Here is a 143,330-nt window from a genome sequence, read left to right as displayed (position 1 = left end):
ACTGGTTATTGCAAACTTGTTTGTTTATTTGTTTTATTTCCATTCATACATTCATAAGTACAGATATTTAATGAATAATTGTCAATACAAAATGTACAACACATTAATACAATACAATACAACTTGAATGGAGTTGACGTCCCGAGAAGGACTGGCCTTCTGTAGTGGAGCCCCGGTGTCCCAGGGAATTCTGTCCGCCGGAGATTCGGTCCCACAATGGGAAATTAACATAGCCTGTATAAGGATGCTTCAACAGAGGGCGCTACCATGCAGAAGAAGTTTGTAAATACAGGGTGCATTCGATCATATGATTCGATTAGCTTCCCTGGGTCGACCCCGATGTGGCGTATTTGATTTTTTTTCCAGGACGAACGTGGGCACATAATTACCCAACGTTCGTCCTGGAAAAGTCGCCTATTTTGTTTTCCAGTACGATTGTGTGCAGATGTTTACCCACGCCCCACCTGGCAAAAAACAAACAGACGCATCATCACGTGAGCCTTCTCGTCGTGACGTCAGTGCACCTCGGGTCAGCCCCAAGTGACCCTATCCACAAGGTGGGGCGTGGGTAAACATCTGCATACGTTCGTACTGGAAAACAAAACAGGACGAACGTTGGGTAATCATGTGCCCACGTTCGTCCTGGAAAAAAATAAAATACGCCACATCGGGCCCTTTATACATTTGAGTATAATAAAACCATAGAGCAATAATATATAAACGCGACTCTGCTCAGATAAAAAAATGAATGTTTTGTTGTCATTTTATTAAAGGAACTGGAGACTTTGAAACGCTAGTGACAGCAGATTTACCAGAGGTAAATTTCCATAGTTCTGAACAATGCACACTTTATCAAGAACATTAATGAATTACCCGGTAAGTCTGCTGCCACCTAGTGTCAAGTCCCCTCTCAATTGTTATGACGTCACAATCTACATGTCTGATTGGGGGCGTTTTTCAAGGTATGTGGCTACGTTCTTTTCAGCAGCAAATCGACCTCTGAGAGCTTTCAGCTTCGGGTACTTGTCTAGGACCGTCGGTTGAAGTTTCAACATGTGGTCCATACAAGTATAGAATGCAATGTCAGCAACAGAGATCTGGGGGAAAAGCAAAACAACAAACAAACAAGAATGACGGTTACTTCTCAAGGTAAAGGGATACACGTTTGATTTGGGCTGACGGCCTATGACCAACTGTCACCAGGGGGGGGGCACGTTGTTACCTTCTCCCGGGGATGAAACCGGGCTTGCCCCCTTCACAGTCCACAAGGATTCTTAGGCAAGGGTATATCAATCACGACACGCCAACGATTTAGCACAACAAGTGTCCGGAATAATTATAATACCCGTTTCAGACAGGTACTCCAGAGTCACGCCGAACCAAATAGGCTGAATTAAGTACATGAAAAGAATTCGACGTCTGAAACAGTTAGGAGTGAAGTCGAAAGATCGACTGTTGTAGTCATTCGGTTCGGCTCGACTCTGGAGCGCCTTGGTTTCAGACTTCGATCTTGTCATGCCACGAGCCAATGTTCATAATCTATTTGGTTGCCCTGTCTGAAACGGGTGTTACATACAAAAAAAAAACTTGACTTACCTTCTTGCCAACAAAAAATCCATCGCCGCCTTGGTTCGATTCCAACCTCTTTTCAAGCCGTCCCAACATGAGCGGTCCCTTCTCTTCGAAATATGCCTTGGCACTTTCAGCCTGTCAAATTCAAAGAATATAATATTTTTAATCCCCTTTTGTCGACAAACCCATCGAGGAAAAAATAGTGAAATCAGTAAAAGCATTCAAACTCAATTTATTAAACTACCTTTTTGGCTTCGTCCTTTTCGAAAATAACTTTTTCGACGAGTGGTTTCATGAGATCGTCTAACATTTCTCCCACGACATCGACTAGTGCTGTCTCCCAGCTATCGGCTCCTATCAAATCTGCGGGAGAACCGCGAGAGAGAGAGAGAGAGAGAGAGGGAGAATGAAATCAAAGCAGCACAAACAATATAAACTCTACCATCATGGGACCAAAGAGTGCTAAACGATGGATTCCATATGACGTCATTGACCGCCATCTTTGATGAAATGTGCAGGCACGTGAAAGGCTATCATTGGGCTGAGTGTGAGCTGTGCGGTAGATGACACTATGTGAGATCCATGAACCCACTATCGGTGGGTGCGTTCGTTTAGCTTCCCTGGGTCGACCCCGGTGTGTGGCGGTTTTTTTCTTCCAGGACGAACGTGGGTAATTGTCTGCACACGTTCGTCCTGGGGAAAAAAACCGTCACACACCGGGGTCGACCCAGGGAAGCTAAACGAACGCACCCTCTATGTTAGAGACCAGTGATTGAAACCCGGCTGCCTGTCACTAACGGCCCCTCACCACACCAAATGCAGCACACCTGAGTCTGGCACCCTGTGTTCGCAGGTGCGTTTGTTTGGACACAAAATGGCTTCTAATCGCAAGGTGTGGCTACACTCTCCATAGATGTATTGCACATAGGGTCATCGACCCCTTTGATGATAAATAACAGGAAAAGTGCACGCATTGGCTATCATTGGCGGAGAGTCTCTCAGCCAATGATAGCCTTGCATGCATGCACGTCTCATCAAAGATGGCGGCCAATGACGCCACGTGCTATCCATCTACAAACGGTTCTCGGTTATTCTATAAATACTCACCGAATTCCCTCCCGAGATATCCCTGAATTGCTCTCGTCTCGGGCAGCATTTTACCGTCGACTTCCAAGACTGGCATAGCGCCATTGGGCATCGCTGCAAACAAAACACATGACAATAATGTTAACAAGCGTCAAATCAATGAACTTCCGCGAGAGTTTTACTTACCACTTCGAAACCCACCCATCCATCCACTCATCGAACGAGATATTAAAATGATTTGTTACACCACTTACTGGCCATAGTTCAGACACACTCTCTTTGTGTAGCATTATTCACGAGCCTCACTCGACTATCATTTTTAGCAACTAAAGCTGTGACTGACCAAATCTGGCATGGAATTTCATCTTTGATGGGGCATTTTCATTGGGAAGTCTTACAGTCCAAAGGAAACTTTTTAAGTGGGGCACCAAGGCCAAGACGAGCGGCAACCAAGGTAATAGCCTCCGTGGTCGCGCATCCAATTCCAGGCATGCCTTGCCTGTTGTTATAAGAGTACAGCAAAACAAAAACATAGTGCAGTAAATGAGATTCCGGACTTCAGAATTGAGCATGCTCTCTATAACGAGGATTTACCGATTCGTTTACGTCATCATTACATTAAATATGCAATAAGTCAATCTACTGACCAACCATCTTTATAACATGACGAAGAGAACAGCAAAACAAAAACACAATGCAGAAAATGAGATTCAGTACTTTACCTGTACTCTTTAAAGGCACTGGACACTATTGGTAATTACTCAAAATAATTGTTAGCATCGAAACTTACTTTGTAACAAGCAATGGAGAGATGTTGATAGTATACAACATTATGAGAAACGGCTCCCTCTGAAGTAACATAGTTTTCGAGAAAGTCCACACAAATATTTGATGATTTGATTTCGAGACCTCAGAATTAGATTTTGAGGTCCAAAAATCAAGCATTTGAAAGCACACACAACTTCGATGATTGAGTTCAAATACTCACAGGTTGGTTATTTCATGCATATGTTGAGATACACCAAGTGGGAAGACTGGATTGACAATTACCAATATATCCATGTCTTTAAGAGCAGAAATTATAACGTGCTCTTAATAACGAGGGGTTTATTTTATTCGTTTGCCTCAATTATTCATCCCAAGACATATTATGCTGAGTCACTCTGACTGAAACATTAATTACCTCTAAAAGATGCAGAAATGCTGTGACGAGGGACTACTGTATTTGAATTGTTTACCTCAATTATCCATCCCAAGAAATATGTGGAGTCACTCTGGAATTCACAATAATCCCAAAAGGAAACACTCAAACCGTTTAATAACAGGCTCCCCCCCCCCCTCTGCTGTCAACAAATAGACTAAGCCGGTCGACCAACAAGTTTCATTCAAAGTGTTATGTAAGGAAAATTCTTTACTCGAATACATTCTGCGAGGTCATACGTGGCACTCCCTGCAGCCAATTTCACGAAACGCTAGGATTAGTCCTAAGGCCGTGTCCGAAACGGTGACTTCGGCTACAGCTAACTACGGCTAGATCGCGCGCGTCTGCCTATTCTTCAACACTGGTAGACGCGCTGATCTAGACGTAGCTGTAGCCGAAGTCGTCGTTTCGGACACGGCCTTAATAATTCTATCTCGAATTAGGGCGAGTTTAACTCGTCCTAAACTTAGGATGGGTTCAATGCGTTCCAACGTCTATGGATATGAAACTTAACTCGTCCTAAGTCATAAAGGATTAATCCGAAATTAGGAAGAGTTTGGTGAAATCAGGTTGGTTATTTCATGCATATGTTGAGATACACCAAGTGGGAAGACTTGATTGACAATTACCAATAGTGTCCAGTGTCTTTAAGAGCAGAAATTATAACGTGCTCTTAATAACGAGGGGTTTATTTTATTCGTTTGCCTCAATTATTCATCCCAAGACATATTATGCTGAGTCACTCTGACTGAAACATTAATTACCTCTAAAAGATGCAGAAATGCTGTGACGAGGGACTACTGTATTTGAATTGTTTACCTCAATTATCCATCCCAAGAAATATGTGGAGTCACCATGGAATTCACAATAATCCCAAAAGGAAACACTCAAACCGTTTAATAACAGGCTCCCCCCCCCCCCCCCCCCCCCTCTGCTGTCAACAAATAGACTAAGCCGGTCGACCAACAAGTTTCATTCAAAGTGTTATGTAAGGAAAATTCTTTGCTCGAATACATTCTGCGAGGTCATACGTGGCACTCCCTGCAGCCAATTTCACGAAACGCTAGGATTAGTCCTAAGGCCGTGTCCGAAACGGCGACTTCGGCTACAGCTACGGCTAGATCGCGCGCGTCTGCCTCGAATTAGGGCGAGTTTAACTCGTCCTAAACTTAGGATGGGTTCAATGCGTTCCAACGTCTATGGATATGAAACTTAACTCGTCCTAAGTCATAAAGGATTAATCCGAAATTAGGAAGAGTTTGGTGAAATCGTCGGCTGGACACCTTTGGTAATAATTGTCAAAGACCAGTATTCTGAATTGATGTGTTCCAAGATATGCATAAAATATCAAATCTGTAATTTTTGTTTACCTCAATTGGTCATCGAAGTTCCAAGAGATCAACGAAAGAAAAAACGCCCTTGTTGCACAACAATTATGTGTGTGCTTTGAGATGCCTAATAAAAGGCTTAAACTCGGAAGTTATTTCTTAAAATTACCTCTTTCTCAAAAACTGTGTTTCTTCAGAGGTTTCTCAAAATATGTTACAAAATATGTTACACCATCAGCAGCTCCCCATTTCTCGTTACCAAGTAAGTTTTATGCTAACAATATTTTTGAGTAATTACCAACAGTGATGTCCGGTCCCTAATAATACGTGATGGACCACTTGGAACCCGTTTACCTTAGAGTCCATGGCCCAATTTAAGAGCTATACTTACACAAAAATATAGCTAATCTAGAGGTAGAATATCCTTGGAATTGTATTTTCGTATGCTGCCACCACTTTTCCCAGCACTAATTTTTACCAAATAGAATATCTTATTTGAAGAAATTAATTAGATACCAAGTTATTTCATAACGAACGAAAAGTTGGTGCGGCAGTATACGGACCTTTTTTTCCATTTCAAAATTCATTCACACGGTAGATTCAGTATAGACTTGACTCAATTCCCAATCCCGTGAAGATTCCTTTTATTTTCAGTCCCATCGCCTAACATCAGAAAACTATACCCCAAACTATACCGCGCCATTCTCTTGACGGCGGATATGCTTATAGGACCTCTCGCAAAAGAACGGGACTTGAATCAAGTCTGACCGCACACGGGGAGGCAACAAGGGAGGGAGTGGCATGGTACGCTTTACATGAAATAACTTACTTGGTTTAAGGGCAGGCCAGTCCGCACCATCTACCCTTCGGTCTTCAAAGGGGACACCGGCGACCACGAAGCAGAGACGGGATATCTCGGCCCGCCCTTGGATGTTAAAATAGTTCAGCTTGTATGACGGCATCTTGATTTGTGGTGTGCTGGAGTTTAGTTCTAAAAATTACTGGACAGTCGGTTCCCTCTGAAGCAAGTGATGCTGTTTCGCTACGTCGATCGCCTATATATTGGTTATAACATGTTACGTAATGAGCATGTGTGGCTTTGTCACGTGTCCACAATCATGACAAGCATTTTTTTTTGTTCTTAGAAATAGAAAAGACACATCGGTATACTTGTGCAGCCTCCAATGCGGGTGCACCCGACTAAAATAAACTCACATAGCAAACAGTGTAAAGTGCTTGGTATTCAATAATATACGATAGGCGAACATTATTTATTGACTCCCTGAACTTTAATCCTCTGCTTAATTTATTATAAAGGGTGTGTTCGTTTAGCTGCCCTGGGTCTACCCCGGTGTGTGGCGGTTTTTTCCCCCCAGGACGAACGTGGGTAATTATCTGCACACGTTCGTCCTGGAAAGAAAAAAACGCCACACGACGGGGTCGACCCAGGGAAGCTAAACGAACGCACCCTTAGGGAGTCCCAGTGCCCGTCGAGTTATTCCCCCTCCAAATAAAAACACCCCAGTGTAATGTCCAAACGTCCGAGCATTAATCTTGAAAACTGTCCATATATCACCTCCCGGCAAACAACCCCGGGTTTTGGGCTGGGGTCTTACAATGTCGAGAATATTTTTGTTTTAAATAAGGCCCACGCCCTGTTTACTCCCTGGTAAACTGTTCATCAATGCGTTCGTTTAGCTCCCCTGGGTCGACCCCGGTGTGTGGCGTGTTTTTTTCCAGGACAAACGTGTGCAGATAATTACCCACGTTCGTCCTGAAAAAAAACCCGCCACACACCGGGGTCGACCTAGGGAAGCTAAACGAACGCACCCATTGTGGGGGCGGGGGGGGGGGGGGGGGGAGCAGCAAGTATACCCGTGACTGTCACGGATGAAGTGTGGGTGCTGAACACTGGACACGGCGGGGGGGGGGGGGGGGGGGGGTACAACAAGCGTTTTAGTTTTACCATGTCAGAATCACAATATCTTTTAGTTACATTAATAACCCAGTTTTTAATTGGCTTTTTATAGCAATATTACACTGTAGGCCTATTAGTGTTTTTCTGTTCCCTCAATTGTATCCGCGCCCCCCCCCTTTCCAATTTACTCCTTCTTCCTTACAAGTTTTCCTCTCACCGCTTTCAACGTCTTCGGGGAGGGGCTGTTTATAGTGAAAACATAGAGGAAGAAATATTATATGTTGAAAAGGAACGAGAAATCGTTACGAAACTCCTATAGAGTATACACACACTACCACTTTGAAAAGGGACTGTCTGAAAGTGTCCCATTACACTGGTCACAATTAGTTAAGTTTTCAACCTACCAGGGCCCAATTTTATGGCTCTGCTTACCGCCGAATTCTGCGCTTACGATCGCGATTCCCTGCTAACGTGCAGGCGCCGAATTTCTGCGCTAGCCTTATAAGCGTAGAATGCCTAGTGACGTGAAGTACGCATGCGCAGAATCCCAAATTCGCTGCTAACCCGTGAACTACGCTTGCCGTAAGCACAGAATTCCCTGCTTCCGTAAGCGCTGATTCTGTGCTTACGGTAAGCAGAGCCATGCAATTGGGCCCTGGTATAATGCACAAAATGCCTATAAGGAAATGCTCACTGCAATTTGCATTAGAAACCAAATTATTAGCCTTTGAGAAAGATTCGGCTATAGGTCGAAACGTCAGGGCCATATTTATTTTGCTCTGCTTAAAACGGGAAACAAAATAGTACAAACTAAACTCAATTCTGAAATATCATCAATATCAATTGTTTAATACTGGTACATAAATACATCCAACTTGAAGTACAAAATGACAACAATGTTGACCCGCTATATCAATAACATTTATGACGATAATATATAAGCTGCTCAATGATATAGTATACACATAATGAATGTTTATGAGTGCAATGGTGCGAATATGTTCATGAGTTGAAAGATGGAATGTTCTATTCAACGAGGCGGAGCCGAGTTGAATGGAACATTCCAGCTTTCAACGAATGAACATATTCGCACCATTGCACGAATGAAAAACATTCATTATTTGTTTTATATAACATCCAAGTAGAACTTTGTCATTTTGATTGAAAGAAACAACTTTCAAAACAAACAATTTCAACTGTAGATGCCGAATGCTAGTAATTTTACTATGCCTTCTTGCAGTAACACCTGCTGCGTTACCAAAGACACGCGCACGCAGTGATGTTTTTACTCAGCTTTTTCGTTCCATCCGAAAAGTACCATTGCACGCTGGCAGTGTGCCAGCGTGCAATGGTACTTTTCGGATGGAACGAAAAAGCACGGCGAGTGACTCAGCGTGCAATGGTACTTTTATTTGCTATCACGTGACGGACAATCCTCCAATCAAATGGCAAGGATCTGCTTGGGTGTTATATAATAATGAATACGATTTAGGGTTAACAAGAAATGAATACAGTTTCTTCCTCTGCGTTCTTGACTTGTGATTCGAGATGTCAGGGTTCAGCTCGGTCACTTATACTTTAAGGTTTAAGTTATTTTCCCACACCTCAGTTGAAATAAATATTTAAATACAAACATTGCCCCTTAACATTAAAACATTCATGATTTGAATGTAATTATTTGCATAAAAACACCGACTCTGTTTGAATGTTCCGATGGTGACCATGCTCTAAGTTCTGACGCCCATAAGTTCCGAAAAACCATGTTCCGAAAAACAAATGTGATTATTCGCTAGTGTTTGATGACTATAGGAAAATACATTTTTTTAATGTTGTCGGAACAAGGGTGTCAGTCTGTCAAATTATACATAGGGGTGTAACTTGACAGCTAAAATGACTATGGATTTCTATTCTTCTATTTTATGAAGGGAAAGACAAATTTTGAAGAAAATGTTCTACTTGATGACCCAATAATCTACACGTTTGTTACAGGACGTTTTTCAAGATACGCAGCCACCTCCTTTAGGGCAGCAACGCGACCTCTGAGAGCTTTTAGCTTCGGGTAGTCGTCTAGGGCTGTAGCCTTCACTTTCAATACGTTGTCCATACCATTGAAGAATATAATGTCTGCGAGAGAGATCTGTGGGCAGGCAAAACAACAAACAAACAAACAATAAACATGCAATAGGTAAGCAAACAACAGACATTACTTCAAATCAGTCATCATAACTGTATATATGACGTGTCTTGTTCGACTTATCTCACTTTTTTGAAAAAGCACCTCCACTGATTGTGTAAGTGTAAGTGGGTGTCGTGGCCGAGCGGACAAGCACCGAACTCAAGCTCTGGTGCTTCTGTTCAGCAGAGTGTGGGTTCGAATCCCTGTCGTGACACTAACTTGTGTCCCTGAGCAAGACACTTAACTATAAGTGCTTCACGGGGATCGCAAGACTTTGTTTGAAAAAATAATCAAGTGCTTCCAAAAATGGTCCAGCCGATAGCTCAAAGTTGCCGGTGAAACTAGGCTTTTAACAAGCGCAGTTGGACGCGTTGGTGACGAGTGAAGCTGTCTCTGTTGAACTGATGTAAATGTTTGGCTGACAGACGGGTAATTTGAGCAAAAAATTACGGCATGAGGATCTCAGGCCTCACGGAGATTTGGTTGCCCTTTTGTTTGTGTCGACACTTTCAAGTCCTTAGCGTTAATGAACAAAAATATTGATAATTCTGAGGATAATTCTGAGGATAATTCTGAGGCTTTATATAAGGTCATAAAAAGGAGACTTGTCTCACCTTGTTACCGACAAAATATCCATCTCCGTCTCCGTTTGCCTTCAATCTTTCTTCAAGCCTCTTAAACATAGGAGGTGCTGTCTCTTCGAAATATGTCTTGGTACTTTCAGCCTGTCAAAATTCAAAGAATATAATTTAAAGGAACACTTTGCCCTGGATCGGACGAGTTGGTCTATGAAAAGCGTTTGAAACCGTTTGTTATGAAATGCATATGGTTAGAAAGATGTTTTAAAAGTAGAATATAATGATCCACACAAGTATCACTCAAAATTGTACGGTTTTCATTAATTACGTCGCGAACTAACACGGTCGGCCAGACTCCCATAAATGGCCGACCGTGTTTGTCGACGAGGTAAAACGAAAACCACGCAATATTTGTGCAGATCATTGTATTCTACTTTTACAACATCTTTCTAACCATAACGATTTTATAACAAACGGTTTTAAAAGACCAACTCGACCGATCAAAGGCAACGTGTTCCTTTAATGCCTATCATTGACAGACCCACCTGCTATCGTGCAAAATATAGCAAAATCGGCTGTCCATAAAAAGTTGTGACGGTTGAGTGTATGACCGCGGCGTACTTATCCTTTTGATTGGTTTAGAGCACGTCACATAATGTGTCCTGTGCAAATTGTTAATAATAATGGGTCCGCCCCTAGAATTGTCAAATACCATTAAACCACCTTGAAGTGTGTGGAACCCATTGCTTATCAGTTAGTTTATCAATCTGTTTCAAAGCACTGCTGGTTGTCAAAACGGCAGGTTTAAAAAGAAAATTATAACGTCCAAAGTGGACTCTTGCGCACCTTTTTGGCCTCATCCTTTTCGAAAAAGACTTTGTCGGAGAAAGGTTTCTTGAGGTCGGATATCATTTCTGCCACCACGTTGACCAATGCGCTCTCCCAGTTATTGGTTCCCGCCAAATCTGTGAAGAAGAAAGATCAGAAAAAAAACAGAGAGACCATTGACATGAAATTCTAAGCAGTAAAGTAGTGAAACTATTTGTTTTTGTAAATAATGGAACATTCCTGGGAAGGGTGTGGATAAATTGAGTGCAGGATAAAATACTCACTGAACTCTCTTGCGAGATATCCCTGAATTGCTTGTGTTTCTGGTAGCATTTTACCGTCGACTTCCAATACTGGCATAGCGCCATTTGGCATCTCTGCAAATAAACCAAAACAAAACACAATAATTAGTGTAAGATCAAACAAAACGCTGATGGACTTCCTTGGAAACTTACCCCCCCCCCCAACTCACTCATCAAAAATCTAATGGATACATTCACATTGTAGGCTTATTCAAGATGTAGGCCTATTTAAGCAAGTAGTGGTTGCACTTAAAGTTGAAGACTAAAATTACCTAACAAATGGATGAGCTTTTTTTAGTCAGAGAGTAATTGTTGCTCACGAAAGAGCAAAACAAATATGTAATTAGCTATAGTCTTAAAGTGCTCCCACTTACCATTCCTAATTGTTTTATATATACTATAGACTAATGGCTATTTATTAAGTAATCATTAGCAAAGTTTAATTATACATTTAAAGCCCTTTCTGATTTGAGTTCAGCCAGTCACCGAGTGGGAGAGGTGGGTCTACAGGCTACTAGTATACGGGCCATGTTCATGTAAAGCAGCCAAAAGCTGTTTTGCATAATGGATTGGAAGAGCCGTATGGTCAACTGCGCGGTATTCCAGGTAAAAGAAATATGCCGAGTCACTCTCGGGCTATATTAAGAACCATTCACAACCCCCAAAGAACACACAAACCACCTGTATAGACGATGTGACCTGTGACATCACATGTTTACAAAAGAGCCACAGAGCCTGGACTTCCTGCATGCATGATTGTACACAGCCCAATGAAAGAAAACATAAAACTTTGCACTGTCTAATTCTTACCAACTTTTGATATGATAAAAGGGGCACATCTCAAAACTTGTCCAGTTTTTACTTTCATAGTTCTTTGATTTATGAGTGGAAATTATGATACGAAATGTCAACTTTCCCATATAAGACCTGTGCAGCTTGCCTGCCAGAATACTGAAAGAATGTACAAGGTCACACTAATTGTTGTAAACAAAGTTATAAGGGGTTGAATTGTGTTCCCCATTACTGTCTGATGTCAACTAAGTTTCCATTGAAAGTGTTACGTAAGAGTGAACACAAGGATTGCTCTCTTGCACGATTTCTGCAAAGTCATGCTCTATGGTTACATGGTGAACCCGGGTTTTAGGCCTACATAAAACCTCCTCTCAAGAATGAAGACTCCAGGTATTTAATTAGGCACCTGAAAGCACACTTTTAGGGGACAAATTGGGGCAAAACTTTCACAGATTTGTTATTTTATGCAAGTTGTTTAATACAAAGTGAGAATAGTGGTCTTTGACATTTTATACCAAAGGTGTCCAGTGCCTTAACATGAAATAAACTTTCTTGGTTTAAGGGCAGGCCAGTCAGCAAATTCTACCCTGAAGTCTTCAAAGGGAACACCGGCGACCACGAAGCACAGACGGGACACCTCACCCCTTCCTCGGACATTGAAGTAGTTCAGCTTGTAGGATGGCATCTTGTTTGAAAATTTCTACGACTGGACCTGTCTAATGCAACTCTCTGAAGTAAATGACAGTGTCTGTTTACGTCGGCCACCTCTTGTATTATATGAATCGATGTTACGTAGAGAGCATTTTTTTGCTTGGTCACTGTCCACAACCATGACGAAGCATTTTCCGTTCTTTTCAAATAAATACGCACACGTACCCCCTGTCGTAATTTATTCACACGGGTAAAGGTCTATGAATACCCCCGAAGGAATTTGAAGGCATACTGTTTCCCGTTTCGAATAATGTAACATGGTTTATGTACAATAATAATAATACAATGGTTTAAAGGCAGTGGATACTATTGGTAATTACTCAAAATAATTATCATCATAAAACCTTTCTTGATTACGAGTAACGGGGGGAGGTTGAAAGTATAAAACAATGTGAGGAGCAGCTCCCTCTGAAGTGTCGTAGTTTTCGAGAAAGAAGTAATTTTCATCGAATTTGATTTCGAGACCTCAAGTTTAGAATGTGAGGTCTCAAAATCAAGCATCAGAGAGCACACAACTTTGTGTGACAAGGGTGTTTTCTTCTTTCATTATTAATCTTGCAACTTCGACGACCGATTGAGCTCAAATTTTCACAGGTTTGTTATTTTATGCATATGTTGAGATACACCAGGTGAGAAGACTTGTCTTTGACAATAGTGTCCACTGTCTTTAAAGACGGTTGTTGGCAGTGTCCCCCCTATTTTAAATATTGAAGAAGAAAAAAAAATACCAGAAACAAACGTTGACATTTTATACGCATAGGCTAATACCGATTTTTTTCGAACTATTTTACAGTTTACATACACGCAATGTACAATAACGCCAGATTATCATATATAAAACAAATATAACAATAATTATAAAAAGGCGCTGCTTGTTAAAGGAAAGAGCAAACGGAAATTTAGAAAAAAGTGTCCACTGGAAAAGGGTGCACTCTCCTGTACCCCTTAAAAAAAAGCCGTGCTACTGGTCGGCTACGGCTTCGACTGGCTTGCCAAGCCAATGTTGCATTGAAGTATAGGACGGCCATGACTAGCAACAGCCGCAACGTTAGAAATGACCTTAATTTCAAACTTACAAAAAATAACACAAAGAGCAGAACACAAATGTCACCACTATATAAATCTCTTTTTATTTTGCAACAATATTAACATAACTGCTGTGGAGTTCACCAAGTATATTCAAACCATCTTCTGGTCATGGTCCTTTCATGTCCTAAAATATAGAATAAACAATCCATGCATACCGCAACTTTCCCTTTTCTAAGGAACTCATTTCAAAATTTGATCTTAAAGAATTTCCCAAATCACGAATATTTTGGAGTCAGTTATTGCCAAGATCCATTCTTGAAAAAAGATAACTACATTTGGCGACTCATAAAGATTATTTTCATGACAATATAACCACGAGCGTTCAAAATGTCATATCAAAGAGTTGAATACAAAATCACTCAGAAACCACATCGGCTGTCAGGACGGATTTCCTTTTATTGGCCATTTTGTTGATTCAAAAGTTTGACTCAGACAATAGCATCCCGTGTTAGTTTACGACGTTATAAGAAAAACCAGACATATTTGTGTGGATCATTATATTCTACTTTTAAAACATCTTTCAAACCAATTATGCATTTCATAACAAAACGGTTTCAAACGCTTTTCATATACCAACTCGCCCGATCTAAGACAAAGTGTCCCTTTAAATGCACAAGCCTGTTTTTCAATTCCTTTCAGGTTTGTTTATAGTGGTCCTTTTCAAAATCATGGCTTAGGCTTTGACAGTTCCTAAACCAGAGATGTAGCCTAATCCATGGTTCACAAAATGGCCACTATCTTTGCAGCAAAGGAAAAACATAATGGCTGGTCAGGTTAACGGTCTAAAACAATCCCTTCAATGTTGATTTACATCGACAGCAGTGTAGTCTCTCGACAAGCAGTGTTTAAGCTTTACATTATGATTGCTTAAGTTACTGTCGGTCATAGACTTACAGAGCAGCCTGGTTAGAGCGCCTTGAAATAAGGCTACACATAATTAAGAATACTACAATGGTAATTCATACTAATGCAAAATTAATCACGCTTTACAATCTTTTTTCTTATCAAAACACAATATGAATTTTTTTCATCAAAAACAAGGTGAAAAAAGTTCACTTTGCTTTGATGAACTTTTTTGAACCAGGGCCCAATTTCATAGAGCTGCTTAAGCACAAAATTTTGCTTAAGCAAAAAAATACTTGCTTAGTAAAATCTGACTACCGGCCAAGACTCCACTCAATTGTTATGCTAAGTAAACAACAGCTAAATGTATATGGCATGAAATTTGGGCTAGTGTAAAACATGTGTAAAATAAGCGAGCTATTTTCGGGCTTAAGCAAATTTTTTGCTTAAGCAGCTCAATGAAATTGGCCCCTGTTAATGTATTCACTGGGGCATGAGGTTGAAGTTTGAGACAAAACTGAAAACATTTCAGTAAATGGAAACTGGAGATAAACCAATGGGAGACTTTCCAACACTAAGGTAAATTGTTTAAGTAGTTCTGAACAAGCGCACAATTCTGAGAACAGTGGCTTTACCCAGGTAAGTCTGCTGCCACCTATCATCCCAGAAAGTCCCCTATTGAAAGGGTAAATAAGCGATGTCGTAACGCATCCTCTACTACAACAATTTTGGGCATTAAGATCTTAAACTGTGTGTCACTGTGTGAACTTCGACCCAGACATTTTGAGCAACAAAGTGAGTAAATAGAAAACAGGAGACAAGATGGCACTTTTTAAGTGGAATGGTTAAAACTGTTGCCACATCTACTGGATACAGAGCTGTGTGTTGAAAGAGGTAGGAGATTAAAGGGGCTGTTGTAGGTGTACATGGAAATATGAACTCTCATACAGTTACAGCTTTTGCGCATGCACAATTGCTCTCTATAGCTATGGTACAGAGGGAGGGCGCACACATGCAGTAACCGGCTGAGAGTTCATAATTCCATGTACAACAACAGTCCTGCGTTGATCTTGACCACACAGCACCTTTAAAGGAAGTGGACACTATTGGTAAGTGTCAAAGACTAGCCTTCACAGTTGGTGTATCTCAACATATGCATAAAATAACAAACCTGTGAAACTTTGAGCTCAATCGGTCATCGGACTTGCGAGATAATAATGGAAGAAGAAAACACCCTTGTCACACAAAGTTGTGTGCGTTTAGATGGTTGATTTCGAGACCTCAAGTTCTAAATCTGAGTTCTCGAAATCAAATTTGTGGAAAACTACTTCATTCTCGAAAACTATGGCACTTCAGAGGGAGCAGTTTCTCACAATGTTTTATACCATAAACCTCTCCCCGTTACTCGTCACCAAGAAAGGTTTTATGCTAATAATTATTTTGAGTAATTACCAATAGTGTCCACTGCCTTTAAGTAACCTCTTTTCATTGGTCAGATGGATTTTTATTTTTTAAATGTCGCAAAAAGAATTGTGCTGTCTAGTCTAGAATCCTGTGTGCATCTTTAGACAAAAAATTGCTGATAAACTTAAGTTGTTGCAACTCTCCCACTACAGGATTTGACTGGAAGAATCAAACAGCGCCCTCTTGTGGCCTAACCATTGTTTTCACCTTTACACAGGAAATCTGATAAACAATGTATTTGGGCAGATCATTATTTTTGAGGTTCTAGAAAAATGCACCAAATCAAAGAAGCACTTCTCGGATAATGAGTAACTACCAACAAGACAGTCACAGAATATGCTTGCAAAGTGACAACCAAAACTGAACTCTCTCTTGTGAGAAGTGTTGATTCTGACAAGAACCCAATCGAGAAATTTGTCTTGAAGTTCCGATCAGTGTACTCGGCTCGTCTTCAGTAGGGTGCTTGTCATCAACTCGTCTTCTCCAAAAGATGAGAAGAATTTACTTTTTAAAAAAGGTTGAAACAAATTTCTCAATCCCAGTCCTTCTCCGACGGGGTTCTCCTTAGGATTTGACAAAACTGTCTGGATGAAAAAATTGAAGATTTTTGGTCGAAGCATGCTAAAATGAAACAAGGTCTTCAGAATGTTTTCTACTTTGTGTTTATCTTAGTTTTAGAAGCCCTACTACTGTGATTTTTTTAATATTTTTGTTTTGGTATTGTCCGAAAATTGTGCGTTTCTGCACGCAATTCAAAACCATGTCTAAACGAGCGCTTCTTAGAAGAGAGTTCAATTATATGGTCGACCTCAGCAAGATAATTTTGCGTTCCTAAGGATATAATGTTCAAGCACTACCAAAGTGGAAGTTTAGTTAGATTTTTAATCTTTGTAGATAGAGAAAAATATTTACTTCTTAGTAAACAACTATATAATGTCGAAAGATTTTGTTAAAAAATATTTCAATCAACTTTTTAAGATTTGAATAAAAAGTATATACTGGTGCTGATTCTATTTTAGAACTTGAAGAAATCTTTACAATTTATTTTTGCAATCATTCTAATCATATAGATGTTTGGAAACTACCTTCATGATTCGTCCTGGTTTTAAGAGTTTTTAAAACTCAGTAACTGGACGTGTCTCAATCCATTTGGCTATTTTTGGGAGCTCCATGACGCGTTTCCGAAGCGCCAGAAGGGTTGGGAAGTTATCCATCGCGCCTTCAGAATTTCGGAGATACCAGTCACTCGCCATCATCATGCTGAAGTCGGCCAAGGACAGCTGGAAGGTAACAAAAAAGATTGGCGAAATTGAAAAAGTCTAAACCTGTGTTCCCATCATGACTTTTCTGTAGAATGACAAAATTAAATAATACACCCGAGGGCTTCTCAAAGCGCTTCCGACATTATTACCCCTGGTGACTGGGCCTTAAATCATTCCTTAAACCATCTCAACTCCCTGGGGAGTATACAGCCTGTGCAACAATTATAAGTGCTACTTGGCTAAACCAATCACAAGAACCATCTCTGCCCTCACTGGTACCCATTTACCCCTGGGTGAGGAAAAGCACACACTCTGCTAAACAGAAGCACCAGAGCTTGAGTTCGGTGCTCTTATCCACTCGGCCACGACACCCTATGGGAACGCATGGTAAACTGATCTCCCTGTCAACTACAGCAATTATATGTAAAACTTAAAGGTGGAAAGAGGTCGGCGAGGTCGCGGAAGACTTTTGCGGAGCCGCGTTAATTTAACAGGGCTGCTAAAAAGTCCAATGGGAAAACGCTGTAAAACGCTTTGCCAAAGTCATGTAATATAAGTCCAGGTGGGAACGCACGGTAAAGTTACACCAAAGCCAGTCACAGTTACTTTCCGCGTCGCAGTGGGAGAAAAAGTCCAATGCTTCGCACAAAGCTGACCATTTTAGGTTCAGAGTGCAAAAAAAAAAAAATGGACACTGAAATTTGGCTGCGTGTGGCCTCATTCCTCCACTATTCTCTTCTCTTACGGCATTTCAGACCAACTGTTCGACTTCAAAGGTTAGTAGGCCTGACCATGTGGTAAGGTTCCAGTCCTTCGAAATCCTTCACTTTGGCAATTGGATATAGACTGTATTGGCTATGAGGTTACCATTCAAATACCTGCCCACAACATGGCGTCTGTGAGCTTGTGCGTGTGCGTGTACGTGTGTGTGCCATAAAAATCAAGCCACTTTCACAGCAACAAAGGGGTTATTCGATACAGTCTATAGATGGACTTTGGAAGTGTAGAGTTAATTCCAGAATTTCTAGCTACCTTGTTTTCAACGAAATAGTCGTCATTTCCGAGAAGTTTCTCAAGACGCTTCAATACAACTTGTCCGTTACCACCGTCTGAATAAAACTCTGCCTTCTTCTTGGCCTGCAAATAAAATTAAAAAAATTATTTTGTGTACAATACATTTCTTGGACTTGGACAAAATATAGAAAGTTCATGTTAATAATCAGAATACTCTTTACAAACCAAGGCTGAACAGCCACGTCAATTTGAGGGCTACACTTAACTGATTTGGGCTGTCAACCCAATTCAACTGTCACTAGAGACATGCTGTCGCCCAATCCTGAAACAGGATTACCCTCTTCACGGTTCATAAGGATGTAGGCATGGGTATCATCCACTAGGAGCCTGGCTGGTAGAGGAGAATGCCTTACCTTCCTAACATTAATTTACAAAGCAATTATCGACACAAGTGTCACGACATGATCAGGATTCCCATACACTGCTACTGACAACATCAAAGCTTGGGTGAAGTGCACTAGACCGCTCCACCATGACACGCCACAAATGACTCAAATTGTTGGTTTGATTCCCACCCAATTTATATGATAGTAGTTAAGTTAACACAAATCGGTTCACGGGCAAAGGACAAATAAAATCAGAGAGAAACCCTTTTCAGAACCACAGCTTTGGCTTCCTTTTTTGAGTCCTGCTAGAAGCCCTTAGCGCATGTTTTTTAATTTTGTTATTTACTGGGCCTAAGCATCAGCCACACTTTCCATGGTTTAAACAAAGATTGCAGATTGCCTCCCGAAAAGTGAAGTCTGACCTCGGAAACACAAGTTCTTGAATCTGTTCAGCCAAAATGTTTTGGCAGGGGGTCCAGTCAAAAGCAATTAATTGTTATAATTTGCTTTGGCTGATAACTAACCAAAGTTTAAAAAAAACATTAAGAAGATATTTTCTTGCCTTTTCCTCCTCGTTTTGCTCGGCGAAAAACTTTCGGAGACCTTGTAACAGGTCATCGATTGTTTCGCAGACAACATCCACACAAGCAGTATCCAAGCTTGTCGAGCCATAGAATCCTGAAAAACAATAATCACAACAAATGACAGTGAAGATAACAATGAGAAGTCCCCTAATCCATCAAGTAAAAAAAAAGGAAAAAATTACTTTCGTTTCTCACCAAGTTTAGTTTCTAATCTAGGTCATTAAATTTTGGGGTATTTACCAATTACCCTACCATTAAAGGCACTGGACACTACTGGTAATTACTCCAAATAATTGTTAGCGTAAAAACTTACTTGTTGATAGTACAAAACATTGTGAGAAAGGGCTCCCTCTGAAGTAAGGTTAGTTTTTGATAAAGAAGTAATTTCACACTAAAATATTTGACCTCAGCTGAGTTCTCTTATTCAAGCATCTGAAAGCACTCAGGGTGTTTTTTTTTCTTCAATATTCTCTATCAGCTTCGACGACCATAGTAATAAGACAACTATCAAAGGTGTCCAGTGCCTTTAAAAGTTTCCAGGTCATTAATTTTGTGGGTATTTACCAATGACACCCCCCCCCACCATTAAAGGGGCTGTGTTGTTATGATCACAGCAGGCCAGTGCCTGTACATGGAATAGCAAACTTGGTTAAGAGTACCTAATTTCATGTCCGCCAAAGAGGAAATCTGACCACCACCTTTTCATTATAATTATGCCCACAAAAAGGCCACGTTACCCAAACACATGCAGCCCTGTATGCTTCGTTTTTGAAAGGGCTTTTGCATCAACTCAAGGCATATTCTCATTGGTAACGGGCACCCTATGAGGAAATTGTAAATTTCTACTGGTGCAATTCAAGGGCACCAAGGCAATCGCCTTTGTTGCCTTCGTGAAGTGTTTAATCAGTGGCCAAGCGGATAAGAGCGCCGAACTCGAGCTCTTGTGATTCTGTTCAGCAGAGTGGGAGTCGGGACACTTGTGTCCCTGAGCAAGACAGTTAACTATGCTTCTCTCCATCCAGGGGTAAAATGGTTACCTGTGAGGGCAGAGATAGTTTGTGTGATAGATTAAGCCGAGTAGCGCATGTTGCACAGGCTGTAAACTCCCCAGGGAGCTGATTGTTTTAAGGAATGGTTTAAAGGCAGTGGACACTATTGGTAATTGTCAAAGACTAGCCTTCACAGTTGGTGTATCTCAACATATGCATAAATTAACAAACCTGTGAAAATTTGAGCTCAATCGGTCTTCGAACTTGCGAGATAATAATGAAAGAAAAAACACCTATGTTACACGAAGTTGTGTGCGTTTAGATGGTTGATTTCGAGACCTCAAGTTCTAAATCTGAGGTCTTGAAATCAAATTCGTGGAAAATTACTTCTTTCTCAAAAACTATGGCACTTCAGAGGGAGCCGTTTCTCACAAAGTTTTATACCATCAACCTCTCCCCATTACTCGTCACCAAGAAAGGTTTTAAGCTAAAAATTATTTTGAGTAAATTAATACCAATAGTGTCCACTGATTTTAAGGCTCAGTGACCAGGGCTTTGAGGCTTTGAGACCCCCTTCGGGTGTGAAAAGCGCTATATAAAAAGTGGTTATTATTATTAATTAACCTCATGTATAGAATCCTCTAATCTGATTGGTTAAAAATGGAGTCATGAAATAGCTATGCCCCCCTTTTCTATCAAGATGACGTCATAGTGACTATGCAGATCCATTAGGCCCCGCCCACCACGCACGTGTGAGCAAGAACACGTGAGCCTCTCCAATGCCTTTCTGCGACCTTTCTTCGCAGACAACCTTTCACCGTAAAGTCAGAGTGTTGTTGATTAGAAGAATCTTAATCCGGTATATAAAAGAAACATTGACTGCTTAATTATCAGGGAACAGGTTAAGTTATAGGCCCTCGGTGATGTCAAAACCATGGCTATGCCCTCAGCTTCGCTTCGGCATTACATAGGCATGGTTTTGACATCACCTTGGGCCTATAATTTTAACTGTGCCCCTCATAGCAGTCAATATTTCCATATTATAATTTTAAAAGAGGCAGTCAGATTTTGAAAATGAAACCAAACAGTTTGTGTTTTGGTGTCTGTAAAAACCTACCAAACTCCCTAGCAAGGTATCGGCAAAATGCTTTGCTCTGCGGAATGACCTGACCATCTACTTCAAGGATTGGTAGCTGACCTTGTGGAGTGTCTAAACAAAAAACAAAAGGTAAACAAATAAATAAACAACAGTGTAAACAAATAATGTCAATAACAACCAATAGCAACTATTGACCAAATTAAACTTGTGCTACTAGATTGGTTTTCTCAACGTAATGTACTGAGGTTCATTACACTATCGGCGTTCATGGAGACAATAGCAGAACGAAACTCAAGCTTCTTCTTCTTGTGTGTCCATGCTGCTCAAATGCTATCCCTCCAGTAGTTGTCACACTGAAGGTCAGTGTCAATAGCCTTAAAGGCAGTGGACACTATTGGTAATTGTCAATGACTAGCCTTCAAAATTTGAGCTCAATCGGTCATAATAATGAAAGAAAAATAACCCTTGTCACACGAAGTTGTGTGCGTTTAGATGTTTGATTTCGAGACCTCAAGTTCTAAATCTGAGGTCTCAAAATCAAATTCGTGGAAAATTACTTCTTTCTTGAAAACTATGGCACTTCAGAGGGAGCCGTTTCTCATAACGTTTTATACCATCAACCTCTCCCCATTACTCGTCACCAAGAAAGGTTTTATGCCAATAATTATTTTGAGTAATTGCCAATAGTGTCCACTGTCTTTAAGCAAGGCCTAATTTCATAGAGCTGCTATTAAGCACAAAAATACTATATTATTTCATATCGAATGAAAAAGTGGTGGTGCCATACGGAAACTTTTCACGATTTCCATGCATGATTTATTATGATCTATAGATATTACACTAATTTTATTTCTATTTTTTTAGTTGAAATATTTTAAAAATGATTATCAAAATATGACCCAAAGTTTCAGTACCTTGCGGTTTGCTTGGAACTAAAAATGAAATAAACAATGTGATAGATAGCCCCAAATAGTTTAACCATGGAGGAATAAATAAGAATATTCCTCCATGGTTTAAAGGAACACGTTGCCTTGGATCGGTCAAAATTTTGACTCCCATAAATGGCCGACCGTGATACTTCGCGACGTAAAAAGAAAACTTTTGAGTGATACTTGTGTGGATCATTATATTCTACTTTTAAAACATCTTTCTAACCATATACATTTCATAACAAACTGTTTCAAACGCTTGTTATAGACCAACTCGTCCGATCCAAGGCAACGTGTTCCTTTAACAACAATGGCTCCATGGTTTAACCATGAACCAATGTCAAGCACTAACTAAAAACATTATTTTGAACATGGACTGGAGCAATAAAATAGTTTATTGCTCCATGTTTTGAACAACTTACTTGGTTTCATATCAGGCCATTGGTCCCGTTCAATACGAACATCTTCGTACTCGACCCCCTTCTCTGCAAACATCAGCCGGGCCAACTCGGCCAGACCTCTGGCGTTGAAATACGTCAACTTGTATGTCGGCATGGTGGCTACAAATTGTTGCTTTCTCTGTAGTAAGTTTTTTGGGGAGACAACGTTAGGAAATGTTAGTGCTAATAATACTAATAAAAATAGGCTTGCAGAATGGCTGGTACGTGGCGGTACTACTAGCTACTACTAATTCAAATTGTCGTTAATTAAAGTTTAAATGGTTGATGATTGACTTGCCTGAGAGGGAGTAAACTGCCTGGATGTTTACGACCGTGCGACGTGTATGTTGTTTTGTAATTGTAGCTAGCTAGCTAAGGTCAAACTCTGCGATTTCTGGGATGGTTGGGGGCGAGATTTTCACAGGCACGGATCTCGTGCCGTGTATTCTAACCGTTAATCCAACTCCAGCCGGAAAATCGTTTCAAATGAATGTTGGGTAGGCGGGGCGGGGTGGGGGCATGCAATGCACTGTGTGAAGCTCCCCCCCCCCCCAACCACAAAAGCTCACGTTCATTTAGCAGGGAATCGCAAGTAATTGATTAACACTTCCAAACCATGAATCAAATAAAAACACAAACAAATCACACATAATCACGCGCTCACACGAACACCACACTTTGGTGGGTGGGGCGATGACAAATTACTGGCGGAGCCAAAAGCCGCAGCCAACATTATTACATTAGCACAAAGATTGTGTCTAATATTGTGATCTGGAGGTTTATTGAGGTCAAAAGTGGCCATCTGCTTTTCTTGGTTCAGAATAGGGCCTATAGATAGAAAAGCAGATTTGATGTTTTTTTTTATATGAATTTGTCTACTTGGTCAGATTGAACGTTTTGGAAAACTTTCCATCTACTTTTCGACTTTTCTGTTACCAGATCGAGAAGCAGATTTTTCTTATCTATTGCTGGTGGGCGAAAATTTTTTCAGTCAGGCGGCTCCATGGAAGAAGTGTTTCAGTGATTGACCGCGCAGGCGGCGCGGCATCTCAAAGGAAATACACGTACACGCGGAGGTATAGGTTTCACATGGTTTCAATTCACGGCTCCACCCAATAGGATTCCTTCATTATCAAAACGGGGTGAGTTTCCCTTGCGGTTTATTACAAATTAAACGAGTGACACGTTTTGACGTGTTCAATCATGGAGATTAACCGAATTGCGTCATAGTTGAAGGACCAGTCTTGTAAAATCATGCACTTGTATAACAAATCTAACCTTTAACGTCAGCAGGTCTCCTTTGCTCATGAGCTAATTCTACCTCCATGCTCCCTACGACCATTATTATCTCTATTGTCTTGAACCCCTGTTGTAAAGTAGACTGAACCCCCTATTGTAAAGTAGACTTTTACCCAGCATCGTAGAAGAGCCGATGGTGGTGTTGGTGCCTGGATATTAGTTCAGTCCAGAGGTAGTTTATAACAGTTATACCATACATCACACAACATCATCATGTCCCATAGCCTTGCGGGCCGTTATGAGATGGGGCGACCCTCCACTCTGACTTGACGATTTTTGCTCCACTTTTCTCGGTTTTCTCGGTTTTCTCGGATTTGCCTTGGGTATCATACTGTCATCGCTTCGACAGACTAGACCCTTGGATTGGAGACTAATATTTGCAAGTGAGTGTTGGTGATGTGACCAAACCGCCGTTTTCTCTTCTTTGCTGTAAGAAGGCTTTCCTGCTGCCCGATGTGAGTGGTGAGTGGTGACCAGCTTTCTGACCTTGGTATTTGGTGTGTATGAGGTGTGTATAGTAAGAAGTCTTTAAAATTAATTAAACTCAGACTCGGAGGCATTGAGACATTGGTGCGTTATTCAACCTCGTCTATCACATAAAGCTGTTTCAACGATTCCCCCTCTCCGGACCCCCTCTCCTTATAATATAGCAGGTAAGACAAGTCACTTATTTATACTTATTGTACAATATTTAGACTTTCACTTTCACATCGAGAAAGCAGATACTATTATATAGCAGATTATAATAAGTAAATTTTTGGTCTTTGAATTTAGGGGATTCTTTGGCAATTACTATTCTTCGAAAAGTGTTCAGTTTGTATTTTGTTTTCATTATACAATCATGGTTCAAATGGAGGTTGTGTACTACATGCAGTCTTGTGGTTTTTGATTCGGAACATGACTCTTGTAATTTGTAAGCTTTTTTATTTTTAATTTATCCATAGACAGGCTTTAATTTACTAGGATTATTAGATTGTTTATTAGACTGTGCAGGAAACACAAACATTGGTTGCTGTTGTTTTTCGTCATTCATCTGTATCATGCTGGAGGTTTCTTTCTATATTCACGATCTGATGATGAACAATAGTAAGCAATGCTTCGAAAGCCGGCATGCAGATAATATTATAATTTTGTTTATAAGTGTTGCATTTTATGCCCCGTCCCCCCTTCGCAAAACTGATTTAACACAGCTACCGACCAATCTTTCTTAGGGCTTTCTTTTGCTTTTCAATATTAAGTTATAGACATATTTTAGGTGTATTGTTTAAAGGCAGTACACACTATTGGTAACTACTCCAAATAAATAATTACCTTACTTTGTAACGATCAGTAATGGGGAGCTGTTGATATAGTATAAAACATTGTGAGAAACGGCTCCCTTTGAGGTGGAGTAGTTTTCGAGAAAGGAGTAATTTTCCACGAATTGATTTCGAGACCTCAAATTTAGAATTTTTGAGGTCTCGAAATCAAGCATCAGTCCAAAAGCACACAACTTCTTTTTGCTTTCATTATTATCTCGACGACCGATTGAGCTCAAATAATTATTACCTTACTTTGTAACGATCAGTAATGGGGAGCTGTTGATATAGTATAAAACATTGTGAGAAACGGCTCCCTTTGAGGTGGAGTAGTTTTCGAGAAAGGAGTAATTTTCCACGAATTGATTTCGAGACCTCAAATTTAGAATTTTGAGGTCTCGAAATCAAGCATCAGTCCGAAAGCACACAACTTCTTTTTTTCTTTCATTAGTATCTCGCAACTTCGATGACCGATTGAGCTAAAATGTTCACAGGTTTGTTATTTTATGCATAAATATCGAGATTCACCAAGTGAGAAGACTGATCTTGACAATTACCAATACAAATAGTGTCCAATGTCTTTAAGGGAGGGAATTAGCAATAGTTTTCAGAAAAACTTTCATTGCCCAGTCGCCACCTTTTCACAAATTTTTACAAAAAGGAGCGTCTATGGGTATTAACTTCTAGTTTATTGCTCCATGGTATTAACCAGACACTATGATGCGCCAAGGAAACGATGGCAGGATACGGAAACTTGGTTTGTTTTATTGAAATAATTATCAAAGGTCTATTCGCAATAGTCATCACACTATAACAACTAAATTGCAACTGAATTAATAAAAAAGGTTGAAGTACAACAGTTACATTTCTCTACATGATCGTCGCATGGTTCCGTGTACGCCATTGTTGTCTGGTCGAAATAATCACTGTCTATAAAAGTAAGATACACGGACCGAGATAAACGAGTGACCCTGGACGGACAGTGACCGCTGAGGATGACAGTTCAACGCCTGGGGCCTGATTTTCTACAGAAGGCTCTTTTGTTTATTTTACGGACCGTGGACTTGGCTGAATTGTTTCATTCTCATCCTGGTCAACATCTTATTGGGTTGTCATGGCTCCACTAAGACCGGTATTGGGGGGGGGGGGGGGTAGTGTTTCCTCATGTGTTTCTATGTTTTTAACCACTTAATCTTAGATCTTGTCTTTGTACCACAAATCTTTATGCCTATCCAAATGTTGCACTAGCGTAAAATGTCTACTGTTTCTTTATAGTAGGCTATAAATAGTCACTTTTCTCGTTACTAAATCGACACAGGCCTGTTTATGTGTTCTTTGTTTGAAAGGGAAGGTACACGTTTGGTAATTTCTCTAAACAAATCATAACTTAAAAACTGACTTGGTAACCAGCATTGGAGAGCTGTTGATAGTAAAACGTTGTGGGAAACTGCTCCCTCTGAAGTAACGTAGTTTTTGAGAAACGGTAATTTCTCACTAAAACATCAAAAGACTTCTATGCTAGAGTAGAAGTCTTTTATTCATATCTGAAAGCACACAAATTCGTCCAACAAGGGTGTTTTTTCTTTCATGATTTTCTCGCAACTTCGATGACCAATTGAGCCCAAATTTTCACAGGCTTATTATTTTATGCCTATGATGGGATCACCTGGTGAGAACACTGGTCTTTGACAATTACCAAACCTGTACCAGTGCCTTTAAAAATGTTATGGCCCACTGTTGGCGAAAAAGTAGCCGTGTCTACGTCTATGGAGGTAGGATTATTTTTTTTTTTAGCTCTGCAGCCAAACGCAGACATAAAACAAATGAACTCAAATAATTCCGTTCAATATGAAACGCACTGATTTTTTGTCGTCGAGAACAACACCAACTAGTCTTCAGCTTTGTCTGTCTCGTAAACACAACTTAATCCTGCATTATGCACAACACCAGAAAGTGCGTCAAAACAACCTGCCAGCGCACCTGGATAATCTCTTATTGATACATTTTTTATACAATGTTATACATCAACTTGAATGCGCGCGATAATTCGTCCAATTACTGTAGTACAGTTCAAACTAAGTTCAGGCCAGGTGCCCTGGGAGCGTTGTCCTTCTATGATCCGATGGGACCTTCGTCCAATAAGCGTACAGTTTGATTTCGTTACAATGAACAAATCCGGTGGTCAGCTTCATTCCTTATAAGTAGGGTGCATGTTGCAATGTTCCACATCTTCAGCATCTATGGGTGCGTTCGTTTAGCTTCCCTTGGTCGACCCCGGGCTACCCCGTTACGTTCGAATAGCTTGGCTTCATTCCAGGGGCTCACCTGGGTCAGCTTCCAGTGCCCTGCTTGGGGAGTGGTCACTTGGGGGTGACCCGAGGTGCGCTGTGATCGTTCGATTAGCTCTTGTCAGGGGCTCACCCGAGTGAGTACCGCGGGGTTGACCCAGGGAAGCTAATCGAACGCACCCTATATTATACAGTTTACGTAATATTTTCATCGGATCGGCGGCGGCCAAGCGTCTACTTTTTCTACAATAATATTGTGTCATTCGATTGGTAATGTGCATCTACAGTCAACACTAATATTGTGTCATTGATTGGTCGATCAGCCACAGTTACAATAACATTGAGTCATTTGATTGGTTGAGCGTCTACAGTCTATAAACATTGTGTCGTTTGATTGGTTGAGCGTCTACAGTCCGATAATTTTGTTTTCGTTTGATTGGTTGAACGTCTACCGATGTGTAATAACATTGTGCCATTTGACTGATTGAGTGTATTGAGCGTCTGCAGTCTTCAATAACAATGTCTGCTCTTCAATGATAACGATCATTGGTCAATTGGTCGGCCGTAACGTCGGCCGATGTATCGAAAATACACAAAACCTCGATATTTTTTTGACATCGAAATCGCCGATGTCACTGTTTTAATCGCCGATGTCCCTGTTTTAATCATATCGAAATATCAAGAATTTCGATGTTTTCGATATATCGAACGTTTTCGACGTTTTTAAATTCGAGTGTCCAACAGTGGGTGTCGATATCTAATAACCAAATATGTCAATGTGGACTTTGCGGTATCTATTTTTGGATTTGTTTATCAGGGAGAGCGCGAACGCAGTCCCAACTATCATAAATTGTACTCCCGAGTTCACCACATTTGGGGGAATCGCATAGGTCAACCCGTCCGAAGTGCAATGGATAGGCCTCGCCATGGGAGAACCGCCTTATTGATCACGGTATCTCCTGAGCCAGGTAAGTATGCTCGTAAGTTGTTGGGCGGAACGATAGGATCTTTGCGATGTACAATCGATCCATGGTTGGATTATTTTACACCCGCTTGCCGATTCAAAATGTGCCATTTCATCTATATACTGCGCATGCGTAGTGCAATTTAATATGCTAATTAGATGCGTTATGACGTCATCGTCGCCAGACGTAATCATCAATCTCCCCTTCCCTTTTTGTTGAAAATATTTTGACATCACACACAAAAACGCAACCACACCCCACCTGTATCCTGGGTGTTTTCCACTTCTGGCGGTCAAACCATCCCCCTTCACAGTGTCCTCCTGTTCATTAGATTACCCCTTGCTTGTTCATGTTGTGTGCTTTCATGTATTTCATTGCTTATCTCCTTATAACTTTATGTACCTGCTCATGTGTGTTGTGTTGTCATTAAATCTCCGAAAATACTCAATAGAATCATAACGTCGGACCATGGAGGTCGAATCGGACTGTCCACCGAACATATTTTGTTTGAGAAAAGATTCAGCAAATTTTTCTAGATTTGGTTTGCGGTACTAACCCGTGTTTCTACTATCCAGCAGGTAGCTTAGGTTCTACCAAAAAGTAGATTTTTGGAATTTGTGAGACTTCTCTGTAGTAAGTACCGCGGAGTAGATTTTCTGAATTCGGGATACTTCTCGGTTCTGAAAAGAACTACCTGTGGGCGGAAGGATCGGCTGGGACTACTACTTCAGCTTACTCCATGGTTGTTCCATGGAGGTAGAATAATTCATGGTTGGTCTATAGAGAACCTCTCGTTACAAACTTCATCACCGGGCCGCGGAGTGAGTTCTTATTCACCACGTTTCGATTAAAGCTTGCTCTAGTGAGACAGGACGTCATCTCCATCTTGCTATAGCGAGGAAAGAAAATCATGATCAAATTCGGATGGACTCTTAAAAAAAAAGGACACCGGAAGCTGTTAGACCATGGTTAAACGGAGCTTCTGCCACCAACGCTGTGCCATCAATCACAAGTTCTATTTTTGGTTTTGTTTATCAGGGAGAGCGCGAACGCAGTCCCCACTATCAGAAATTGTACTCCCGAGTTCCCCACATTTGGGGGAATCGCATAGGTCAACCCGTCCGAAGTGCAATGGATAGGCCTCGCCATGGGAGAACCGCCTTAATGATCACGGTATCTCCTGAGCCAGGTAAGTATGCTTGATAAGTTGTTGGGCGGAACGATAGCATCTTTGCGATGTACAATCGATCCATGGTTGGATTATTTTACCCCCGCTTGCTGATTCAAAATGGTGCTATTTCATGTATATACTGCGCATGCGTAGTGCAATTTAATATGCAATTAGATGCGTAATGACGTCATCGTCGCCAGACGTCATCAACAATCTCCCCTTCCCTTTTTGTTGAAAATGTTTTGACATCACACACAAAAACGCAACCACACCCCACCTGTATCCTTTGTGTTTCCCACTTCTTGCGGTCAAACCATCCCCCTTTCTTGTTTGCTATTCGTTAGATTACCCCTTGCTTGTTCATGTTGTGTGCTTTCATGTATTTCATTGCTTATCTCCTTAAAACTTTATGTACCTGCTCATGTGTGTTGTGTTGTCATTAAACCTCGAGAAATACTCAATAGAATCGTAATGTCGGACCATGGAGGTAGAATCGGACTGTCCACCGAACATTTGTTTGAGAAAAGATACAGCCCATTTTTCTGGATTTGGTTTGCGGTATATAACCTCATGTGTATTTCTACTTCTCTGTAGTAAGTACCGCGGAGTAGATTTTCGGAATTCGGGAGACTTCTCGGTTCTGAAAAGAACTACCTGTGGGCGGAAGGATCGGCTGGGACTACTACTTCAGCTTACTCCATGGTTGTTCCATGGAGGTAGAATAATTCATGGTTGGTCTATATAGAAAACCTCTCGTTACAAACTTCATCACCGGGCCGCGGAGTGAGTTCTTATTCACAACGTTTCGATTAAAGCTTGCTCTAGTGAGACAGGCGTCATCTCCATCTTGCTATAGCGAGGAATGAAAATCATGATCAAATTCGGATGGACTCTTAAAAAAAAGGACACCGGAAGCTGTTAGACCATGGTTAAACGGAGCTTCTGCCACCAACGCTGTGCCATCAATCACAAGTTCTATTTTTGGATTTGTTTATCAGGGAGAGCGCGAACGCAGTCCCCACTATCAGAAATTGTACTCCCGAGTTCCCCACATTTGGGGGAATCGCATAGGTCAACCCGTCCGAAGTGCAATGGATAGGCCTCGCCATGGGAGAACCGCCTTAATGATCACGGTATCTCCTGAGCCAGGTAAGTATGCTTGATAAGTTGTTGGGCGGAACGATAGCATCTTTGCGATGTACAATCGATCCATGGTTGGATTATTTTACCCCCGCTTGCCGATTCAAAATGGTGCTATTTCATGTATATACTGCGCATGCGTAGTGCAATTTAATATGCAATTAGATGCGTAATGACGTCATCGTCGCCAGACGTCATCAACAATCTCCCCTTCCCTTTTTGTTGAAAATATTTTGACATCACACACAAAAACGCAACCACACCCCACCTGTATCCTTTGTGTTTCCCACTTCTTGCGGTCAAACCATCCCCCTTTCTTGTTTGCTATTCGTTAGATTACCCCTTGCTTGTTCATGTTGTGTGCTTTCATGTATTTCATTGCTTATCTCCTTAAAACTTTATGTACCTGCTCATGTGTGTTGTGTTGTCATTAAACCTCGAGAAATACTCAATAGAATCGTAATGTCGGACCATGGAGGTAGAATCGGACTGTCCACCGAACATTTTGTTTGAGAAAAGATACAGCCCATTTTTCTGGATTTGGTTTGCGGTATATAACCTCATGTGTATTTCTACTTTCTGTAGTAAGTACCGCGGAGTAGATTTTCGGAATTCGGGAGACTTCTCGGTTCTGAAAAGAACTACCTGTGGGCGGAAGGATCGGCTGGGACTACTACTTCAGCTTACTCCATGGTTGTTCCATGGAGGTAGAATAATTCATGGTTGGTCTATATATAGAGAACCTCTCGTTACAAACTTCATCACCGGGCCGCGGAGTGAGTTCTTATTCACAACATTTCGATTAAAGCTTGCTCTAGTGAGACAGGACGTCATCTCCATCTTGCTATAGCGAGGAAAGAACATCATGATCAAATTCGGATGGACTCTTTAAAAAAAAAGGACACCGGAAGCTGTTAGTCCATGGTTAAACGGAGCTTCTGCCACCAACGCTGTGCCATCAATCACAAGTTCTATTTTTGGATTTGTTTATCAGGGAGAGCGCGAACGCAGTCCCCACTATCAGAAATTGTACTCCCGAGTTCCCCACATTTGGGGGAATCGCATAGGTCAACCCGTCCGAAGTGCAATGGATAGGCCTCGCCATGGGAGAACCGCCTTAATGATCACGGTATCTCCTGAGCCAGGTAAGTATGCTTGATAAGTTGTTGGGCGGAACGATAGCATCTTTGCGATGTACAATCGATCCATGGTTGGATTATTTTACCCCCGCTTGCTGATTCAAAATGGTGCTATTTCATGTATATACTGCGCATGCGTAGTGCAATTTAATATGCAATTAGATGCGTAATGACGTCATCGTCGCCAGACGTCATCAACAATCTCCCCTTCCCTTTTTGTTGAAAATGTTTTGACATCACACACAAAAACGCAACCACACCCCACCTGTATCCTTTGTGTTTCCCACTTCTTGCGGTCAAACCATCCCCCTTTCTTGTTTGCTATTCGTTAGATTACCCCTTGCTTGTTCATGTTGTGTGCTTTCATGTATTTCATTGCTTATCTCCTTAAAACTTTATGTACCTGCTCATGTGTGTTGTGTTGTCATTAAACCTCGAGAAATACTCAATAGAATCGTAATGTCGGACCATGGAGGTAGAATCGGACTGTCCACCGAACATTTGTTTGAGAAAAGATACAGCCCATTTTTCTGGATTTGGTTTGCGGTATATAACCTCATGTGTATTTCTACTTCTCTGTAGTAAGTACCGCGGAGTAGATTTTCGGAATTCGGGAGACTTCTCGGTTCTGAAAAGAACTACCTGTGGGCGGAAGGATCGGCTGGGACTACTACTTCAGCTTACTCCATGGTTGTTCCATGGAGGTAGAATAATTCATGGTTGGTCTATATAGAAAACCTCTCGTTACAAACTTCATCACCGGGCCGCGGAGTGAGTTCTTATTCACAACGTTTCGATTAAAGCTTGCTCTAGTGAGACAGGCGTCATCTCCATCTTGCTATAGCGAGGAATGAAAATCATGATCAAATTCGGATGGACTCTTAAAAAAAAGGACACCGGAAGCTGTTAGACCATGGTTAAACGGAGCTTCTGCCACCAACGCTGTGCCATCAATCACAAGTTCTATTTTTGGATTTGTTTATCAGGGAGAGCGCGAACGCAGTCCCCACTATCAGAAATTGTACTCCCGAGTTCCCCACATTTGGGGGAATCGCATAGGTCAACCCGTCCGAAGTGCAATGGATAGGCCTCGCCATGGGAGAACCGCCTTAATGATCACGGTATCTCCTGAGCCAGGTAAGTATGCTTGATAAGTTGTTGGGCGGAACGATAGCATCTTTGCGATGTACAATCGATCCATGGTTGGATTATTTTACCCCCGCTTGCCGATTCAAAATGGTGCTATTTCATGTATATACTGCGCATGCGTAGTGCAATTTAATATGCAATTAGATGCGTAATGACGTCATCGTCGCCAGACGTCATCAACAATCTCCCCTTCCCTTTTTGTTGAAAATATTTTGACATCACACACAAAAACGCAACCACACCCCACCTGTATCCTTTGTGTTTCCCACTTCTTGCGGTCAAACCATCCCCCTTTCTTGTTTGCTATTCGTTAGATTACCCCTTGCTTGTTCATGTTGTGTGCTTTCATGTATTTCATTGCTTATCTCCTTAAAACTTTATGTACCTGCTCATGTGTGTTGTGTTGTCATTAAACCTCGAGAAATACTCAATAGAATCGTAATGTCGGACCATGGAGGTAGAATCGGACTGTCCACCGAACATTTTGTTTGAGAAAAGATACAGCCCATTTTTCTGGATTTGGTTTGCGGTATATAACCTCATGTGTATTTCTACTTTCTGTAGTAAGTACCGCGGAGTAGATTTTCGGAATTCGGGAGACTTCTCGGTTCTGAAAAGAACTACCTGTGGGCGGAAGGATCGGCTGGGACTACTACTTCAGCTTACTCCATGGTTGTTCCATGGAGGTAGAATAATTCATGGTTGGTCTATATATAGAGAACCTCTCGTTACAAACTTCATCACCGGGCCGCGGAGTGAGTTCTTATTCACAACATTTCGATTAAAGCTTGCTCTAGTGAGACAGGACGTCATCTCCATCTTGCTATAGCGAGGAAAGAACATCATGATCAAATTCGGATGGACTCTTTAAAAAAAAAGGACACCGGAAGCTGTTAGTCCATGGTTAAACGGAGCTTCTGCCACCAACGCTGTGCCATCAATCACAAGTTCTATTTTTGGATTTGTTTATCAGGGAGAGCGCGAACGCAGTCCCCACTATCAGAAATTGTACTCCCGAGTTCCACACATTTGGGGGAATCGCATAGGTCAACCCGTCCGAAGTGCAATGGATAGGCCTCGCCATGGGAGAACCGCCTTAATGATCACGGTATCTCCTGAGCCAGGTAAGTATGCTTGATAAGTTGTTGGGCGGAACGATAGCATCTTTGCGATGTACAATCGATCCATGGTTGGATTATTTTACACCCGCTTGCCGATTCAAAATGGTGCTATTTCATGTATATACTGCGCATGCGTAGTGCAATTTAATATGCAATTAGATGCGTAATGACGTCATCGTCGCCAGACGTCATCATCAATCTCCCCTTCCCTTTTTGTTGAAAATATTTTGACATCACACACAAAAACGCAACCACACCCCACCTGTATCCTTTGTGTTTCCCACTTCTTGCGGTCAAACCATCCCCCTTTCTTGTTTCCTATTCGTTAGATTACCCCTTGCTTGTTCATGTTGTGTGCTTTCATGTATTTCATTGCTTATCTCCTTAAAACTTTATGTACCTGCTCATGTGTGTTGTGTTGTCATTAAACCTCGAGAAATACTCAATAGAATCGTAATGTCGGACCATGGAGGTAGAATCGGACTGTCCACCGAACATTTTTTTGAGAAAAGATACAGCCCATTTTTCTGGATTTGGTTTGCGGTATTTTAACCTCATGTGTATTTCTACTTGCCAATGTGTGTTTCAACTTGTAAGTTAGATAAGGTTCTTCCAAAGAGTAGATTTTTGGAATTTGTGAGACTTCTCTGTACAACCGCGGAGTAGATTTTCGGAATTCGGGAGATTTCTCGGTTCAGAAAAGAACTACCGGGGCGGAAGGATCGGCTTGGACGGGTCGCACTAAATACCGGCAACTCACGACCCCTCGCGACCGGCTTGGACTACTTCAGCTTACTCCATGGTTGTTCCATGGAGGTAGAATAATTCATGGTTGGTCTATAGAGAACCTGTCGTTTCAAACTTCACCACCTGGCCGCGGAGTGAGTTCTTATTAACAACGTTACGATTAAAGCTTGCTCTAGTGAGGCAGGAGGACGTCACCTCCATCTTGCTACCGAGTATAGAAAATCATGATAATATTTGGAGGGACTCTTAAAATAAAGGACATCGGAAGCTGTTGGACCATGGTGGTAAAGGAGCTTCTACCACCAATGCTGTACCATCAATCACAAGTTCTATTTTTGGATTTGTCTATCAGGGAGAGCGCGAACGCAGTCCCCACTATCAGAAATTGTACTCCCGAGTTCCCCACATTTGGGGGAATCGCATAGGTCAACCCGTCCGAAGTGCAATGGATAGGCCTCGCCATGGGAGAACCGCCTTAATGATCACGGTATCTCCTGAGCCAGGTAAGTATGCTTGATATGTTGTTGGGCGGAACGATAGCATCTTTGCGATGTACAATCGATCCATGGTTGGATTATTTTACACCCGCTTGCCGATTCAAAATGGTGCTATTTCATGTATATACTGCGCATGCGTAGTGCAATTTAATATGCAATTAGATGCGTAATGACGTCATCGTCGCCAGACGTCATCATCAATCTCCCCTTCCCTTTTTGTTGAAAATATTTTGACATCACACACAAAAACGCAACCACACCCCACCTGTACCTTGTGTTTCCCACTTCTGGCGGTCAAACCATCCCCCTTCACAGTGTCCTGTTCATTAGATTACCCCTTGCTTGTTCATGTTGTGTGCTTTCATGTATTTCATTGCTTATCTCCTTATAACTTTATGTACCTGCTCATGTGTGTTGTGTTGTCATTAAATCTCCGAAAATACTCAATAGAATCATAACGTCGGACCATGGAGGTCGAATCGGACTGTCCACCGAACATATTTTGTTTGAGAAAAGATTCAGCAAATTTTTCTAGATTTGGTTTGCGGTACTAACCCGTGTTTCTATTATCCAGCAGGTAGCTTAGGTTCTACCAAAAAGTAGATTTTTGGAATTTGTGAGACTTCTCTGTAGTACGTACCGCGGAGTAGATTTTCGGAATTCGGGAGACTTCTCGGTTCTGAAAAGAACTAACTGTGGGCGGAAGGATCGGCTGGGACTACTACTTCAGCTTACTCCATGGTTGTTCCATGGAGGTAGAATAATTCATGGTTGGTCTATATATAGAGAACCTCTCGTTACAAACTTCATCACCGGGCCGCGGAGTGAGTTCTTATTCACAACGTTTCGATTAAAGCTTGCTCTAGTGAGACAGGACGTCATCTCCATCTTGCTATAGCGAGGAAAGAAAATCATGATCAAATTCGGATGATCTCTTAAAAAAAAAGGACACCGGAAGCTGTTAGACCATTGTTAAACGGAGCTTCTGCCACCAACGCTGTGCCATCAATCACAAGTTCTATTTTTGGATTTCTTTATCAGGGAGAGCGCGAACGCAGTCCCCACTATCAGAAATTGTACTCCCGAGTTCCCCACATTTGGGGGAATCGCATAGGTCAACCCGTCCGAAGTGCAATGGATAGGCCTCGCCATGGGAGAACCGCCTTAATGATCACGGTATCTCCTGAGCCAGGTAAGTATGCTTGATATGTTGTTGGGCGGAACGATAGCATCTTTGCGATGTACAATCGATCCATGGTTGGATTATTTTACACCCGCTTGCCGATTCAAAATGGTGCTATTTCATGTATATACTGCGCATGCGTAGTGCAATTTAATATGCAATTAGATGCGTAATGACGTCATCGTCGCCAGACGTCATCATCAATCTCCCCTTCCCTTTTTGTTGAAAATATTTTGACATCACACACAAAAACGCAACCACACCCCACCTGTATCCTTTGTGTTTCCCACTTCTGGCGGTCAAACCATCCCCCTTCACAGTGTCCTCCTGTTCATTAGATTACCCCTTGCTTGTTCATGTTGTGTGCTTTCATGTATTTCATTGCTTATCTCCTTATAACTTTATGTACCTGCTCATGTGTGTTGTGTTGTCATTAAATCTCCGAAAATACTCAATAGAATCATAACGTCGGACCATGGAGGTCGAATCGGACTGTCCACCGAACATATTTTGTTTGAGAAAAGATTCAGCAAATTTTTCTAGATTTGGTTTGCGGTACTAACCCGTGTTTCTACTATCCAGCAGGTAGCTTAGGTTCTACCAAAAAGTAGATTTTTGGAATTTGTGAGACTTCTCTGTAGTAAGTACCGCGGAGTAGATTTTCGGAATTCGGGAGACTTCTCGGTTCTGAAAAGAACTAACTGTGGGCGGAAGGATCGGCTGGGACTACTACTTCAGCTTACTCCATGGTTGTTCCATGGAGGTAGAATAATTCATGGTTGGTCTATATAGAGAACCTCTCGTTACAAACTTCATCACCGGGCCGCGGAGTGAGTTCTTATTCACAACGTTTCGATTAAAGCTTGCTCTAGTGAGACAGGACGTCATCTCCATCTTGCTATAGCGAGGAATGAAAATCATGATCAAATTCGGATGGACTCTTAAAAAAAAGGACACCGGAAGCTGTCAGACCATGGTTAAACGGAGCTTCTGCCACCAACGCTGTGCCATCAATCACAAGTTCTATTTTTGGATTTCTTTATCAGGGAGAGCGCGAACGCAGTCCCCACTATCAGAAATTGTACTCCCGAGTTCCCCACATTTGGGGGAATCGCATAGGTCATCCCGTCCGAAGTGCAATGGATAGGCCTCGCCATGGGAGAATCGCCTTAATGATCACGGTATCTCCTGAGCCAGGTAAGTATGCTTTATAAGTTGTTGGGCGGAACGATAGCATCTTTGCGATGTACAATCGATCCATGGTTGGATTATTTTACACCCGCTTGCCGATTCAAAATGGTGCTATTTCATGTATATACTGCGCATGCGTAGTGCAATTTAATATGCAATTAGATGCGTAATGACGTCATCGTCGCCAGACGTCATCATCAATCTCCCCTTCCCTTTTTGTTGAAAATATTTTGACATCACACACAAAAACGCAACCACACCCCACCTGTATCCTTTGTGTTTCCCACTTCTGGCGGTCAAACCATCCCCCTTCACAGTGTCCTCCTGTTCATGTGATTACCCCTTGCTTGTTGATGTTGTGTGCTTTCATGTATTTCATTGCTTATCTCCTTATAACTTTATGTACCTGCTCATGTGTGTTGTGTTGTCATTAAACCTCTGAAAATACTCAATAGAATCATAACGTCGGACCATGGAGGTCGAATCGGACTGTCCACCGAACATATTTTTCTAGATTTGGTTTGCGGTACTAACCCGTGTTTCTACTATCCAGCAGGTAGCTTAGGTTCTACCAAAAAGTAGATTTTTGGAATTTGTGAGACTTCTCTGTAGTAAGTACCGCGGAGTAGATTTTCGGAATTCGGGAGACTTCTCGGTTCTGAAAAGAACTACCTGTGGGCGGAAGGATCGGCTGGGACTACTACTTCAGCTTACTCCATGGTTGTTCCATGGAGGTAGAATAATTCATGGTTGGTCTATATATAGAGAACCTCTCGTTACAAACTTCATCACCGGGCCGCGGAGTGAGTTCTTATCCACAACGTTTCGATTAAAGCTTGCTCTAGTGAGACAGGACGTCATCTCCATCTTGCTATAGCGAGGAAAGAAAATCATGATCAAATTCGGATGATCTCTTAAAAAAAAAGGACACCGGAAGCTGTTAGACCATGGTTAAACGGAGCTTCTGCCACCAACGCTGTGCCATCAATCACAAGTTCTATTTTTGGATTTCTTTATCAGGGAGAGCGCGAACGCAGTCCCCACTATCAGAAATTGTACTCCCGAGTTCCCCACATTTGGGGGAATCGCATAGGTCAACCCGTCCGAAGTGCAATGGATAGGCCTCGCCATGGGAGAACCGCCTTAATGATCACGGTATCTTCTGAGCCAGGTAAGTATGCTTGATAGTTGTTGGGCGGAACGATAGCATCTTTGCGATGTACAATCGATCCATGGTTGGATTATTTTACACCCGCTTGCCGATTCAAAATGGTGCTATTTCATGTATACACTGCGCATGCGTAGTGCAATTTAATATGCAATTAGATGCGTAATGACGTCATCGTCGCCAGACGTCATCATCAATCCCCCCTTTCCTTTTTGTTGAAAATATTTTGACATCACACACAAAAACGCAACCACACCCCACCTGTATCCTTTGTGTTTCCCACTTCTTGCGGTCAAACCATCCCCCTTTCTTGTTTCCTATTCGTTAGATTACCCCTTGCTTGTTCATGTTGTGTGCTTTCATGTATTTCATTGCTTATCTCCTTAAAACTTTATGTACCTGCTCATGTGTGTTGTGTTGTCATTAAACCTCGAGAAATACTCAATAGAATCGTAACGTCGGACCATTGAGGTAGAATCGGACTGTCCACCAAACTTTTTTTGGAGAAAAGATTCAGCACATTTTTCTAGATTTGGTTTGCGGTATTTTATAACCCGTGTTTCTACTAACCAACAGGTAGATTAGGTTCTTCCAAAGAGTAGATTTTTTTATGCCTTGAGTTTATGTCTGCACCTGCTAGTTTGCACCTCAACCAATGTGCGAGTATACTCCAAAGGAGGTTTCTTCACAGTATCTGAAGATGATGATGATGATGTGAGACATTTTTGTAGTACCGTGGAGTAGATTTCGGAATTCGGGAGACTTCTCGGTTCTGTGAATAGCGTGCTTTCGAAAGACCACGGTAGGGACACAGGACGGTAAACAAATTATAAGCGTGTGTTTTTTGTCACCAGGGAAGATGAGGTACAATAACAACGTGTGCCTCATGGAGGAAAACTTCATGGCCTTACCGTCGTCCCAATCGAAAGACGGAGGACGCTACATGTTAGCGCATGGAGTTTGCATCGAGATGCAATACAAGTACACGTGTATAGAGGGTATTCTAGACATGCTTGGTTGGTTGCGCCCATTCGAGAAAGACGGTACAGTACATGTACAACACGTACATTAATGCTTAGTGGCCTCATCTTTCCCGGGGGAAAAATACGCTATAAGGAATTACTGATTGTATATAATATAGATCAGTGTAAGGGAGCAGGAAAATCGATCGACGCATGCGGCCATGCGCCAAACTGAAGTAGACTCCGTCGTGAAGAGATTGGGAACGCTATTTTGGTGAAACAACGTCCGGTCTGTACGACAACGGAGTGATGTCGTTTGTACACGTTGTATGGTGTGGGAGCCTTGTGATAGACTCGATTCAAGCCCATTCTCGTGCGAGAGATCCTAAAAAATCATATCCGACTTCAAAATGTAGCGATTGTGGTCCCGAGAATGGCCAGGCACAGGGGGGATAGGTTGGGGATGCCAACATCGCAAAAGTGGTCTGATGTTTAGGCGATGGGACTGTAAATAAAAAGGACCCTCATCATGTGGACTGGGACTTGAATCAATTATATATCACCATGCGGTCCACAACATCCAGGACGGGAGCACTCAAGCGTGAGAAAACAGATTACTGTGCTACGCTCTCTCCCGTCCTGGTGCCCATGGAGGTAGAATTCATGGTTGGTCTGTAGAGAACCTCTCGTTACAAACTTCACCACCGGGCCGCGGAGTGAGTTCTAATTTATAACGTTTCGATAAGCTCGCTTTAGTGAGCGGCAGGACGCCATCTCCACTTGCTAGCGCGGAAAAAAATTATCAAGTTCGGAGGGGCTCTTAAAAAAGGACCTAGGAAGTTGTTTGACCGACTATGGTGGTAAAGGAGCTTCTGCCACCAAGCAATGCAGTATCTTTATCACAAGTTCTATTTTCACTATCCAGCAGGTAGATTAGGTTCTTCTGAAGAGTAGATTTTAGGAATTTGTGAGACTTCTCTGTAGTACCGCGGAGTAGATTTTCGGAATTCGGGAGACTTCTCGGTTCTGAAAAGAACTACCTGGGCGGAAGGATCGGCTGGGACTACTACTTCAGCTGACTCCATGGTGTCCACGGAGGTGGAATAATTCATGGTTGGTCTTTTACAAACTTCACCACCGGGCCGCGGAGTGAGTTCTTATCCACAACGTTACGATTAAAGCTTGCTCTGGTGGGGCAGGGGGACGTCAAAATAATCAACTTTGAAGGGGCTCTCAAACAAGGACATCGGAAGTTGTTTGACCGACCATGATGGAAGAGGAGCTTCTGCCACCAATGCTGTACCACCGATCACACGTTCTGTTTTTGGATTTGTATATCAGGGAGAGCGCGAACGCAGTCCCCACTATCAGAAATTGTACTCCCGAGTTCCCCACATTTGGGGGAATCGCATAGGTCAACCCGTCCGAAGTGCAATGGATAGGCCTCGCGATGGGAGAACCGCCTGATTGATCACGGTATCTCCTGAGCCAGGTAAGTATGCTTGTTAGTCGTTTGGCAGAATGACCGGATCTATGCGATGTACACTCTATACATGGTTGGATACTTTTACAACCGCTTGTCGTTTCATTTGCTTCATATACTGCGCATGCGTAGTGCAATTTAATATGCTAATTAGATGCGTTATGACGTCATCGTCGTCAGACGTCATCATCAATCTCCCCTTCCCTTTTTGTTGAAAAAAATATTGACATACACACACTAAAACGCAACCACATCCCACCTTTGTGTTTCCACTTCTTGCGGTCAAACCATTCCCCTTCCCTGTGTCCTCCTATTCATTAGATTACCCCTTGCTTGTTCATGTTGTGAGCTTTCATGTATTTCATTGCTTAGCTCCTTATAACTTTATGCACCTGTTCATGTGTGTTGTGTTGTCATTAAACCTCGAGAAATACTCAATAGAATCGTAACGTCGGACCATGGAGGTAGAATCGGACTGTTCACCGAACATTTTTTTGAGAAAAGATTCAGCACATTTTTCTACCACCGGGCCGCGGAGTGAATTCTTATACACAACGTTTTCGATAAGCTCCCTCTAGTGGGGCTGGACACCATCTCGTTACAAAGCTAGCGAGAAAGAAAATAAACATAGTCAATGATATTTGGAATGACTCTTTAGTACCTCGGGAGCTGTTTGACCAAGTGGTAAAGGTGCTTCTGCCACCAATGCTGTACCATTAATCACCACAAGTTCTACTTTTGGATTTGTTTATCAGGGAGAGCGCGAACGCAGTCCCCACTATCAGAAATTGTACTCCCGAGTTCCCCACATTTGGGGGAATCGCATAGGTCAACCCGTCCGAAGTGCAATGGATAGGCCTCGCCATGGGAGAACCGCCTTATTGATCACGGTATCTCCTGAGCCAGGTAAGTATGCTTGTTGGTCGTTGGGCAGAATGACCGGATCTATGCGATGTACACTCTATCCATGGTTGGATAAAATGGTAGTATTTGACCTATATACTGCGCATGCGTAGTGAATTTTTATATTCAAATTAGACGGCATTTGACGTCATTACGCCAGACGTCATCATCAATTTCCCCAGCTTGCTCATTTTATAAGTTACCCCCAAAAGCATCCTCATCACAGCTTGTCCTTTGTCACTTGAAGCATCTTGTGGTCCCATACCCCATCCCATTCACTCTCTCTTCATTGTTTACCTCTTGCTTTTCCTGGGCGCTTTCTGACTCTTTCTCTATTCGATCATGTGTTCCACTTTAATGCTCACGTTAAACTTCATCTACCTGCATGTTTGTTGTTGTGTGCCTTCGAGAGAGACCGTGCTAAGGCCGGGCGGCGTATTTACACATGTACGTCAGGCCATGGACTTCTTTTGCAAAACAAAACATTAGCTTACACTCTTTTCTTTCACCAATACTAGGTGAAAATACATCCTTATTTAATAATCCTCCATAAAACGATGGACCTCGACAAAATGTTGACGAAACTTCAATTTAACGTTTCCATTGTAATCATGCAACTGTTTCTAGACAAGCGCGATAAAGATTGTTGCGAAGAATACATAACTTACAGTAATAAGTTATTTTCATTAAATTTTGTTCTATCTTTGGACTTGTTTATCAGGGAGAGCGCGAACGCAGTCCCCACTATCAGAAATTGTACTCCCGAGTTCCCCACATTTGGGGGAATCGCATAGGTCAACCCGTCCGAAGTGCAATGGATAGGCCTCGCCATGGGAGAACCGCCTTGTTGATCACGGTATCTCCTGAGCCAGGTAAGTATGCCTATTGGAAGTTTGGCAGATCGAGTGGATCTATGCATAGTACACTCTATCCATGGTTGGTAAATTACACCAGATTGCCTACCCAACAAGGCGCCATTTGGTCTATAAACTGCGCGTGCGTAGTGCCATTTAATATGCAAATTATAAGGTGGATGTCCATACTGTACGGACGCGTGGTATGTGTACGTACACATTGTCCCGCCGGTAGTTCCCTGTATACGGCGTGTGTGTTCATACGTACATGTACGTGTACATGTACAGTACAAGTGGATAATAAACGAAGCATGGCATATGCACGTGTGCTGTACATGTTCAGCACACCAAACACACACGTACTGAAGGACACCAAATCAGACAAGTAGTCATGCCCTTATTCACAGTTCAATTCATGATAATTTCCTATCAACATTTATCGTTCTACAAAACTGTTAACAAATTGATCTTGAAAAGTAAGAAATGAATTCTACACTCAGTTTTATAGAATACATGTACCAACTATAATAAATTCAAAAAATCAATACAGCTCTCAATCAAGTAGGCACTGCCCACAGTAAACTATCCTTTTTAAAGATTGCACATTAAAGTATAGAGAAAATAAGTCAAAAATGTATAAATAGGTACACAAATAAAGTACAATGTTTGTACTGTATAAGAAACAGTCTTTTTGTGAACACTGTTTAAAAACAACGAGTTTGTTAGATCTCGCTAAGAAGTTTGCCTTTTGCACAATGATGAAGTAGAGAGGAAATATTTACTTAAACATAAGTAATGTATGTACAATATCAAAGTTGAAAGTATTTAACCGAGTACATAGTAGAAAACCCTTTTGTTGGTATAATATTGCACATTGACGTAAAGAGAAAATAAGTTAACATGTTGAACATCATTATAGTCCAGTGTAATTTAAGTAGCCCAATAAATAGTACAGAAACCACTATAATATGTCAACTTGTTTGTAAACCCGCGTTATTTAAAAAAACAACGAACTTATTACTCAACATTTACAAACTTCCAAGATTCCTTCTGACATTATAACCGAAAAGCAAAAATGTGAAAAGGAAACTCTCTGGATTGACCTTTAACAAAATAAAGTAAAATTCCATCAATGAGCACCCCTTTAAGAATTCCTACTTGACGCCCGTGTGGTAGAGCCCCCCCCCCCCCGCCCTTGTCCAGGAAAAAGGACCAGCAACTATTCACCCCTCCCCCTCAAGTCCCCCGAGAGACTTCCAAGAACCATCAACTCGCAACGAAGACACAACAAAATGGGTACACCAAGCCACACCGGCGCCGAAATTATGTCCACGCAGGAGTGGTAAACAAAGGCTGATGAGCACGTGGTTGTCATCATTATTGCACCTTCGCCAGACGGCTTCCAGATGGCAACGACGGACCAGGTTTGAACTTGTTATCGAGTCGAAGGCTCTTATCAGTATCTGATGTTTCAAGGCACTCGGATTACTGATAACAATAATTGTAAGCGTTAAAACTTGCTTGTTAACGACCAATGGAGAGCTATTGATAGTTTGAACAGAAACATTTGTGAGAAACGGCCGGCTCCCTCGGAACATGGAGGTAGAAATTATACCTCCGTGCTCTGCTGAAGTAACGTAGTTTTTGACAAAGAAGAAATTCTTCTCTAAAATAGTTGATTTTGATTTCGGGACCTCGGAATTAGATTTTGAGGTCCCGATATGAAGCATCTGAAAGCACACAACTTTGTGTGACGAAGGTGTTTAATATTATTCTCTTCTCTCGCAACTTAGACGACCAATTGAGTCAAATGTTAGGTCTCGAATTCAGGGCCTCGGAAAACTCACCAACATGTGCGACATTGGTGTTTTTCCTTCAATTATTCCCGGCAACTTCGACGAATGCAAATGTTCACAGGTGTGTTATTTGATCTGGTTTCGAGACAATTACTATAGTGGCCTTTAAAGACACACACTATTGGTAATTGTCAAAGACCATGCAGTCTTCTCAATTATTATTATCTCGACATATGCATAAAATAACAAACCTGTGAAAATTTGAGCTCAATCGGTCGTCGAAGTTGCGAGATAACAATGAAAGAAAAAACACCCTTGTTACACCAAGTGGTGCGCGTTTAGATGGTTGATTTCGAGACCTCAAATTCTTAATCTGAGGTCTTGAAATCAAATTCGTGGATGAATTACTTCTTTCTCGAAAACTATATGTCACTTCAGGGGGAGCCGTTTCTCACAATGTTTTATACCAACAACCTCTTCCCATTACTCGTCACTAAGTAAGGTTTTATGCTAATAGTTATTTAGAGTAATTACAATTAGTGTCCACTGCCTTTAAATGCAATTTGTCTAAATTTGGTGTTTGGTTCTGCTCGAATATTTTACTTGGTGCTTAGCCTAATCCCGTAACCTCGTTGAAGATATAGGGACACAACAGATTGTTTTAATCCAAATGTAGTTATATACATACAATGAAACTAACGTGCGAAAAATTGCAGTTCGAAAGGTGGTAGCGGTTTTGAGATAACATTGCCGCATATTGAGCGGTTATGTCCACACACACGCAGGAGAAATGTTTAGAATCCCTTTCTTGTAAACCACATCCCTTACAATAAAAGGAACCGTTTCTCAAAATTGTGTCTATTATCAACAGCTGATGTGCTTCATACTTCTTATATATGTTCCTTGCTCATGATTATACCAAGTAAGTTGTTAAGGTTATTCGTTTTGGGATTAATTACCAAAGCATGCCCACTCTCCCTTGAAAAAAAAAAACATGTGAAGGGCCTTTATTACCCCTTTAGTCTAGCCTATTTCTTCTCGCTGCTGTATGTAGGAGAAAAGCCTCCTTCTCCATAACACCATGTATTAAGTTGCCTATAAGTAATGCCCCTATAATTATATGCAGCTTAAAAGAAAAAAAAAAAAAAAAAACAGTATACATGAAGCTTCTGGGTTTATTGTCTTGGCTGTGATTAATCATGGAGCAATAGTTTATTGCTCCATGGATTAATCGTGTCTTCGCCAGATGACTTCCAGATGTCTGGACTTTGTTATTATGTCTAGAGATTCTTATCTCGCGTTTCAGATCTCAGCAAAGGGATTTGAAAACACTGTTGAACACAATCAACAAATGATAAGTGTATGATTCCACCTCTCCTCGATCAAAAGTTTCACAGAGTCCATATTATTCACGAACTGTTTCTGTATTTATTTGGCCAGTGATTATAGACAAGGGCCAATTCAACAACCGCGAAAACGCATCCCTATAAAAAGTAGTGTTCGGGCAAAATAACATTTTTAGCATGACACTCATTCACTGTGAATTTAGTATGTCCATTGTACGAAACATTGTGTGATACCCTTCAAAATTGCTTCATTTAGATGTGTTTTGCAATGAAGTGGATAACCCTTTGCAAAATGACAATTTAATGGCCTCACGCCGCAAAAGTGAAATTACAGACCTGCATAAAATGGCGTCATTGCTTTGGGGCTGTCACCTTGATCATTGAACTAGACAGTGTATACAATACATGGATAGCAAAATCAACAATTTAAAATTTATAATTTAAAAACTTACCAAAAGGACTACACTGTGTAATGACTTCCTCCCTTAAAGAAATGGAAAAGTCCACATAAAGGCCTCATGTGAGCTTCTCAATGAGGTTGTTTCTCTAGTCATATACTTTTAAACACAAGAGGTAATTGTCCACTTGCAACGGTCTTAAGAACTAGTAAGTGTGTTTCTTACGATGTTTCTGTAGACTTCCCCTGAAGGTGAAGCTCTTCCCGCAGATGTCGCAGTGGAACTCTTTTACCTCGGAATGAACTCGCCGATGTTCTTTGAGATTTCCCTTCCGCGTGAAAGCTTTTCCGCATGTCTCACATGTGAACGGCTTTTCTCTAAGGTGCACTCTGATGTGTTCTTTTAAGTCCCAGTCCTGCCTAAACGTCTTCCCGCAAATCTCACACGGGACTTTCTTAATTGAGTCGTGCATCTGAACATGGCGCTTAAGGTTGCTAGTCTGGCTGAAGGATTTGAAGCAGATCTCGCAGACGTAGGGTTTATCGTTGTCGTGTATCCTCGTGTGAACCTTGAGAATATTCTTGTGTGAGAATGATTTGCCGCAGACGTCACATTTGTGAGGTCGGTTCTCCTTGTGAACCCATTCGTGGCTCCTAAGGTTGCTGAGGTTTGTGAAGGAGCGTCCGCACTCGCTGCAATGATACGGTTTCTCGTTGGTGTGTACCCTATAGTGCTTCGTCAGGCTGCTTTTATGAGCGAAGGGGCGACCACACGTAAGGCAGGGGTACGGCTTTTCTTTAGTGTGGACCCTATGATGGGTTTTAAAGCTACTCAGGTACGTGAAGAACTTCCCGCAAATGTTACAGTTATACGGTTTCTCTTTGCTGTGCACACGCTGATGTGCTTTAATGCTGTTCTCATACGCGAAGAATTTCCCGCAAATTTTGCAGGAGAATGGCTTCTCCTGAGTGTGTGTCCGCCTGTGACTTTTCAGAATGCTGTTACGTGCGAAGGCTTTCCCACACGTCTCGCACTGATATGGCTTTTCGTTAAAATGAAGCCTCCTGTGCGTTTTTAAACCACCAGTATGAGAGAAATGCCGCTCACAGATATCGCACTTGAACGGTTTCTCGTTGGAGTGGATTGTCCGGTGACCGTAAACACTCCCTCTACGGTAGAAGCATTTCCCGCAAATATCACACATGAATGGCTTGTGATTGGTGTGCAGCTTCCGATGGCGTCCAAGATTGCTTCGTTGACCAAAACATCTGTGGCATATCTCGCATTGGAATGGTTTCTCCCTGGTGTGGGTTCGCACGTGGTTGTTAAGACTGTTTGAACGGGCGAAACATCTTCCACATGTCTCACACGGGTATTTTTTCGCGCGTGGGGGAGTTTGCTTCCCCGCCGCCACGAGGACCTCGGGTGAAACTGTTCCGTGAGACACTTTCTGATGGCGGATAAGATGGTGCCTCCATTTGAAAGATTTCTTGTTACAGATGTAGCAATGGTGGTCTGTCTCGTTGCCGAATACTGTTATTATTTGAGGAAGGACTGTAGCCTGAAAAAAAAATCAAAATAATTTGGTTTCTCAAACACTTGGATAGCCTCTGGCGGGGTGTGGAAAAATGAATCAAACATGCATCATAATGATTTTAATTTGCATCGGGGATAAAGATCAAGTAGTTACCCCACACCAATGTGTTTTTATAAGCAACGTGCTTTACAACGTGTTCAGTAGGCATATTATACTTTCCCGAGTTCTTTGAAAAAAAAAGGTAAACACTCTGGTAGGATTCGAACCGACGGCCTTTTATTTGCATTGCTAGAGCAAATATCTTACGATTGTCCAATCTAAATTGGGAAAGATTTCCGTGTCCTGCCACCAGGATTTCGTTTTTTTTTACCAAAAGGAATAATCTCATGTGTAACTTAGATACTAATTTGTTTCATAACGAATGAAAAACTGGTAGCAGAATACGGAAATGTTCCCCTAAATTGCTCTGATTACATACATACCTCCATGGTTCATTGAAGAGTGACACAGCTCACGAAAGTCCGAGGCTTGTTTAGTCCACCGAGTGCCGCTTCAACGCCCAAGCCGAGCAAAGTCTCCTCACCACCGGTCACCCATTTACTAGGAACCCGCAGAATTTAATTCCGTACTCGCCACGATCAGAACAGAGTCAATGCATAGAGTATGGTCAATGCCAGGGCCTGGTAGTTTGCTCATAATAATTACGCACTATAGTCAACAAAGGCCCGTACCTGTACAGTATAACATTGATTGTCTTACACTACTGTGTGTCATTGCCATGACAACCTATGCACCAATAGGGAGGGCAGAGAGTGGTTTGACAGCGAGATGACAACCGTCAGCAAATATGGACAACCATGTTCAAACCTCAATTAATCACTGGTGGAGAAACCGTAGAGCAAGGGAGAAACCTGTACCGACATTAGCACAGTCGAGTTTTACATTAATTTGTGCTATCCAGCTGCTCCTTACAACAAAGTCTTGCTTTTCTATCATCATTTCTTAAAAATCACCAATCCTTTGCGAACCATACCAAAAACCATCATAAACGCACGACTCCACAACATTGCGAGCAGGCAATGTTTTGATAATTATGATGAGCTGACCAGTAATCGATGGAACATAATCGAGTCTGCGTACAGACCAAGCGCCCATCTTATGGTCGCGTAATTTTCTCGTTAACCAGACTTTTTTTTGGGAACGTCTAATAAATTATGCATGCATAGCAATTTGCAATATGCATGAGTAAATTTGCATGAAGGTTGACACAATTACGGAGGGTAGTTGGTTACCAGGAAGCTTGTAATACACGTGTCCTTTGGTGGTTTGACGATTGGGTCTTAAGAGACATTATTATACACACAAGCTGTATGGCTTAAACAATGCTATCTCAGAGATATTGTTTCCAAATAAGGAACACAACAACCAGCTACTGGCACCCCCCCCAAAAAAAAAAAAAACCCTCCAAAAAACACATCACACAAAAAGTAGAAGAAGTAGTAATACTGATAAAAAACAAATAAATAAATACCCAAATTAATAATATAAATTTTGTAAAAAAAAAAATAGTGAAAACTATTTTTTTCAACTTGGAGAATTCATAATATTTGTAAGAATACTTACATTTTCTTCACAAACTATTAAAAATTCTACAAAAACTACCTTTGGACTTGTCCTGTGGAAAGAATAAGCAGTGAATCAATGAACAATTAATGTTGTTAAAGTAAGAGTCACATCTTGACATTAACCACAGGAACCTAAAACACATAAACATGACATCAAAATGTTTTCAGCATATTTTATTTTGACAACTCCAACCAAAGTTTACCAGAAGTGCAGACATAAAATATTGACTGATAAAAGTAATGGTTGATTATGACAATGCTCAAACAGATGCGAACCCAGGGAAAGTTTGATTGGCTCACATGCAACACATCCCCCCCTTCTCCCATTAGTATCAAAATCAGTCTACATTAATTACAAAATAATGTTATGTAATAATAACAAAAATTGTACACGAATTCTACTGAAATATTTTTTCTTAAAGAATTGTCAACAAATGTATTTTCGCAATCGCAACTGACTGTAAACATGAATGATTATACACACTATCTTATGATTTGGTTTTGTTCTAAAAAATTATTTTTTGAATTATGCTTCATTAGTCTTTTTTCAATCCTGTATACCTTTCAAATAATCAACATGCCTTAGTTGCACATACATGTTCATCATGTATCATATCTTTTCCGAATGCATCTTCTTTTTAAACAAAACACACAAATAATTCACAATTTTAACAACTAATAAAAATCTACATATCAACCAACTGCAAACAAAAGTGAAACGTACCAAAATAATTCTTAAACAATTTTTCTTAACATAAACTTCTAACTTACTTGAGAATGTCGAATAAGTAAAATCTCTTAACAGTGCGATTCATTTGATTTTACCTAACCATAATCCTCCAATATATTTGCATAATTAAATTTAGTATTTATAATTGCATTGATCAATTCACAGGTTATTATAAAATTCCCACAGGGCTAGAGCTCCTTATCATATGACTGACTGTTTTATAATAATAATAATAATTTTTTTACTGGAAATTGTGTTTAATTGTTATGCACTCTCGAACAGGCTGGTCCTGGGGAGAGCGCAATAAGAAGTTCAATAAATTAATATTATTAATAATAATAATCTGCTTTTGTATAGCGCTTTATAAACCATGTCTCAAAGCGCTTCCACCATTATTACCCCTGATCACTGGGCCATTTCATTCTTTAAACCATCTCAGCTCCCTGTGCAGTATACAGCCTGTGCCGCCAAATATGTAGCGCACTAAGCTAAACCATGGAGGTAGATATAGAACAACCACAAGAACCATCTCTGCCCTTACAGAACACCCTTTAACCCCTGGGTGGAGAGAAGCAATTATAGTTAAGTGTCTTGCTCAGGGACACAAGTGTCACGACCGGGATTCGAACCCACACTCTGCTGAACAGAACCAGCAGAGCTGAGTTGAGTGCTCTTATACACTCGGCCACGACACCCCGTTATATGTCTTATCTTTATAATTATATCAACATAAGCCATAAAAGGAGCAGATAGTCTGGTGCAAGATTTTGAATGAGGCCGTGTCCGAAACGGCGACTTCGGCTACAGCTACGGCTAGATCGCGCGCGTCTGCCTATTCTTCAACACTGGTAGACGCGCTGATCTAGACGTAGCTGTAGCCGAAGTCGTCGTTTCGGACACGGCCTTAGTATTGGTCATTCTTTGAAAGGGGCACCCAATTAACAAAGGTCAAGATTATATATAACTTTACAGAAAAAAAAAAAGGAAATACAGCTATTTCTTTTCGTATGAGATAAACAACAAGTTTTTGGTGCCAGATCTACATTCTACAAATGAAACAATTATTAAGTTAAAAATTAAAACATTTCAAAACAATTTTTGTCATATATCTAATGTTTAAAGCCATTGGACACTTTCGGTATACAGTATTGTCCAAGGCCCACACTTCGTGTATCACAACTTCTATATAAAATAACAAACCTGTGAAAATTTAGGCTCAATCGGTCATCGGAGTCGGGAGAAAATAATGGGAAAACCCACCCTTGTTTCCGCATGTTTCCTCGTGTCATGACATCTGTTCAAAATAAATTTGTAATTCTCGCTATCGAGAATTGATATTGTTTTAATGTTTTCTAAAAAAGGAAAGCATTTCATGGAATAATATTTCAAGAGAAGTCTTTCACCATTACCTTCTGTAAACCCTGTAAGTTATTTTTAAATCTGGGAACTTTTTTTTTTTTCTGTACCGAAAGTGTATAATGGCTTTAAAGTATTAAACCACAAAGGAAAGTGACTGGGCAAATTTTAAATAACTTGGGTTTAAACTAAGACATATTTCCCTGAGTGGAATTCGAACCTGCAACCTCCGGATTAACCTGCCGGTGATCTACCAACTGAAATATCTAGCCCTCATGTTGGTAGTCACCCTAACCTATTGCTTCAATATTTTTGTTGAAGGTTTGCTAGTCAGAGGCCTGTAACTAGGGATCAGAGGTCTAAATCTCAAAATCAAATTCGTGGAAAATTACTTCTTTCTTTAAAACTACGTTACTTCAGAGGAAGCCGTTTCTCACAATGTTTTATACTATCAACCTTTCCCCATTACTCGTTACCGAATAAGGTTTTATGTTAATAATTATTTTGAGTAATTACCAATAGTGTTCACTGCCTTTAACAAAATATCATGACCACAAGAGTAACGATCCACTAAATTAAGAAATGTCTGAAACCAAGTTTGCCATAATGCTTCTTCTGTCTCCACATTGCGTGAGAGCAGATTACTGAAGCACTCCCCCTTTGAAAAAAATGGACTGATTCACTCAGCCTGACCAATTCGTATGGACTGTAAAAGGGGTAACCCTGTTTCAGCCCTAGGAGTAGGTGGCAACGGCCTCTGGAAATAACAATTGTAGCCCACACCTTGAAGTGGCCTTCAGGCCTTGTGTGTCAGGCGACTTGCATATAAAAAATAAAAAAAAAAAAACGTTTCGACCAGCAGCAAACATGCCCGCGCGGAAAAAATAGCGCAACAAACTTCTAACATGCTAACATCCAGGGAGTTATGCTGATGCGCTGTGCAAGGTGGGCGAGCCTTAATGGATATGATCATTATAGGCCTAATGATTATTCATGAGGTTGTATCACATGGTATGGTAATTACTTGTGGTGGCCATTACTGGCAGGCTCAAGATCTTCCGTACTGTAGCAAGCGTCCCAGAAAGACTTGGCGACTTCCGTGATGATGCTTCGATCTGGAATGCCTTGGGAGGTGCCGTACACAGCAGCCTGATGGTGTAAACATTAACAACAACAAATTCAAACTGGCGTAAAAACAACGACAAATTCAATAGGTCAAATCAAGTGTTCAATAATTGTTTGATTGACCATTAGTTGTTGTCCAGTCATGTTGATTGCAAATGCCGACACATTTAGTGCTTTGCTTTTTTTCTACTCAATCCCTACAGTGTAAAAAAAAGAGGAAAGTGGACATTTGGGTTTAAAAAAAGAAAAGGAATAATTGAATATACAAAGTAATCGAACCTAAAATCTCCAGATTAAAGCCATTAAACACTTTCGGCACAGGAAAAAAAAGATCACAGATTTCAAATAACTTACAGGGTTAACAGAAGGTAATGGTGAAAGACTTCTCTTGATATAATACTCCATGAAATGCTTTACTTTTCGAGAAAACACTAAAACAATTATCAATTCTCGTTGTCGAGAATTACGGAGTTATTTTAAACACATGTCATGACACGGCGAAACGTGCCGAAACAAGGGTGGGTTTTCCCCGTTATTTTCTCCCAACTCCGATGACCGATTGAGCCTAAACTTTCACAGGTTTGTTATTTTATATATAAATTGTGATACACGAAGTGTGGGCCTTGGACAATACAGTTTACCAAAAGTGTCCAATGGCTTTAACGTGCAAGCGCAAACCTTTACTTTTTACAACACCACTAAAACAGCGTGTCCCTTGTAAAAATTTATTATAATATGTCTCAGCACAGAGTGCGCTAGCCGCACCCAAACCTGTTATAAATTTCTTTGGTTGGAAGGGGGGCAGTCAGAAGCTGGGAAAATTACCTCACAAAATATTGTTTAGTTCTTGACGGAGGGAAATATCCAACAGGCAAGTTGTTTCAAAGAGATGCAGTCAGTGGAATAAAGTTGAAATAACTCTCTGTTTTATACTAAACACAAAAATCACAAAGTCTTACCGAGCCTTGACATTTTGCAGATGGGTCAGTCAATAACTCTGCTGTGCACGTCTTGACATCGTTGATAAACGATTCAGCCACGCCCGGTGTGGTGTGACGCAGGGTCAAACATAAATGGAAACTGAAAGCAAACACAAAAGCAAGATTTCAATTAAATTCAAATTACAGGCTTGATATTTGGTCCTTGGGAAAAAAGTAGGAATACTTAATAGAATACAAGGACTGGCCTACATATATTTACACGTGGTGTATATTTTACACAAGGCTCTAAACAACATTTCAGGCCATTTCAGCACAATTTTTAAGCATTTAAAAAATGCAACAATATCAGAAAACAGACTAAAATTGGAAGGTGATCGTTTTTTTTCTTTTTCAAACCATTACTTTGTTGACCACGCTTGACCAATAAACTCCATTTACCAGGACCTCAAAAATATGCAAAATTATTTGCATGAAATCCATACAAACTGCACCAACAACCTTTATTTCTCATTGCAGTACCCGCTGCTAAAAAAAAAGGATTCAAACTGCCTGTTGTTACTTGGCAATCTCGGACGTCTAGTTGCTAAGACATAGCCCTAGTGTTGGAAAGGCCTGTGATTTTTTTTTCACAGAGCTCGGAAAGTACCGAGTATACAGTACCTAAAGCCATTGGACAATTTCTGAACAGAACAAAAATTAAAAGTTCGCAGATTTACAAATAACTTACAGTCTTTACAGACGGTAATGGTGAAAGACTTCTCTTGAAATATTATTCCAAGAAATGCTTTACTTTTTGAGAAAACATTAAAAACAATCATCAATTCTCGAAATCGAGAATTCTGGATTTATTTTAAACACGTACGGAAACAAGGGTGGGTTTTCCCGTTGTTTTCTCCCGACTCTGATGACTGATCGAGCCTAAATTTTCACAGGTTTGTTATTTTATACATAAGTTGTGATACACCAAGTGTGGGCCTTGGACAATACTATTTACCGTAAGTGTCCAATGGCTTTAAACACATTTAGTTTATAAGGTTAAAACCAAAGCTAATAACCTTTATTCCCTTATTAGAAAAAAAATACAAAGTGGATGATATTTTACTGCCAGAGAGTCGGCAGGGTGTGGGTAACACAAAATAAACATGGTCAAGCTTACAATGACCTCACAACTGACCTTGGCGGGAACTGCAGATTATTCAGGCTCCAACCTCGCTTGGTCAAATCACCGAAAAGACGATAGACGTCAAAATCATTGGATCCGATTGCAATGACGCTTACTTCAGGCTCACCAAAGATGAAGATTCCTTCAACTTTTTTCAATCTAGATGAGAAAAAAAAACCAAAAAAAAAAACATTATTGGCAGTGGACACTGTTGGAAATTACTCAAAAAAAAAAAAAAAAAAAAAAAAAAAAACTTACTTGGATACGAGCAATGAAGAGCTGTTAATAGTATAAAACATTGTGAGAACAGCTCCCTCTGAAGTAACGTAGTTTTTTGGAAAGGCATCAATTTACAGTGCAGTAAAAAAGAAAACAAAAACCACGATGGGTGGGGATAGATTCTTACTCTGTGATCATGTTCCTTGTGGTTTGAATGATTTTGCGAGTGCTGTCAACGTATCCTTGCTTTCCCATGTACATTATTGTAGCCCAGCATGCTGCGATTATTGCTCCGGCACGGCTTCCTGTGTAAATGGACGACAAAAAACAAACATTTAATATCGATATAACAGCATTGATAAAGCGCACTGCAAATCACAGATTCCTCAATGCCCCTAATCACTAGAAACAAAAGCTAAATAAAATATAGGCCTACATTCCTTCCTGTGAATGGCCAACAAAAAAAACAAACATTTAATATCGATAAAAATAAACAGCATTGGTAAAGCGCATTGCGAATCACAGATTCCTCAATGCCCCTAACAATAGAAACAAAAGCTAAATAAAATATAGGCCTACGTACTATGTTGTAAAATATCCTACAGAATAGATTCTACAATTAATAATATTAATAATAATAAAAATAATAATAATAATAATATGTATTTATTACCGCGCTGAATACTACGTTTCTAAAGCACTATGGTGCTGGTGCCTTTGTATAATAAACCACGGCAACAGCACAACATACAAAGAACAAAATTTATACAATATAATCAAAACATAAGTAGAAATAAACATAAGAAAGTAAAACAATTAACAGAAAATAACAAGCTTGAGTGCATGGAGTGGGGTGACTACAAAGACTTCAATAAGTGAGTCTTCAACATAGTTTTAAAGTAAAAGTAAAAACATTAGAAAAGACAAATGTTGAATATACATTTAAACATATACATTTCTTTTGCAGAACTGAAGGCACATATTGTAGAGCCATTCAGAAACATCAGGGATTAAATAATACAACAATGTATTTTTTTTTAAAATGGTTTTGACCCACCCCAAATCTTGATTCTTAATTATGGATTGACTATCTAATATACCCTATGCCCTGAAGAACAAAGTTATGTCTCAAAGGAAGAGAAGATATTTTAGATTTTCATTTATTGATTCTTGTTGTGAAGCCAAGGACTCTCAGAGAAGCGAACTCAATCACTTTACTAGCCAAGAACCCAATGAAGACAATGGGTGCGTCCGTTTAGCTTCCCTGGGTCGACCCCCGTCTGCCCCGATATGTTCGAAATGCTTTGACGGGGCTCACCTGGGTCAGCCCCCAGTGCCCTGCTTGTGGAGTGGGTCACTTGGGGGTGACCTGAGGTGCAGGGGGCACGGAGGCAATCGCCTTCATTGCCTCTGTGAAATATCATGCTTTCCCAGCATATTTGGTCAGCTTTATGCCAACTTCTTGAATAAAATAATATTCGGCATCTGTGAATGTTTTTACCTGCGATTGAGGGTGATGCGTAGATGCCTCCCATCCAGTCAGGAGCCACGAAAAACTGACGACGCCTCATTTCCATGTTGCTGTATAGGATCACTGAGGAGCCTTTAGGCGCAAATCCATACTGACAAAGAAAACAGTAATATTTAGGGATAAAAAAGAGAGTAATGATGAAGGGATAAAAAAAGAGACTAGTGACGAGGTCTAAGATATGCCTTTGAGAACAGGGCGACTAACTGGTGTCAAAGTCCCGACTATTGATTGCTATCCAGTCGCGACTGTAACTTTTCAAATACTCGGTTATTCACGCTTACATACACACAAGTTCTAATAGATTTCATATTTAGTGCCATAATGTATCTATTGCTTAATACGATACATGTTAAAAATCTGGGTTACTAAAAACTTCCTGGGGCAAGTAAAACACAGTTTACTAGCCTGGGCCCATCTTTGTAAAGCTGATAAGCAGAAAAGACTGCTAAGCAAAAAAATGAGTGGGGCACCAGTTGCAACATGGAACTGTGGCAGATAACCAGTTTTTTTCTGGGCTTAGCAATTTTTTATGCTCTATGAAATTGGGCCCAGGTGGGCAACTCTACAAAGAGCTTAAGAATAAGCGCGAGTCCCTTATGGTTTAGTACTATGATAATACAAGTTATCACACAAGCGCGAGTGGAATAGGGAAAAATATAGCGCTTCTGCGTCCCATATCCAACGAGGCCGAAGCAAACTTGCCGCGCGACCATAGAACACACAAGATGCAGGTAGTGATATTAGCTGTGCAATATAGATTTGTTATCACCACTCCATTCTGCGAATCTGATTGGAGGATTAGCAAGTAATGATTATAGCCTACACGAACTAAGCAACATAAAACATTCCCTGTACAAGAGGAAATTTGAAGAAGTAATTTCAGACAGAGCATCAGAAATGTCTGCCAGTTTTCTCTCTTTTAAACCAACCTTGTGGGTATCGGCAGATATAGTTGTAACTCCCTTCAACCTGAAGTCAAACGGGGGAACGGGAAATCCGGCCTGCTCCATAAACGGAATGAGGAACCCTCCTAGACAAGCGTCGGTGTGGACAGGGATGTCATACTTCACTCCCAACTGTAAAGAATCAGCGGCAACATTTTTGTAAATATATTGGAGGAACAATTCTCAACAAGAAATACTGGTGTAATAAGAGGGGGGTTACGTGCCCCTACAACTGATTTCTATGGCCCACTCACTAATCTCGGCGATTCTAAGCAGGGATGCGATTTTTCGAGGTCTTGATCACGGTTGTTTATAACATGGGTCCGTGGTGATTTCATCGCACGTATTCATATCACATGACGCAAATTTGCAAATTTTTTACACAGTTGCGATTTCGTTCCCAACCACCATCGTCAAGAAACCCTGTGTGAAACAGGCTTGAGTTACAAAACGTCTGCCCATGAATGTGGCTGTGCAAAAATGGAAACTTCAGTTTTAATTGGCCAGATGTGCCCCCCCCCCCCCCCCCCTTCCCAAGAAATTGATGCAACCGCTTGTCACCCACTAAATCATTACCCTACTTTCGGCTCTGACAAGGGAAAAAAGAAACAAAACAGTTCCAAACAAATTTAATATTAATTCTCTCATTTGCCTAGTCTATCCATAAGAGCAACTACAACTGCGGGGAAAACTGACAGACAAAGTATTATTTTAGTTATTGTATGAACTCACAGCGGCTATTGCTTCGATGTCATCAAACAGTCCGAATGGGAATGCGGGTGCAGATCCAACTAACATGCACGTCTTGCTGTTAATCCTACGCTTCATTGCCTAGACAACCAGAGAAGAAAACACAAACAAATTATGAATCATCTAGAGCCAGCTAGTCGAAAAACGTTGAGACCAATTAAGAACTCACTCCGCAGTAGTGAAGTTAATAACATGAAGTCTCCTCGATCTACTTAGCCAAAGTAGTAGTCCCGGCTGATTTCCTACCTTATGCCCAGGGGCCCATCTCATAGAGCTGCTTAAGCCAAAAATTTACTTAAGCACGAAAATAGCTCGATTATTTTTCACATGTTACTGGCAAAAATTTCATGCCATATACATCGCTTATGACTGGTATTTAGCTGTTGTTTACTTAGCATAACAATTGAGTGGAGTGTTGACCGGTAATCTAATTTTACTAAGCAAGGATTTTTTTGCTTAAGCAAAATTTTGTGCTTAAGCAGCTCTATGAAATTGGGCCCTGGTAGAAGTTTATTAGCAGGACTCAGATTAAGTAGTCTCTTGAACTCTGAAATCTATTACGCGGCAGTAGAATAAAAACAAAAACAAGACCTAGTTCAAAAAAAAAAAAAAAAATCTAATCACAACAAAGTGGGTTTGATACACATGGTGTTACCGCAAACCGAATATACATTGATACCTCACCATGCATGGCTAAAATACTATAGTGATTGGACTTCAACAATGATTTGGGCTCAATAGGTCACCTAAGTAAGAAATTACTGAGGAAAAAACAACCTTGTTGCATAGGGTTGTGTTTACTGATGCCTGAGTTTTGTGCATGAAGAACCTCTCAGATTCAACATTTAGGGTGAAATTGAATTACCTCTTTCTCTAAAACTACATAATAGCTCAAAGGGGGTCGTTTCTGACAATATTTTATAACTCTCCAATGCTCTTTACCAAGTAGTAATTACCGGAGGTATACTCTCCTTTAAATCTTGTGTAATAAAAAATTAACCCTAATTGCATAATCGTTGGAAGTGTGGTTAGTCACCTCTGTAAACAACTTAAGATAACAGCCTGGCATGGGCAGTGCATGAAGGAAGAAAATACTTCCTCCATGGGCAGTGCAAGGGGAACGCCATGTTTAAAATTTCTTACATCACTTATTTTTTTTTTTTTGATGTACTTCATGTTCTAGGTTTTGCCTCCTTCAAGTTATCACTGCTTTGGACTTGGTTTTAAAACCATATTTAATTTGAATCTATACATTTCTTTGGCTGTGTTCTGGGTGAAATTGAGTATTTTTTACTGTGTCATGGTAAACAAATACGTTTTGAATGAAAGTGTTTTCTATTTTTTTCAGTTGTAAATGTTTCTAATTTAAACTCTGTATGTTTGGAACTGTCTTTTGCAGCACCAGTATTTTAGTTTTGTAAGAATTGATACTTTCATTCATTTCTTTATTTTTACCACACACACAGAAAAGTGACATAATTTACATTATATTATAATGATTAAGGAAGACATAAGTACAACAGGATTTTGTGTGAGGATGGAGGTCTCATAGAAGCATCAGCTTGTCGAGTAGAGATCCCACTCATACAATAACAAAACAAAGAACAATACAACAATATGAACGCACTATTACAACTAAATTACTACTTAAATATTGGCATAGCTAGTATAAAGTAAACTTGAGGTTGAAATAAAGAAAGTCTGCTTATAAATATTTGCTGTTTAATTGAGCTTTTTTAGTTTCCGCTTCAATAAGAATAAACTTTGTATTTTTTTTCAAAGAGGTATCCAAGGAATTCCACAGCTTAGGCCCTTCATGTTTGACACATTTTTGAGTTAGTGTGGTACGACAGCATATGGTTGATGAAAATCAGTAGACTGCCTAGATATGAGCATTGAGGTCAGGTAATATGAGTCATAATCTAAAAATGCATATCCCTTCTTTAAACATTTGTTTAACTCCCTTGATAGTGAGGTATAGGAAGTATGCTGGTTCCAAATGCGTGTTGACTTTGTGAAATCTAAACAAAGATAAAAGAAATCAACTTGATCATGATTGAAATAGCCTTATAATCAGTATCAACCTATGGAACCTGCAGATAACAACTGGTAGTTTTTTAACCTTGTTAAAAGCCATTGGACACTTTCTGAACAGAACAAAAATTAAAAGTTCACAGATTTACAAATAACTTACAGGGTTTACAGAAGGTAATGGTGAAAGACTTCCCTTGAAATATTATTCCATGAAATGGTTTACTTTTTGAGAAAAATTAAAACAATTATCAATTCTCGATATCGAGAATAACAGATTTATTTTAAACACATGTCATGACAGGGGCGAAACATGCGGAAACAAGGGTGGGTTTTCCCGTTATTTTCTCCCGACTCCGATGACCGATTGAACTTCAATTTTCACAGGTTTGTTATTTTATATATAAGTTGTGATACACGAAGTGCGGGCCTTTGGACAATAACTGTTTACCGATGTTGTGCGATTGCTTTAAAGGCACTGGACACTATTGGTAATTGTCAAAGACCAGTATTCTCACTCGGTGTATCTCAACATATGCATAAAACAACAAACCTGTGAATTTTGAGCTCAATTGGTCGTCGAAGTTGCAAGATAATGATGAAAGAAAAAACACCCTTGTCAAACAAAATTGTGTGCTTTCTTGTGCTTGATTTCGAAACCTCAACATCTAATTCTGAGGTTACTAAATCAATTTGAGGAAAATTACTTTTTTCTCCAAAACTGTGTTACTTCAGAGAGAGCCGTTTCTCACAATGTTTTATACTATCAACAGCTCCCCATTACTCGTTACTAAGTAAGGTTTTATGCAAATAAATATTTTGATAATGGAAGCCCTAAGGCGTTCAGCAAAAATATTGAGGAAAGTCCGAAGTTGTTCAGGGCGTTACAAAAAAATTCTGTAAAAAAAAAAAAAAAAAAAAGAAAACTGTCAAAAAATAGTTTGCTGATAAACACGTCATCCAACATGAAGTTGTTATCGAACAGGAAATGTGTCTGGTTTCTGGACTTACCTTGATGTTAACCTTACGGGTTTTCTTATCAAGTGGGACGTGAACCAGCCTCATGTGGAAATAGTGGGCGGCTTTGTCAAAGGCAGCGTGGACACTCATCGGCGCTAGTCTGAAAAATCATAAAACACATCATGAGGATTATGTACCCAGAGGTTTAAAGCAAACAAGGTAGTGACTGGTTTTTTATTCTTGAAAAAGTAACAGATTCAATGAGGAAAAGAAATGTCAAAGGCACTGGACACCTTTGGTAATTGTCAAAGACCAGTGTTCTCACTTGGTGTATCCCATCATAAGTAAAACATAACAAACCTGTGAAAATGTGGGCTCAATTGGTCATCGAAGTTGCAAGAGAATAATGAAAGATAAAAACAGCTCCCCATTGCCCGTTAATACCAAGTAAGATTTTATGCTAACAATTATTTTGAGTAATTACCAATAGTTTCCAGTGCCTTTAAAGGAACTTTACAGGATTGTAAAGGATGAAAAACATTATTGTTTAATTTACCCAGTCAGTTTCCCTTGTGGTTTATTACATAACAAGGTGTCTGCACCAAGGCTGATTTTTAAATCTTTGGATAAAATTATTTGTGGTCAGTTAAAAATATTTTCTCTTACATTTCTGGAAACTCAATGCCCCTGTCTCTTGCTCTTTCTCTGCATGATAAGCAAGCCATTAAGATGCTTTCAGTTCCTCCTGACGTCATCTACACATAGAAAAAAAATACATATACAACATCATAACTAAGGTGGACGTGTCGTGGCCAAGCAGTTAAAGGCAGTGGACACTATTGGTAATTACTCAAAATAATTATTAGCATAAAACCTTTCTTGGTGACGAGTAATGGGGAGAGGTTGATGGTATAAAACATTGTGAGAAACGGCTCCCTCTGAAGTGCCATTATACGAAAAAGAAGTAATTTTCCACGAATTTGATTTCAAGACCTCACATTTAGAACTTGAGGTCTCACAATCAACCATCTAAACACACACAAATTCGTGTGACATGGGTGTTTTTTTCTTTCATTATTATCTCGCAAGTTCGTTGACCGATTGAGCTCAAATTTTCACAGGTTTGTTATTTTATGCCTATGTTGAGATACACCAACTGTGAAGGCTAGTCTTTGACAATTACCAATAGTGTCCACTGTCTTTAAGAGCGCCGGATTCAAACTCTGGTATTTCTGATCAGCAGAGTGTGTGTTGAAATCCCAAGTCGTGACACCTGGATTCGAATCCCCAGCCGTGACACTTGGGACGTAAAGCTGTTGGTTCCATGTGTTGTGTAATGCATGTAAAAGAACCCAGTGAACTTATCAAAAAGAGAAGTGGTTCGCCCATGTGTTCCTGGTTTCATTGCCAGCTAATTGCGCCACAGCACATTGTCCAGGGGGGTCGTCGCTGAGCAGATAAGAGAACCGAACTCAAGCTCTGGTGGTTCTGTTCAGCAGAGTGTGGGTTTTGAATCAGGGTCGCGACACTTGTGTCCCTGAGCAAGACACTTAACTACAATTGCTTCTCTCCACACAGGGGTAAATGGGTACCTGTGAGGGCAGAGATGGTTCTTGTGATTGATTTAGCCGAGTAGTGCATAATTAATGTTGCACAGGCTGTATACTCCCAAGGGAGCTGAGATGGTTTAAGGAATGAATAAAGGCCCAGTGACCAGGGGTAATAATGTTGGAAGCGCTTTGAGACGCCCTTCGGGTGTGAAAAGCGCTTTATAAAAACTGGTTATTATTATTGGGTGGGTTCGATTAGCTTCCCTGGGCCGACTCCGGTCTGCCCCTGGAATACCCCGGTCTGTGCCCCGTATGTTCGAATAGCTTTGACTTCATTCCAGGGGCTCACCCGGGTCAGTCCCAAGTGCTGGCCTGCTTGTGGAATGGGTCACTTTGGGGCTGGCCCCAGGTGCATGCCGTCACCACGAGAGGGTGAGTGATCGTTCGATTAGCTCGTGTCAGGGGCTCACCCGAGCGAGCACCATGGGGTCGACACGGGGAAGCTAATCAAACGCACCCATTATTAAGGTAGGGTGGAAGGAAACTTACCGCTCCACATGAGTCTGATCCACCATTGAACACGGACAGGCACATTGCTACCACCTCGCCCTCCATACGGCGGATACTCGGGAACACGTCTGGGTGAAGTGGATTGCTCCACGCAAAATCTTTATATACCTTTACAGAAAAAAGATAGAATGAAGATCATTTTTAATAATATATAATATCACAGTCTTATATAGCGCACATATCTACCAAACAAGGTACTCAAGGCGCTGAGTATATATACAAACTTTCAGAAAGATAGGTTATTGCAGTGATGAATTCTGAGACCCAATTATTTAGCAACTTATAAGGGTTTACAAGGTGCTACGGCGCATACAGCAGCCACAGCCAGGAACACCGGGTCGAACCCCCTCTCTTTTCGATAAGTGCACTGGGTTCTTTTACAAGGGTTACACAACACATGGGACCAACGGCTTTACGTCCCATCCAAAGGAAGAAGCAATGGTTAAATGTCTTGCAAGTGTCACGGCTGGGGATTCGAACCGAAACACTGCTGATCAGAAACACCAGAGTTTGAATTCGGTGCTCTTAATTGCTCGGCCACGACACTTCCACGATGAAGATCATTTTAAGTCACGTCAAATTCACATTCATTATTTACTTGGCCTTGTCCCATTGTCAGAAATGGTCTGAATGATTAATCAGAATGATAATATAGGCATATTCCTTGAGTACGATTGTTCACGTTATTCAACACATTGTCACGGCCCAGCACAACCTTCTTGCGTTCCACTGGATTGCGGGCAATGCCTACAGGGGCAACCCTTTTGCACCTTTGACTTTTGAGATGCTTTGTCATTTGCATTTCTGTTCAAGATGACACAAACATGCACTTGGAAAATACATTACCTTAGCGCACAGCTCAGATAAATCGTCTGTTCCTCCATAGACACAGCCGGACACTTTGCCAGATTTCCAATCTATATCGTCTGTCAAACAAAATGGATTAATAAGAAAAACTAGTTAGAAGGAGTGAGAGACAACAACAAAAGTCTGAAATGAGGATTTAAATTTAAGAAGGTATGTTGAAATGATGGCATTTCCACTTTTTGGTAACCCCTGGTGGCTTAGATTTCACCGAGCATTTTAAGAGCAGTATCCTCGTCACTAGAGAAATAGGTCAAGGTCAAAGAGCAGGCTTTCTTTAAATGTGGACAAAATCAGCTGATTTTCTTCACCAAGCTGACTTAATAAGTCTGATTTCAGCTACAAGTCTGAAATTCCTCATCACTGAGTAAGATAGTAAACCCGATCACGTGGGGGGGGGGGCACTATGTGGATTGGGTTTTCAGTGCCTACTGCATGGTTTTTTCCTGGAATAATTGTCTGGGGTTTTTTCTCCCACATCTCAAAGTGAAACTTCCTTCCTTGTCTCCTCTCCATTGGGTTCTTGGCTAGTACAGTTATTAAGTTTTGCTTTTCTGAGAGTCCGTGACTTCACAACCAGAACAAATGAAATAAAATGAAGTTGTCATCATCTTACCCATTGCTTGGTATCCCGTCTTGATTCTTTCGAGAACTTTATCTTCCGATAAACCTTTCTCAGGTAACGTCTTTATGTACGTCTCCCCTGGCTTCATCTTATTCAGGCTGTGCGCAACGGCGTAAGTTGATTTCTCAATTTCTTTCCGGATCTATGAGTGATTGATGGGATAAATTAATCTCAAAGTAACAACATCACAGGGTTCTCTTTCCGGATTTTGTTCACAACTGGGGGGCATTCTGGACCCAAAGTTTTTTCTAAGCCAATGGATTGAAACAAGGTCCACAGAATGTCTTCAACTGAATGGCAATTAGAACTTAAAGGCACTGGACACTATTGGTAATTACTGAAAATAATTATTAGCATAAAACCTCACTTGGTAATGAGGAGCTGTTGATGGTATAAAACATGGTAAGAAACGGCTCCCTCTGAAGTAACATAATTTTCGAGTAAGAAGTAATTTTCCACGAACTTGATTTTGAGACCTCAGAATTAGATTTTGAGGTCTCGTAATCAAGCATCTGAAAGCACACAACTTCGTGTGACAAGGGTGTTTTTTTTCTTTCATTATTATTTCGCAACTTTGACAACCAATTGAGTTCAAATTTTCACAGGTTTGTTAATTTATGCATATATATGTTGAGATACACCAAGTGAGAAGACTGGTCTTTGACAATTACCAATAGTGTCCAGTGTCTTTAATTGGGGAACAGCAAGCAGTCCAAAACAACTCATTGAATGAAATTTTCACAGGTTAAATATTTATACAATGTATAATTACATTTATATAGGATTTAAAAACTGGAACGGCTTCCAAAACCAAAGGTAAACTTTGCCTTTAAGATTTTAAATTCTAAAACCTCAGCAAACATTTAAAAAAAAAGAATAAATATTGTTGGTCTTCTTAAAAAATACTCTTGGTCCAGTGAGGTTTTAAACTAAAGGAACTGTGGTCTAGTGAACAATACCCCCCCCCCCTCAAAACCAAAAGTTAATCCGGTTTGTTAATTCTCACCACAACAATTGATAAACCTACCATAGATCTGACGATAGGAAGGCTGCGAAAAAACTTGAAGAAAGATGCCTTTATTCTCTCCGGTAATGCTAGGGGGAAAAAAAAAAATGAAACACAAATCAAAGCATAAAGTCAGAATTGGTGAATGGACGTCATGAAATCAAAAGCGCAAACTTTGTGAGTTAAGAATCTTCTGGATCAATTATACAAAAAACCAATGTGAGGTTTGTAGTAGCACCATGTGTAAATCTCTTTTGAGTAGTGTCGGTTCTGAAAAAGAACTTGTGGTTGACAACTCAACATTTCGATCAGTACGCTCTGAATGTCTTCAGAAGAAAAGAAGATGACAAGCAGGCCTAAATGCAGGCCTTGTATGCTCCATTTTGTTTTAAAGGGCAAGGGCACTAAGGCATTTTCTCCTCGATAAAGGGCACCGTATGACTGAAGAAATTGTAAGTTTCTTCTGGAGCATTTCAAGGGCAACCAGGCAATGACTACACCTAGAACTATGACATTCGTTCCGGTGGAGACGATCGCAGATCAAGCCTCCATGGTTCTAGGAGTATGACATACTATGCATTGAGGCAATCGCCCCTGTTGCCCTATAAATCAAAGTATCGGGCCTGAGACAGTGTCAAAAGTTGTACACAACTAGTAATAATAATAATATCGAAGTGTTATATAGCGCACGTATCTACCAAGCAAGGTACTAAAGGCGCTGAGTATATTGCAAACTTTCAGAAAGATAGGTAATTGCAGTGATTAATTTTGAGACCCAATTTTTTAGAACCTTATAAGGGTTTACAGGGTGCTCTACGGCGCATACAGCAGCCACAGCCAGGAACACCGGTGCGAACCCCTTCTCTTTTCGAAAAGTGCACTGGGTTCTTTTAAGTTTTACATGCGTTACACAACATATGGGACCAACAGCTTTACGTCCCATCTGAAAGACGAAGCAATGGTTTTGTGTCTTGCTTTTAAAGGACACAAGTGTCACGGCTGGGGTTTCGAACCTACACTCTGCTGATCAGAAACACCAGAGTTTGAATTCGGTGCTCTTAACCGCACGGCCATGACGCTTCCATAAAAATAGTATCACAGTCTGATGACAGAAAAAACAGCAACAAGTAAATTTTTTGAGAAAACAAAACTGAACAAGTCAACTTACTTCGAAGCGGGTGTCTCAGCCAATTGTAGAACCAAGCTAAGATTATCGTAATTCCTACACTGATTGAAATCAGTTGCCATGGCTCAAAATCAGAGCAAAGTTCATTGACCTTCAAACGAGCATCTTCAAGATGGAGTTTGGCAACTTCCTGTTGAAAAAAATAAGACATAAAGTGAAAATAAATGTCCACTCGTCAAGTTTTAATGCTCGGTTCTCTGAATCTGAAAATGTCACTTTGGCCTAAAAATTCTCTGTGAAAGTTTGTTGTTTCTCCACTGGAACCATGGAGCTAGTTCGTAGTATAACTAAGAACTTCGCACGAAGGAAAACAATTAAAAGAAGAATGTTTTATTTATAATATCATTATAACAAAAGGGAAATGAAGTCCAACATCCATTAATTCATTTTAACAAAATTCAAATAAATCCCTTAAAAAGTGGTGGCTGGATGTGAAAATTTGTCCTTTTTATATTCCTTTAATTCATAAAGATTGGTGCAAGAGCATTTGTGACAAATCCTATTGTTATTGGCAGTCCATTCCTTACTTTTTAAAATGTAGACAGGAAATGCCAAACTAAAAAATAAAATAATTGTTTTTAACAAAAAGGCAATGCATCCATTCCTGTGCATTAAAGCCTACACTACAGTAAGGCATAATGCAGATTTGTCCATTTCATATTTTGGTCTTCTTAAAAAAAACATTCAATCAATATGGATTTGGAAATAAAGTGAATTGAAATCAAATATTATGCCTAGAAATAGAATTGAAACACAAAAAATGACAGATTTCCATGATTTTACTCACCGTGTATTTCCAAAACACCTCTTCAACATCTGCTGATGTAACACCATCCATTTTCACTGAAACAATTCCCCTGATTATCTGGTACGTTACAGTTTGTGTGTTCTCAAATAAGATAGCTGATTTTCTCTACAAATGGTTACGACTACTACACAGTCGGAATCTCCCGCAGTCGACAGTACAAAGAAAGGAGAAAATTGATAATTCAAGTTTGAACAGAACCGTACCACACAGACACAATGTAGTGTTACATGATTTTGACTCGTGACCACTGGAAGAACAGGGAGAGGAATTTCCTAATCCACACTGCCGGTCAGCGAACAATAGATTTTTTTTTACAAAACAATACGATGACTGTACTCTGTGGTTCCTTTCGAATTTATTATTACACATTCTCAAGGGAAGTACAGTAGATAGTGTGTGCAGCATCATGCATGTGACCTCTATTCACGAACTTTACGGAAGGGGGTCAATAAACTTTAAAAAGGCACGGTGCCCGTTCCCATTGCTGCCCTTAAAACCTTTAAGATAAGTCTGGGTGATAGACATCGTTTTATAACCTACTATATGTCGTAAAGAGGGCGCTGTTTATAAAAGTTTCATCTCGAACTTTGTTATAAAATAATTATTAATCATAGAGCTATATTATATTATGTTGGGCTACATGATGTAATGTTTGTTTTAATGATCAAAAACACAACGGAACTTATAACACAGCGTAGGCCTATATTCCGCGGGGGTTTGACGATTGAAGTACAATTTTTTTTAATTCAAAAGTATTTATTACCGGAGTAAAACCTTGACGTTAAATTTTATAAGCATAATGTTATTTCAATGGTTTTAAATACACGTCTCGACACCTTTGGTATAGACCTTTCTTTTGCAACGTCACAGCCCGAGTTTTTGCCAACCCAGATTGGAAAACTATGAAAAGCCGTAAGTACAAATTAAGAAAAGATCGCTATTTTTGGTAACAATGTAACCAAATTTGTTGATTTTGTTAAAAACAAAACAATTAATTATGAGAGGTATTTTATTTAATTGAAAGTTTGCAGAAAATGCTAAATTTGGTTAAAACATCTGTTTTTAAGATTAAGTGTTTTACTAACATTCGGCCGACCATGCCAACCAAGGCGGTTTGTTTATCAACAAAAGAAAGGTCTATAACATTGTCAACGACCAGTCTTCTCTTGGTGTATCTCAACATTAGGCCTATGCATAGTTAATAGTAGGCCTAAGGCAACGATTACCATTATAACTATCAGCAGCTCTCCATTGCTCGTGTTTAAAGGGAAGGTGCACGTCGGTAATTACTCAAAACAAAATGTTAACTTAAAAACCACTTGGTAACAAGCATTGGAGATCGCTGTTGATAGACACATTGTGGGAAACGGCTCCCGGCCTCTGGACTGAAGTAGCATAGATTTTGAGAAAGCGGTAATAAATAATTCTAGCCAGAAGTCTTTGTTTCCTATCTGAAAGCACACAACTTCCAGCAAGGGTGTTTTTCTCTCATCATTTTCTCGCAACTTATGACCAATTATTATTTAGCTCAAATTTTCACAGGCTTGTTATTTTATGCTTATGTACACACCAAGTGAGAAGACTGGTCTTTGACAAAATTACAAAACGTGTACCTTCCTTTTAACAAGTAAGCCTAATTAGTTTATAATGCTTACCAAAGTGTCCAAAATTTATGGTAATAAAAACGTAGTCCTACGTGATAGAGGTGAGGCAAAACACCTTTGGATAGTTGCCTATTGAGAACAATTTTCACTTCGAAGTAGGCCATATCACTTTTACCCACACAGAATGTGAATAATTATGTGTATTCCAACAGGGATTTTTCTTCCAGCGTAGCCATTCGCTCAACATCAAGTTCGGCGATTATTCCAGGAAACCGCGACCACCCTTTGAACTGTTCACGACTCGTTAATTTTATTGTACACATTATTTAAGCTACATGTTATAACAATACGTTGGTGTTATTAAAACACCATACGATTCTCTCGTCGGTAAAAGTGAACATCCAGCACAATACCCAAGTTTTTACAGTATACAGTTCCGGAGCTGTGGGCCAGAGTCTGACGAGTCGGTCACGGGGAACTTCGCCAACAGTATGAGTAGGCCCATCGACCATGAGATGCCTAAATGAATTTTTCCAGCGACCAATGAGAAAGAAATAATCTTCCTTGCTTTCTCCATGATTATCATTGAGGAAGAAAGAAAGATTAGTTCTTTATATCCTCCCCTTACCAGTTTTCACGCTATTATGCCTTTTTCTTTGAATTGGGAAAAAAGTAATGATGCCTTATATCAACCGATGCCCTAATTACCTTCTTTTGTTAATATGAAGTATGCAAACATATATTAAAACTTGATGGACATTGAAATGTTCACACTACACACCGATCTTCGATGACTTCAACTGGCCCCATTTGTTTTGAGTTTTTTCCTGTTTTCTCGGCAAACAAGAAAGCATGGTTTCCCGGTGAAGCCATACATGGAAGAAACATCTACAGTGACTACAAGTGTTCTTTGAGACTCTGTGTATGACTCTTTAGCCAGCAGTTGTCTTCGTTTTATTCAAAATATTTTTTAATAACAAAAAAATAACAAAAATAAATAATTTAATAAAAGGTGTGAATAATCATTGGCTTTCAAATCTGATTTTTATTTATTTTTTTTCTCTTAAAATTTATAATAAAGCGTATAAATAAACAGTGATAATTGAATCAACAAGCTGCTAGCTCGTTTAAATGTTAATATAAACAATAATATTGATCGGAGGGTTAAAAAGAAAATCTCCAAAAATATTAGAAAATGATATAAGGCACATGGCTTCTTTAAGCCTCTGGATTTTTTTTCCAGAATGCTCAGCAAAATATTCAGTCACATGATTTGATCATCATAAATTGTGAATTGAAATAGTGTTTGATGAAACTTTGTCGGTGGGCAAATATTTTTATATGGCCTCAACATTAAGACATATTTTTGTACCTTGTAGAAATGCCTAAAATACCAAACTTTTTGCATTTACAAGTGCAAATATCCAGTGGAGCCTTACGTGTTTCTAAGTTTTGGTCAAGGGAGAGGAGACCCTTTGCTTGGCAAATAAAACCACACAATTTTTATCTTGGAACTGTTTACATCGCGCACAGAGAGGTAAACGATTTGCCACGATTTTAGGGACACCTCGAAAACAGGACCTCCTACGATACAACACGTACATCTTGCGATTGGCTCGATCTTTGTGCACAACGAAGGAGGACTGAACCGAGCGTCGCGGGGCCGAGTATTATGAGCAGCGCCCTCTCTGGTCAAGATCGAGTTAATCTTCAGCATAGCAGCGAATGAGCATAAGCCGTAGGCCTATCCCGACTAGGCTGCTATAGTTACGGCTGCGACTGTTGCTAGGGACATCTTATAGTCCAACGCATTCTGGGCGGAGAGATCTAGCCGTTAGCCGTAGCTGTAATGTTTTCCTTTCTCACTCAACGATTGAACCGTAATTTGGTCGTTGAGTAATTTAAAGGTAGACATCACTGATGTTAAAGAGAAGATACTTCTATTAGGTTTAGATTTGCATTTTGAGTACAATAAAAATAACATGGATGAATAACAAACGTACCACAAGAAAGACTGCCACTGCAACCATAAAGGGTGCGTTCGTTTAGCTTCCCTGGGTCGACCCCGGTGTGTGGTGGGTTTTTTTCCAGGACGAACGTGGGTAATATTATCTGCACAAAAAAAACCGCCACACACCGGGGTCGACCCAGGGAAGCTAAACGAACGCACCCAAAGCTAACCCACGTCTCGACAATCACCGCACGCACATCGCGTCAAAAATAAGCGATCGACCTAGGGCAAGTCTAACTAAGAGTTTCCGAGTTTTTTGGCCTTGCTTCTCTTTCCCAGCTGTCAGTGCTAATCTAACGACAGCGTGTGCATAGCCGGCAAGCAGCCGGATAACCTACGTAAGCAAAGTAGTTTCCACAAACCACACACATCCACCACTGGGACCCCAGCTAGCAACATACCTAGCACTCCGTGTTGCTATCAAGTTGACATTCAGTTCTCAAAGTCTTGGTGAGTGCGGAGTGCTGCTGGCAGCTAGAGTAGAATGCATGTCTGACTGTACAGGTTGTACCGAACAAATCCTGCTATCTTCGGTGGCTCTGTGTTCCATAAACCCTGTCACCAAGCTCCTCTTAACGGATTCATAGTTTGTTTCCTCGTCGGATCTTTTTCAAGTTCGAACCACCTTCCATCTTCCTTCGTTACAAAAAAAAACAAAACCCTGCGCTTTGGACAAATTTTTCTTCAGTTACAGACAACCGTAGCGTATCGTTTTCTGAATCGGATTATAATTAATAACTCTTGTTCCTGCTCTGTGAAAAGACTTGCTGTTGGTGGGGATTGATGTGTTTAAAGGAAGAGTGACACTCGTCACGAAGGAAGGTGTTAATCCGCAATTAAGCCTCAACAGAGAACTGACTTTAGCATACAAAAGATTGTGTTGCTGACGCTACTACGCGCTGACTTCACCACGCCTAGATCTCTAGCACCCCTTCTGCACAGAAGACTAAAGGTTCTGTGTACAAAGTCTCAGGTGCCTGGAGCTTGTCTTTGCGTTAAATACTCAACACGAAGGCTTAAATCCCAGTCAAGTAGGTATAGACTCCTAGCCTATACATAGCTCGTGCTTTAGTTAAGTTCGCTGATTGATAGAGTATGGACTTCGCCATGCCACCACCACAAGCACCCAATGCGTGCTAGATGTTGGTTAAGATACACAGGAACTACACTATTCTCGCCACACAACCTTGCAAACGTTGAAAGTTCATCAGTTCAGCACCCCTCAACGCGTGCGGCATCCCGCTAATGTTTTGAATACCGTGTTTCCAACGAACTAGTCAGCTGTTCCGATAAGCGAGTAACAAGATATAAACACCTTGCATTCCACGAGTGCATCGTAAGACTTCCAGCAGCAGTACACGGGGCGATTTCTTGTCGAGGAACCCACCACGTCAGGTCGACTAACACCAACAAATTGTACGGGCTAAGTAACAACCCTGTACACGGTCAACTTCATCGTAGACTTCAAAGATCTTTCTTGGAGCGAGTGACTTGTATCTTCTCTCATCTATCCATCGGCTCGTTGAAGATGGTGAAACAACAAATCTTAACCCAGTATCTTTATCGGACGTTTTTCGTTACCGTTCTTGGGCTGTGCTTGCTTCATGTTCGGTCGAGCGATGCACACGACTCCACGGATGATAAGGTAAAGTTAACTCGGCACCATCACCCCAAGGAGGTTGACGAAGAAGGCAACAAAGGAGGACACAAGGGAGATGGGAAGACATTCTACTGGGAGTCCAGTTTTAAAGACGAGGATTTTGCAGATCCATGTAAAGCGGGTGAGGGATGAGCTTGTGTTTTTGTTTGTTTACTAATTCTCGCTAAACTGTTTTGTTGCATCAGCTTGTTTTTCGATCAAGCCAGAGGGCTTGAACTTGGATTGATGGTTGTTGGGGGAAATAAGTCTGACCCCATTTTGATGGAAGGGGGCATGGATGTCAGTAGTTTATTGCTATTCCACAAGGGGAACTACAAGTAATTATTATCAATAATTCAAAAAAAAAAAAAAAAAAAAAAAAAAAAACTCTGCTGCCAGGGTCGAAACTATTTGTTACACTCAATAAATACAAAAATACTTTCACGAATACGAAAACAACCGTTGCTTTACCTTTTGGTCCGTTGCCTTTTCCCATCAAACATGTAAATGACGTCACAATCAGAACGGGTTCGGGCGGGGAGGAGAGGCTGGGGTCAATGTGATGTGTTTGTGACAATTGAATTAGTCTTGAAGTTTTTGATCTAATAATAATGTTATTTAAATGTGTCAACGGGGAAAATTGCTTGCTTTGACTTTAGGCAGAAATGAAATCGGTCAAAAGTATACATGGAAAATTAATAGGGTACGTGGGTGTTCAATCTACTGCAATGATTGTGTTTTAAATCCATATCCCATAATGATTATGGTTTTTGTGAATTCGGTTTTGGTTTGTTAAAACCTAAGGAAATGGATAGCCTTGTTTTGACCACGCGGACATGAAATCGGTCAAGTGCACAACATTAAAATATTAAGGATATTGAAGAACACCCACGTCATGTGGTTGGTGTTGAATGTGCTATGTTCAAAATCCATATTCCTTAATGGTTTTGGTGGATTCGGTGTTGGTTTGTAAAACCATGGAGGTAGGTAAAACCGGGGAAATGGCTAGCCTTGTTTCTGCTACTACGCAGAAATGAAATGGGTCAAAGCGTTCAAAAATTAGGATATTGAAGAACACCCACGTGGTTGGGGTTCAATGTGATGTGTTTAAATACACACCCCATCTAGACATGGTTATGGTTTTGTTGAATACGGTTTTTTAGTTTGTAAAACCAGACCCGAAACCTCCCCATCAGGAGCCGATTTCATCGCAAGACAAAATTGTCAGTATTACCACAGCGATTTGTATTGTGACATCACACTTTACTTACAGCAACTATACGATTGATTTGCAGTTAAAGGCAGTGGACACTATTGGTAATCACTCAAAATAATTATCATCATAAAACCTTTCTTGGTTACGAGTAATGGGGAGAGGTTGATGGTATAAAACATTGTGAGAAACAGCTCCCTCTGAAGTGACGTAGTTTTCGAGAAAGAAGTAATTTTCCACCAATTTGATTTCGAGACCTCAAGTTTAGAATAATTTGAGGTCTCGAAATCAAGCATCAGAAAGCACACAACTTCGTGTGACAAGGGTGTTTTTTTCTTTCATTATTATCTCGCAAATTCGACGACCGATTGAGCTCAATTTTCACAGGTTTGTTATTTTATGCATATGTTGAGATACACCCACTGTGAAGACAAGTCTTTGACAACTACCAATAGTGTCCACTGTCTTTAAGATCAACCTTGGCTCTTTGTGAAAACGGCACCAGGGCCCAATTCCACTAAGCCCATAAGCACACAAAACGTGCTAATCACAGAAAGTATTGCTAAACAGAACCAGGTTACCAGCCAAAATTACACCAAGTTGACAATGTTGTGACTGGTGCCCCACTCGGTTTTTGCTTAGAAAAGAAAACTGTCAATCAGTATTTTCTGCTTAAACAGCTTTTTGGGCCCTGATCAACATCATGCTAATTCCCAAAAATCTCCAAAGTCACGCCTTGCCCACTTTTTAGAGACAGTATGAAGCAATAATATTATATGAAAACAACAACCGACTCGGATTAAGTTTGAATTCGTTCATATAAGTATTTTGTAAACATTTTGTTTTGTTTTAAACATACATATCCTTCTGTGCAGTGAACAACTTCTGCCATAACAAAACACAGCATAATACTTGATACAAAACCTCTTACAATCATAATACTTAATACAACATTTCTCACCATAACTTAAACACAGAGAATAGCATTACCGGGTCCTACTACTTGCCGTCAACTCGCCGTCAACTCACTTGCGCCGTCAACTCGCCGTCAACTCCTCCAATATACATTTAAAATCCACAAAAGAAGCATAGAACTGTAAAGTATCAGCTCAAAGAGCATTCGCGTAAGTTTTAGGTCATATTTCAGAATAAAAGTTGATTTTTTTTCTCGTGAAAAAAAATTCTCGAAGCCAAAAAACTGTCGGCCGCCATCTTGCTTTTTCACAATGATTAGTCTTGGCCCAAGATGTCAATGATTGGTACTTTTTTTTTATCAACACAAAGTCGTTTTTGTGAATGAATTTGTACCGAAAACCATGAGAAATATGTAGTTTAGCCCAGACTTAACACTTCCGTGCCCCCTTTTTATAGATTTTTCATGTAAATTTAATGAGTTGACGGCACGAAAATGAGTTGACGGCGAGTTGACGGCAAGTCGGCGAGTTGACGGCAAGTAGTAGGACCGGCATTACCAATGAACATTTTTAGCAGCCGCTTGCAGTATCCAACAAGATCTTAGCGCGCATACAAGAAATAAAAAATTAACACAGAAGGTGAGTCTTATAAAGAGCTTGACGAACAGATTCCCTAAGGCCAAGTAAACAAACAATACCAGTTGATCGTCCGGGTATCTCCAAAAAGAGGAGGATGAGGGCCTTCTTATTTGTTATAATTGTAATTCTTTCAAATGTGGCCGCCAAGCATTTTAATTAAAAATGGCCATCAATACTGCAGTTTAAAGTCATAAAGTTGTTAAGCGGGAAATACTGATTAGCAATCTTTGCTAAGCAATTAACGAGTAGGGCGGCACCAGGGGGTCGATTTCACAAAGAGTTAGGACTCGTCTTATCTCGAGTTAGGACGAGTGACTCGTCCTAACTTAGGATTAATCTTAAGGTCTGCATGCTACAGTGCAGGGTTGGAACTCGTCCTAACGTCCTAAGATTAGTCTTAAGTTAGGTAGGAAGAGTTTTGTGGAATCGACGGCTGTTGCAAAAGTGTAAACTTTGGTAACCAGTTTCTGTTAAGCAAATTGTCTGTGCCACGTTTTTATGCTTAAACAGGATTTCTGAAATTGTGTCCTATTCCTAAGCTCGGGTTTCCATAATTGCATAAATCTCGAACCAGGTATATATGGGGTGGACACTTTGTTTGCATAGCTGTACAATGTAAGCCAATAACTCCATAATCTATCCTAATTTATGATATCAGTAAATATTGTTGTGAATGTGGAGCTGTCATTTGGCTTGTATATCAAGTAAAACAAAATGAAAAAAATATACACACAGGGTGTTAATTTACAACCCGGTGTGTCGTGATTGAATGTCAAAGGGCCGTCAATGTCAGTCACCCGGGGCCAGGGGTGTTCTACACGTTGATGTTTGACCATTTTGAACTTATGACTGTATAACCTCAAATGTTTGTTAGCACAAAACTGGCAAAACGAGGACGTCCCTCAATATACCGACTTTCGATGACCTTTTTGTGTCTGCTTTGTTAACAGAAATAATCGAATGTGCATACCCCTCTAATATGTCACAGTTTTGCAATAGTTTTTATAACGTTGAAGAAACAACTTTGTAAGTAATTTTTCCTCCACAAGTTTGAATCTGAGAAAAGCTTCAGGCATGATGTCTTTCAGGCATCTGGAAGCATAGTTTTGTGCAACAAGGGTGTTTTTCTGTCATTATTTTCTTGCAACATCAATGACCAAAATGAGTCCACTTTGTTCACAGGTCTGATATTATGCATTTATGTTGGAGTGGTTCACCTAGTGGGGATACTGATCTTGAACAAATATTACCAAAACAAAACGCTGCCATTTATTACGCCTTCGTCTTGTTCTCTTTGAAAGAAAAGGCTTGTGTACGCCATAGTAAGCACCATCCCTAAACAAGCAGGTCACCCCCAATCGACTTAAAGGGACACGTTGCCTTGGATAGGGCGAGATGGTCCATGAAAAGTGTTTGAAGCCGTTTGTTATGAAATCAGTATGGTCAGATTTGTTTAAAAAGTAGATTATAACGATCCACATAAACCTGCCTCGAAATTGCGTGGTTTTCCTGTTACTTTGCGAACTAACGGTCGGCCATTTTATGGAGTCAAAAATTTGACTCCACAAAATGGCGTGCCGTGTATAGTTCACAATGTACAAGGAAAACCGTGCAATTTCGTTGTTGTACTCTACTTTTATAACATCTTCCCAACAATATGCATTTCATATCAAACGGTTTCAAACACTTTTTATAGACCAACTCGCCTGACCCAAGGCAATGTGTTCCTTTAAGAAGTTTTCGAGTCTACCTGCACTGAGCCTGCTGCCAAATACAAAAAGTAGCTAAAAGTAAAATAAGTTTCTTCCGCACAAAATGCATTTATTAAAGTGATTTGAGCACGGGTGGTGTCTGCCTCAGGGCTTGACACCAAGGTCAATGGGAACTCTGTCATTGATTTCCGGTATAGGTAGCGGGGCCTTCGGTGACCTCATACGCCGTGATACCGTGATTTTTGACGGCATCGTCTCATCAGTCAACCGAGTATAGAGGGTCCAGGGCCGCGGAGAAAGGCCGCCAGTAAAAACGTACTGTTATAGAATATTTTTTGCTTATGTCAACAGTGTTTTGTTCTTTACCACACAGAAGTTGAAACATGACCCAAACCTCTGAACTTCTTGAAAGAAAACTTGCCTGTAAACTTGTAGTAACTCCTATTAAGCTATTTCTGTGACGTCACTCTATTTATGAAAGTACACCCAATACGAATCTACACCCAACTGTAGATCATATTCTTTGCGAATCTACACTTAACTGTAGTTTCGTTAACAGATTGGTGTCACTTTATCTCCTCGTGTTGCCCGTAGTCCAATGTCAGTAGGCATAAATGATTGCTAACGCAAAAGAAAAACAGTAATTGTTCCCGTTTTATTTTATAATAGCCGTGCATAATATACCTAGGCTTTTCCCCGTATAGCCTACCGGCAAGTCCCTGATGGGAGAGAGAATTTGTCAGGAAATCCACCTCAATAATTATAGATTGAGCTGTAGGCCTACGCCGTTATCTGCACCAGCAATCATGAACGAGTCAAGGACGAAAACCATAGGCCTATATATATATAAACCCACCATCCATGTATACACTGTACATGTACAAGTAGATGGTTAAAGACTCTTGACACTGGTCTTAATTTATTGTCAAAGACCAGTCTTTTCACTTAGTGTGTCTCAATATATGCACAAAATAACAAACCTGTGAAAATTTGAGCTCAATCGGTCGTCGAAGTTGCGAGTTAATAATGCTAGAAAAAACACCCTTGTCACACGATGTTGTGTGTTTTCAGATGCTTGATTTCGAGACCTCAAATTCTAAATCTGAGGTCTCTAAATCAAATTTATGGAAAATTACTTCTGTCTCGAAAACTACGTTACTTCAAATGGAGCCGTTTCTCAAAAAGTGTTATACTATCAACCTCTCCCCATCACCCGTTACAAAGTAAGGTTTCATGCTAATAACTATTTTGAGTAATTACCAATAGTGTCCACTGCCTTTAAAGGAACTGACTTGGTGTATCCCATAGGTCATCGAAGTTGAAGGAGAATAACTAAAGAAAAACACCCTTGGTGCACAAGTTTGTGTGCTTTCAGATTCTTAATAACTTCAGGACTGAAGTTTTTAGTCTTTCGAGACCATTGAGACGGGGACAGTTGTCAAACTTAGCTTGCGTAAAAAAAAACCTTAAAACAATTACAAACTTGATTATCTAATTAAGAATGATTACGTAACCACATTTGGGATTTCAAACGCGGCAGTCGCGGCATTTCATCTCCTAAGGTGACTTGAAGCTGTTATTGTTTGTTAACGAGTTACTGTCTGTCGTTAGTTTAATTAACAATGTTCAGCAGACAGCAATCACAGTTAGCAATGTTCAGTAGACAGCAACCACATCTCAAAGCCTGTTAATTGACTCTATACGTCTGGTGGTGCTGTCCCGTTGAGGTAAATTAGTAAGTAATTAGTAAGATGGCGGAAGATAATGTGGAGACAGATTAAGAAATGATTGAATTCAGTAGAAGAAAAGATGCGTGTCATTGGGGAGTGCTTTGGAGACTTCCCCAGATGGTATCCTCAATTTGCTTTCCCCCTTATTGACGTCATACCAATTAGGCCCATGGCAAGTCTGAGTTTACCCAAACACACCATGGGAATGTGACAATCTTTAATGCTGTATACCTACAACCGAACACCCACGAGCCAAACTATCTTCCAATCTACCCTTCGTTCATTGCGCTCGTTTATGGTCTTAAAAACAAAATGGCCGACCAACCGTATAGTCACAACACATACCCAAGGAATGCACACACCAAGAAACATGTACCCTGACGATCTCTAATGCTGTATACTTAAATCAAACATCCATGAGCCAGACTATTATCTCCCAGACTAACCTTTGACCCTTGCGCATTTTGTATGGCCGCAAAACAAAATGGCCACCGAAGTCACAATTTACCAGAAGAGCCATCTGCTGCAGCTGTATACCGAAACTCGAATTTGTTTACTGGAATTCTTAAACTTGATCAGTGAAGGGCATCGTACTCTATTTTTAACTTTTAAACCCACATGACCTCGTCTGGATTTGTAAAAAGGAAGAAGCTCTTGATCTTCAAATCTCATAAGTTTATTAGTGTCTCAACATGAGGCTAAATTCCTTGCATTGGATTCACTGGTGATGAATGCTTTCAATCAAACCCCCAAACCCAACCTCGTTCTCAGGGGTGATCGATCTCACCGCGCCATTTTTCCCCCAGCAGGCCTTGCTCGATCATAACGAGACGAGAGGTATCGATACGGCGCGCTGCCCATGGCAGCGAGGCTGTCCAAAACCATGCATGAAGTCTGTGTAGTATTCGGAACATATCTAATACCATAATTTTACGTACACACAAATTCCTGGTTTTATAGGTTTTCCTTCCTCCACTCCCCCGAAAGTTTATGCTTTCACTTCATGCAGTCCTCTTTAAAAAAAAACACATACGAGATTTGTTTCTCGTGCAAGCATATTGTGTTCGTGCTTACTGTAGCAGAAAAATGTGCTAGGTTGCAAGCGTAAAGATCTTTGTAATGCTGCCTCCATCTTGGTCATGTTCCTCGTTTCAAATATGATTGCTAATAATCATTTTAAGTAGGATTTGAAACTTTGCTTGTTGGAAATACGATATGGAAAGGTTTGCGGTAACACCATGTAATGACTATCTCTTATGAGTTGGGGTGGTTCTGAAAAGAACCGTTGGTTTCAACTCGACGTTTCGATCAATATGCTATGATCTCCTGAAGAAATAATCATTTTGAAACTAGGAACCAGACTATTTGGTTCTTCCAGCCTCCAGGGGGTTTGGTAACATTGATACCAATGGGAGAAAGTCAATATGGCCGAACCACGATAAAGGTCTTTTGCACAGGTCAGCAAGAAATTTAGGCGGCCATATTGCGTGTTCACCTTGGATTTGCATTGTGACGTCATTTATTTTTGTGTAGTAAGCAGCTCTATGAAATTGCAAGTTGTTCGTAACAATGTCTTGTAAACTGAGTGTGTCCACCGTCAATATTTTTAGAACTGCCTGTTTGTTTTTGTTCGTTTGTTTGGGAGTTTTGACACAACATTAATCTTGTTTGTTTAATGTCTGTCTTACCTGGCGGTTCTTGACACCCCACACAACCCCCCCCCCCTTCAGCCCCCCCCCCCCCCACTAAAAAACAAAAAAAAAAACAAAAAAAAACCCGCAAGAACACGTCAGCTGATTTCTTAGTGTGCTGTGTGATGAATTCATATCTCATTATTTTGAAAATAGAAATCATCTTTTGTCAATATATGGAGAATTGATGTACCATTTATAGGGTTCAACCACGGTTCAACATCCACGGGTATAGCATGCAGGGAACGATTTCTTCGAGCATTTTTTCATAGCGAATTTTTTCGACTGAAATAAATTTGTGCACACTGAACGGTAACATTGAGTAACAAATGAATTTTTTTTAATAGAAACCGACACATTTTGCATAGCATTTTGCTCTGCATGCTATACAAGGGAAATCGTTCACCGATGGGGTCTTTATTTTATGCAAGGTTTTCCTATACGCTGTTTTGGTGGCACGGCTACCATTGTTGGTGGTGGTATCGTTCAACGAGGCCAGACAGCCGGGCCAAGTTCACCAGTCACTTGGTCGGTAAAAACCCTCTCACTGATCACCGTTTAACCCTACAAAGAACAACATTTACGGAACTAAGTTCACATCGGATCGACGAAAGGGGTCAAGGGTCAGTCACTATAAATCCATAAATCTCGTGTGAGTTCAGGCCGTCCGGGGTGTGAGCTGCGGTCACAACCGTGGCAGCAAGCAGCTCAGCGGGTATTTTTTTTGGCCTAAAAATTCATAAGCCATTTTGAGATATTATGGCGGACAAATAATAACACTGTAAGGTTGGGCAAGTGTGTATGCACCCAAACAAGGGTCGATTTCACAAAGAGTTAGGACTAGTCCTAACTTATGACTAGTCCTCGGAGATAATAAAAACTTAAGGCTAGTCCTAAGTTAGGAAAAGTAACTTGTCCTAACTCGAGATGAGACTTGGTTTCGATAAGGGCCGATGTAACATCTTGAAGGGGACACCAAAGCCATGCCCTGAGACCGATTTCACAAAGAGTTAGGACCAGTGCTAAGGACTAGCTATAGGATACATTAAAAACTTACGCCTAGTCCTAAGTTAGGAAAAGTAACTCACTCAAGATAAGACTACTTTTTATGAAATCAACCCAGGGCAATGGAGGCCAATCTGTGTCCTCCGTTTGATTCCTGGCCTGCCCCCGAGTGGTTCAATTTTATGAACATCTTTCCACTCGTGAACTTTTTAATTGATTTTGTTCGCTAAATCTGTGCCTTTCTTTGTTCACAGACGGTTACCTTGGAGATATTGCCCTCACAGAAGATGACTACCGCCGGGAAGTCAACTTGTACAAACAAAAAAGGCAGGAGAGTCGAGGAGAGAGGGCAAAGACTGGAAGAGCATTGGACAAACAGTTGGCAAGAGATGAGAAAATTGAAGCGCGGGAAAGACGGAGGCAAGCTAAATTGGAGAAGAAGGCATTGAAGGAGGAGAAGAGAAAAGCACGTAAACATCCGAATCTACAAACCATTCAAATAATTGAAGGTAAGCAAATAAATTAAAAATAAACAATATAAATGCGTAGAAACAAAATGTAGCTTAGCACAAAACAGTTATGCTTACCAGCTCACGTTATATGTCACACCGTGCATAATTTGTGACTGGTATCCTGCTCTGTGCTTAAAGGCAGCTCTATGAATGATATTGGGTTCTGCAGCCGATTACACGAAACGCTAGGGTTAATCCTATCTCGAGTTAGGACGAGTAACTCGTCCTAACTTATGATGGGTTCAATGCGTCCTAACGTCTACTCTTTTCTCAACCCAGTTTGCTCTTTAATCCAACCACAGGATACGAGTCCCTACGTCACCAAGAAATAGACCCCCACTTGACCTTGTTTCTAAGACGGATCTCGGAGTAGTCGTACTTTCACTGCACTAAATTATGAGCCAATAATGACTTTAAGCATAGAGCATTTCAAGAGGGAGGGACACAAACTGATGAGACTTTAAAGGAAATTTCTCGTTAGGCACCCCCCCTGGTGGCATTGGACTTGGCATTTAGATTTGGTAATTGGTGCACTTTGTGCCACGGATGTACAGTGCACTCTGTCAGCAAAAAATTACTGGGCCCAATTTCCTAGAGCTGCTTAGCACCAAATTTTGCTTAGCGTGAAAAGGCCTACCAACCAAATTTCCATTTGTTGCATATTGCTTGTAACATGGTGTTCAGCTGTTGTTTGCGTATCCTGAAAATCACGTGGAAATTTGGTTGGTAATCCTGTTTTTATGAAGGCAAAATTTTCATGCTAAGCAAATTTTTGTGCTTAGCAGCTCTATGAAATTAGGCCCTAGTCTTATCATCAAGTAAGGATCTTTATGAACAAGCGTAAGGAGTAAACAGAAAGAAGGCACAAGTGTTTGTGCTTTACGCGATTTAGGGTACCGTCCCAGGTGGAAACATTTGACACGTGTACAAGTTGGAACAAATGCTGTGATTGGGGGATCTGCAAGTTAATTATTGTACTATTGGCAATTGTCAAAGACAGTCTTCTCACTTAGTGTATCTCAACATATGCATAAAGTATCAAACCTGTGAAAATTTGAGCTCAATATGTGTCGTCGAAGTTGCGAGATAATAATGAAAAAACAAACAAACATTGTCACACGAAGTTGTGTGCTTTCAGATGCTTTACTGAGGTCTCGAATTCAAGGCATTTGATAGCAGACAACTAGTGCGACAAGGGTGTTTTTTCTTCAATTATTCTCTCACAACTTCGAATACCAATATTGAGTTCAAATTTCCAACGGTTTGTGATTTTATGCATATGTTGAGATACACGAAGTGAGAAGACTGGTCTTTGACAATTTACCAAAGGTGCCCAGTGCCTTTATAAGACATGTCGTGATGTACACTATTTGTTAGTTATTTTATGCATGTTGAAATACATCAAGATGCATCATCAAGTGAGAAGACTGGTCTTTGACAATTACCAAAGGTGCCCAGTGCCTTTATAAGCCATGTCGCGATGTAAGTTTTGTCAAGGGGCCGGGTTTGGTGAACTGCTTACTCAGTAGCTTTTTCTACGAAATGGAAACCAGGTGACACCCTTCAATCCACAATTAAAGTTACAGCGGGTGGTGTGAGATAAAAGGAAAGAAAATGTCCACATGTTGTTGGCCAACATTCCGAAGTGTGTGTGTCCCTCCCCCTGGGCCTGGGTGGTTCACGTATCAACAGACAACTGATTGACATAAGTTAACATTCAAGAATCTTTTCGTTATGAGATAATCAGCAGAAATTAGACCGTAGGTAACACAGCGGGTATGTGAACTTCTGAGCCAGTCAGCTGATCACAAGTTTTGTTTTTTGGAGTGCTGTAAAACAATAACAGAAGCACACAGCTCTGTGTTGCAGTCCCTCTGTGGACATTCCTTTGTTGCAATCCTATTGTTTACCAGCGACTGCCTTGAGTAAGGCCAACACTGTAAAAACATTGTGGACGTGTGTCAGTCTCTTTTGTTCGGAGGTCCACTTTTCGTACATGTAGCGTTAAAACATGTATTTTGGCAATTAATCGGCAATACGTCCAAAAAAAAATCTGTGACCGTCCTTACTCTATGCTGTGACCCTACCTTTAAGTTCTTCTCCTGAGAGGTCAAAGGTCGGCACTTATCTAATAATGGCACGACATACCCTTTTCTGTCGTATTGTATGACTTACCATGAATTTAAGCAGAGAGGAATTAAGTACACGACGTTACAGGTGTTTTGATGTAGCGAACCTGGGCCCAATTTCATAGAGTTGCTTAAGCACAAAAAGTCGTTAAGCACAACAAAATTTCACTCACACAGAATGATGTTACCAGTCGAACTACCATGTAGCATGTACAAGTTGTGACTGGTATACCTGCTCATTTCTGCTTAGCAGACACTTTTCAAGAACTTTTTTTTCTTTCTGAAATTGGAACCTGTTGGGTCGAGCTTGAATCTGTCATTTTTTTGTCACATACAACCCCTAAAATGATGGACTATTCCCCCGTTGATGCAAGACACCTGCCCCGGTCATTTATCGTAAACGACGGCATGTTTGAAATAATTGCTGATGAGCTTTAAACAAAAAAACACGTAACAAAGTCGGCATTCCTAGCTCTCTCCAAAAGTGTTTGAAATTTATTGAACGCTATTTTGGACTCCTGAAAGTATAATCTGTTATAAATTAGGTTGTAATTAAAAACATAAATTGGACTTTATAGAAGAGTCAAAGTGGATTGTCTATATACATGTACATGTATAGACAGTTGTGTCTGTCTGGATCATTTTTCATTCAGTTATCCTTCGGGATTGATTTAGTGCAAGAGTTCTCCAAAAAAGTAATTTTATGAGGTATGTTTGCAATATTTTCCAAGTCAACAACATTGGTGGAAACAGGTGCAGAAACAGCTGGTGTCATTATGTAAACAAGTAATCAAACAAAGTACAAAAGCACACACAAAATAATATAATAAAACAACCCCAAAACACACAAACTAGAACCACACTTGTTAACCTTGATTGTTAGACAATAAAGCGTTTACAAAGCCGTCTATGTAGATCTTTTTAACGGTGCAGCCATCTTGCATGTCTCCCATTGATATCAATGTTACCAAACTGAGGCTGGAGGAACAAAATAGTCTGGTTCCTAATTGCAAGATGATTATTAGCATGCATTATTGTTATTCGAAACGAGGAACGTGACCAAGATGGAGTAGCTATAGGGGTTGACAAATGGTCGCTACTCGAACTTGCCTAAATTGGACAGTCAAGACGCTTTTTAAAGCGACATAGGCATTTGAATTAGAATCTGTTAAAACAGATTCTAATTCAAATGCCCATGTCGTTCGTCCTTTTTTATGTTTTTTTTTGCAGTTGCTCTTGTACTTTGCTAACCGCAGTCTAACCCCATGTTTATCATCAATGACTTTGGTCTAGCATCTAGGTTATGTATTTACCCCATTTGGGAGTACACACATACCTCCTTCAACTTTTAATACGCCACTACTACCATAGCAAATTCAATCGTCTTAACGGCACTGGAAACAATTGGTAATTACTCAAGATAATTGTGAGCATAAAAACGTACTTCTTAGTAATGAGCAATGGAGAGCTGTTGATAGTATAAAACATTGTGGGAAACGGCTCCCTCTGAAGTAACGCAGTTTTGAGAAAGAGGTAATTTCTCACTGAAATATTTGGATTAACTTCCGAGGTCTCGAATTCCAAGGCATCTGAAGTTAAAGTACTTGTTCGACAAGGGTATTTTTTCTTCCATTTTTCTTTAGCAACTTTGACGACCAAGCGAGTAGAAGTTTTCACAGGTTTGTTATCGTATGCACAATGTTGAGATACACCAAGTGTGAAGACTGGTCTTTGACAATTACCAATAGTGTCCAGTGTCTTTGCACCATAGGCACTGTAAACTATTGGTACTTAAAATAATTAAAAGCATCACAAACTTACTTAGTAACGAGAAATGGAGAGCTTTTGAGAACAAGTCATTTCTCACTAAAATATTTGAATTGAACTCTGAACTGAAAGCACACAACTTGTTCGACACGGGATGGTAACAATTGGGGTCACCCTGTGTCCACAGCCTTACACATTCAAGCATGTTATACCTCTGTATGGTTATACAAATTTGATAAGATAAAATTTGATAAGATTTGCAAGCAATCTTGCTCTAGATAAAGCAAAATTCATTTGCAAACAAGAATGCTATCACTCAATCGAGGAATCAAGATAACAAACCGCAATTTCAAAAAATTCCTTGAAAGTGACACCACCACAATTCTTAGTTTGGGTGTTTGTGAATTGTCTTTTTTTGTTTATCCCGAGTAATGTAGATTCTTGGACGAAGTCCTTCAAGTTGTACGCACTGTTGACAAGTATGTGCTTAATGCAAACACGGGCAAGCAGAGTCATTTGCTTGTTTACAATGCTTGTAAATGCTTCAAAAGTACATACATTACTTGGACATGTGTAACATACGTAAACAGACCATGTGTCAATCACAAGTTATCGCGCACTGTTTCTGGCCAGCCTGTGTAAACCCCCAAATGGTTCATGCCTCGCCGGTTTCTGTTTAACGAAGGTTGACTTTATAACCGGAGTGGCAGGTGTTTAGTGCAGAGTTAATTGGCATGAATATAAGTTTGATTATGACGTGGAACATGCCTTCTTTCTTACAACAGGTAACAATCTTCAATTATTACCCCCCTTGGTTTTGTGATCGCAAGGATTTCTTTGTGAGGGGTTGAGATAAGCTACATGGTTGGATCAGTTGGCTGTAGAAAGCTTGTGCATGCCATTGAAGTGCAAGGCTTTTCTTGTCCGCTCACAAATTTATTGACAGATTTTCCCCGAATTTATAAAACTTTTATTATATAAACTTAACACCAACTGAGTTCCTGGAACTTCATGAAGATGTAATAATGTTTTTTATTTGACAGTTAAATGAAAGGTGTTTAAAGATGAGATAAAGGATGCATGGGATAAAGCTGCTATCGTGTGCTAGGTAGAGAGATTGTTCTTTGAGGAGAGTGGTACATTACAATGCGCTTTCTTGCCCTCTTTAAAAGAAAATCTCAGAATTTATCGAACTTTGTTTGGAACGTTAATGAAGTACAAAAATGAACATGACACCATTAATGTAGGCCTAATTGATAAGCAAAAGAACCAGCATATAGGACCAGTCACAAGTTAAACCAGTGAGGTACAGATATCACATACATTTTTTGTTTTAATACCAAGATCCAAGGTGTTGACTTGGTCAATTCTAAATCATTATTTGGTTTGAACAAAGCCAAATAATTACTAGATTAAACCATGAAGCTATATGGAGGAACCTCCATGAGTAAACCATGGAGGTAGATTAAACCATTAGTACTATTCACACGACAGTAATTTAACTGGGGTCCCTTGCTTAATTTTAGCATTGTAAAGTATAGCAAGATATCGCAAGAGAACTTGGACAGCAGATCCATTGTAATCCTTTCAGACGAGGTACATTTTGAAAAAACTATGCTACAATCTAGCAAGGGACCCTTGCTAAACTGCTCTCATGTGAAAGGGGTTTTAGACGAGGCAGGCAGGTGTGATAATTCAAACACAATGAACATTATTTGTACGTGAACATTGTTGGTACACAACAACCCTATGGTATCTCAATACACACACCACATCCTATGGCTAATGGCGTGTATAGTTACAGCTTTCGCGATAGTAACAGAAAAGACACCTGCACTCGCTGACTGCAAGATGTCAAATCAGTCATCAAGTCATAAACTTGTTGTCAGAACAAACAGTTCACCTCCCAACAGGTGATGTAAACAATCTAAACTTAACACCTGGAGTAATTACAAACCCCATTTGGAGCGCTTTCATTGAACCCTAGACTTGTGCTAGTCCTCGTTGGGCTGGCTTATTGATCGTGGATCGACTCTTTGTGCAGCGTCACAATGTAGTGGTATGGTACGATCTGTACGGATTTCCTCCCTCGATGGGAAGGATGGACACTAAGGCCACTCGCAACCACAACTGAGGCAATCTAAGGACATGGTTTACCTTTGGTAATATTGGCAAAACCAGTATCTGTATGGATTATCACTTGGTGTATCACAACATATTATGCATTAATAAACCAACCTTTAAAAAGCAGGGCCCAATTGGTCATAGAAGTTGCAAGATAATAATGAGATTAAAAAAAAAAAAAAACTTACGTAGAACTCTATATGCCTGGTAAATAAGGTTTCATTCTCAGATTGAAATCTCTGGGTGAAAATTTGCCTCTTTCTCTAAAACTATCTTTGCTGTTTCTAAAAGTGTTTCATAATCTCATTAGCTTTCCCGTGTTTTTTACCAGTAAAAGTAAGTTTCAATTGTCATTAACTGGTTGAGTATCATCAAACAATGTGATATCTTATTTAGGCCTATACATGATGATTATGCCACATGTGGTAGATAGAATAATCGTGTAAACTACGCCACTTTGTGACTATTTTATGAGACAAAAAAACACACTAATAGGAAATCTACAAGTGACATACTTTAATGTGAGTCTCCAGCAAATACTAACAAAATACGCTACTAGCTTCGTCTAGTTCCCTGTGTGCATACGTTATAAAGGATACCGATTGATATCAAACTCTTACAGTGGACTGACTAATACTGTACTTCCAGCCTCGTTTTGGTTACCATTGATTGTACTGGAAGAAATCAAGATGACCGAACTACTGTAAGTGGAAAGGGAATCGGATGCATTTGGATTGGTTTATAATTAAACAATAATGGTACGGCATTGTATATAATAAATCTTCGATTTAAGCTCATCGAAAATATGTTTGGACTTCCTTTATTTAAACACTCAAAACAACAAAGGAAGATTTGAAGCAATCTGTCTTACATTTCCATCTGTGAGATTCTTGGTCCACTTTACATTTCGCTTCCTACTTTACGCATAGCGATAAGAGGTTTAAAGGCAGTGGACACTATTGGTAATTACTCAAAATAGTTATTAGCATAAAACCTTACTTGGTGACGAGTAATGGGGAGCTGTTGATAGTATAAAACATTGTGAGAAACGTCTCCCTCTGAAGTGACATAGTTTTCGAGAACGAAGTAATTTTCCACGAATTTGATTTCGAGACCTCAGATTTAGAGTTTGAGGTCTCGAAATCAACCATCTAAACGCACACAACTTCGTGTGACAAGGGTGTTTTTTTCCTTTCATTATTATCTCGCAACTTCGACGACCAATATTGAGCTCAAATTTTCACAGGTTTGTTATTTTATGCATGTGTTGAGATACACCAAGTGAGAACACTGGTCTTTGAGCGATTACCAAAAGTGTCCATGTCTTTAAAGGATTTGGGTACTTTTTCAAAATGTCCACAGATTTACATTAAACTTACAGGGTTGGAAGATAATGATAGTGGAAAGCTTCCCTTCAAATCTTACTTACTGAGGTGCTGCAGTTTTTGAGAACTGAGTAAAACAATGTCATGAAAATACGTTTGTAAATGATTAAAATAATTTTCGTCTCATTAGACGAAAATTATTTTCATGACATTGTTTTACTCATTTCCCAAAAACTACAGCACTTCAGCACGTAATATTTTCAGGGAAGCTTTCTACTATAATTTTCTTGAAACTGTGTAAGTTTAGTGTAAATCTGTGGACATTGTGTTTTTTGTCCTACAAAAGTTGCATAGACCCTTTAAACCGCACAATTTATTTAACTCCTGTATCATGCCCAAACAATAATTTCAAATTATCCCTGTTCTTTCGATGTGGGCGGTCTAATTTAACAAAAATAATTTCCCATCTGTGATTTCAAACAAGAGTACGTGTTCTTCATCCATTTCAAATCCAACACAATATCAAAACGAAACAGCTGCTTTCAGCTGAATGGCAATCACCGATTTTGTGGAAATGTTCAGCTCCATCAAAATTGTGGACCCTGCAGTAACAAGTGTAGAAGTGGTTTGCGCAAAGCTATCGAGCATTACTGGGGGTCAACGAACCGCCCCACGTGACCGTCTTGGGAACGTTGTATGATTTGGGGTCATGACCTTTGTAATGACGTCTTTGAGGGGGGTAACGATCAGGGGACTGAGTTGTAATTTTCTCGTAAAAGCTCCAGATTTCCCTAGGTGACGACCAGTTCTAATGATCAACGGTTCAATTTATTTCCATGATATCCTCAATCGTTTAAAATGACAAACTATAGCATTACAGGAGAAAAAACATATAGATCAAAGTGGAGGTCTCCTTAAAGGCAGTGGACACTATAATTATTAGCATAAAACCTTAATTTGTAACGAGTAATGGGGAGAGGATGATGGTATAAAACATTGTGAGAAACCGGTTGGAATGTGTATAACCATGATGCCTCTTGGCTTTGCAATTTCTACAAATGTCTCGCAAATTCTTGGGTGGGGTTTGAACTTGCGGATTAACGTGCTGGTGCTCTATGCCAACTGAAGTATCCAGCCCTCTGTTGGTGATACCCAGTCAGAAGCCAATAACCAAACATTTAAAAAATTAAAAAATACAAATAATAAAATATTATTAACAAGTCTAAAACCCTGACGACGTTGATTTTGGCAGCCGTGCGTCTCCCGGTAAGACTGTGATTAACTTCGTCCCATAAATCACGGCATTAAAAGTCAATATGTTGTACACACCTGGTGAAAATTATCACCAGATTCCGGCAATTTCCACCATAAATCTCAGACAATAATGTAAATTGTTATTAGAGAACGGCCTAACCCCAAAGAACCCACATTCACTCACTGCAGTTTATGACCTTCCCCACACCTCGTATTACTGTGGCTATTTATATATGCATAGGTTACAAGAGAAAACCTAACTGGGTTAGTAATTCACGGAGTTAACTTGAATTTCTTTGAAAACATCACTGTAGAATTGCATCAAAACAACGAAGAGTCGAAAGAAATCAACAACAAAATTTTGCCTTCTTCTTCTTAGGCAAACTCAATAACCTATATTTGCCTGTTGTGTTTTAAAAGGTTTTGGTGCATTTTGTAAATCAAGTTTTGGGCCAAGACGTGAATCTCTTACTTCATTAGTCGTCACGTTTTTGAGAAAAATCACAGAGAATTTTTTCAAGAGAGTCACGTTGTTATCCGTTGTTTATGCTAAAATAATTTGTGTGAAATTGTTTTACTCATTTCTCAAAAGCTACAACATCACAGCAAGTAATATTTTAAGGGAATCTTTCTATACATCACCATTATCTTCAAACCGTGTCAGTTTATTGTAAACCTGTGGACTTTTGTGTTTTGTGTCCTACAAAAAGAGTGCCCAAACCCTTTAAAGACACTGGACACTATTGGTAGTTGTCTAAGACAAGTCTTCTCACTTGTTGTATCTCAACTTATGCAAAAAATAACACACCAGTGAAAAACTTGAGCTCAATTGGTCGTCGAAGTTGCGAGATAATAATGAAAGAAGAAAACACCATTGTAACACCATTGTAAGTTGTGTGCTTTCAGATGCTTGATTTCGAGACCTCAAATTCTAAATCTGAGGTCTCGAAATCAATTTCGTGGAAAACTACTTCTTTTTTCGAACACGTCACTTCAGAGGGAGCCGTTTGTCACAATGTTTTATGCCGTCAACAGCTCCCCATTACTCGTTACCAAATTGGTAATCATTATTTTGAGAAATTACCAGTAGTGTGCATGCCTTTAATTATCCAAGGAAAACGAACCTGATGTTATTGGGTGTGCCTCCTCGGCAGCAGCATTGGCAAGACAACATTCATTGTAGGGGTTATCTTAAGGCCAAATTTCCTGTACATCTGCATGAAGTAGTTAAACATCCTCCTTCTGGTTGCAGGGTTAATCACTGATGATGATGTCCTTTCATTCTTAGTGACAGCTGTGAACGAGGTCATGGGGTCACAGGAAATAGTCCCAGCATGCACCTCGCCTTGTCGTTGCGGCAAGGACTCGACTAGTCTTGGCGCAAGACGTTCTTGTAGAGTTGGTCTCAACCTATGTGGTAATACCTAGGCCCCATCTCGACGGTCGCAATTGTTGTGTGATACTGAATTACAACGTCTTGCACCAAGACTAGGACTCGGGTTTTTGTTTCGTGTTTAGCCGAATATTGTCCTAAATATAGCTGGGATGAATTGGTTGTTCATGTCATGGTGCCTTGAATTCAGGGTCATGTTCACAACTGGGTATGGACAATCGAAGTAACACCATTTCGGAACAGCTTGGGACAAACATCCAGTGGTATAGATTGTTCAGTCAAGAGAATCAATCGTGCAAAAAGTACTCCTCTTTCAGGTTTTGGGTACTTTTTTTTGTACGAAACAGAACACAAAAGTCCGCAGATTTACATTAAACTATTACACGGTTTAAAGATACTGATGGTAGAAAGCTTCCCTAAAAAAAAACTCTTGCTGAGGTGCTGTTGTTTTGAGAAATGAGTAAGACAACTTCAACTATTTTGTCTCTTACCTGTATACAACGAATTTACGCGACTCTCCTGAAAAAATTGCTCTGTGATTTTCTCTTATTTTCTCAAAAACTTGACTATTAATGAAGCTGAAACTTCTACTGGTAATATATATTAAAAGCATCTTCATGCACAGTGCATTGAAAACAAACAAAATCAAATAATGAGCTGCTGTATATCCCCATTTTGGGGGTTATTGACCCAAACTTGAGTCCTAATTCTGTGAGAACAGAGCTACCGTGTGTTAAAAATCGATCTCGTTCTGAAGCAGAACTGCCTGTATTTACTTCTTGAGTCTTAAACACACATCCATTGGAAGGAGGAGGGGGGGGGGTGACAGTTGCACTTAAGTTTGCAACCATTTAAATCGATAAACACAAAGATTTGGTCAACGGGGACTGAACACAGGTACTTTGTTTTTTTAAAGGCACTGGACACTGTTGGTAGTTAATCAAAAATAATTATTAGCATAAAAACGTACTTAGTAACGAGCAACGGGGAACTGTTGATAGTATAAAACATTGTGAGAAACGGCGCCCTCTGCAGTAACGTAGTTTTTGAGAAAGAAGTAATTTTATTTTCTTACCAAATTAAAAGACTGAAGCCTTTTATTAGGCATCTGAAGAAAAAAATAATGTGCAACAAGGGTGTTTTTTTCTTTCATTCTCTTGCAACTTCGATTACATGGTCAAATCTTTCACAGATTTGTTATTTCATGCATATGTTGGGATACACCAAATGAGACTACCGGTCTGTGATAATTACCCAAGGTGTCCAGTGCCTTTAAAGTTACTTTGTTTCTAAAACGGGAAAATCATTACGCACATTACTGTGTGTTTGCATAGGACTCCATAGGTTGAGTGTTGTCGTTAGAGGCAATATTTTGTGTTGGTACAAAAAAAATGAATAAAGTACATGTACGACGAAATGTTACGAACCTAAATGGCACCAATTCACCCTCATTTATCTTAATTTACCTTTTTATTTTGTGGTGCTAGAAGTCTAGGAGACGGGTAATTTTGTAAGGTTAAAGGTACAGAATTTTTTTCAGGATAAACAAAATACCATGCGCCTGAGGACGAGCAGAGTATAGACCTTTTCGCAAATAGCATTGCGCAAGCGCAGACTGTTGAATGAGGTGCATTGTGGGATAGATATGGATCAAACTTGGATACCAGCTAGACCACAATGCACCTAATTCCAAGCTTTACGCGCGCGCCCAAGTATTTGCGAAAAGGTCTATATGATCGAAAAGTCGAGAACAGACAGGCTCTATTCAGAGCCACCACTCCTTCGAAAGAGATTTTCTTCAAAAGAGATTTTACTCATGGTTGTACCCGCAAGTTTGCTATTCATTTATAGTTTATAGTTACTCTTAAAATACCATTGTTTAATTTACAGTCTGAAAGCTTACTAATGATGAAGTTCATGTTAGCACCAATTCGCTGCAAAATATTTCCATAGCAAATGAAGTCATATTCAATCAAACTGAATCTGAAATCCTTATTAAGGATTTGCGGGATTTGAACCAACGACCTCCGGATAAACGTGCCGGCCCTCTACCAACTGATCAATCTATAGCCCTATAATAGGTTGAGTGTTCGGAGGTGCCAGTCAGAAGCCATACAGCCCGTAATTGTATCAACGTCAACATTAAAAGTTACGATGTATGATGATTCCTTTACCTTCTTAAAACTGACGAACTCCTTAAAACAATAATGTACCGTATTGTTCATAATCGACTCTCTTTTCTTTTGTATGTTTTCAGAAGATGAGGAGGCTGAGAATGAAACAGAGGAAACCATGGCAACGCATCATAGATCAACCAGAGCTGTGACCTCAAGACCGGAGAGGAAGTGGCCTTATGGAGTCATACCTTACATCATTGATGGAAACTTTACAGGTAACAACAGAAAAAAATAAAATAAAAATTCGAAGAGATAACACTTTTAAGGCTAAGCATACCTTTGTTTAAGAACCTTTTTTTTGTTTTTTTTGTATAAGTAAATAATATATATATACAATAAAACTACCTGTGAACATTCCATCTCAAAAGGGGTCGCGTTTTTTAAGGAAATCGCCGAAAATCCAGAGCGAATTTGTCCGCGCAGAAAAAATTAATCCGTATTTGGGAAAACACAGTCTGGGAAGCGTTACTGACAGTGACGCTTCTCAGATTCAAATTTAAGGGCACAAGAATTGATATAATTTTACATAACTACATTTCTTCGAAGTAAAAATCATCGAAAGCTGCTGTACCCAAAATGTTGTGAAGAGTGATTACGAGTGAGGGGCGTATTTTTAAAAGGAGGCTTTGAGGAAAGTCGGTTTCGGCTTTTCGGGTCACCCATTCTGTTTACGATTTAAACCAAAAACTGACCATTAGATGGAACTACACATTCTTTGTTCAATCCCAAAATAGTTTAAACCAAGTAAAAAATAAAGTAGAACTATAAAATAAAAATTTTGAAATGAAAATACAAAATGTAAGTTGGGTTTATAATGAGTTTGCCTTTAATTTTGGTTGTTTTATTTTAGGTTCTCAGCGCGCAATGTTCAAACAAGCCATGCGGCATTGGGAGAACTACACGTGTATTACATTCGTGGAGAGAGACCCACAACAGCATAGGAACTACATCGTCTTTACATACAGATCATGCGGGTAAGCAGAAACCATTTCTTATGCCAGTTCGCCCCCCAAACAAGGTTAAACGCCACTCTTTGTATAAGGGGTTTAGTAGGAGAATATGTTGAAAATAACTTGGGGAGCTGATGGTGGGAACTGAGTGATACTCCTTCAAGCAATATACATTGTAGGGTGGATGGAAACATGCAACAGCCTATCGTGGAATAGACCTTATGCATTGACGTCGTTCGTCCGCCATCTTAGAGGAAAAACAGTGACAAAACAATCGAAAAGAACAGATTTGTACGCGCGGCGCACAGGATTGGCCAATAGACAACCTTCTTTTGACCTCTAGGTGAGGGCGCCCCACTGATATGACGTCATGTGCATAAGGTCTTTAAAGCCGTGTTGGAATGCCACTGTGTTCCACTTGTTTGCAAAGCAAGAGCGTAAGGGTGGGAACATAGAGCGAGGAACATGTTTGCTCTAAGGTGAGAAGAATAAGAAAGCCATGGGTTTCACGCTGAAACGTCATGATAGGTTGAGACAAGGTCGGACAGGAGGATCTGCGCCTTGCTTGGCACAACATCTGTTCCCATCTTTAGCTCTTATAGCATCACCCTTTGGCAAACCCTCCCCGTCCTTCTCCTATCTGTCACTGACCTTCCTCCCTCCTCAAGGGAAGTTAAGATTGTCTCATCATTCCGTGCCCGTACTGACCTCAAATCACTAATTAATGAGGAAAGTATTTAATTGCATCAAGTAGGGTAAGCTGTCATCGCCAGGTACAAACTGTGAGTGTTGACACTCTGTTCACGACATCAGCAAGAGAGTAGACTTGGTGACGAGTCGTTAGTCGCTGCCTAGCTGTTCAAACACACATTCTGTCGTTCATGCAATAGTCACAGTGCGATTATACATTCATGCAACGGTCGTATGTCATGGCAGCTCTTATTGCCACTGACTCAAATACATACTGGGATCGAGGATGTGTGTACCGTCCCCGTAACCGCGCTTAACAGCTTGATTTCAAGACTAGCAAGAGAATAATCACTGATGGATCCGTAGTCTTGGTTCAAGACTCTCCTGTTATTTGTATCTCTCCATAGACCGCGATGCCCTCTTGTCATAGCGGTCTAAAGAGAGATATCAAAAACAGGAGAGTTTTGAACCGCGGACAGCTTCAAAGTTTGTCTATAAATAAAAAATATTATGACATTTCTTCGGCTTGAAATTATTAAAAGAGATCAAATAGTTTAGGTTCGGGTCACAAAAGATAAAAATTAATGACCTAAAACAACAAAATACTTTAAATAATAAGATACAAATCAACGACCTCGCTTTTGATATTACAAAGCTTGTATAAGCTTTGAAATGAAGTTGTGATGCTCCCACTGCGCCATAAACGGACCAAAAAGTCTAAAAAGAAAGCAATCGTCTTCACCGTTCCTTTCCTCGCCCCCAAACCACCCACCCACCCACACATACGCTCATGTATCACTCCGGATAATAAACATCTCTGAGGCAGGAAGCTATTTCTGGTCATGACTCTTGAGAGTGATCGTTAGAAAGTCATCTGTCAATCAATCAGTCAATCAATCAATCAATCACTCATTGACTCAGTCAGTCAATCAAGAAAGCAATCAATCAAGGCAGCCGTCTATTTTATCGTCTTACTATTTACAGCTTTACAGCAACCCTAAACACAACACTGAATCCAATTCTATTATTATTGTTTCCACGCATTTGGTGCTCAATGGGGCATGGTGTAGGCCTACTATTGTGTCTTCATTGACGCTTAGAATCTTAAGAAATATTTAGAGAAAGTTTTCTTCGGGTACTTCTGATGGTTATAGTGTGTTATCTACGCTATTTGTAATTGTCAAAGATCAGTCTTCTTACTTGGTGTATCTCAACAAATGCACGCAATAACAAACCTGTGAAAATTTGAACTCAATTGGTCGTCGAAGTTGCGAGAGAACAATGACAGAAAAAAACACCCTTGTTGCACAGTGATTTCAGATACCTAAAAAGGGCTTTCAGGCCTGACGTATTTTAATATGATAGTGCGAAAATACCTCTTTCCCAAAAGCTACGTTTCCCACAATGTTTTATATAACAGCTCTCCATTGCTCATTAACAAGTAAGTTGTTATAACAACAACTATTTCGAGAATTACGAAAAGTGTCCAGTGTTGAAACATGGGACACATTATATTATTTAGTTCTACCGACGTGTCAGTGTGTTAAAGCATGGAGGTATGGTTAATGGAACACGTTGCCTTGGATCGGTCGATTCGGTCTTTGAAAAGCGTTTGTAATCGTTTGTTATAAAATGCATATGATTAGAAAGATATCATAAAAGTAGAATATAATGATCCACACAAGTATCACTCGAAATTGCGTGGTTTTCCTTTTACCACGTCGACTAACACGGTCGGCCATTTTATGGGAGTCAAATTAATGTTTGACTCCATAAATGGCTGACCGTGTTAGTTCGCGAATTTGTGTGGATCATTGTATTCTACTTTTAAATTATCTTTCTAACCATATGCATTTGAAAAAAACCCAGTTACAAACGCTTTTCAATGACCAACTCGACCGATCCAAGGCACTGTTTATGCCGTACTTTTCCGAGTCCTGTATACAACAACATTTGTCAGGCATAATACTCGGGTAGGATTCGAACTAGCGACCTTTTCTCATTCTCATATCACTATTCTTTTTTCCTCGTCTCAAGATGCTGCTCCTTCGTCGGGATGAGAGCTGAAGGAGCTCAGGCCATCTCAATTGGCAAGAACTGTGACAAGTTTGGAGTAGTGGTCCACGAGTTGGGCCACGTTGTTGGGTTCTGGCACGAGCACACGAGACCCGATCGAGACTCACATGTCACCATCGTCAAGGAAAATATCCTCCCAGGTATAAAAAGAATGTTCTCTTTTTTATGTTCTTGTCCAAACGTCTTGAGATGTTTCATTTCTTTTGAATACCTCTCATTTTAAAGGGTCTATGTAATTTTTCCTAACATAAAACACAATCTTCACAGATTTACATTAAACTTACACAGTTTGAAGATTATGATAGTAGAAAGCTTTGTACTTACTGAGATGCTGTAGTTTTTGAGAAATGAGTAAAACAAATAATGTTCGTCTCAGTTTTAGCATGTAAAAACAGGTTAACCAGTTATGCTATGATTATGGTATAATATCATAACTGGGTTAATGGGATTTTACATGCTAAAATAATATTGTCGTCTTCCTGAGACGAAAATTATTTTGTGACTTGTTTTACTCATTTCTCAAAAACTACTTCTATTTGAATGGAAGCTTTCCACTATCATTATCTAAAAAAAAAAACTCCCTCCCTCCCCATCCGCAAAAAAAAGGACGATCAACATTTTTTTATGTGGCCTTAGAATCAAATTTTGGGAGATAAAAACTACCATAACCACTTTAATTTCAAAGTGAAATGATTCTCAAAATGCTGTATACTAACGAAAGCTGTTGTACTTCTTGCCATCAATTTTAGGTATGATTAACAAACGTATACATTCCATTTAATGCAAAGAACTCAGTCTTCTATTCGTTAGATTTTGGTGACGCGCACCTATGACATCACATTGTATTAATATGCAATTTAATAACTAAGCATTAACAGCAACAATGCTAAATAAGTAGCCTATCCAAAAACCAAAACTAAAACGAATCCAAGAACGATTGCAAGGACCCTTTAATGGCTGAGCCCTCACCTTAATAAAAAAAAAACATTTTCTTACAAGGTATTATTCCAACCATTCCACAATTACATCGAGCAATTACTACTAAATGTTATTGGATTGTGCGAAATTTCTCGGGCACAGACACGTAATGTTCATGTCGTTAGCATAGTTGCCTGTGTACCTTGCGACCTTCTTGATTTTAACCATTAGCGGGTCAATGAAGGATGTGATATGGTGGCGAGGTCCTGGGGAAACTTGCAACAGGTGGAAGCAGCTTGTTTCACGACACGCTAGGATTAATCATATCTCGCGTTAGGATAAGTAACTCGTCCTAACCTAGGATAGTTTCAATGCGTCCTAACGTATTGGTTACAGAACTAAACTCGTCCTAAATTCTAAGAGTCATCCTAAGTTAGGAAGAGTTTGGTGAAATCGACGGCAGTGCCTTTAAGACTAACTCCCCACCCAACATCACAAACGATGACTGTCTTGCAACAGACACGATCCGGTCGCCACCTCTTGACTCCGAAAGTCTCGATCCATAAATGGCTCACTAATCGCCGTCATCAATCCTTAAACCCACTTGGGACGTCTTGAGCGACCCAACCCGCATTCTCAAGACGGTGAAAGTCACTCAAACCTCAAACTGTGACAATCGGATACTTGTTAAGAAACATTGAACATGATCGCTGATGTGTATCGCAGGTTGAGATTGGGTGAAACATTCGGAACAAACAGTTGGACCCCCTTGAACCTTGTCCCACGTTGTTCTAAAAATGTTGCTTTCGAATCGAGACCCTATACATCCACACTTTTTAAAGGGCTTGGGTACTTTTTGAACGACTCAAAACCCCAAATCCACAGATACGTTAAACTTGAATGATAATGATAATGAAAGCTTCCCTTAAAATGTTACTTGCTGATGTGCTGCAGTTTTTGTTGGACGAGTTAAAACAATTTCACGGAAATAATGTTCGTCTCAGGAGACCTAAGTTATTTGAGCTCGTACTTTTTTTCTAAAAAACTTGACGACTAATGAAGCTGAAACTTCTACATGTAAATTAATTTACACATTCATTTACAGTGTATAGAGATTCATGCCATGGCCAAAAATTTATACAAAATGTATCAAAATCACTTAAGCCATTATATACTTTCGAACAGAAAAAAAATTTCACAGATTTACAAATAACTTACAGGGTTTACAGAAGGTAATGGTGAAAGACTTCTCTTGAAATATTATTCCATGAAATGCTTTACTTTTTGAGATTTTAAAACAATTATCAATTTTCGATAGCGAGATGTACGGATTTATTTTAAACACATGTCATGACACGGCGAAACGTGTGGAAACAAGGGTGGGTTTTCCCAGTATTTTCTCCCGACTCCGATGACCGATTGAGCCTAAATTTGCACAGGTTTGTTACTTTATATATACGTTGTGATACACGAAGTGTGGGCCTTTGAACAATACTGTTTACCGAAAGTGTCTAATGGCTTTAAATGGAAGGTATGTTTTCCACTGGTAGCCTATTCCAAAAATCAGAACAGCTCTTTGAATAGAGATAGCAGTCAACTGGAAGTGGCCATCAACTATAGGCCCCTCTTAAAGACACTGGACACTATTGGTAATTGTCAAAGACTAGTCTTCCCACTTGGTGTATCTCAACATATGCATACAATAACAAAGCTCTGAAAATATGAGCTTAATTGGTCGTCGGAGTTGAGAGATAACTAGAAAAGAAAAAAAACACCCTTGTCACACGAAGTTGTGTGCTTTCAGATGCTTGATTTCGAGACCTCAAATTCTAAACTTGAGGTCTCGAAATCAAATTCGTGGAAAATTACTTCTTTCTCGAAAACTACGTCACTTCAGAGGGAGCTGTTTCTCACAATGTGTTATACTATCAACCTCTCCCCATTACTCGTAACCAAGAAAGTTTTTATGATAATAATTATTTTGAGTAATTACCAACAGTGTCCACTGTCTTTAAATTTGTATGCATGACGTCATAATTCTTACCCAACATTAGGCTATGGGCGCACGTCCCCCATCACTTGCAGTGGCTGCGCCCATAGCCTCGTTTTGGGTTAGCATTGTGACGTACCTCATGCATAAATATTAAGAGAGGCGTATAGGCCCCTCAATTGTAACGGGCAAAGGTTACTTATAGACCTTAGGAAAACTGGAACATTAAACATAATGTAAAGGTCTCTCGTCGCGCCTTTTTCTCAGAACATAAATGTTCCAGAGTTCAACACGATCAATCAACTTTAACGACTGTTGCATGTTTTTTGTAACCCATTGTAAACACGCAAATGTAACTCGTTTAAAGACACTGGGAACCTTTGGTAAACAATGTCAAAGACCAGTATTCGCACTTGGTGTATCCCTACATCATGCATAAAATAATAAATCTGTGAAAATTTGGGCCCAATTGGTCCATCGCAGTTGCAAGAGAACAATACAAAACAAACTACCCTAATTGCACAATTAATTAAGGTGCTTTCAGTTGCATAAGAAAGGGCCTGCAGCCGATTTCAAACTTTACGCAACTGCGTAAGTCCACTTGCGCAACGTTTACGGCGCTAGTTGCTCCCTAAACGTTATGCAAGTGCACATGGATGGACTAACGCAGTTGCGTCAAGTTTCGTGAAATCGGCTACCTGGAGTCTTTTATTATTTGCCTGAGAAAAGACCTCTTTCTCCATTGCTCGTTACCAATTAAGTTTTTATGCTAATCACTATTTTGAGTAATTACCAAGGTGTCCATGCCTTTAAGTTGATTTCCAGCAAATAATGTTTTCTTGGGTACACCTTGATACTTTTGCCGTGTAGTTTTGCAACATATTACTGTCTGTTGTTGCAATCAACATGAAAAGTTTCCCGAACTCAAAATAATGTCCCATTTTAGCACCTGTTTTGGAAATGTCTTGCCCTTTTGATACCCCCAATATGACATTCATGTGTTTTGGAGCAAAAACATGTATGCTATATCAATCACAACGGGATAAGCCTTAGGCGTTTTCTGTCAGGAAAAAATGTCAGTTCTCGCGGGATTTATGTGATATAAAAATTCGTAAGTTGTAGACAAATTATTCAACCTTGGGGTGACAACGTGCAAAATGATTTATCCCTGTACGGTGGGTGATGTGTAGTTAACACAAGGTTCTGCACTGTGGGTTGGCAGGTTGGGAGGGGGTGTTCTCTTTCTGGCGGAGGGGGGGGGGGGGTTAGGGACTGACAGGTTTGTTTGTGGCTCACCAAAAACAATTATACAAATTGCTTAAAAAGTAAGTTTTTGAAAAATAATACTGATAGGGTCCGTTCAACAAATATCAATATGATTTTTTTTCAAGATTGTGTGGTTAATCGAATTCAAAAACGATCGAATTTTCAAAACATTGATAGTTGTGAATTCCACCTTATGTTTGTGGTTTACTTTAAACGTAGGAGTTGTTAATATACTTTGATTTAGAGATCCGACCTCTAAGTATTATTAATACGGATCTTCCGGAGCCTAACTCAATAACCCATTAACTCTAGGTCAGGATTTAAGGAACGAGGACTTCCCTATTTGGAGTTCCTCGGAATATCCTTCAGCAGTGATTGATTAATCTGTCACTAGAAGTTAAAGGATTTTGGGTACTTTTTTTGCATCACAAAACACAATGTCCATAGATACTTCGTTTGAAGATAATGATAGTAGAAAGCTTACCTTAAAATATTACTTGCTGAGGTGCTGTAGTTTTTGAGAAATGATTAAAACAATGTCACGAAAATATGTTTGACATGCTAAAATAATTTTTGTCTTTTTGTCTCCTGAGACGAAAATTACTTTCGATTCTTGTAAAAATATTTTTCTGTAAATTGAAGTCATATTTTTTTTTAGAAAGCCGTTTCTTAAAACCTAAAGAAATGCAATCAGCTGATTTGGGTCGTTGCAACTAAAATTAAAGACAATGTGCTCAATTCATACTAAAAATTGGGCACGTTTTTTTTTCACAATTTTTTTCGGACACACACAACTAATTTTAAAAGCTATAATTTTGAGGATTGTTATGTGCTCCTCTGATAAATTTAAGACATGATTGATTGCGACCTGTCACATCAATTTAGCGGTCAGTGTTGTTTTTATCTTCCAAGGCATGTGGACAACCAAATGAAGAGCAATAAGTACAGAAAACAAGTTGAACACAATAAAACAAAACTGTCGCAAGTTTCTAAAGAAGCCCACCAGGAAAGTCAAGGAAGACGAAGAAGTGCTCGGAGTAAATCCTGGTAGAATGGGGGAGAAGGAGGGAGTTTGTTTTTATTTTGAAGTCGGGCGTGAAAGCTTCCGAGGATGATGGGAGTAAACATGTAAACAAGTCCGGGGTGGGAATGTGACCCTGTCCAAGGAGATTGTTTTGATTCAGAAGTCAGGTGGAAATGATGATGAGGAAGACAGAGGGGTGATAACAATAATGCCACCTGTCAGATTGATTGATTGATTGATTGATTGATTGGTTTCTCAATAAAAACTGTCGATTCAAAAACTCAACTTATGTGCGAGGTTAGACACATGTCAATCATTACGTCAGCTCAGAATGTATTCTCAATTTGTATATTATGTGGTATCGGTTTATGTATAATGATATTGTTTTAAAGGCAGTGGATACTATCGGTAATTGTCAAAGACCAGTCTTCTCACTTGGTGTATCTCAACATATGCTTGAAACAACAAACCTGTGAAAATTTGAGCTCAATCGGTCATCGAACTTGCGAGATAATAATGAAAGAAAAAAAACACCCTTGTTACACGAAGTTGTGTACTTTCAGATGCTTGATTTCGAGACCTCAATTTCTAAACCTGAGGTCTCGAAATCAAATTCGTGGAAAACTACTTCTTTCTCGAAAACTACGTCAATTCAGAGGGTGCTGTTTCTCACAATGTTTTATATTATCAACCTCTTCCCATTACTTGTAATCAAGAAAGGTTTTATGCTTATAATTATTTTGAGTAATTACCAATAGTGTCCACTGCCTTTAAATGCATTGGACACCTTTTGGTAATTTTTGTCTAACATTATGCATAAAATAAAAAATATGTGAAAATTAAAATGGACTCGATTGGTCATCGAAGTTGCAAGAGAATAATGACAGAAAAATACCCTTGTTGCACAAAATGTGTGTGCTTTTAAATGCCTAATATAGGCCTATATATAAAAGCTATTAAAAGGTTTCAGTCCTGAGGTCTTTATTTGAGTGAGAAGTTTTCTCAAAAACTACGTTTTTTTAGAGGGAGCTGTTTTATAATACCAACAGCTCTCCATCGCTCGTTTCCAAGTATGTTTTTTTTATGCGATCAAATGATTGAGTAATTACCAACAGTGTTCAGTACCATTAAACAAATCAAAGAGACATTTTAACAAACCTATTTTCATTAATATTCGTCTCCATCACTCATTTTTCTTTTCCCAAATTATCTCACTGTGACGTTAGAACATGACATGACAGGAATGCAACGTCAACAAAGCGTCTGTCCAGTTATTTTTAACATGTTATTTTTATTCCCTATTTATTCCCTTGTGATACAGCATGACTGGAGTAGGCCTACAGCTTCAACAAAACTCCTGTCGATATTATATATAAAACATTATTTTAACATCTTCATTTTGTTATCCTTTTGTGACGTCAGGACAAGAATACAACTTCAACAAGCTTCTCCCGGAGGAAGTGGACTCACTGGGTCAGCCCTACGACTTTGCCAGCATCATGCACTACGCGAGAAACACATTTTCTCGCGGGATTTGGTTGGATACCGTGATACCGAGGCGAGACTCTGAGTCGGTTGCCATGCAGGAGATTGAGATCGGACAACGGAAACGACTGAGTGAAGGGGACATCAAGCAGGCCAATTTACTCTACAAGTGCCCAAGTAGGAATCGTTCCCAATTAATGTCATCCTTAAATAAGAGTACAACAATCAGGGGTCGATTTCACAAAACACTGAGATTCATCTTAACTTAAATATGAGTTGTTTTCCATAGTGATTTGTGTTGTGACATAACACTTTGCCTAGCAATTAAGATTGATACACAGTTCAAAATCAATTTTAACTCTATACATCGACCTGTCCTCTACATCCTTAAGCCTTGTAATGGTGTTTTTTAGTTCTTTGAAGAACTTGAAAGAGAAAATTCAATTCGAAGGACAAACATTTTGAGATGTTTTCGGATATTTTGTTTTCGTCTTCGATGTTTATTATTTCTATGTTTTATAACTTATTCGACCAAAACAAACAAATCACAAGTATAAAGGAGCAAGTACGAGAAAATGAATAAAGAAGTAAACAAAACAAAAGCAAACAAAAGTAAGCAATAGAAAACAAACAAACAAACAAACAAACAAACAAACAAACAAACTCACAGAAGTATATTAATCAAAGAACGTTCTTATCGGTTTTTAAGTTTGTGTTTAGTTGTGATTATGTTTACTTGAAACTGCACATGATAACAGTTTCTTAAGAGGGTGAAAAAAACACAAGAATGTGGGCTCGATATTGGGATATATCCTCAAGACAAACTATAAGAATCTTTCAAGATTCACCAAGGTCATATTCAGGAATTCAAGCGGGTCAACTAAATAGGCATTCTTTAAAGACATTGGACACCTTCGGTTATTGTCAAAGACCAGTTTTCGCACTTGGTGTATTCCAACGTGTGCATAAAAAAAACTGTGGAAAGTTTTGACTTAATTGGTCGTCGAGGTTGCAAGAAAATAATGAAAGAAAAAGCACCCTTGTTGCACAAATGTATGTGCTTTCAGATGCCTAAAAGGGCTTAAGGTCTGAAGTCTTTTATTATATGCAAATGTTTGAATGAGAAGTTACCTCTTTTTAAAAAACTACATTACTTCAGAGGGAGCCGTTTTCTCACTGGTCTTTGATAATATTACCAAAAGTGCCCAGTGCCTTTAAGGGTGTCACTTTATGGTATTTGGGACAGAAAAGTGGGTTATAAAATCACTTGAAACATTATCACATAAGTGGCTCTTCAGAAGTTGAATGTACTGAGAAAATAACCTATCACTTGGGAAGGAGAATGACGGTATCGCCCACGAGGTTGTTGATGGTATGTTACAAACTGGAACACGTTCTTGAGCTGGTCGGGAGAACGTGTCACATAGAACTTGAGTATTTTGGCCTTTGACACATCAATGTTATTATTTTTCTAAACAACACGTTATGATGATTTTGTATAAAAAATGACAGTATCATCGGCAAAACTGAACTGCGCTAGTTCTTGGCACTAACAAGTGGTGGCCGAGTGTTCTCGCGCACAGAATTCAAGCTGTGATGGGTGGCTATTCAGTCAGCACCATGTGGGTTCGAGTCTCGTTCCCGACACTTAGCCTAAGTATCCTAACTTATGGATTTTGCCGAGTAATGAGAATGAGTAGTACACAATTCGCCAAGTATATAATATGAGGGCCGAAGACTTCCAAAAAAAAATAAAAAATTATAAAGGCGCACTAAATCTGGTGTAAAACCATTCAAAGGTACCGGTCAAGATGGAAAAGAGGGAATTCTCAAGTGTTAGGGGAAAACAACAAATTAAGTTTTGCTAACGTCTGTATATTATACATAATTTATATCACAAACAAAATTCTTCAATAGTATAAGGTTTATGTTAAATGAGTCACAGTCCCACAGGAGAGAAGTAAATGGTTTGCTTATATGATATAAAAACTTCAGGATAGTGGGTTGGAATAGTTCATGACCCTTCACATACTTTCTGTATACGCTAATTTTCCTGCTGGTCTTTCCTCCAGCCTGCGGCCGAACACTCCAAGAAACAACAGGAAATTTCACTTCTCCTTCGTGGCCGGATCCCTACAATAACCGCGAGTCTTGCGTCTGGAGAATCTCAGTAACTCCCGGAGAGACTATAGTCCTGGTCTTCGATGATTTTGAGCTTGTTGGGAGCGATGACTGCTGGTACCACCATGTGGAAGTGCGGGATGGACACTGGAGGTTTTCCCCTGTTTTAGGTTCGCAAGTTTTCATTTTTTTTACCCCAGTCAAATCATACAGACCTCGATTTCACAAAGAGTTAGGACTCGTCTTATCTCGAGATAGGACTCGTCTTATCTCGAGTTAGGACGAGTAACTCGTCTTAACTTAGGATTAATCTTAAGGTCCGCATGCTACAGTGCAGGGTTGGGACTCGTCCTATAAGTCCTAAGATTAATCATAACCCTGCAGAGTTGTGTGAAATCGAGCTGCTTTAGCACAAAAAGAATCTGAGCTTAACAAAAGTATTCTTACCAGAAAAAGCTAACCAGTCAAACTACAATGTCACAGGAGCAATTTGTGACTGGTATCCTGCTCATTTCTGCTAAGCAGAAGATTGTTAAGCAATAAGTTTTGCTTACAGCTCAATGAAATTGGGCCCCGACCAAGAAGTACTGCATTACTTTTAGCAGTTTGGATACCTTTTTTTTTTAAATTGGTCTCAGGAAAAATGGTTTACTACCCCTTATAATATTGCGTCACGCAGCACCTTGGAAACCTTTACATGGTGCTATTTTTTTTTTAAATCCATCTTTTCAAAAGGACTGGCCTATGAGCTTTTCCCGAATCGAACTTGATGCTCTCGAACACTTTTAACCGTCTGTTTCATAAAACAATATTAGTGAATGCCTACCAGCAAATCTTTTTAGTGTTATCCGACCCTGTTAGTGTTAGTGTTAACACAGGTCCTCATATGCAACTAATAGGTAACAATAAGTTTGGGGTTGATTCAAACTGAAGAATTGGTGGCCTGTTTGATTTGAAATACTTAGCGGCCATCTTGAAAAAAAATAGTAAATAGTAAATAGTATTAGGCCCTCATCCTCTTTTTTGAAAAATCCGGACGATCAACGGGTATTTTTTGTTATTTGGCCTTAGTCTAATAAACCTTGCATATAGCAGGAAAACATACTGATATATACATGATGACTTGTTGTGTTTACGGTTCTTTATTTCGTACTTTTTTACAGGACGATTTTGCGGGAGTTCCGTCCCCGCGACCATCGTATCAACAGACAGCCGGCTCTGGATCGAGCTGAAGAGCTCACCCACCGGTAATGCCGTCAGTAGAGGCTTCTCAGCCCATTACGAAGGTAAGAAGAACACGGTCACTTTCCCGGATCTGGATAGAAGTGTATTTATTTCTACAAGTGTTTATATATTTCTACCTGGCTAAACTGTATAATTTATTCTCAACACTCTTATAAGAGCCAAACGAGAAGAGAAGATGATGACGAAACTTCAGTTTTAGATGTGGGAGGAAAACCCTATAGAGAATGTATTCCAGGGAAAACAACCCACGCAGTCAGGTAGGGACTGAAAACCCAATCTCCATTAGTTCCCCCGGTGAGATTTGAACCGGGGTCCCAAAGTGGAAGGCGAGGCAAGACACTACATCACCAAACTGATATTGAGGATTGTTACTCCTTCAAAGTTCAAGAGAGACTTTCTTATTTTTGTTCTTTCATTATTTTCTTGCAACTTGGATGACCAATTGAGCTCAATATTTGCACATGTCTGTTATTTTATTCATAATGTTGGTATACAGCAAGTGAGGATCCTTGACATTTACCGAAAGTATAGCCTGAGAAGTTTAAGAATTCTTCTTAAAATATTTATGACTGACTATTTTTTTGCCCGCAGCAATTTGTGGAGGAAACATCTCCAAGGAAACAGGAATGTTACAGAGTCCAAACTATCCGGACGACTATCGACCAGATAAATCCTGCGTGTGGTTACTGACTATGCCGGATGGATTCCAAGTCGGACTCAACTTCCAATCATTTGAGGTAGGGTACCAGACGATGACGTAATATTGGCATCTCAGTGGGCGTGGTTTAAGAATGACTCAAGTTTATTGAGACTAGCAGGCTGCTGCGCTTCGCGCGGCTCCGGCTACTTTGGATCTTTTGCGTACACATAAAATGCTTCAAAGTGGGTCTTTATGGCCGGAGTTAAATCCTAATTGTTATTGGAAAATAGGATGTACTTAAGAATGACTCAAGATTATTGAGCTGTTGCGGAAGATTCCTTCCTGGTGTTAGGAATTTGTTGATAAAAATATATTACTTGTCTCGATACACAGCCGAGTTATACAATATTAGTATGGCGCATTTTATCTTTTAAACATTTAAAGGCACTGTAGAAACCTTTGGTAATTGTCAAACATTGTCCAACATATGCATCAAATTACAAATCTGTGAAAAAGTTTACTCAATTGGTCGTCGAGGGAGGTTGCAAGAGAATGATGAGAGAAAAACACCCTTGTTGCACAAGTGTATGTGCTTTCAGATGCCTAAAAAAGGCTTCAGGCCTGATGAAGTCTTTTATCATATTCAAATATTCGAGTGAGAAATTACCTCTTTCTCAAAAACTTCAGAGGGGGTGCCGTTTCTCACAATGTGTTATACTCTCAGCAGCTCTCCGTTACTCGTTACCAAGTAAGTTTTTATGCCAACTATTATTTTGAGTTATTACCAATAGTGTTCAGTACCTTTCAAAAAGAAGAAAACAGGATTGGAAAGGATAACAAACATTGTTTGATTTACCCAGTCAGTTTCACTTGTTGTTTATTACATAACAAGGTGTCTGTACCAAAACTTTTGATAACATTATTTGTGGTCTTAAGTGGTGATTTACCAATAGTGTTCAGTGCCTTTAAGAGGTACCTCCATGGTACTATGTTTGTTTTTGTGCTCAACTTGGTTTTGTTCTTAGTTTCAATGAGGACTGATATAACTTTATGTGTACAGGTGGAGAGACATGACAACTGTATTTATGACTACGTGGAGGTACGAGACGGTCACGAGGACGAATCCCCACTCATCGGGAAATACTGCGGCTATATACTACCGGAAGATATCAAATCGTCGAGTAACAAACTCAGGGTGAAGTTTGTCTCCGACGGGACGGTTAATAAAGGAGGTTTCTCGGCGGCTTTCTTCAAAGGTAAGGTCGTCATCCATCGAGAAGGATTGGTTTAGAGTAGCCTGAACATCTGATGTCACACGTCGAGGCTCGTGAATATAAACGCCAGAGAGTGGCCTCCAGAGTATGGCTCAATCCCCGTCCATCTTCACCTTTCACCTATATTCATATGCATACATAGAGCAAGGATATGCAGACTACCGCAAGTGCTGCTGCCAAACGTCACCTCGGACGAATCAAAACACAGATTGATTATTTTATCTGGCATTGTTACCAACAGCAGCTACCTGTTTTTTTTTTTTTTTGCATTTATGGCTTTCCATAGTTTTCCAATGTCGGTTGGCAAAAAACCTGAGGCTGTGACTGTGTTGAATAAAAGATTAAAGATGCTATGTCAGATTTTTGGGCCCCAAACATTAAAAAGTAGATTTGTTTGAGTGAATGGTATTTCAAAGAGTATCACCCGCTCTAACGATTTTTTTTTTTACTTTTACTCTTAATGGTTAGGAACCATGACAAAAATTTTAAAGGTTTCTTATAAAACACTTAAGAATTGGTCACGTGATATATTGTCGGGATCCCGACAAAAACTAATTTTGAGCACTTTATTTCACTGCTACTAATAATTGGCGGACTTTTTCGAGCAATGGCTCAAATGAAAGCTTGTAACTTTCTCGACCCCCATTTAAATCAAAATTTTTGGGTCAAATCGGCCAAAAATCTGACATAGCATCTTTAACACAAATCGTCTGCAATGTGCTGATTGATTGCTTGAAGTTCTGAAATGATTTTTAAAATATTGTTTTTCTTCTCCTCGCAGAGGATGACGAGTGTTCGAGTGAAAGCTCTGGAGGATGTGAGCAGATCTGTGTTAATACCATCGGGAGTTATCATTGTGAATGCGAGCCAGGATTTGAACTCAAGTCAGACGGTGTCTCATGTGAAGGTAAGAATGTGGCGTGTTGGTGGAAAAGTGGCCTGTTGGCTGGCTGGGTGTGTGTGCTTACTGACCTGTTGGCTTGCATGGCTTTGTGTGCTTACTGGCCTGTTGACTAGCATGGCTTTGTGGGTTTACTGGCCTGTTGGTTGTCTGGCTTTGTGTGCTTACTGGCCTGTTTGCTGGCTGGTGTGTGTGCTTACTGCTGGCCGATTGACTGGCTGGATGTGTGTGTTTCTTCTGGCCAGTTAGTTGGCTTGCTGGGTGTGTGTGCTTACTGGCCTGTTTGCTAGCTGGCTGTGTGTGCTTACTGGCCTGTTGGCTGTCTGGCTTTGTGTGCTTACTGGCCTGTTTGCTGGCTGGTGTGTGTGCTTACTGCTGGCCGATTGACTGGCTGGATGTGTGTGTTTCTTCTGGCCAGTTGGCTTGCTGGCTGTGTGTGCTTACTGGCCTGTTGGCTAGCTGGCTTTGTGGGCTTACTGGCCTGTTTGCTAGCTGACTTTGTGTGCTTACTGGCCTGTTTGCTAGCTGACTTTGTGTGCTTACTGACGTGTTGGCTGGCTGGCATTTTGTGCTTACTGGCCTGTTGGCTGGCTGGGTGTGTGTGCTTACTGGCCTGTTGGCTAGCTGGCTGTGTGTGCTTTCTGGCCTGTTGGCTAGCTGGCTTACTGGCCTGTTGGCTAGCTGGCTTTGTGGGCTTATTGGCCTGTTTGCTAGCTGACTTTGTGTGCTTACTGACGTGTTGGCTGGCTGGCTGGCTTTTTGTGCTTACTGGCCCATCTAACTGGCTTTGTGCGCTTACTGGCCTGTTTGCTAGCTGACTTTGTGTGCTTACTGACGTGTTGGCTGGCTGGCTGGCATTTTGTGCTTACTGGCCCATCTGACTGGCTTTGTGGGCTTACTGGCCTGTTTGCTAGCTGACTTTGTGTGCTTACTGACGTGTTGGCTGGCTGGCTGTCATTTTGTGCTTACTGGCCCATCTAACTGGCTTTGTGCGCTTACTGTCCTGTAGTTGCTGGCTTGTTGGCTACCTGCCGTATGATTAGCACGGACTGTGATTTTGGCGACCCTTGCTTTGGGTTTTCCCTGGAATAACTCTCTTGGGTTTTCCTCTCATCACATCTAAAACTAAAACTGTTTTCCTTGTCCTCTCTCCATTTGGGCCCCTGGCTAGTAGAGTGATATAAGGCACTTTTCGAGAGTCCTTGGCATCATCACAGCCTGATAAATGACATGAATCGAAAGTCTGATGAATAACTGACCGAACTCGATCACCCCTTTTTTCACATTAGTTGCTTGTGGAGGTTTCTTGACGAGTCTTCAGGGAAATATAACAAGTCCTTCGTATCCAGACCTCTACCCTCGAGACAAGAACTGCGTGTGGCATCTCGTGGCTCCATCCTTGTATCGTATCTCGCTACAATTCCTTAGCTTCGAACTAGAAGGCAATGACGTGAGTATACTAGCTTGGTGGTTTTTGGCTCAAATTATTCAGTATAAAGTATACCTTACGTTTTTGGAACGTCGCCCAAAATCTGAAGCGGCTATAAAAGGAAAGATAATCCGCAATTTGAATAAACAATCTGAGAAACGTGTCTGACAATAACGCTTTTCAATTTAAAATTTTTGAGGGATAAAAACTGAAATATTTTTTATATTTATAACCACATTTCTTCGAAGTGAAATGTTTCTAAAAATACTTTATACTATCGAAAGCTGCTGTTGGCTTCTAAACCAAATGTTTGTATTGCCATTAATTTTACGAGTGATTACCAAACATATACCTTCCCTTAAAGCCGTTTAAACATTGGCTAAAAAGTAAATTTTTTTTCTTCTTGCTATTTTGTGTTCTTTTCGTTTTATGAAAGGTGTGTAAATATGACTATGTAGAGGTCCGTTCGGGACTGACTGAGGTTGGGGATCTTCACGGCAAGTTCTGCGGTGACGAGCTACCAGAGACCATCACATCTCGCTATAATAACATGAGGATTGAGTTTAAATCAGACAGCACTGTCGCTAGACCTGGATTCTTCGCCATGTTCTTTGCAGGTTGGTTTGGATTTTATTTTTATTTATTATTATTATTATTATTATTTATTCGGCATAAAAACACATACAAAGAACAAACATATAAAGTACAAAACAAAAGCCAGGGACATATGCCTGGAATTAAACAAGTTTACATAAAAACTGTTGCCCGAAGGCCTTCAATTCCAATATCCCTGGCCATATATTAAAAATAATTATTTACAATAAATCTATAAAGACATTAAGAACAATAAGACAAAAACAGAATTTATTTTATAACTCTTCGTTTTCTTCCTAGCATTCTCAAAAATAGTTTTTGTTAAACAAAATTCTTACAGCTTTCTAACATTCTTTATAAAAAGAGGTTTTTTTACAAAACTCTCCCAGTTTTCTTCCTAAAATTCTAAAAAAAATTGACTGTTACTAAACTCTCTTTATATATAGTTTTTCCTATCATTCTAAAAACAAGTTTGACGTACAAAACTCTCTTAGTTTTCTATTTCTAGCATTCTCAAAAATAGTTTATATAATACAATTTTTGACTTTTTCTTAACATTCTCAAGAAACAGTTGTTACAAAACTCGTGTATGTAGGATTTGAGGCATTGCATGCTTTAGGTATCGATGTCACGGTTTGCGGTAAACACCATGTGTATTGTTGTGTATAAGATTATGTTCTGAGGAACTACGTTTTTCGTAATTCGGGAGACTTCTCGGTTCTAAAAAGAACTGTCCTGCTTAATCACTTTAAAGTTTTGAACTATTTTAGTTTGTTTTGATTTCATGCACAGATATCGACGAATGTGAGAAGAACAACGGTGAATGCCAGCACGTATGTGCGAATACACTGGGTAGCTACACATGTACATGCAGGAATGGCTTCACACTACATGAAAACGGACATGACTGCAAGGAATGTAAGTTTTACTTTAAAGGATTTGGGTACTTTTTCAAAATGTCAACAGATTTACATTAAACTTACAGGGTTTGAAGATAATGATAGTGGAAAGCTTCCCTTCAAATATTACTAACTAAGGTTGTGTAGTTTTTGAAAAATGAGTAAAACAAGTCAAACAATAGTTTTGGTCTCATGAGACCAAAACTATTTTAGCAAGTAAAATCCCCTTAACCAGTTATGATATTATACCAAAACCATAGCATAACTGGTTAAAACGTTTTTACATGCTAAAACTGAGACAAAAATTATTACTTTACGTATTTCATAAAAACTACAGCACCTCAGTAAGTAAAACTTCAAGGGAAGCTTTCTACCATCATAATCTTCAAACTGTGTAAGTTTAATGTAAATCTGTGGACATTGTGTTTTTTGTAGGAAAAAGTCCATAATACCCTTTAAAGACACAGTACACTATTGGTAATTGTCAAAGACCGGTCTTCAAACTTGGTGTATCTCAACATAATGCACAAAAACAACAAACCTGTGAAAATTTGAACTCAATTGGTCGTCGAAGTTGCGGAGAGAATAACTGAAGAAAAAACACCCTTGTCACACAAGTTGTGTGCTTTCAGATGCCTTGAATTCAGGTCTCAAATGAAATTTTTTAAGTGAGAAACTACTTTTTTTCTTGAAAAGTACGTTACTTCAGAGGGAGCCGTTTCTCACAATGGCTTATGCTATCAACAGCTCTCCATTGCTCGTTACCATCCCAAGTAAGTTTTTATGCTAACAATTACTTTGAGTAATTACCAATAGTGTCCAGTGCCTTTAAATGGTGTTTGAAGCTTTGCATGGTGTTTAGAATAAGAAGTAACTATTACTAAAATAGTAAACTTCCGGGTACAACCATGTATAAGATGTCTTTTGAGGAAGTGTTGGCTCTGAAAAGAGCCGGTGTGGTCTCGACGTTTCGTACAGATACTTTGCTCGTCTTCAGGAGAATGCTGCATACGAGAGTAAGTCAAGAACTTTAGATTCTTTCAGAACTTTAGTTCTGACACACTTACTTATATATAGAGATGTTAAGCTAGGAATTGATCAAATGTGTTGAGAAGGTAGTGTATTCTGCTCTACCAGCCAGGCTCATAGTGGATGATATCCATGCCTACACTATAGACCTTTTCGCAAATACCGGGGCGCGCGCGTAAGGCTTGGAATTAGGTGCATTGTGGTCTAGCTGGTATCCAAATTTGATCCATATATATCCCACAATGCACCTCATTCAACAGTCTGCGCTTGCGCATTGGTATTTGCGATAAGGTCTATTACACTTGTTGTAACAAAAGAATGGTATTGTCAATTAATTTCTAGCTGGATGTAGGCATGATATTCGAGCGAGTCACGGCGAGCTGACCAGCCCAAACTATCCCGATAACTACCCCAAACGTAAAGAGTGTACTTGGCACATCTTTGCCACGCCTGGTCATAAAGTAGAATTGGTAAGTGTCGATCAGTCACGACAAGAGATAATAATTGAATAATTCATCAAAATGCGTCTGGATATGTTAACTTATAAAGACCCTATAATAAAGTAACAGTGAGTCATACAGTGAACTAAAATACGAACACTTTTGTGTTGCTAGACCATTGTGTTTCTTTATAATATTATAATTTTTTTTATAGATGTTAATTTGCTGTGGATGATTTATTTTGTATTGTTACTATTATTAATAAGATATATTTCTGGTAATAAACCAAGGATGCCTCATAAGTGAACTTAAATAAGTGCAGCACGCAATCCTCAGGACACATGTACACAAAGGGGGCTTGGTGGATGTGAACCACAAACAACGGGAGGCACAAGCGGCCTTAAAAACATCCCTGAATCAAACACGATTTGTTTTTCTCCCTATTTTATCACAACTTCGGGAAAAAACAGATTTTTAATGATTTCGATTTGGAGCAACATCAGGAGTGTGCTTATGACCACGTGATCATCTATGATGGCGACTCTTCGGACGGCCATCAGCTGGGTCGGTTCTGCGGTACGGGTAACCCCGATCCAGTTCTAGCCAGTGCCAATCAAATGTACATTAGATTCGTGTCAGATGCATCTGTGTCAAGACGAGGGTTCCTCGCTGATCATTCAACAAGTAAGTATTGTCTAGAAAGAGTCCAGCACTATCCCAGAAAGAGTCAAGCACTATCCCAGAAAGAGTCAAGTATTGTCTAGAAAGAGTGAAGTATTATCCCAGAAAGAGTCGAGTCAGAAAGAGTCAAGTACTATCCCAGAGAGAGTCAAGTACTATCCCAGATAGAGTCACGTATTGTCTTGAAAGAATCACGTATTATCTCAGAAAAAGTCAAGTACATGTACTTTCCACTTAGGACTAGTCCTACTAGATATTAAACAACTTAAGGCTAGTCCTAAATTAGGACGAGTGACTCGTCCTAACTCGAGATAAGACTATTGTCTTAACTCTTTGTGAAATCAACCACTGATCTTACAATTTCAGGTGTAAACCCATTATGTGCCCCCCCCCCCCCCATTTTTGTCTGCAGTTTGCGGTGGAGTTCTACAAGCTGATTTTCCCGCCCAAAAGCTTTACTCACATGCCGACTATGGGGATACCAACTACGGCAGCCAGGTTCGTAGACAATCAAAATTATTTATCCGTGAAATTAAATCAGTATTCTCACTTGGTGTATGCCACAATATACGGAACTTGATTATTTTGAGTAATTACCAATAGTGTTCAGTGCCTTGAAATTTAAATTTCTCCTGGTGTTTTTTTGTAGGAAGATTGTGAGTGGACTTTACTAGCACCAGACGGCTATTCTGTGAGGTTGATGTTTAGATCTTTCGACATTGAACATGAAACAGAATGTGATTACGACTCACTGGAAGTCCTGGATGGAGATTCGTATGATTCTGAACGAAGAGGGCGCTTCTGTGGACATAAAGTAAGTTTTCATTTCACCCGGGTACTACAAAGTCCCCTTAAAGACACTGGACACTCTTGGTAATTGTCAAAGACTAGCCTTCTTAGTTGGTGTATCTCAACATATGCATAAAATAACGAACCTGTGAAAATTTGAGCTCAATCGGTCGTCGAAGTTGCGAAATTACTCGTCACCAAGAAAGGTTTTATGCTAATAATTAGTTTGAGTAAAAAGTGTCCACTGCCTTTAACTATAGTACAACGTCCCCTTAACTACGTAGTGTAATTTTGTGAAGTTTCTTTCTATGTGTTTTCAAAAAAAGAAAAGAATGTACCTTCAACTGTAAACACATTTTTAAGTCACAGCAAATGTTATCGTGTGATAATGGCAGTTCCTTTGAAATGAATTGGGGAAGCCGAAGGCTTTAAGCTCATGATAAGGGAATTCGCAAAATTCCTTTAAACTCAATTCCTTGAAGTCACAGTCATTTTTATGTCAAGGCAAGGGAATTCTGACATCCGCGAAGTAGCGTCCAAAACATATTGCAGTGGGATTCACAAGTAAATCTAACTGGAAAATACAAATGGACCTGTGTCAATACTCTGTATTAACTTCAATAAACGTTTTCACTTCCTACAGATTCCAGACGACATTATCTCCCACGGTGACTCCCTTAAACTCATATTCAAGTCGGACGACACAATCAGTAAAAAGGGTTTCTATGCCGAATACCAGATCAGCTAAAGAAGAAAACGCAATTAACAGCCTTGAGGAAGAGACTAAACATCATTATCGTTTAGGACTCAAGTCGTGTGTCAGAAAGTTGTATCGACATATTGGCCCTTTTCGAAACGACTGGATTTGGCTTTGGATTCGGCTTAGGCTAGCTTGGCCCCTGCGGTTGTTTTGACTTAGCGCGTGCTTTGCGTATACGTGTCCAGGGTTTCAGACGAGAGGACGGAGCCTGAAGCCAAATCCACAGCTGAAGTCGTGGTTTCGAAAAGGGCCTTAACATGGGATCAAGTGGTTCAGACAGGTACCTTAATGTGGTTTTATAGGAAAACAAGGCAGACCCAGTGTAGTGAGTCAGGGAGGCAGACATGCCCTACTCGGGCATTTAAAGAATATTAAATACCCCCATTTATTTTGGCCCCGATTTCATTCACACACAAAAATATTCTTAGCAGAAACAAATATTGCTTTAAGGGTGTGTTATTTTAACTAAGCAGTTTCAGTTTGAAGCTGTTGCATGTTTTGGCGGGTTGTCTGTGACGACCTGGGGTCAATTTCATAGAGCTGCTTAAGCAAAAAATCGCATAAGCACGAAAATAACTCGCTTATATTACACATGTTACTGGCCAAAATTTCATGCCATATACACTGCTTGTTACTGGTATTTAGCTGTTGTTTACTTAGCATAACAATTGAGTGGAGTTTTGGCCGGTAAATTAGTTTTACTAGGCAAGGATTTTGTTGCTTAAGCAAAATTTTGTGCTTAAGCAGCTCTATGAAATTGGGCCCAGGCAATACTTTCTATGCTTAGCATTTTTTTTAAGAACATTTTTTTGACCTGGGACCAACTCTGACGATTTAGAATTGGTAAGTTGAAATCAAATTTACTTAGCAAGTTTTACAATGCAATTCAAGCACCTAACACAATGTGGAGACCAAACGTCAAAATGAAACTTTGTTTTTTTTCCATATTGGAAAAATGAATGAACTTGTGTAGCATAAATATTATAAGCATATCTTCGATAATCTATTTGTGATGTCTTTGATGTCTCAAAACATACTAATAATAAATACATTGATTCAATGTGCATATCTTGTGGGATGAATTTCATATTTTGGGATAAATTCTGTTGAATACCAATATAGAAAATGATATCACCTTCGGGTATTTTGGTCTTATTCACGACCCATTGTTACATAATTTGTACAGTAGCATTGTTCGTGTGAGTATTTAGAATAATAAAACGAAATTAATAATACAAAAATTCTAGAGAGAGAGAGAGAGGGTGTGGTTTTTTCTTTTCTTATTAAATGATTTTCCTTTGATTGAAGGGAAGTACAAAAATATTATCTTACTTTTGAACAAAAATTGTTACTGAACACGAACTTTAACCAATCTACAGACCGGTATTGATTGTAAATAAACGTTTATGAGAAATGGTATCAGAGAAAATGATGAACATAGTTTCGTTTACGAGTTTTTCAAAGAAATTTCTCTTTAGGTTTTGACACAACCCTAAATTCCTTCACTGAGGGCCGCTATCGTCACATGATGACGATTTTTTTGACATTTTCATTGTCTTAACCACGTTGTTAATACTTGTCAGCTCGTATTATTATGGCTTGATATCCTAAGATGGACCATGTCACACGTCCTAGAGGGGTTTCGATCAACAGGGGTCAAGTTTGGTTTAGGAGGGGCATGATAAAACTCTGCAAGCATCCATTGAGTTATTGCCAAAGGATACAAAGCGCCAGGTATTATTACTGCAATGAGTGGGGCGAATTTTGAGATATAAGACCTAATCCTTAAGCACCACGTAATGGTTTACAAGGTGCTGTGGCGCAATATGCTACCAATCCAGCCAGGAACACCGGGGCGAACCCCTTCTCTTTTCGATAAGTGCACTGGGTTCTTTTACATGCGTTTACACAACACATGGGAGCAACGCCGCTTTACGTCCCACCCGAAGGACGAAGCAATGGATATGTGTCTTGCTGAAGGACACAAGTGTCACGGCTGGGGAAAAGAAGGAGGGCGGGAAAAGAAGGAGAAGTGGTGTTTGAAACTTAACATGGTGTGAAGGATAAGAATAAACTAGGATAAGACCAAAACGGCCCTTTTCAGAGCCTACACTCCCTCAAAAGAGAATTATTACACGGTTGTACCCGCAAGTTTTTCTTAAGAAAGGGAAACAAAACAAAAAGAAGTATGTAAAACAACACGTTTTACACACAATGGAACAATCTGGACAGCATGTGTTGAAAACGAAACAACAGGGGCATTGCAAATTACAACAAAACAGATCGATCGCCGATTTTTACCGAAGATAAGAATACGGAGAATGAAGGGTTGAACTTAAAAAAAAAAAAAAAAAAAGCTGGACGACTTGTTTTCTAACTTTCTCGTGGATCATATTATTTTCTGCTTGTTGGTGAGAGATGATAATAATATAAACAGTATTGAGACGAAGTTACGAAATATTTAACCACTTTGTTGTAACACACGCAATGACCATCGTTGTTTATCTATAACTTGCTAACAAAAGTATTTATCATTCTTTCATCAAATTTATAAAATAATACAAAAACTGTGCTAAATCTTGATAATGTATATTTTATCAGTTGTTATCTTTGTGTACATTGTTACTCTGTACCATTTGTACTAAGAACAGTTATAATATTTGATTTAAAATTGTGATTTATTTGAGTGGATGTAGGTATCAGACGTATTTGATTTGGGGTCGCCGAAATCGGGCAAAAGTAGCTTCTATGCAAGGGAAGGGATTGCTCCAATATTACGTGAAAAAATTTTTGTCTTTTTTTGTCTTTTTTTTTAAAGGTAAGAGTCTAGTTTATTTGCTCTAGTTTTTAGATTTTTTAAATAACGACGAAGGTTTTGTTGCCCCAAGCTAAAAAACAAACAAACCATTGCATTGTTTTGTTTTCAGTTTCGTAGGAATATTGGGGCGTATTTCATGCAATAGATTGCAAAGCTACCGCTACAAACTGTTTATAAACGAGTTACATGTACATGTAATGATATCGACTTTCTTAACCTTCTGTTAATTAATTTCTGGCCATTTCTGGTAAAAATATTAAACTTTATATTGTATCGTGAACGATTTGCCTTAATCAGTATTTCCTAATATTCGGGTTGCCGTCGATTTTGTAATTTTGTTTTTGAGGTATAGCATTGAGTACTGCAAAAATCGGGTTGTTTAAATTGGCACCAGGGGTGTTGTCACATTAGATACCCAAGAGACAATCAAAATTAACATCACAGTTTGTTAAAATAACACCAATACTGGAGACAAATTTAAAAACTCACTCCGAGGTAGTGCAGTTAAAGGCAGTGGACACTATTGGTAATTACTCAAAATAATTATTAGCATAAATTATTACTTGGTAACGAGTAATGGGGAGAGGTTTATAGTATAAAACATTGTGAGAAACAGATCCCTCGGAAGTGGAGTAGTTTTCGAGAAAGAAGTAATTTTCCACGAATTTGATTTCGAGACCTGAGATTTAGAATTTGAGGTCTCGAAATCAAGCATCTGAAAGCATACAACTTCGTGTGACAAGGGTGTTACCGCATATACATTGATACCTCACCATGTAATGCCTCAATTCATAAACACTAATGTTATTGTGTTGGTAGTGTTTAACACTAAATTTTACATGGTGTAAATATTGACTATGTTCACAAGTACATGTATGTGACAACAATTTTAACACCCCACGTATGTCCAGTGAATCCAGTTTTATTTCTTTATTGTACATAATATCGTATTTTCACTTTCTTATAATGGCAGTGTATACACAACCATGATTAAAACACACAGATTGTCTCCAACAGAAATACAAATTCGATTTACCATAAAGTTAAGAATAAACTCGTTATTCAATCATCAGTGACAAAACTAGCGTCTGAGATACGTTGTACAAGATGATACAAACAATAACATTCAATAGGGGTTTCCAGTAAACCGATAAATTATTCCCGTTCTTACAAAAGATTACTACTTCTCAAAACAAAAAGTTGCAGAAAGTATATTCAGAGTTGATGATACAGCAATACAACACGAAGTTTCAACTCTTTTAAAATGCGTCAAACACCAGTGATTGATTCAGTGAAATTTAAAAAAATATGTGGGATAGTAAAAATACAAATCTCGAGTCTCGCTCTCAAATATGTTTTAGTTCGTGAAATAAAGTAAAGAGAAAGTCGGTGTTTCTTATTTTTAGATTTGAAATGAAAATCGTGTTTCACTGCAACAAGGGTGACGTGACTTAAAGGCACTGGACACTATTGGTAATTACAGTACTCAAAATAATTGTTAGCTTAAAACCTTACTTGGTATACGAACAACGGAGAGTTGTTGCTAGTATAACATATTGTGATAATTAGAAACGGCTCCCTCTGAAACAAAGAAGTTTTTGAGAAAGAAGTAATTTCTCACTAAAATATTTGACTTGAATAAGAAACGGAGGCATCTGAAAGCACAGCTTGTGCGACAAGGTTGTTTTTCTTCCATTATTCTCTCGCAACTTCACGACCAATTGAGGCCATTGTTATTTATGCATAATTATGTTGAGATACACCAAGTGACAATATTGGTCTTGACAAAAACCAAAGGTGTCCAGTGTCGTTAAAGTTGTACTACTAACGACCTTCAAGCTTTGGAAGACATTATTCGAATTTGTGAACCCTTCTATTTGAATTCAAATTATTTTATGCATTTCTATGGTATTCTTTCCTTGCATACTAATTAGGCATTGAATAAGAATTAAAACTATCACTTGAAATGTTGTATTTTTCCCTTTCGTTAATTACTGCTGACTATAAACATATGTTTTCTTTTGGACCATGGAAATTAATATATCTGTCAAATAAATGTAATTAAATTTTAGAGCAGTTTTACTGCAAAAAAAAAAAGAAGTTTACCATGCCTTCTAAAACTCCAAATTATTTTGCAACAGTCTTGTTTATGTACTTGTGCCATAATCAATATTGTTATTTGTCAAAGGTACCAGTCTATTTGATTACAGACGGGTTGACTATGGTTCTGACTGTCGAAGCAATGGCACTGTGGTCTAGCCATAGGTTCCACCCGAGGCCTACTGTTCCGTCGGCCATTTTGAATATTTGCACTGAATAAAAATAACAAGCGCACGTGAAGCATGTTGCCAGGGCACAATTTCATAACTGAACAAAATTTGTTTGCTAAGCAAAAAAAATGAGTGGGGGCACCAATCACAACAGTGTTAACTTAATGGAATGTTTGCTGGTAACCTGTTTTTACTAAGAAATGTTTTCCTGTGTTTAGCAAGTGTTTGTGCTTACAGGCTTTACGAAATTGGGTCAAGGGTGTTATCAAACTATCTTTGATAAAATGTTCATTTAATCAAAAAGGCGGGATTTTTTTCTATACATCCTCTAGCCGAATCGTTGTGCAATAAAACTGTGACCTGGACACATCGAGTAGCATGAGGGCGGCCTTTTGAAATCCGCAAGCAATCAGCCTGTTGACCATGGCGCCTGCCGTCTTAAACACACCCCTGTCTCGACACAGCCTGAAAGCCCTTGCCATCTGGTCACATGGATCTCTCTGCTGTCTCTTGATTAACTCCACGGTACGTTTGTCCAGACCTTGGGTGATGTTAGATGGAATATTCTGGACGACAGAGGGCCACTCGTGGGCTCGGCTCACGTGGATCCAACTTGTGACGTACTTTAGGCAGAAGTCACACATTGCACCTGTGTATATACAAAAAGATATCAGTATTGCTATTGCTGTTCTGTTTCCAAATATTTAGCGTTAACAATCGTTCAACAGCCGTCGAGGTATTGTACGTCCACCTTTAGAAATGTTATTCACCTGGATATAAAATGGAATCTGTATTACTACTGCTGTTCTGTTTCTTAATAACTAGCGTTAACAATCATAAAACAGCCGTAGAGGTATAATAGACCAACCTTTAGAAATATTCACGGATCCCATCTTGTCCACATCCTTCCCGAGCGCGCCCAATCCGGAGGATTCAAGAGCCTTCAGCAGCTCCGTGTGTGACGCATATTTACCGCGTGTCTCCTTCCACCGCACGAGTAATCTGAAGCCCAATTCGGCTACAAAGTCGCCACTGTATTGGATCATCATGGGTGTGGTATCAACGCGGAGTTTGTCAGCCAGCGGTTGCATCATGTCGTTCTCAATGTGCTTTGCCGCGAAATGGAAACCTGTGAGAGGGAACAATAGCAAAATTGAGTAAGAATTAATGGTGAGGCAATCAATATATCAAACATCTCAAACCGACTGACAAACGAACCAACTGACTGGGGAGGTAGTGCTTTCTGCTCTACCAGCCAGGTTTCGGACTGATGATACCCAAGACTACATCCGTATGTACTGTAACCAACTGACTGACCAACCCAACCCACTAACCATCTCACCAACCAGTTAACTAGTCTCCAACCATCCAATGAATCAATCAGCACACCGACTGACCAACCAACCAACTGACTGACCAACCCTACCCACTAACCACTAACCAACCAGTTAACTAGTCTCCAACCAACCAATGGATCAATTAGCAATTGGCCTACTCATTATTCAATTAAATTCAATTCAACATTTATTTCAGTAATACCCTCACATGACAATTTTTTTAAATAATATTAACAGTGACAGTTGTTAAAAGTGGCCAACATAAACAAAATTATAGGGGGAAACTAAGGATTGGCCTTGGCGTATGTACCCTATACCTATTGACAGACTAACACCGAATTTAAGACTCACAAAGACAAAGACAAAGACAAAGACAAGGGACAACAAGGACAGACGAACACATGTAGCTGTACCAACAATCTTACGTTTATCTTTGACTAATTCCTCGTCCAGTATATCAGCATTCAGACGGAGTCCCACCGTGTCCATATGATCCATCAACTCGTCAAATCTGGCTCCAGTCCCTTCACCATCACTGTCCCGCCACTGAACCAGTGCGTTCAACATGAACATTTTCTTGTTGAAGTCTTGGCCGTGTTCTCTGGTGATTCCTTCTATTTGCTCTTCGGCCAGTCCCAGTGTGCGAACGAGTCGGTAGATGGTTTCCCGACTAGCGTCTTTTGTGATGATGCGAAGAAGAACGACTGGAGAGAAAAGATATTTTATGAAAAAGAGTCAGCGATACATAATTATTATGTCATAATAATTGTCAATTTTGATATTTGTGACAATGACTAAATCAAGCTATAGTCGAAACGTTGAGACCAATCTAAGGGCCATGACACACGAGGCAATTGTTTACAGGCAACCAGTTCCAGGCAATCTCCAAGACGGAATATGAACATGTTAATTTTAAAATAATTTCCAAAGGACAGTAAAAATAGAGTTAGAAAAATGTATGTTGTACAACCAAAAGTGTTCTTATTTTTTTACATGCAGTATTGGTTGTGGCCTCCATGTTGGCAGTAAATGTTGCCCTATGTATCCCTTCGATTCACTAAAGCTATTAGTTGTCCCGGCCGATTTTCTATACCTTCCACCCAGGGTGTAGTTACAAAGCAGGAAAGCTCTTTTTAGCACAGAGAAGTCTCCCGAATTGCGAAAAATCTACGCGGCAGAAGAATAAACATAGCAAGACAAGCTCCCAAGAGAACAGAGAAACGTTGGAGATATTGGTATTCTCGCAAACCAAATGTACATTTTGATACCTCACCATGTAATGCATCAAATCCAAAATGTTTGTTTCGTTCACGCCTCTCCAAAGTTCTTGTCATGGATATTAAAATTAAACATTATACTCAATAATCGTTATTATGCAAATTTTCTTACCGTCACGTGCGTCCACCGAACTAATGAGCGTACATCTCTCTGCCTCCAATTCCATTCCGCACTTGCGCATTGCTCGCAACAACTTAGAATGGGACGCCCTCTTGCGAATCGTATCGAACGAGTCTTCCCGCCATCTGTATAAAATCTGGAATTTATGATCGTTCAGTTCGTCTACGTAGTTTTGGCGGGATTCTTCTAAGTCAACCTTGATGACGTCAGCAAGGGGTTGAAGGTCACCAGGGAGTGCCTTACCGACCGATTTTAAACCTGAAATAAAACATGGGATATCATCCTTATTGTAATAGTTCATCCATTTTTATAACTTACATTTTTTTTCAATATGTGTCTGACTATGCTTAAAGAGTGAAACGTGACAAAATGTTTTTTAAAAAGACATGCACAAGGTATAACCCTGAGAGAGTTAAAAGAAAAGCCGTATTATACATATTTTTCGAACATTGAACAGTTGTTTTAAAAAGATTGAAAATCGAGTTGGTCGAGTTGGTAAGAAACTGCTCTATAATGCAAAGGTCCTTGGTTAAAATCCCACCTGTGATTTTGATCACAGAACTTGGGACAGTACTGAGTACAACATCGGGGTAAGGGTAAAAAAAAAACATTAAAAAAACCATACAAGTTTAGTCTATATAGGAATAAACATAAGTTGGATACTTACGCTCATTGGTCAACAAGTTCCTATTTAGATTATTTGCCGCTGACGTCATCTTGACAGCTCTAAAGGCATCAATGAGCTTCGTGAACGTAGCCTCCTCTCCGTTCGTTAACATCCATTTTTCCAAGACGGCGTATCGCTGTTCGTCGAAATCGCGATGGTGCGGCAGGAGACTGAGGTTAAGAATCTCGACCTCCGAGAGACCGAAAAGGTGCATGGCGAGAGGGACGACGAAGTTCTTGGGGATGTCTTTGGAAACAGTTCGGAGGACAACGTCTGAGGACAATTGAAACAATAGGATGTTTATACAAAATAATGCGTTTTTGCCCGTACACTGTGTAAGTAACGTAGTTTTTGAGAGAGGGTACTCAATATATATATTTGGTTTGCGGTATTAAACTACGTGTATATCTACTTGCCAGGTAGAGTTTGTTCTTTAGAGAACTGTACTGTTGTTACTACTACCGCGGAGTAGATTTATCGGGTTTTTGTGGGAGACTTCTCAGTTCTGAAAAGAACTGTCCTGCTTATTATGGATTTTCTCACTCAAATATTAAAAGACTTCAGGCCTGAAGTATTTTATTGTGCACATGAAAGCACACACATTGTACAAGAAGAGTTTGTTTTATGTCACTATTCTCTTGCAACTTCGCCGATCAGTTGAGTCCAAATTTTCCCAGATTTGTTATTGTATGCATATGTTGGAATACACCGAGTGGGAACACTGGTCTTTGAGAATATTACCAAATAGTGTCCAGTGCCTTGTATAGTGTAGAATTATTGTAATAAAAACAGAAAGGCTGGTGGGTATAAAGATTACCTTTAATAACTTCTTCATCTGTAAAACTGTCTTGTATTTCTGGAGGGGCGGGGTGCTCTCTTTCCTGCAAAGATGGGAATGATTGAAACGAACATTGAACAATAAACCACAAGGGAAACTGATTGGGTAAACTAATAAAATAAAATAAAAACACTGTGTTCAGATTTCGGAACAGCGAACAAAAAAAGTCAAAACAAATCAAAGCACATATATTATTTATAAAACTTTAAGTAAACACAAACCTTTAATAATAATTGTTTTTTATTCGTGTTGTATTTTATTTTAGCCAAAACAAACAACAAACAGGACACAGGGGATGCATAGCGCTGGAAAGGGATATCATAAGACCCCCACCCCCCCCCCCCCCCAAAAAAAAGGGGGGCGGTCAGAGAAACAGAAAATATCTATGCAGACAAGAATGGTCTCGAGTTTGTTTATTTCTACATTTTTTTTTAAGGAGTTTAAGACCAGTCGAATTTCGCACAGGAATATGATGTTTCATATTCCGTATAGCCGAGGGGCAGAGACAAAGACAAACCGGTCATAAGAAAAAGCCTAGTTTGCACAAAGTATTGTAAACCAAAACGGCCGACAGACAAACAGACACAGAAACCCCATCTTACCTTCGGTATGACCAACTTTGATGACGACACCACACTACCCAGAATGCTCTCCAGGTTGTTCAGCGTGAACTGTCTCCCGCTTCCCTTATTAATCGTCCCGGCATGCACCGTGAGACGATGCAAGAGAACCTTGCCTGCGTACTCGGGCTGGAAACGCCCCCTGTAAACGCCCTCAACGAAGAAATCTCTCCGGTTGGCCCGATTGCGAATCCACCGGAGTTGGAGTCTGTCCTTTCGGTAGCTTTTATCCCCGAATGTGTTGACCTCTAAATCGCCAACAAGACGAATGTAAAACGTCTGACAAGAAAACGAAGAAAGACTGTTAAAGGCACTGGACACCTTTGGTAAATCGTCAATACCAACATAATTATGCATAAAATAACAACTCTGTGAACAATAATTTTGGACTCGATTGGTCATCGAAGTTACAAGAGAGTGAAATGCGTAAAGAAATATTCTCTTTCAAAAAAAACTAGGTTACTTCAGAGGGAGCTGTTTCTCAAAAGCTGTTTCTCACAATGTTTTTTTTACTATCAACATTGTTCGTTACCAAGTAAGTTTTTATGCTCACAATTATTTCGAGTAACTACCAAAGGTGTCCACTGCCTTCAAGATTTGTTCAAGTTGATTATTTACACAAAGACAAGGACAACACGTTTTGACTTACTTCCCCAGTCATCGCTTGGAACGGCTCAGTTCGGGTTGATTCGCATAATTTATACCTAGAAAAATAAAACAAACATTTCAATTAGAAATCAAATCAAACCATTATCAGATCTGACTAAGCTGGGTACAAAACCATCATACTTAACCATAATCATGTTCTCATAGAATTGACAATGTTTCTTTGTTATTTTGAACTTTCAAATGCTTTGTTTATTTCTAAAATGTGTTTCCCTTCTTGCTTGCTTGTTTTTATGTATTATATTTATGTACATAAAGGATTACTCTTTTGGATAGTGATTCGGTTCGCTTTTGGGTAATCCCTAGGCTTTATCCATGTACGCTTTCTCCAGAAGACGATCAGAGCATACTGATCGAAACGTCGAGTTGAAACCAACGGTTCTTTTCAGAACTACCCCAACTCTTTTACATATTTATAGTCATTGCATGGTGTTACCGCAAACCTTTCCAAACCCTATAAGCTCTGTTTGTTCTTTGTATTTTGGTGTGTCTCTAATGTTTTCGTAATGTTTTTATACATTTCTAGTTTTTGTTGCTGTGTGTTTTTGATGTTTTTAAAGCCTGAATGAATGAATAAATAAATAAATAAATAAATATATAAATTGTTTGAATATTTTCTATTTGACTGACCCGCTTTCCACCATGTATTCCTTTAGGTCATCCAATCCATCCTGCTTGACAAGATGGGCCACTATCTCAGTCGGATCCTCTTGCCGCTGATGGACCACGAAGAACACTTGATCCCCCTTTGGTTGAGGCATGGTGACGCCGGGATACCAGACTAGAATACAAAACACAAACATGTTATTTTCATTTCAAAGAAAATAGTCGATAGTCAATAGTCAATAGTTAGTTTTTATTTTGACACACTATTTTATATATACATTGTACACACATATAAACAGTGAAATTCACTTTGGTTTGCGAATCTAAAACATTAAAATTACAAGAATACTCTATACACTGAAACCACGTAAAGGCTACACAATAAAAAAAATAAACATTAATATTATGCGCACATTGTGCAAAGAAGCTGCAGTCCCACAGAAAACATTACCCTCAAACACATAAACAAAGTAACAACATTCAACCACTTATTTCAGATGTTTAGGCCTGCTGGACTTAAATAACGTCAATTTATTAATTGTATGACCAAAATATTGTTCGACACCACAGAAAACAGTCGTACAATTCCTTTTCCTTCTACGTTATTTTTTTCGTTTACCAATTTGAAAACTTGCTTTTTGTCGCAGCTTTCTTGATATTTGTTTCTCAACCTATGGTTTATTTGAAAGACTGATAGAATAGAGTTATTTTCTGTCTCTTTCTCTCACGATTGCATATTATTTGTTGTTTATTCTAAATCATCACAAAACGAAACCGCGAATCTTTTCGTGGTGTCCGTTGCTAGGGCGTTGCTAGGTAGGGTTGTATGGGGTTTGCGAATGCAAAACGTCACCAACTCACCCATAGGTTTTACCCTCAACAAGTGACAGATACAAACTAGAGCAATAAATATTCACAATTTCATGTTGTAAAAGTAACATCAGTTTTAAGTCAAATCAAACACATGTTTGAAGGGATGGAATGCAGGGTAGTTTACGCAGTGCATGCTGCAGGAAATAGCGTGTCGGTGTATGTGTTAACGTCAAACTGTGAAATGCCTTCACACACAGTTTATATAAAGACTACAAAATTCCTTTTAACACACGAGATAATCAAAATTCTCTTACCACCGTCTGAAGAAGCTGGATTGATGGTCTTCACGTGTGTATCATCCACTTCAAGACACCTCAGTTTACTTCAAGATGTGTTTCTGTTTCTTATTGAGGAGTTTGGATGTCACCACGGCACCCCCTTCTCTCTGTCCTGTGACCTCGGGGTCATGTTTACTTATTCATCTCAAAGCATCGTGTTGGAGAAACACAATAAGGAATCACAAAGGATGATACGTAAAGACGTCTTATTGAGGAGCGACTCTAAACAGATTACATGCTTTGTGGTTACGCTTGCTTTGTCCAAGTTAATTCGGTAGACTTTACCATGTCGGTTAATCTCGTTTCTCCAGAAGACGATCAGAGCATACTGATAGCATGGAGGTAGAAATTCTACCTCCATGCTGATAGCAACGTCCAGTTGTAACCAACTTTTTTTTCCAGAACCACCCAAACTCACGGTGTTACCGCAAACCTTTCGACCATGCAAAGTTTCAAATCAACTAATCTCTTTTACAAGACCTGCTACTATGATAACAGAGGATACAACATCGGACAGTCTTTAAAAACTACACCTTCACAATATTTTAAGTTCGTTTACTCTAAAAAACACACGTTCAGAATTCAGTCAGCGCATCAGCAGTTAATGTATTTATATTTATTTACTTATTTATAAACAGATTTGCTTTGTGACTCCTATGCTTGCACTGTCCAAGTTAATTCAGTTAGACTTTACCACGTCGGACAATCTCTTTCACAAGAACGAGTATTATAACAGACCCACAACATCAGCCTAACTTTAAAAACTACACCTTCACAACAATCCAAGTTCGGTCACTTTACAAAAAAATATGTACTTAAAGTCACCTAGAAATAGAATTTGTTTTCTTTCAAACATAAGAGTATATGCTTACGAACAATACAACAATTTGTTTAGTAATTGTTTGTCACGATTTATATGTTTAAAAAATATATATAAAGTTGTTTGGGAGGCTGACTCCGCCTACCCCTTTTGTGACGTCAATCGAGGCAGACTTTGCCTGCAATGCGTATAGTAAACACACGTGCAAAGTACATGTATGTCAAAGTCGTGAGTTGGTACATTTCAAAAAGTGTTTTGCATTCAGCAGCAATACACCCGGTCGGCATTGCCGGACATAAAACTATTTTTAATTTTTTTGAAACGTACAAACTCACGACTTGGTCCGTACATGTACTTTGCAATTGTGTTTACTCTACGCATTACAGGCAAAGTCTGCCTCGATTGACGTCACGAACAGCGCCCTCTCGGGTAGGGGTCTACTCTTAAATTTGTAAATAACATAAGAACTGATTTTTAAAAACCTTAGTTAACTGTTCATTCACATTCCACTCATCAAAACACATATTTTACTGACAAAAGCTTTATTTTGAGAAAATACCACTTCCAGGTGACTTTAATTCAGTTAGTGCATCAGCAGTTTATGTATATTTTGTATAACTATTTATTTATTTATTTATTCATTCTTTTATCTGAGAAATCAGAATTAGGCACTTGGCTGTTGCCAACCAAAAGGACATATAAAATGCAACAACAAAATAGTTAATAGCCTGACGATTTGACCCAGCAGAGTCTTTCTTGTGTTTATTCATTTCTAATTTTATAGTTGGATAGAAGAAAATCCCTCGTCGTTTAACAATTATTATTGCTGACTGATTCTTGAAATCGAAAGTGATCATAGCGCCCTCTTCGACGCAAAATATTGCATATGCTTAAATAATCATCATTCGTAGCAGTCACCCTTGGGGATGACACCCCGACGAAAACCCGTCTCGGTTGTTTTTACTATGAGCTCATTGCCAACGTTACCGCTAACCTTCCTCAGGAATTCATTTCAAATAATTTATTTGTCCATTTAAAAGATAAAATGACATATTTACATGGGGGGGATCGTCAGAACATTGAAAAAAGCTCAAAAACAGAGCACTACAAAATCCCTAGTTTGTTTATTTATTGGGATGTTTGTTTGGGGGTGTTTGTTTGTTTGTTTGTTTGTTTGTTTGTTTGTTTGTTCGTTTGTTTGTTTGTTTGTTTAGATGATCTTCCCGCCAAGAGAACTCAGCAAACTCCCCACAAGAAGATAGAAAATATTGTGATTCAGTAACTAGACGACAATAGGGCCTACTTATTCTAGTCATTGAGAAATCAGCTTAGTAGGATTCGAACCTACAACATTGTGATTGTTTGTTTGTTTAGATGATGTTCCCGCCAAGAGAACTCAGCAAACTCCCCAAAAGGGGATACAACAAAATATTGTGATTCAGTAACTAGACGACAATAGGGCCTACTTTTTCTAGACATTGTGAAATGGGCTTGGTAGGATTCGAACCTACAACCTTGTGATTGCAAGTCCTGTAGTCTAACCACGATGGACCACGGTGACATCTTTCTGAGAGGTTACGATGACATTTATTTTTAAATTTATCAGCCGTCGATTTCACAAAGAGTTAGGACTCGTCTTATCTCGAGTTATGACGTGTAACTCTTCCTAACTTAGGATTAATCTTAAGGTCTGCATGCTACAGTGCAGGGTTGGGAAGGGGGTTTGTGAAATCGACGGCAGGTTTGGGACTCCCCTAAGTCATAAGATTAATCTTAAGTTAGGAAGAGTTTTGTGAAATCGACGGCTGATCGTCCATAGACCGAGGGAAATAACTTACAAATACCAGCAAGGTAAACAAAGCAGAAGCAACAACATACAAAAACCACGGAAGTGTGGTTGTGTGTTTCTCGTTCCATTTTACAGTCAACCTATAGGCATTATGTCATAGGGAATTACCCGGTAATAGACCACCGATATGTTTAGGTATTTATGTTTTCGTTTCGTACAATCATCAAGGAAATTTAAATGTTTTCCCGGTCGTGATGGGACAGAAAAGCAGCCCATTTTACTTCCATGCATTCTTAAAGGCAATGGACACTATTGGTTATTACTCAAAATAATTATTAGCATAAAACCTTTCTTGGTGACGAGTAATGGGGAGAGAATGATGGTATAAAACATTGTGAGAAACGGCACCCTCTGAAGTGCTATAGTTTTCGTAAAAGAAGAAATTTTCCACGAATTTGATTTCGAGACCTCAGATTTAGTACTTGAGGTCTTGAAATCAACCATCTAAACGCACGCAACTTCGTGTTATAAGGGTGTTTTTTCTTTCATTATTATCTCGCAAGTTCGATGACCGATTGAGCTCAAATTTTCACAGGTTTGTTATTTATGCATTTGTTGAGATACACCAACTGTGAAGGCTAGTCTTTGAAAATTACCAACATTGTCTTTAACGATTGTTTCCTTTTTAGTTGAACCGTCAATCAACTTACTTTGAGGCTTGCGAAATGATGATTAATTCAATTTTTAATAAGGCGTGCCTCGTGTCAGATATATGCACATTTTTACCGCGGCTGCTTGGAGGCTTTAAAAAAAGCAACAAAGTTTCTGTCAAAGGAAATTTCTCCTCTCACTAACCTCACAATAAGTTACACAAATACAGTGGACAACGAAAAGATATATGTAAATGTTATATTCTCAAGGAAATAAATAATTACTTTTAGTTCCGTTTTTATTCCTGTCTGTTTTTTGTTAACAGAGTATCGGTAAAACAAAACTTCGTCATCTGTTATAAATAATATTGAGCAAAGTAGTTATAAATATGTATCATCACTCAGTGAAGACAAACACTCTGGAATAATTATATTACTGCAGCAAAACAAAATGATTGTTATGTACACAATGCTATGCAAATTCACTGCCGCAGTTTTAAAAAGGTGTTTTTCGCGATTACTCTGATATTGAGTGTCAAACCGAGGCAAATGAAGTGTCTGGACCAATGTATGGTATAGCTTAAAGACACTAGACACCATTGGTAATTGTCCAAGACCAGTCTTCTCACTTGGTCATATGCATAAAAGAAAAAACCTGTAAAAATTATGAGCTCAATTGGTCGTTGAAGTTGGGAGATAATAATGAAAGAAAAAAACCCAATTGTCACACGAAGTTGTGAGTATTTTCAGATGCTTGATTTCGAGACCTCAAAATCTTATTCTGAGGTCTCGAAATCAAATTCGTGGAAAACTACTTCTTTCTCGAAAACTACGTTGCTTCAGAGGGAGCCGTTTCTCACAATGTTTTATACTATCAACCTCTGCCCATTACTCGTTACCAAGTACGGTTTTATGCTAATTGTTACTTTGAGTAATTACCAATAGTGTCCAGTGTCGTTAAGAGAGATTCTGATGGTTTACCTAAACAAACATAGTTTCTGTGACCGAGACTTTCTCTTTATACACAAATATAGACACGGTATACTCAACCAATAATACATTATTTTAGTTTCCTTTTTACATGTCTGTATTTTGTTTCACAGAGTATCGGTAAAAGAAACTTCGTCATCTGTTATAAATAATATTGAGTAAAAGAGTTATAAATATAATATCATTGATGGACTCTAATTACTCAGTAATGGTAAAATATTAAATATTACTGCAGCAAAAACGAAATGATTTGAGTTATGTAAACGGAAGCGAAAAGTGTCCCATTGCAAAATAAAGTCACCCGAACACATTGATGATGCTCCCGTTTGGAAAACTTAAATAATTATTGTTAAGTCATAGGACTCTGATATTCAGCAGGAAATGATTGGAAACTTGTTGTCTTTTACTTTTCCACACAGATGACCCCTTTTGTATAGTCTGACTCATTCACTACTTACTTTGTTCTCTCAATCTTTATCACCGTTGATTTAGTCTTTTAGGGAATCCAACATCTTGTGGTTAAACCTTCCCTCAATCACCCCCTTGTCCCTAGACTTGAATCAAGTCAAATAGTTTTCTGGTAATGGTACAGGATTGGGATTTGAATCAAGTCTACCCTGTCCCCTTCTCCATTAGTCATCCTTTGCTTTTTCTTTCCCTTTAAAATGTCTTTACACTTGACTGCTGTAAACCTGTTTGCGTGAGTTGAGTTATAGCCATCAAGAAAGACCCTACTAGGTCTGACACTTCAGTCCATTAACATTGTTTGCTCTTAAACTGAAATAATGTCATAGTCATGAGATATTGATATTTATTATCTGAAACTCTAAACTGAGTCCCACTGCAGCGACAACTAAAAACGATCACGACGCAAAGAGAACGGATTATATTGGTTGAATTGCTCCACGCAGAATACGCCCTCGCTCATTCACCAATCGAGGGCGTGCTTTGTTAACGTACTCGTTTTCGTTCTGGTTGTCGGGGCATGTGCGGGCCTTTCCCCATAGCTGCAGTTTGGAAATAATAAAATCCCTTCTCAAAGTCTCACGTCTGTCACTGACCACAAACCAAATCCCAAACGGCCCAGCCCTCAATACATACTGGAAATCAAAATCCAAAAGGCAAACATGATTTGATGACTTCAAGATGAAGCTTCATCTGGCAAACACATCTCAAAATGCCAAAATCTGTGTCAGGTTTAATAAACACCGGATAGAGGTTTAAAGGGTCTGGGTACTTTTTGTAGGACACAGAACACAATTTCCAAAGGTTTACATTAAACTTATACGGTTAGAAGATAATGATGGCCGAAAGCTTCCCTTAAAGGCAATGGATACTATTGGTAATTACTCAAAATAATTATCAGCATAAAATCTCACTTGGTAAACGAGTAATGGGCAGAGGTTGATAGTATAAAACACTGTGAGAAGCGGCTCCCTCTGAAGTGATGTAGTTTTCGAGAACGAAGTAATTTTCCACAAATTTAATTTCAAGACCTAAATTTTAGAATTTGAGGTCTCGAAATCAAGCATCTGAAAGCACACAACTTCGTGTGACAAGGGTGTTTTTCTTGTTTCATTATTATCTCGCAAATTCGACGACCAATTGAGCTCAAATGTTCACAGGTTTGTTATTTTATGCATATGTTGAGATACACCAAGTGAGAAGACTGGTCTTTGACAATTACCAATAGTGTCCAGTGTCTTTAAGGTAAATCTGTGAATATTTTGTTTTGTGCTACAAACAGTACATCAATCCTTTAAATCAAACATTTATTACCAGGTGCTTTATATCAGTTTGTTTGAATGTGGGAAATGTTCCAGAAGCAAATCTCTTCCGCAAACAGGACGTGATAATAAATATTCCTGGAAACTTGGATTCCTATTTTGCTCTACGGGGTACACAGCTCAATGGAAACCCACTGCAGCTTCCCGATCTGCCCACATCGCAGCGGGAATGCTTTTAAATATCATACAAATAATGTTTTGAATGCAATAACGGCAGCCATAACGGTTAATAGTATATAAACATTATTTACACATAATAGTTATTTCAGTTCATAAAGCTTTCATCGATGTTTACAAAATAATATAAGGCTTAGAGGCTGATAAATATGGAGAGATATGTGTTATGTACATAATTTTACAGTTTTTTTTATACAGTAATAATTAAATAAAAAGTGAGGTAGCACATGACGTCATAGGTCATGACCCGGAGTTGTTTCAAAAACAAAACAGCTGCCCATCTCATGGTGAAAACGTTTACCAGCGATATATAACTGGTGTTCGGTGACTGTCACCATGACACACAAAATAATGTCAATTCTTACTGAAAACATTTGTTTGAATTGTCCTTGGCAAACATTGGTTATAAAAGCCATAGCTGAACCCTTTGGCTTAACCATGACCCTTGACCTCAATGACGTGGTACCCTCCTCGTTCGACACTTCTTAAGGTCAATCTGTTTCTGGATCCACTTCCGGTATCGCTCCACCTTGGTGTAGACACCAGGCACGGCGTCAGTCGGCGACGGGTTGCAGAAGGTGTTCCTACCCCACGAGGTCACACCGACCAGCTTCCACCTCCCGTCGTTCTGCTGGCAGACCAGCGGACCACCGCTGTCGCCCTTGCAGGTATCCGAGCGCCAGTCTCCCTCCATGTAGCCGGCGCAGACCATGCGCTTGGTGATGAAACTACCGTAGGCATTCTGGCAGTCGTCGTGGCTGAGAAGGGGCAGTCTTGCTTGGTTTAGGGTGCTGGGACGACGACCGGACCCGTAGTTCGAAAAATCTGAAGAGTGGAGTAGAAGTATAAGACTACAATTAGGACAGACGTAGAACTAAAACAGTCTTAATTAGTGGTTTGTAATCCCGAGGAACAGTGCATAATTGAAAAGTTTCAACAACAACAAAAATGAATAAATATATAGTAATAAAACTGTAACTCACACAACAAGTCAGTTTTTTGAGAAGATTGAATTTGAGTATAGGAACTAATGTTTAGAGAGGCCCTACTCCTCCGATCCTGCAGAACTTGGACGTAAACATTATGACGGGGTCACTCAAGTTTCAAGGAAGAACTCAACACTCAACTGACTGGAACTCAATACAGTTTCTTCTTGTTTGGGGGATTAATTTGGACCGCAACCCAAGTGTGTTGAAAGAGAAAACCCAAAACAGAGAGAGGTCTAAACAAACTCACCCAGAAAGTAAACAAACAAAATACAAAGAGCAAACATATCTAATGGGTCGACGAAATCAAGTAAAAAGATTTCATCGATTTCCCCGAGACTTAAACAAATAATTAAAAGTTGACTAACTTGTGTAGCCCCACCCGGTGACGTAGCAGGTATCTCCCGCCTGAAACTCGTTCTTCTCCGGCATGCAAGCCGGCATGACGTAGTCATTGATGACGACATCGTGATCAGGTGACGTCTTGAGTTTAATGACTGCGATGTCGTTGACGTAGGGGACGCCCTTGATGTAGTGCCGATGGACGTGGATGCAGTCGATGCGGAATTCTTGTTCCGTGCCCTCATGTTTTGAGCGATCGTGCTCGCCGAGAAGAATTCCGACATTGTCCTCGTTGCGTCTGTTTGGAAAGAAGAAACCGTAATGTGAGCAAATAGTCTTAATGATCTTTAAGATGTTGTTTGATGATAATTAGGAGGAGGAGGAAGTTGTAGAAGATGCTGATGAAGTTGTATAAGATGTTTGTGTGGTCTTAATGAGGCGAAATGATGAATGTTGAAGATTGAACATACTTATGAACAGGGTGTTTATTTGGATGCAGTTAATTGAGATAATAAGTATGAGATAGTTGTTGTTAGGGTTGTGAAGTGCGGTAGAATGGCGGGGGAAGAAGATGGGCATAATGATGATGAAGATTGGACTGAAGATGTTTTATTGTTTGTCTTTATCAGGCAAGAGGATTGATGTTGAAGATTGAAGATGTTGATGAAGGTGTTTATTTTGATGGATTAGAGTGCTGTAAGATCGCGTGGGAAGAGGATGGGCATGATGATGATGAAGAAGATGTTCTTGTTGTCTTAATGAGGTAAGAGGATGGATGCTGAAGATTAATGATGGTTGTGAATGGGAGGATGAAGATGATGAGGTAAAGATAAGCAAATAACGTCAGCCACTCTAAAAAGAATAGACAAGTGTGTGTAACTTTGCTGTATGAAACTGCCGAGTGCAAATGTTGTGTACAATTTGGCCAATATGTATGTTTGTAAAATGACCGCTTTTGTTGTAGGCCTACCCTCAACTTGTTTAATAGTTAAAGGTATTATTGTACCCCAAACTGTGTAGGAATTCAGGTAATAGCTGAACACCGAGGCTCAAATCACTCAGAGGTAAAACAAAACGTTTTAAAGGCCTCAAGCAATGTAACTTTTGCACAATAAGTGGTATGAAGTAACTGAAAATTAGATAAATTGCTCCCTCCACATGGAAATGTTTTCCCATTATGCAAATACCATAACCCCAGCGATGTTCGAAATGAAACTCACCTTTCGTTATCGAAGCAGTGCGCAGCCGTGACAATATGCTCTCGACCAATCAACGTTCCCCCACAGAACGGCTCTCGTGACGTCACATTGAGTAAGGCAACCTGCCACGGCCATCTCTCCATAGCCTCGATTCCAGCCACGACTTTGGCAAACCTTGCTCTGGGCATGTCTTGTGGGGGCGGGCTGTAAGGTTTCATACCACATCTCTCTGATTTAACTGTGGTTAAAAAAAGAAAAAGAAAAAAAAAAGACAAGAATGTGTTAATTTAATGGTGTGTGTGAGAACATCGAACTATGAGTTGTTGAACCCTTAAATTAATTCGATGTCACGTTGTTTATGCTATAGGCAAAACTATAATTGAAGAAGCCAAAGGTCGTTGAAATATAAAGCGAAGCCGTTGTCTACGGTAGTGGCAACGGCTAAAGCTACCCTAACAACAGGTAATTGGAGCTCCATCATTAGCCGAAGACTCTGCGACAGAGTCCGAATTAGCGGCTTACAGCTACGGCTATGGCTTGATTTCCGCTTCACCATGCGTTAAACTACTGGTAGTCCTTAGCAACAGCCGTAGCCGTAGCTGTAGACGCCAATTCGGATATGGCCCTCCTCAAACATGGCTTTGTTGGGGAACCATATCAACAGTGTGGCCCCACTTTCTAGACAAAATTTAAGCATGGATATAGCACTTGTGCATTGGGAACCACGCACAGACGCCACAACGTAATGATAGTTTATTGTTTGTCGACGAATTGGTTCTGCACGCATTTATGCCACCTGGTTCCAATTCATAAAGCCTGTAAGCACAACAACTTGCTAAGCACAGACAATTGATTAACAGAAACAGGTTACAAGCCAAAACTACGTTACGTTTACATTGTTGTGACTGGTGCCCCACTCCGTTTTTATGAAATTGGGCCCAGAATGTTTGTTTGTATAATATGTTCAACTTACAAGAACAAGTCAAACAACGGAGCCCCAGAAGTGCCATGCTAATTATCCAGATAAGGAGATAATCTCACTTAATTTCTTGTTTAAGTCGAATAAGCAAGATAAGTTATCTCATAATCCGGATGAGTGGTATAATGGCATGTCAGGGACTCCGTACAAACAAATAATTATAATAATAGTACAACATTGTGTAAAACACCACCAATTTATTCCGAGGTGATGAACAATTTGTTTTTCTCAAAAAAAAGCATACACTACAAGTTACTTAGATAATCAGAGTATAGAGAAAGGTTTGCAATTAAAGGCACTGGACACTATTGGTAATTACTCAAAAAATAATGTTACCATAAAAACTTACTTTGTAACGAGCAATGGAGAGCTTTTGATAGTATAAAACATTGTGAGAAACAGCTCCCTCTGAAGTAACGTAGTTTTTGAGAAAGAGGTAATTCCACACTCAAATATCAAAAGGCTTCAAGCCTGTGGCCTTTTATTAGGCATCTGAAAGCACACAAAATGTGCGCAACAGGTGTTTTTTTCTTCTTGATTATTCTCTTGCAACTTCGATGACCAATTGAGTCCAAAATGTTTACAGATTTGTTGTTTTATGCATACGTTAGGATACACCAAGTGAGAATACTAATCTTAGACAATTACCAAAGGTGTCCAGTGTCTTTAAGAAGAGATTTGCAAACTTAAAAAAACGTACCTGATGTTTTAATTCCAATCAAGACTTCCTCCTCGTCGGTGATGACGTCAAACATTGTGTCCATTCTTCCAGGAAACTTCTTCTCTTTAAGCGTCTTCATGTAAAATAGAGAGAGGGAGGAAAAATAATAGAGACCGCATCTTTGTTATCGTCAGAAATTTACAAACTTTGTTTAACCACAGGTGTTTAAACAACCCAGGGGAGCTAGGGGGGGGGTATATATTAATGATCCAATAAACAAAAATGTTACATTTTCCCGAAGTTGAAGACGAGAGTAAAAACAAATTGTTTTGTTTGTCAATCTCGTACTTTGAACCCCCTTTTGACATTCCAGTCTTGATTTGGCCACCCTAGCAACCGACTACAGATAAATAAATAGGCTATCATAAATATTTGTAGGCCACTGTCATTTTAAAATCTGTACTGCTTTTGGTACAAGGTCAACGAATCTACACCATCGCGAAGATAATGAAAGGTAGTCAAATATTTTTGTCGGGTGGTATAAACGGTTCATAAGTAGGTCTAGGCCCCCACTGCCCCCCCCCCCCATAAAGGAGTACAAAAGACAACTCTGTGGTGCAAAAAACAGTGTGGGTGGACTGGAAGATAAGCTAAAACCAAACACCGTTCCACAACTAAAATCACACTACAACATATTAAAAACACATTCCATTCACGGTCAACAGAGAAATAATGACAAAGATTTGAAAAGACTTTCAAGAGCCTGGAATTCATAAATAACGCAAAGGAACAAAATATTAGGCCTCGATTATCTTCGTATTGTCCCCCCCCCCCCCCCCCCCCCCCCCAGTGTGAAACGCAAGCCCGATCTATTCAAGGAACTGGACACCTTTGGTAATTGTCGAAGACCAGTTTTCTCACTTGGTGTATCCAAAAATAATGCCGAAAATAAAAAATCTGTGGAAATTGACTCAATTTGGCCATCGAAGATATAAGAAAAAAACAACATTGTTGTACAAATTTGTGTGCTTTTTCAGATGCCTAATAAAATGCTTCATGCATGAGGTCTTAATATTTGAGTGAGAAATTACCTCTTTCTCATACGTTACTTCTGAGGGAGCAGTTTCTCACAATGTGTTATACTACTAACAGCTCTCCATTGCTAATTACCAAGTATGAGTTTGTAAAATGGTTTGTATGAAAACAATTACTTTGAGTAATTATCAATAGTGTCCATCGAACAACGAGTTAGAGATACCAGACTATTCTCCCCATTCAGCCTCGTTTTAGACACATGAGTTTGGTTACATACACAAAATGTCTGTCATGTGAAGTAAAACTCCATAATAGACGGCTATATTAGATACAATCATGGAGGTAGATTTCTACCTCCATGGTACATTTAACTTCTATCAAAAAGAAAAATATATAGGCCTATTTAAATAAGACCCGAGAGTGAGAATTCGAAGAACAAAGAAATATTCCCCTACCTCTTGTGATCGTTGTTTGGCAATCATCTCAGCTTGAAGCCGATATGACTTCTTGATTTTAACAGCTCGTCCATTTGCGCCCACGATGCAGCACCCGAGTAAAGCAATAAGAACGAAGGACACAGCAACCGCTCCACATGGTGCGAACATGGTCGATTTCCTCACCGGCCTAAACATCATCTCAGTTTCCCCCGGCCTCGCGGCTTCCTAGACCCCGTAACAACAGTCCCTCAATCACGGTCACTGTAAAAACTGACTTCCTAAATCCGTGGGTTTATAATTATCGTTATCAATAAGGCCAACTTTACTTGATAACTCCAAAACACAACACTGATTTAATCGCTGACACGACCATAGAACAGCGACCAGCTTATAACATCTCCTACTACTGTCCATTCATCACGTATGCTAATGACGTGTGATTATGATCATAATCGAAACACTATGAAACAATAACAGTCATTGTTTACGATCCCACCTCCCTTTCAAATTGGTGACGAGAGAGAGAGCAGTAAACTTACACACAGGCGCGGGTTTGTCCCCCGAATCTCAACTGCTGTGTATAAACATAGAGTAAGGGTATAAACAACTCACACAACGTGAATGGCAGATTTTTTAAGGCATTCACACACACTGATTTTAACCCAGTGCGGTTTTACAATGCGTTTTATACTTTGCCCAGACGCGGAAAAAAATGCCTACAGTGGATTAATGGGTCATCGACCAATAAATATTCATATATAACTATGGATAAGATGTTGTACACAACTCAGAATCAATTCATGGTTTTTTTTTCCACACAGCTAGCAGTTCCATTATATCACTATTGTAAATTGAGAG

The 143,330-nt window shown here is 39.7% G+C and overlaps 7 protein-coding genes and 13 non-coding genes across 20 annotated transcripts; 1 reads left to right on the top strand and 19 right to left on the bottom strand.

Moving 5' to 3' along the window:
- Nucleotides 1–36: 36 nt before the first annotated feature.
- Nucleotides 37–6,233, bottom strand: LOC117303754 (hematopoietic prostaglandin D synthase-like). The gene is made up of 5 exons (XM_033788080.1): nucleotides 6,017–6,233; nucleotides 2,680–2,772; nucleotides 1,817–1,935; nucleotides 1,597–1,707; nucleotides 37–1,097 (listed from the first exon to the last, which is right to left on the bottom strand). Exons 1-5 carry the CDS (start codon nucleotides 6,147–6,149, stop codon nucleotides 933–935), a joined length of 621 nt encoding a protein of 206 aa, XP_033643971.1. The 5' UTR covers nucleotides 6,150–6,233; the 3' UTR covers nucleotides 37–932.
- Nucleotides 6,234–8,516: 2,283 nt separating this feature from the next.
- LOC117303993 lies at nucleotides 8,517–23,027 on the bottom strand. The gene is made up of 11 exons (XM_033788465.1): nucleotides 22,890–23,027; nucleotides 22,574–22,730; nucleotides 21,241–21,333; nucleotides 19,113–19,228; nucleotides 18,183–18,287; nucleotides 17,007–17,168; nucleotides 12,334–12,481; nucleotides 10,972–11,064; nucleotides 10,706–10,824; nucleotides 9,896–10,006; nucleotides 8,517–9,242 (listed from the first exon to the last, which is right to left on the bottom strand). The coding sequence occupies exons 2-11, from the start codon at nucleotides 22,704–22,706 to the stop codon at nucleotides 9,078–9,080; spliced, it is 1,245 nt and encodes a 414-aa protein (XP_033644356.1). The 5' UTR covers nucleotides 22,707–22,730; nucleotides 22,890–23,027; the 3' UTR covers nucleotides 8,517–9,077.
- A 5,263-nt stretch (nucleotides 23,028–28,290) lies between these two features.
- On the bottom strand, nucleotides 28,291–28,452 carry LOC117304151. Its single transcript, XR_004520572.1, has one exon. It is a non-coding gene; the product is annotated as a U1 spliceosomal RNA (small nuclear RNA).
- Nucleotides 28,453–29,476: 1,024 nt separating this feature from the next.
- LOC117304148 lies at nucleotides 29,477–29,638 on the bottom strand. Its single transcript, XR_004520569.1, has one exon. It is a non-coding gene; the product is annotated as a U1 spliceosomal RNA (small nuclear RNA).
- Nucleotides 29,639–30,607: 969 nt separating this feature from the next.
- On the bottom strand, nucleotides 30,608–30,769 carry LOC117304147. Its single transcript, XR_004520568.1, has one exon. It is a non-coding gene; the product is annotated as a U1 spliceosomal RNA (small nuclear RNA).
- A 974-nt stretch (nucleotides 30,770–31,743) lies between these two features.
- On the bottom strand, nucleotides 31,744–31,905 carry LOC117304146. Its single transcript, XR_004520567.1, has one exon. It is a non-coding gene; the product is annotated as a U1 spliceosomal RNA (small nuclear RNA).
- A 969-nt stretch (nucleotides 31,906–32,874) lies between these two features.
- Nucleotides 32,875–33,036, bottom strand: LOC117304145. The gene has a single exon (XR_004520566.1). It is a non-coding gene; the product is annotated as a U1 spliceosomal RNA (small nuclear RNA).
- A 974-nt stretch (nucleotides 33,037–34,010) lies between these two features.
- On the bottom strand, nucleotides 34,011–34,172 carry LOC117304154. Its single transcript, XR_004520575.1, has one exon. It is a non-coding gene; the product is annotated as a U1 spliceosomal RNA (small nuclear RNA).
- Nucleotides 34,173–35,257: 1,085 nt separating this feature from the next.
- LOC117304159 lies at nucleotides 35,258–35,419 on the bottom strand. Its single transcript, XR_004520579.1, has one exon. It is a non-coding gene; the product is annotated as a U1 spliceosomal RNA (small nuclear RNA).
- A 1,024-nt stretch (nucleotides 35,420–36,443) lies between these two features.
- LOC117304158 lies at nucleotides 36,444–36,605 on the bottom strand. The gene has a single exon (XR_004520578.1). It is a non-coding gene; the product is annotated as a U1 spliceosomal RNA (small nuclear RNA).
- Nucleotides 36,606–37,631: 1,026 nt separating this feature from the next.
- On the bottom strand, nucleotides 37,632–37,793 carry LOC117304152. The gene has a single exon (XR_004520573.1). It is a non-coding gene; the product is annotated as a U1 spliceosomal RNA (small nuclear RNA).
- A 1,003-nt stretch (nucleotides 37,794–38,796) lies between these two features.
- On the bottom strand, nucleotides 38,797–38,958 carry LOC117304153. The gene has a single exon (XR_004520574.1). It is a non-coding gene; the product is annotated as a U1 spliceosomal RNA (small nuclear RNA).
- A 2,289-nt stretch (nucleotides 38,959–41,247) lies between these two features.
- Nucleotides 41,248–41,409, bottom strand: LOC117304155. The gene has a single exon (XR_004520576.1). It is a non-coding gene; the product is annotated as a U1 spliceosomal RNA (small nuclear RNA).
- Nucleotides 41,410–42,144: 735 nt separating this feature from the next.
- Nucleotides 42,145–42,306, bottom strand: LOC117304157. The gene has a single exon (XR_004520577.1). It is a non-coding gene; the product is annotated as a U1 spliceosomal RNA (small nuclear RNA).
- A 707-nt stretch (nucleotides 42,307–43,013) lies between these two features.
- LOC117304149 lies at nucleotides 43,014–43,175 on the bottom strand. The gene has a single exon (XR_004520570.1). It is a non-coding gene; the product is annotated as a U1 spliceosomal RNA (small nuclear RNA).
- A 3,429-nt stretch (nucleotides 43,176–46,604) lies between these two features.
- Nucleotides 46,605–48,852, bottom strand: LOC117303906 (zinc finger protein OZF-like). The gene is made up of 2 exons (XM_033788358.1): nucleotides 48,709–48,852; nucleotides 46,605–48,250 (listed from the first exon to the last, which is right to left on the bottom strand). The coding sequence occupies exons 1-2, from the start codon at nucleotides 48,712–48,714 to the stop codon at nucleotides 46,895–46,897; spliced, it is 1,362 nt and encodes a 453-aa protein (XP_033644249.1). The 5' UTR covers nucleotides 48,715–48,852; the 3' UTR covers nucleotides 46,605–46,894.
- Nucleotides 48,853–52,715: 3,863 nt separating this feature from the next.
- LOC117304112 (sphingosine-1-phosphate lyase 1-like) lies at nucleotides 52,716–68,568 on the bottom strand. The gene is made up of 15 exons (XM_033788611.1): nucleotides 68,189–68,568; nucleotides 67,384–67,531; nucleotides 66,237–66,304; nucleotides 65,201–65,351; nucleotides 64,567–64,646; nucleotides 63,700–63,828; nucleotides 62,267–62,355; nucleotides 61,652–61,760; nucleotides 58,592–58,690; nucleotides 57,845–57,991; nucleotides 56,886–57,006; nucleotides 55,572–55,689; nucleotides 55,178–55,324; nucleotides 54,022–54,142; nucleotides 52,716–53,086 (listed from the first exon to the last, which is right to left on the bottom strand). The coding sequence occupies exons 1-15, from the start codon at nucleotides 68,237–68,239 to the stop codon at nucleotides 52,958–52,960; spliced, it is 1,707 nt and encodes a 568-aa protein (XP_033644502.1). The 5' UTR covers nucleotides 68,240–68,568; the 3' UTR covers nucleotides 52,716–52,957.
- Nucleotides 68,569–72,078: 3,510 nt separating this feature from the next.
- Nucleotides 72,079–118,405, top strand: LOC117303861 (bone morphogenetic protein 1 homolog). Its single transcript, XM_033788255.1, has 19 exons — nucleotides 72,079–73,605; nucleotides 82,622–82,876; nucleotides 95,129–95,263; nucleotides 95,899–96,022; nucleotides 98,726–98,904; nucleotides 105,385–105,624; nucleotides 107,520–107,738; nucleotides 108,732–108,854; nucleotides 109,405–109,550; nucleotides 110,514–110,709; nucleotides 111,509–111,634; nucleotides 112,918–113,078; nucleotides 113,494–113,674; nucleotides 114,444–114,569; nucleotides 115,922–116,049; nucleotides 116,490–116,703; nucleotides 117,113–117,198; nucleotides 117,350–117,514; nucleotides 118,133–118,405. The coding sequence occupies exons 1-19, from the start codon at nucleotides 73,353–73,355 to the stop codon at nucleotides 118,235–118,237; spliced, it is 3,162 nt and encodes a 1,053-aa protein (XP_033644146.1). The 5' UTR covers nucleotides 72,079–73,352; the 3' UTR covers nucleotides 118,238–118,405.
- Nucleotides 118,406–123,654: 5,249 nt separating this feature from the next.
- On the bottom strand, nucleotides 123,655–130,609 carry LOC117303587. Its single transcript, XM_033787789.1, has 10 exons — nucleotides 130,597–130,609; nucleotides 129,494–129,644; nucleotides 128,847–128,901; nucleotides 128,180–128,476; nucleotides 127,557–127,620; nucleotides 126,740–127,012; nucleotides 126,064–126,330; nucleotides 125,100–125,378; nucleotides 124,206–124,466; nucleotides 123,655–123,986 (listed from the first exon to the last, which is right to left on the bottom strand). The coding sequence occupies exons 2-10, from the start codon at nucleotides 129,622–129,624 to the stop codon at nucleotides 123,655–123,657; spliced, it is 1,959 nt and encodes a 652-aa protein (XP_033643680.1). The 5' UTR covers nucleotides 129,625–129,644; nucleotides 130,597–130,609.
- A 5,935-nt stretch (nucleotides 130,610–136,544) lies between these two features.
- Nucleotides 136,545–143,101, bottom strand: LOC117303837 (chymotrypsin A-like). The gene is made up of 5 exons (XM_033788225.1): nucleotides 142,491–143,101; nucleotides 141,040–141,133; nucleotides 139,382–139,598; nucleotides 138,188–138,459; nucleotides 136,545–137,658 (listed from the first exon to the last, which is right to left on the bottom strand). Exons 1-5 carry the CDS (start codon nucleotides 142,668–142,670, stop codon nucleotides 137,285–137,287), a joined length of 1,137 nt encoding a protein of 378 aa, XP_033644116.1. The 5' UTR covers nucleotides 142,671–143,101; the 3' UTR covers nucleotides 136,545–137,284.
- Nucleotides 143,102–143,330: the final 229 nt, after the last annotated feature.

The sequence above is a fragment of the Asterias rubens genome, chromosome 20, assembly GCF_902459465.1.
Source record: "Asterias rubens chromosome 20, eAstRub1.3, whole genome shotgun sequence".
Taxonomy (NCBI): domain Eukaryota; kingdom Metazoa; phylum Echinodermata; class Asteroidea; order Forcipulatida; family Asteriidae; genus Asterias; species Asterias rubens.
This window is presented reverse-complemented; position numbering and strand designations above follow the sequence as displayed.

Excerpts from the sequence above, each read along its gene's own strand:
- LOC117303754 (XM_033788080.1), bottom strand. The coding sequence starts at position 6,149 with ATGCCGTCATACAAGCTGAACTATTTTAACATCCAAGGGCGGGCCGAG. Across the intron at positions 1,708-1,816 it reads AAAAGGACGAAGCCAAAAAG|GCTGAAAGTGCCAAGGCATA; the intron begins GTAGTTTAATAA and ends TGAATTTGACAG. Across the intron at positions 1,098-1,596 it reads GATTTTTTGTTGGCAAGAAG|ATCTCTGTTGCTGACATTGC; the intron begins GTAAGTCAAGTT and ends CTTTTCCCCCAG.
- LOC117303993 (XM_033788465.1), bottom strand. The coding sequence starts at position 22,706 with ATGCCGACATACAAGTTGACGTATTTCAACGCCAGAGGTCTGGCCGAG. Across the intron at positions 19,229-21,240 it reads ATACCTTGCTAGGGAGTTTG|GATTCTATGGCTCGACAAGC; the intron begins GTAGGTTTTTAC and ends ATTGTTTTTCAG. Across the intron at positions 10,825-10,971 it reads ATATCTCGCAAGAGAGTTCA|ATTTGGCGGGAACCAATAAC; the intron begins GTGAGTATTTTA and ends TCTTCTTCACAG.
- LOC117304112 (XM_033788611.1), bottom strand. The coding sequence starts at position 68,239 with ATGGATGGTGTTACATCAGCAGATGTTGAAGAGGTGTTTTGGAAATAC. Across the intron at positions 58,691-61,651 it reads CCCGTAAGGTTAACATCAAG|GCAATGAAGCGTAGGATTAA; the intron begins GTAAGTCCAGAA and ends CTGGTTGTCTAG. Across the intron at positions 57,992-58,591 it reads ACATCGAAGCAATAGCCGCT|TTGGGAGTGAAGTATGACAT; the intron begins GTGAGTTCATAC and ends GATTCTTTACAG.
- LOC117303861 (XM_033788255.1), top strand. The coding sequence starts at position 73,353 with ATGGTGAAACAACAAATCTTAACCCAGTATCTTTATCGGACGTTTTTC. Across the intron at positions 98,905-105,384 it reads CAAGGAAAATATCCTCCCAG|GACAAGAATACAACTTCAAC; the intron begins GTATAAAAAGAA and ends TTGTGACGTCAG. Across the intron at positions 107,739-108,731 it reads GAGGTTTTCCCCTGTTTTAG|GACGATTTTGCGGGAGTTCC; the intron begins GTTCGCAAGTTT and ends ACTTTTTTACAG.
- LOC117303587 (XM_033787789.1), bottom strand. The coding sequence starts at position 129,624 with ATGCCTCAACCAAAGGGGGATCAAGTGTTCTTCGTGGTCCATCAGCGG. Across the intron at positions 128,902-129,493 it reads GAATACATGGTGGAAAGCGG|GTATAAATTATGCGAATCAA; the intron begins GTCAGTCAAATA and ends TTATTTTTCTAG. Across the intron at positions 126,331-126,739 it reads GAACTTGTTGACCAATGAGC|GTTTAAAATCGGTCGGTAAG; the intron begins GTAAGTATCCAA and ends GTTTTATTTCAG.
- LOC117303837 (XM_033788225.1), bottom strand. The coding sequence starts at position 142,670 with ATGATGTTTAGGCCGGTGAGGAAATCGACCATGTTCGCACCATGTGGA. Across the intron at positions 139,599-141,039 it reads GATTGGAATTAAAACATCAG|TTAAATCAGAGAGATGTGGT; the intron begins GTACGTTTTTTT and ends TTTTAACCACAG. Across the intron at positions 137,659-138,187 it reads CACCGGGTGGGGCTACACAA|ATTTTTCGAACTACGGGTCC; the intron begins GTTAGTCAACTT and ends TCCACTCTTCAG.